General features: G+C 41.9%; 2 protein-coding genes and 3 long non-coding RNA genes across 11 annotated transcripts in view; 2 read left to right on the forward strand and 3 right to left on the reverse strand.

The window, feature by feature from the left end:
• Window positions 1–5383: 5383 nt before the first annotated feature.
• LOC121895864 lies at window positions 5384–10010 on the reverse strand. Of its 2 annotated transcripts, XR_006095857.1 has the most exons (4): window positions 9109–10010; window positions 8357–8558; window positions 8028–8149; window positions 5384–6168 (listed from the first exon to the last, which is right to left on the reverse strand). It is a non-coding gene; the product is annotated as an uncharacterized LOC121895864 (long non-coding RNA). The 2 variants fall into 2 exon arrangements; XR_006095856.1 differs by lacking the exon at window positions 9109–10010 and having other exon boundaries at window positions 8357–9087.
• Window positions 10011–12057: 2047 nt separating this feature from the next.
• On the reverse strand, window positions 12058–26445 carry LOC121895828. The gene is made up of 3 exons (XR_006095851.1): window positions 26350–26445; window positions 20297–20346; window positions 12058–12658 (listed from the first exon to the last, which is right to left on the reverse strand). It is a non-coding gene; the product is annotated as an uncharacterized LOC121895828 (long non-coding RNA).
• Window positions 26446–29984: 3539 nt separating this feature from the next.
• lrrc38a (leucine rich repeat containing 38a) lies at window positions 29985–38293 on the forward strand. Its single transcript, XM_042409304.1, has 2 exons — window positions 29985–30612; window positions 38046–38293. Exons 1-2 carry the CDS (start codon window positions 29985–29987, stop codon window positions 38291–38293), a joined length of 876 nt encoding a protein of 291 aa, XP_042265238.1.
• Window positions 38294–55960: 17667 nt separating this feature from the next.
• On the forward strand, window positions 55961–120914 carry vps13d (vacuolar protein sorting 13 homolog D). Of its 6 annotated transcripts, XM_042408226.1 has the most exons (70): window positions 55961–56518; window positions 57337–57537; window positions 59630–59707; window positions 61635–61825; window positions 62875–62955; window positions 63104–63220; window positions 66120–66224; window positions 66804–66974; window positions 68195–68295; window positions 68724–68892; window positions 69382–69483; window positions 69791–69983; window positions 70250–70432; window positions 72531–72661; window positions 72776–72827; window positions 73845–74024; window positions 75022–75152; window positions 75235–75367; window positions 75474–77747; window positions 77883–78034; window positions 79651–80706; window positions 82021–82111; window positions 82239–82365; window positions 82469–82649; window positions 83174–83398; window positions 85619–85772; window positions 86106–86322; window positions 86871–87042; window positions 87838–87953; window positions 88730–88954; window positions 89066–89364; window positions 91396–91529; window positions 92553–92708; window positions 93141–93324; window positions 94052–94126; window positions 94240–94440; window positions 94748–94837; window positions 95092–95232; window positions 95309–95434; window positions 96086–96160; window positions 99549–99651; window positions 101838–101990; window positions 102104–102239; window positions 102332–102379; window positions 103600–103750; window positions 104087–104303; window positions 104384–104631; window positions 104717–104908; window positions 105028–105154; window positions 105390–105532; window positions 107378–107508; window positions 108022–108197; window positions 109319–109442; window positions 109592–109827; window positions 110834–110936; window positions 111289–111446; window positions 111541–111649; window positions 111875–112045; window positions 113215–113319; window positions 113807–113956; window positions 115253–115402; window positions 115478–115574; window positions 115667–115815; window positions 117310–117444; window positions 117937–118104; window positions 118291–118423; window positions 119138–119333; window positions 119962–120093; window positions 120179–120419; window positions 120719–120914. In XM_042408226.1, exons 2-70 carry the CDS (start codon window positions 57441–57443, stop codon window positions 120848–120850), a joined length of 13200 nt encoding a protein of 4399 aa, XP_042264160.1. In that variant the 5' UTR covers window positions 55961–56518; window positions 57337–57440; the 3' UTR covers window positions 120851–120914. The 6 variants fall into 6 exon arrangements, with proteins under 6 accessions (XP_042264160.1, XP_042264158.1, XP_042264159.1 ...); XM_042408224.1 differs by lacking the exon at window positions 96086–96160; XM_042408225.1 differs by lacking the exon at window positions 96086–96160 and having other exon boundaries at window positions 83174–83356; window positions 99546–99651.
• A 4684-nt stretch (window positions 120915–125598) lies between these two features.
• The window catches only part of LOC121896108, an 8365-nt gene continuing 8175 nt past the window's right edge, over window positions 125599–125788 (reverse strand). Inside the window, exon 3 of the long non-coding RNA XR_006095924.1 lies at window positions 125599–125788. This exon is cut by the window's right edge and continues 360 nt beyond it. This is a non-coding gene — a long non-coding RNA (uncharacterized LOC121896108).

Genomic DNA, 125788 nt, shown 5'->3' on the forward strand with positions numbered 1-125788 from the left:
TTTTAGACTTCACAGAAACGGTACACTCTCAGAACTCTATTTTGTTGGTTTTTAAAAATGTGAATTTTGATAAAACTGTGCTTTTTATAAATGTTATGCGGTTATGATGATAATTTATACTTCACAGTACAGAAAATTGATTTTGCACCTTGAATCGTGAAGTCTGAGTGATTCTTTTTTGGTATCAGGACAATTGGTATGTTATACCTCTTCCTTCTACTGTACTAGCACAAAGTTTACTCACTCACTGTTAATATACTGTATATGACTGATCTTGGACTTGGTCTTGTTTGTAAATGGTCGGCTTCCTATGAGGTACAACACTCCTGATTTTGTTATAGCATCCAAAAACACCCCTAAATCCATCAGATGTCCTCTCAGCTGACAGTCGATGTTTTGTAACTCATTGCTATTTTAAAACCGTGAGGGAATACATCTCTTGCTTCCATTCTGTACAGGTTAGCATTGATAGCTTTTCTTTATAATCTGCTCATTAATCATAGTTTTTGAGGTACCACAACAAAAAACAACTCTGCAGGTTTGTGCTTGTGTAATTGTTCGTTTCATGTGTGGGTTAATCTGGCTCTGCACACTCTTTTACCTCCCTTTTGTCAATGTTATATACAGGTGCACAGTGAGGTCATGAACTGGAGTTTGAAGAACATTGAACTGAACTGCTTTACTTGTACAATATTTACTGTTGCATGCTTATGTTTGAACATATACCATATGCTTAGTGGACTGTGCAAGATTAGCTCACCTCAAAAGCACATTAGACACTACACACACTGCACACTGTGGGTGTACTCTGTGTCAAACTCTCTGAAGTCACACAACTTGTCTGGCGATAGAGATTTCAAGCTAATGTTTCATGACCACAGTCTAAAAATGGTGCTTCCACATCTCATTTTTACACTCTTCCACAATTCTTTTTGAAATATTCTTTATTACCGTTGATATTTAAGGATATATGTTTTTCAACACCAGTCTGCACTATTGTGTCATACTACAGTATGTATGTCATTGTCATAACAATGGTCCTACATGTTTCACAGGTGCACAAAAACACATACTGTACATAGACATAGTACGCACATCTCAGTGTTTTGGGTTTAAGCAGCACACTCAGACTCTGTTATGGGACATAACTGCTGTTATTTGTCTTCAAATTGCTTCTCTTCAGACAAAAACACAGCGTGGTTCCAGTGTGGAGGCTTGTTAACCATTCAAATACTATCTTATAAATGTGAGCATGGAATCAAGATATCTCAGTGGCCAGGATTTTAATATGTGCTCATATAAAGAAATGAGAAACATCCACAACCTTCACTTGTTTTTGAAGACTAACTGAACGATGAGAAGTAAATGAATCAAAGTCTGAACGAGGCCTCGGTGACTAGTCGTCACATGGGATCCTTATTTCAGCCTGGATGAATGTCTGCCATCAACATGGGCTGAATTGGGTTGCACTAAAATCACAAATATTAAAGACTTAATTTCAAAATTACAAATTCATTTTTGATAAACTGACAAATAGAAATGAAGCTTTGTTTAATAGCTCAAGTATCAAATTTCAACTGGATTATTCTGTGAAGAAGTGAAAACACCTCCTACATCTGTCTGTTAACTATCCAACAGGTAGAGACACATTCACTCATAACGCTGTTATATTCCTTCCACTTGATATTTTTATTTCTTTTTTTATTTTTAGCGTTAAGAGCTGGACTACAGATTCACTGCTATAAACACTGGCGGGCTCATCTCTGTACGCGAGGTCATTCACAAACACAGAGAACAGAAATGATGCTTCCAGTGTGACCTCACTTGAATATGACCTCTCTATGTACAGTTTAAAGAGAACCTTCATTTTTGTAATTGTTTGGTGTGTGTGTGCCGTGCTTTGTCCATATGCTGACCCATGTTTGAGCTGCACTACGGCTCCTACATCGCACAGTACTCGCATAGAGCTGAAATGTGTCTGTTCTGCCAAGAGGTTTCCTGTTCCTTTACCCTGCAGCTGGAAATGTGTTTATTATCTGTCTATCTGGGAGTGAGATGTTCAAATGGATATCTGATATATTACGGTTGTGTCAGAGCTGGTGTCAGCTGACTCGTCACATGTTCTACCTCATGTGTTTACACAAAGAGAAAGTAAAAACTACAGTTTGTGATTTAGGCAGAGTTACATGCTGGAACTATTTTTTGATGAGTTTATCCATCCACCCACATCTGTGGTTAGAGTGGATTTGCATATATAGTCAATGAACATCTGGACATTTGGTTTTGCTATTTGTACAGTCATGATGGTACCAAATAGAACCCAAGCAATAAATTAGCTTATCACAGATATATCAGTATTGGCCGGTAAGTAACATGACATTCCCAAAGATATGTTTGAGGTCGTTCAGAAACAGTGTTTACCAGGAAGAACTGAAAAACCTCACACTCACAACATATCTGTCTATCTCGGTCACAATTATTTAACTGCCAAAATTAAAAATGTGTTTTTGTAAAAAAAAAAATATATATATATATAAAACCATCACTGTGACCATACCACTCCAAGAAGCTGCACAGAGTCACTGTTCATAAGACATAGTCCCAGTATGTAACGCCCTGCGTAGCGTAGCCAGACAATCAGTTAGGTCTATAATCATGTCCAAAGTTTTCAAACACTATTTTGGAAGAATTAGGAAATTATTACCATACTTAAATCATCACTGTTTAATGAAGTGAAATTACAGGCACCAAAGCAAAGTGGGTGAGAAAAACAATCCTTACACCTTGTAGACAGATGGCATTCCTCCCCGACACTCCCCAGTAACACACAGCATGTGGAAGCAGCAGGATCTACTGTTTCCTGGCCACATTCACACAGCAGCATAAAACATGGGCCTATAAATAAATAAATGAATCATAAGCAGCGCTGCCGAGCACTAAGAGTGTAAACAACTCACCTGTGATGACAGCAAGGCAAGTTTATTTCTATAAACTTATAGAAAGAGTATTTTATGACATAAAATACTCTGCTTGGAATAATAATCTGTGTCTGATATGGTTTTTATATTTTAAAAAATTCAATTACCTTGTTAAAAATTCTTAAAATGACATTATGTAAAATCCAGAATCTATCAATATTGTTCACTTGAGCAGTACAACAGTTGAACATATTTCCTACTTTATTGAAGATGTATTTTCCTCTCAGTGTTCCTCACTCAGCTCTCTACTTCACATGTAGACATGAGACTGATGCTCATCTTCTCATCCCGTACACAGTATAGTACAGTTGTTTTACAGTCTGAATGTTACTGTGAAGTCTATATTAAACCATCAAAATGCCTGGAAAATATAAGTGAGAATGAACTCTCAGAATCCAACGTTCAGCTCTATGCGGTACCTTTTCCCTTTATCTTTTGCCTGACCCGGGGTGGCCCTGACAACATTTCTGTTCTGTGTAGACAGGAGTAGTAAAAAGATATTTCCTGGACCCTTTTTGGTCCAAAGCACATGAGACACAGGATCAACGTCTGATTCTGGAGGGGTCACCCACTGCCAAACACGCCTCCCTCCTCAGTCCTTACCACTGTGATCTCACTTGGACTTTTTGTTGTTTTTTCTACTTTATGTTTTTCTGTATAAATGTATATTTGATGGTATACTTGTGAATGATGTATCGATTTGAATTATTTGTAATACTGTTATTGGTTTATTTTGTAAAAAAAAAAAAAAAAGAAAGAAAAGTAAAGAAAGAAAAGAAAAGAACAAACTGAGTTTTGTAGCAGTTGTCTTCAATAAAAACCATCAGTGACGCAGCACTTCACTCTTTTACATCAGCTGGCTTCACTGAGTTCTGCTTGGATTATAAAAGATTATAAGTATGAGACAAATACTCCCATAGATATCATATCTCCCATAATATCTTCTTTAACACTTCTCAGGACCATAGTACATCTTCACTTATACACTGTGTATATGTATATCTGCAGATAGATGTAATACTGTGCACTCATATTATGGTTGTCTCTCATGTAAAGGGGCCATATTCTGCTTTTTATGATTTTCTGTTATTTACATGCTGTTATGTTGTTGGATACTGTTCCACATACAGTAGGCTACACAATGTATCGTTCCAGCATCGACTCTGAGATGTGCACATATGCAACAGTCATATCACAAACACACAACGTGAAGTAAAGCAAATTAACTCAAAGACGTTATGCTACAACTTTCTTGCTATTTGATACAAAAGGAAGACTAGCAAGGTTCTCATGTTCTGTGACTGATATTACATAATTTAGTCCGACTTAAGGGTTTGATCAGTTCCAGATGTGCTCTGGTGAGGGGTCGCACTTCATCAATTGATCAAACAACCAAAGCGGGCCCCAACAGTTGCCTACCACAACCTGAAAATGCAGAGTCTGTGTATCACCTGCCTGTAAACATGCACACGACACCGCTACTGTCACTGATAATGTCTCCTGGATGCTAGAGGCAGACCTTCATCACGTGAGGCAGCTTCTGAGTGTGTGTGTTCCCGTTATCAGCATCCCAGTGTTGGTTAAAAGTTAAACAGTTACTGTCACGGCTGGTCCTAATGTAAGAAACACTTAAAGTATTTGACACTGAGTCAAAGTTTTCTTTGTCAGTGTTTTTTTTTTTTTTTACAGTTTTTTTTTGTTCAAACTTGTAACATACAGCTGTCCCCTATAATGAAAATATAAATTAATACATAACTGGAAGTGGTAATGACAATATACTGACTGCAGGGAAGTACTGTCATTGTATAAATATATATTAATATGTGTATCATTACAATATTTACAGCGTGTACATCTGATGAATATCTTTTATTAAGTCTTTTATTTGGTTAACTTGCAAATTTAAATTGAACAAATGTGAATATATATAAACAAAAAAATGTAATAATTATCCAGAAAATATATAAACATAGAAAGTGTATAGAACAAGTATAAAATAAATAAATAAATATCAAATAATAAAATATCATTATCAAATATTAAATAAAATATCAAAACCATGTAATGGGAAATTGCTGATCACTCAATAAACACACAAAGAGAGCATTGTTAGGTTATGAAATAATGTAATCAAATAATACAATCAGAAGTATAATGCATCATAGTTCTGGAGACAAAGATACCACCCAGCTATCTTTACTTTGTCTGAAAGGTTAACCAGTCCCTTAAATACTACTGTACAGAATTTAAAACATCTGTTTACTAACCTTACAGGTCAGCAACCCTCAGATAGAAACACAAGTCAAAAGTTCAACTAACTCAGGAACAGTCTTTCTTCACCACCATATATGACAGTACATAAACATGCAAAGGACAAAGCACACTATCCTCTAAAAACACACATAAACATCTACATAACTATAGTTTATTTTATCACTGGCTCAGGTAAAAGTACAACAGAATAAACTTAACTGTTAAACACTCTACTGCTTCATCTTACACAGCTAAGAACTAAGTTTAGAATAGACATGCAACATGTGTGAAACACAAACTAACACTAAACTGAACTTAAACACTATCTGAAACATGTATATAACCTATTATTCAGTTTTCTTTCACAAATGTAACAGATAAATATGAGATGATTTGATGCCTTGATGATGAACAGGCAGGTGTGTGAGTACCTCAGATACTATGTGGACGTTCCAGAGGACCTGGAGGGAAACTCAGAGGCCAGGTGTGAAACCAGTGTGACAGCAACTGGGGATGACAAGTCGGTTTCTCTGGCCTAAAGAGCCATGCTGTCAACAGATGAAATGTCTACAGGCAGCATATTGGTACTCCTGGTTGTCATCCCCAGGTTTCCTCGTTTGGCCTAATACCATAATGTCCTCTCAGTACCGCCTGTGAATGCAAAAAAGGCATCTTCAAGACAGTACTGGGAGAAGTACAGTATTATTATTACACAATCTGCAGGGTACTGGCCCCAGCATTTCCTCTCCCGGTCCGTAGGCATGTCTGTACAGTTACTACAAGTACACCATGGTACCCCTGGCACTCCAGCAAACGGTGGGACACCATGCCTGCACTGATGCATCATCAAGGCATCAAACATTAACCCTGGCTGCCTCTGAAGCAGTTCACTGGTGAGCTGCCTGTGCTCCTCCAAGGTCATCTCTTCAAGAAGTCTCTGAAAAAATAAAAACACAGGAAAAACACAGATAAGGCTTAATAGGTTATGAGTTTCATATGTTAGAATTATGGTAACGGTAGTGCAGAATATGGATTGTAGGCTGTCCAGCGTTCCCAAACATGTCTACAACAATACCATGATTTTAAAAAGTCAAAATATCAATGCATGATACTGTTCCTGTATAGTATTTATTAAGGATGCACGATAATGGATTTTTTGCCGATATCCGATATGCTGATATTTCTAACTCACTGTGGCCGATTGCTGATGCTGATATATGTACATATTTTTTTTCCAGATGGCTGAGGAGACTATTACACATGCAAGCATAGATTGTACGTATGATGAAGAAAGACAATATATGAAGGAAGAATTTAGGAAGCCTTAAAACTTTAATGAACCTGCCACGTTGGAGCAGCAGTAGAGTTTTCGTTGAGTTTATTAGACAGACAGGATTAATGTGTAGGATTTAATCTCTGGTCCAAACTCTGGAGCAGAAGGTGGCGGTAATGCACCTGATACACTGGTTGACAACTGCCGGTACAAACCAAAAACATTTTTTTTCCAAACAGAGTGGTACATCCTGTCAGCCGAGGTGTTTCCTATCTGTGCAGTTGAACACAGCAGCTCCTCCACGGACTGTTACACCCTGATGGTCCCGGTGTTTCCTCCGCAGGCTGCACTTCACTCAGCTGCCTGTCAGACCAGCTGCGTCTTCCCACTTTAAACTGAATAACAAACTGGGGCTCGGTGCTCCGGTTGGATCCACATGGAGAGCTGGGGCTAACGTTAGCTGGGAGGCTAGTGGAGCGTCAGCCGCAGCATGGCCGGAGGGAAGCACAGCCTGCTAGCCTCCCAGCGTGGGAAGAGGCAGCAGGTCTGACAGGCAGCTGAGTGAAGTGCAGCCTGCGGAGGAAGCACCGGGACCGTCAGGGTGAAACAGTCCGTGGAGGGAAACACAGTCCAGCGGCGGAGGAGAAGGCGACATATCGGCCTCTCATAATCAGCAGAAATGGATGATGCCGATATTTCATTTTAAAGCTTTTATCGGCTGATACCGATGACGTGCTGATAATATCGTGCATCCTTAGTATTTATATAATCATTCAGTAGTGTTGCTGATGTTTTCAGTAACCTATTTTATACAGAAAACCTGCATTATAGCCGTAAAGAGGATCGGTCTTTGCTTTTTTACACTGAACCACACAAAGCCAGTATAAAGCTGCCTCCGCATGCTGGCGTTCCGGATTCAGAGGCGTGATGGAGATCAGACTGATCAGAGCTGTAAACTCTGCCATGAGGGAGGACAAAGACATTACTAAGACATGGGATGGACATTTCTCTTGGTTTGATAACGTTAAAGGTTGAGTTAGACTTTTCTGTCGGCTTCCCGACTCATTTTTAAAAAGACGAGAGAAAGGGAGGGAGAGAGAGCAGCTGTGGTCAAGTGAGCTTGAGGGTGAATGAAGAGAGGGAGCACTAATAACGTTAGTGAGGACGCTGATGAATCAGATCAATAAACGTTATTTTCTGATTGTTTCACAGCGGTTAGCTTCTAAAGCACAAACACGCCCACACACCTCCTCAACCCTACAGTACGCCGCACCGCCTGATTTGTTACTGAATACGGGCTAAACAGAACAGCGAGGCAGATTACAGGCGCAGTATTCCCGCCTTGACCGGCTGAGTAAAAGGGGCTACTGACTCACATCACACTGATAACACATCAAACTATACAGACGACAGTGATGTAAAGCACAGAGCTGCTGTGTAAATACCACTTTGTGTTGTATTGGTATTGTTCATATCATGCAGAACAAATATAATAAAACTATTTTATAACTAACGTTACAAACCTCAGTCGCTTTCTTTCGGTCCCTTCGGAGGGTTTCCAGCCTCTTCCCCTGCTTCGCCTGGCCCTGCCTGCAGCAGCACCTCTTCCTCTCCTTCCTCTCTCTTTAACCTTCAGCACTTGACTCTGCAAACAGATAATAAAATATGTAACATTATCCTGCCAACGCTATCAATAACACCTAACATAGGAATAAAATAACCGTTAGTATTGTTTAGAATTACGTCGCTAATGTTAGCTTGTATTACCTAAACAATAAAACTCATAACTGCTATCTTACTTGTGAGCTATAACTTATAGTATTATAGACTAAATAACTAAACATGTCTTCACCTCGTCACTTGACTTGTTAGAAAGGCTCAAAGCTGTCGTGGACGATGACATCTTCAGCAAACAGCTTCTTGTCCTTGAAGGCCACCGTAGCTTCTGGAACATCTCCAAAGTCTTAGGGAGGGGAGGGGTGAGCGGTGGAGCGCTTCAATCTAGAACCTCACCGTTAGAGGCCGCTGCATACCACACATATTACACACTGGACCTTTAAGATAAGAGAAGATGTAACCTTTAGTGATCCATGTTGCACAAATCCATAAGAAAAAGCAGCACATAATGAGATATTATTACTATCACATCTACAAAACAAGATTTAATCAATTATCATTTTTTATACATGAAGCCCAAAACCACGCATCAAGATTTGCTTCAAATGGCTTTACAGTATCCATAGCGTAGGACACCCTCAGTCCTCAGACTGTCCACTCACGTGAGGAAAATAATAGAAAAGTGGGAGGAAAGTAGTTGTCTCAGAACAGTGTTATGTGTGTTGGGTTTATCATTACATTGGAAATGAAACATTTTTCTTCATTGAAACACCTCAAAGGAAGTTGACGAGTGGATGTTTAAGGCCAAACAGTCCCGCTGTGTTATGATGCTGGTCAGACTCATCACCGCCACTGGTGTCGTCACTGAACCGTAAGGTCAGTGACAGTTTATAACGGCCTGTTCACTTTGTTTTGTGCACATATGTTTTTTAGAAATAAATTTAAATTTAATTTAGTCTGTTTGTTAGGGAAGTAACAACAACTCACCTGGCGGGAGTGAAGCACCAGGTGAATGGTCCAATCCAGAACCCCCCTTCCCTCCCCAGTGCTCCCAAAACCAGCTCTGCCTCCACCAGCTTCCCCAGCCCACAGGCTGCATCAACCCCAAACTGCAAAACTCCCTCACCCTTATCCCGCCAAATTACCTCCTGCTTGGCCTGCTCTGAACTCAAGACACGGGTTAGTAAGCTTGAGATGTGTATTGAACAGCTGCAGGGGACTGTGGGCCTACAGTTGTTCAACAGGTCCCTCTGCTGATGTGGCAGTGTCAGCTGTAGCAAGGTCAAGCTGTCCTTCTCCAGCTGTTGGCTCAGATTTTGAAGATGGACCAAGGTTGAGCAGTCGTTCAACAGCAGTTGGCCTTAATTTTGAGAAAATCTGGACCAGTATTGGCTGCTCCCAGCCCTCCTTTAAAGGGTAAACCTTCACTGAAGACCAGACTGCATCAAGAGGAAGCCACAGAAATTGGACTTTTTCTCAGAGCATTTGATTTACTGATAGATAAACGTAAAGAGTATTTCACCAAATATTACCAGAATGGTTCTAAAAAAATTGCCTAACCCAGCTTTTCTCATTTTAGTGTCAATCTAAGCACCTCTTGCACAGAAGAACACAGAAATGTCGGGCTGCTGAGTGTCTTCCAAGCTTTTGATCAGTCTCACACACACTGTCAAGTACTGTTAAGCTAACGGTGGGAATGGATTTGGAATGGGGGCGCAGCAGTGGCAGGACGCCACCGCGGAGCAGATGGAAATATCCGCTCTGCTGGCGCAGCTTCGGGAACTCGTCTCATCGATTATATAAAGTCAACAACAATTTAATGAAAAAAATGGGACAGTTAGCTTGTTTGTCCTTGCTGCTAATGATATCAGACTGGTTAATCAGAAGCGACAAACAAACAAGATGACCAACAGCCAGAACTGCAGCGGGATGTTATGACATGAATACTTCATCTCCATGATAGAAGAAGACATCAGATAAGGTGAGTCAGATACAGCTCCTCTCTCTCTGTCTCTTTGGTGGTTAATTTCTCTAATGGTTAAATGTCTCTGTGTGGCTGTTGTGTGAATTTATCTCCTTAACAAGAATGCAGCAGAGATCATTTAGATAATTCAGCTGGACACTGTCGAGTTACAGTGAGCTGTCTGGACTCACATGGAAACAACCTGATTCTACTAATTGATCCTGTTTTTAATTGAGTGGTTGTTCAGTCACTTGTTGATGTTGTGATTCGTGAATGAGTGTGCAGGAGGTCTGACTGCTTGCTTGTGAGAATTTCTTTGTTTATTTTTAAGCTGAACCATATATTAAATAATAAGCTTGAATAATTAGACTTGGAATAACAGTGTTCAGACTGTCAGCTTTGTGGGCTGTTTTTAGTATGTCGTAACAGTGTTTAAGTCATCTATTTGATACATGCATTAAAGGTTCTGTATGTAGAATTATGATGCAATTTACATGTATTAATGTTTTTTCTATTGCCAATTAGGGATGCCACAGTGAACCACCAGCTAATAAACTCGTGACAACAACAGTGTTACCGGTTACACCGGAAATTTTACACAAGATATTCGTCAATGACACTCATCCATAGAGTGCTTACTTTGATCTTTAACATTAGATCTTCTCCTTATATAAAAGTTAGTGACGGCGGGCTTCAGGCTGCTGCCAGCGGGTACAGCTGGGCTGCGGCGCACACAGACGGGGACGAGCCAGAGGACAACCGCTGCTTAGAACCAGAACCAGAACCAGAGCAACTGGCCTGCCAGCAGGCAGCTACACATTCTTCTGTTTTCTATTTATCTGTTTAGTGTCGTCAGGCTAGGCTAACCCATTGTTGCTAACTTTGGAGCTAACACCCTTCACTTTTCCAGCAGTGAGGAAACAACAGACGTGACTTTTCTTGATCTTGACAAGCTGCAGCATTTAATGACACCCCGTAGTCTGTACTGTATATTTACCTTACTGCTAACCTTTTCCTCTGCTCATATTCACCGTCATTTTTCTGCCGCTCGCTCTCTCGATCAACCACTCACTCGCTTACACTCTGCCCTATTCCTTAAAAAGGAGTTACGCTACCTGCAGTTTCCCAGGCAACGACACAGACATTAACTCACGTTTTGAGACAGCGCTGCTCAGCAGCTCCCAAACGCTATTGATTTGTGAATGAATGGATATATGGTGTTATTTTTGACATTTAAAAAATTTTTTTGGCCTGGCGGGGGTTCTTGTTTGCCTGGCGGCCCACCAGGCCTGTTCTAGTATGGGGGAAACACTGCAACGAGGAGTCGCCCACTCCCGAGCACACACAGCTGAAACAACATTATTTCCTCAACAAAGGAGCAGAAAACAAGCTCCACAGCGACAGCAGAACCTTTTGTTTTTTTACTGCCCAGAAACAGCCTGTTGCTCCCCCGGTTTGTGGCTCGGGTCAGGTTGGTTGATTAACGAACATTTTTGCGAGTTGGGCAGTGTGGATTGACTCTCACCGGTCAGCTGCCACAGTGCAGCAGGAGCCTGTGTGTTTATTTGTGTTGGTGAGCGAGCGAGCACACATACATACAGCGGGAGGGCGTGACTGTCTGGGAGTGAGAGATGCTTTGCTGAACCACAGTGTTAGAGATATTTTATGTAATCACGCCGCTAGCAGCAGGATGTTGACTGCACCTCATTTAACGGCCACAGATGTCACTAATGAGGAGGAATTTATGATTCCTACACACAGAACCTTTAAAACACTTTAAGATCTGTGAATGTTTCTAGTGTTCAGTCTTTCTTGTATTCAGCACTGATCTGTATCACATTATAAGCTTTGTGCTACTTTATATATTTCTGTCTACTATGAAAATACACAAGAAACACGTGTAAATCATGTGATATGTCTGTTTTTAATGAGAACATAAATCTGTTGTCACAATAGAACAACACTATAGATTTGAAGTTAACTTTATTTAACTTTGTTGGTAAAATGAACACTTCTTTGTTTAGAAACAATATGTGTTAAATGTCTTTAGAAGAGCAGCCTCTTCACCACTCAGGAGTTTTTGTTTTTGAAAGAAAATTGTTTTATATGCAATTCAGTGAAAGACAAATAAAATTGTGCAATGATATAGTATGATGTGGTTTGTCCTAATATTTCATATTACATGCTGTTTGAATATGAGTTGCTATTATTCTACAGGTTATGTTATAAATGATGTTGGGATATGATGTTATATGATGTTATAAAATCTTGTTTCATGTTCCCTTTTTTTAACATTGAGCAGCTGCCCCTCTAAAGGTCTCTGTACAGCCCTGCATTTTAACATAAGAATATAACATAACCTGAACATAGAGACACGGAGCCAACTAATGTAAAATAACATGATGCCATGCGTTGGTTTTCCTCCTGTTCTCCCCAATTTTTAGAGTCACTAGCTGACACTGTTGTATATGTACGTAAAACATACGAAAATATAACTAACCTTTGTACGAGATGATAAAATGCTCTGTGAGACCAACCTAGTCCCCACTGTCCCTCCATCATCAGACATCTCATCTGTTTCAAAGAAGAGTTTCATGCAGAATCAATAAGGATGCACAATATTGGATTTTTATATCTAATATTTTCCATCTCATTTTTGTCGATTGCCGATATCTGCACATTTTTTTCCCACCAGGCTTAGTAGACTATTACATATGCAATCATAGACTGTACTAAGTATGATCCAGAAAGACAATATATGAAGGAAGAACTTAGGAAGACTGCAGTTCAGGAGCTCAGCATTAAAACTTTAATGAACCTGAGTTTTCTTTGAGTTTATTAGACAGACGGGATTTAACACTAGAACCACCAATGGCTAAAATTTACCCGCAGCTGTTTTTTTGATTGTATGTAACTTTGTTTCAATTAAATATTCAAGCCCCCCAGTCTTTGATTTTTCCTAAAAGTGTGTTAGGTAGCACCCTCTACTGTTAAAAACTGTCAAGATAAAACCAGATTTAAGAAAAGGCCATTTATACCTATGAGCGCCACCAACCTATAGAGAACGCAGTCATTTTCCCGCTGTTCATTTCACGGGTTTAGCTCAACATTCTACGTTGCTATGGAAACGCCTTTTTCCTACTACTGTGTGTGATGTAGTTGATTCATAACTCATAGACTAGGCTAACCTCCAATATGGATAAGTGAAAGAGAGTAATGAACGTAAATCAGACATCAGACTTGATCAATACATTGAAGGAGAATCTGACAGTGAGGAGTTCTCTGGACTGAGTGATGTGTCCTGGATTGGTTCTGACTCAAGAGTCATCGTCTGACAGCGATCCAGAGCCTCCGCCAAAAATAAGGCCGACCCGCCCCCCGCTTGAGGATTGACCTACCACAGCCCTTACTGAAGGTAAGCATGAATGAACTTGGCATTCATTTTGTGTAAGTGATTATGAGCGCTAATGCTAATTAGACTAGGCTATTTGTTTTTTTCAAACCGTGATAGATATAAAACTCCTGGCTAACTTCTGTGTTCCTATCTGTAGGCTAATTGAAGCGCACACACACACACACACACACACACACACACAGACACACACAGTGAAGCACAGTCCAGACGCACATAGGCCTACAAACACGCATCTGACAGCAAATATGCAAAACTGTCTTCTCATTTCTTTCAAAGCTGTAATATTATCAAATGTATATAAATACTAAAATAAATATGTATATAAATAATAGTTAATAATTAGTCTAAAGTCGTCTTTCCCTCTCTCCTATTTAGTGTGTGCCACGGAGCCGTCACCAGCTCAGGAGACAGAGAGAGGGGAAAGATGGCACAGTGTGGACGGTCATCGAATCTGGCGGAGGCACGGGGAGACAGCAAATACAAAACATCCTGACTGAGTCCGCTGGCCCCACGCCACACGCACGGCGCAATATCTGCAACAAACTTTCAGTGTTTATGTGTCTGTGTGATGTTAGAGCATATTCGTGAATACACAGTTGCTGAGGCACACAGAGTGGGTGAAGAGAGAGCCAGCTGGGATGTCTCTCTTGCAGAGCTGAAGGCTTTTATTGCACTTCTGTATGTCAGAGGTGCAGACTGCAGGGCAGGAATTACACCACGGCCGAACGGCCAGTGCCATGGATGCACTGGACTGTGGCGTTTGCCAGTTTGGCGTGCCCTGTTTTTAACTGACCGTTGTGCCCTTAAAAGAAGTTTGCGAATTTCCTCATTTAAAACTACATGTGACGCAGCAAATAAACAGACTGAACGTTTCCTACTGTCTCCATCATCACTCTTGACATCAACAGTAGCGTGCGATTTCTCCCGCAAATATATGTGTAATGCATAGGTGTTGAGACTTCGGAAGATGCTTTGGACTCGTTTTCACTCGTCATGAATTTGTTTCCTCCATTGCAGAAAAATGTTACAAGATCCTTCAAAAACTACTGCAGGTTAAACTGGACTAATGAAACACTTTTAGTGCTGCTTGACTAACACGTTCACTATAAACAGACTTTAAGACACTCGCTAGCCGAGCAACATTCATGCATGAAGTGTATGCAAATTAACCTGTAGACCGACATGCATAACCGGTCAAAAATATTCTCTGCAGTTAACTGTTGCTGCATAGTGTTAGCTAACTACGAATGTACATAGAGTTAATAACTTGCTGTGGGACCTGATGGGTTTCTACTTTGTCAGCGCAATGCGACGTTAACACACACACACACACATTTCTCTGTAAGCAGACAGTCACTTCTCAGTTAAGACAGATCATGACTGGCTATTAACAAAATCAACAACCAAATAACAGAAGCTGGTGAGCCGGCCAAACTTAACAAAAAGAAGAGGAGGCACCCAGACCAGCCCACAAAGGGCCGTAAGATGTGGCTCTCCTCTCTAACCTAAATGCACATAACAACTAAACCTAACAGAAATAAAGCCGTGAAAAGAGGACTACCAGACTCACCAACCCAAACCAAGGAGCTAACAAAGGCAAAACTGCAACATAACAGAACAAACACAAGAACCAAACTGCTGCTGCTCAAGTTGGAAAATGGAAAAGAGAGAGTCCAAACCACCTTCCTTCCCTCTGTATAGGCCCTGCCCTCAATCATCTTATCAGGGCCACCAGGCAGAGAGCACAAACAAAGGGTCAATAGAATATAAGGCTATACATATCCCATCCAGCCGAGGGGTGAGAGTACGTAACATGCTGGTCCTCCCACGGTCTCAGTGAAGTCTCCCAAGGGCCGGCTGTGAATGGATGAATGAGTTAAGTTAATCTTGCTCGTTCTGACAACTTTGGCTGCTGTCCGTGTGCTTTTGAGAGAGTTCCGAGTGGGTCAGGGTGTAAGACCCGCCACTCTTGACTGCGATTTAAACGACGACAAGCGATCAAGCCAATTGACCCCTCTGACTGACTGTGATAGGACAGGTCGCCTGCTGTCATAGAAGGAAAGATGTGGTCCACCCCGAGACGGGAACATGCTCGTCGGCCGACGGCATGTGTTGCTGGAGTAGGGGAGGCTCCAAGCAGCACGGACATGGCAAGCGGAGTAAAACTTTCGCCTCACAGAGGGGTCTCTCGGCCTATCAGAGGAGGAAGCACCTGGGTGTGTCTGTCAGCAAGGCGAGGGTGCAGACGGCAAGGCCAGCAAAGGACGGTGGGTGGACACAGGCTGAACTGGCAACCCTGGATCGTATACACGATGACCTCGGAGGGAAATCTGGGTTCCTCGAGGCAGCAGTTTCAGCCCTCCCTCAATATACGAAGGCCCAGATACAACAGAAATGGAGGAACCTCAGGAGGCTGAGGAGAAAAGCTGTGGTTAAGTCCCCCACAGCCGTTGTCTCGGGTAAGTTGCCCGACCTCCGAAAGGAGCTGCCCCCCAGGGCCCCAGTGGCCCTGGTCAAGGAGCACCTTGCCAAGACCCTGCAGGCTCACAGTGTTGACGGCATGTCACCGCTGACCTCCTCCTGCAGGGCAATTAATGGATATCTAAGGAAGGTACTTGCAAAGTTGCGGAGGAGGTGCCACCCACGGATCGTGAGTATGGGCAGGACCAGGCCAGTGCGCCTGGTCGCGATGGCGTTGGACGCCATGCCCTGCTCATGTGGGACAAGAAGGGCTAGAAGCTGGCTGATTTGTTCAACGCCATAATGTACAGCGGGCATTTGCCGAGGTGCCTCAAGCAGAGTCGTACGACCCTGATCCCTAAATCTAGTGACCAGAGTAAAGCCGGCGATATCAACAACTGGCTCCCAATCGACTCGATAGTCTTGAGAGCATTCTCAAGAGTCTTAACCATGAGACTAACCGAGGCATGCGCCATCCACCCTTGTCAGCGGGGCTTCACCGAAGCGCCAGACTGCTCCGAGAACCTGGCCATTCTCGACGGACTTATCGGGCTTAGTAGGGGCGGCTCCAGGCAGCACGGACATGGCAAGCGGAGTAAAACTTTCGCCTCACAGAGGGGTCTCTTGGCCCATCAGAGGAGGAAGCACCTGGGTGTGTCTGTCAGCAAGGCAAGGGCGCAGACGGCAAGGGCGGCAAAGGACGGTGGGTGGACACAGGCTGGTCTGGCAACCCTGGATCGTATACACGATGACCTCGGAGGGAAATCTGGGTTCCTCGAGGCAGCGGTTTCAGCCCTCCCCCAATATACGAAGGCCCAGATACAACAGAAATGGAGGAACCTCAGGTGCTGGAGTAGGGGCGGCTCCAGGCAGCACGGACATGGCAAGCGGAGTATTAGCCAGGAGCAGGCTACTACTCGATCCGGAGCGGGTTCTATAACGGGGTACACCTGCGATGCATGCCCTAAAACTTTCTCTTCACAGAGGGGTCTCTCGGCCCATCAGAGGAGGAACCACCTGGGTGTGTCTGTCAGCAAGGCAAGGGCGTAGACGGCAAGGGCGGCAAAGGACGGTGGGTGGACACAGGCTGGTCTGGCAACCCTGGATCGTATACACGATGACCTCGGAGGGAAATCTGGGTTCCTCGAGGCAGCGGTTTCAGCCCTCCCCCAATATACGAAGGCCCAGATACAACAGAAATGGAGGAACCTCAGGTGCTGGAGTAGGGGCGGCTCCAGGCAGCACGGACATGGCAAGCGGAGTATTAGCCAGGAGCAGGCTACTACTCGATCCGGAGCGGGTTCTATAACGGCTTACGCCTGCGGACAACACATCCCTATTCCCTCCTATCTCACCTGCTGAGGCACTGCAGGCATTACGGAAGATGGACCAGGCGAGTGCGCCTGGTCGCGATGGCGTTGGACGCCATGCCCTGCTCATGTGGGACAAGAAGGGCTAGAAGCTGGCCGATTTGTTCAACGCCATAATGCACAGCGGGCATTTGCCGAGGTGCCTCGAGCAGAGTCGTACGACCCTGATCCCTTAATCTAGTGACCAGAGTAAAGCCGGCGATATCAACAACTGGCTCCCAATCGACTCGGTAGTCTTGAGAGCATTCTCAAGAGTCTTAACCATGAGACTAACCGAGGCATGCGCCATCCACCCTTGTCAGCGGGGCTTCACCGAAGCGCCAGGCTGCTCCGAGAACCTGGCCATTCTCAACGGACTTATCGGGCTGAGTAAGTCCCAGAGAAAAATGCTAGCCGTAGTGTTCATCGATCTGACCAAGGCCTTCGACACAGTCTCCTACAATCATATTGCCGAGGTGCTTGAGAGACGTGGAATGGATGAGTTGATCAGAGGTCTCATCAAGGACTCCTAAAGGAATTGCTACTCAACAGTAAAAACTGCTCAAGGCGACACCAGAAAGATTGGGATCAGGGTGGGCATGAAACAGGGCGATCCGATGTCTCCGCTGCGCTTCAACCTGGCGCTGGATCCACTTCTCCACACGTTTGAGAGGCTGGGTGTGGGGTTCAGTGTTGAGGGCACTTCCATCACCTCACTGGCTTTCACCAACGATCTGGTGCTTCTGAGTGACTCGTGGGATGGCATGTCCATGAACTTGGAAATCCTGGATAGGTTCTCAGATCTTACAGGCCTGAGGACCAACCCCACCAAGTGTCATGGTTTCCTTATTGGGAGCAACGGCCCAAAACGGTACATGGTCAACGACTGTGATGCTTGGTCACTCGCGGGAATGCCTATCCACATGGTGGGGAAGCAGGAATCGGCAAAATACCTGGGCGTCCAGATAAATCCCTGGAAAGGGATCCTGAAACCCCCACTCAGAAAACAATAAAAGATTTGATGGACAAGTTATCCAAGGCCCCCCTGAAACCATCTCAGAAGGTCGAGCTTTTGATAACGTACGCCATTCCACAGATGGTGTACGTCGCGGACCACGGCTCGGCCTCTATAAGAGCACTGGACGAATGTGACAGGGACATTCGTACACAGGTGAAGAAATGGCTCCACCTGGAGCCATTCACCACCGACAGACTGCTGTACAGGAGATGTGTGGACGGAGGACTTGGTATCTCAAGTTTGGCTGCACATATCCCGGCGATCCAGCTAAAGAGAATGATGTCACTGTATAACTGGACCGACGATTGCACCAAGATGATCTCCAGAGCCTCCACCCCAGTGTCCCGGGTGTGGCAGCTCTGGCAGCAGGTGCTGCGGGATGGAGACAGCCCGTAGAAAACCAGTAGGCCAGACTTAGGACAGATTGATATCAGCAAGGCGAGCATGGCGGCATGGAGAGTGAGTGCGTTCGATAACTGGTGCAAGTTGGTAAGGCAGGGCGTGGGAACGGTTGTGTTCAAGAACGACAGGATCTCCAACAGCTGGACCTGGGACCCTGAAAAGCAATCGGAATTGATCATGGCACTGCAACTCCGTACCAACACACTCACTAGCCTCTCACTGCTGTCGAGAGGAAGGGGGCCCAAAGAGTCACAACAGTGCAGACTCTGTGAACAAGAAAAAGAGACCATGCAGCATATTATTGGGAACTGTGTAAAGCTCAAAAGGAAATTGCGTGGTCAGCGAAACAAAATATGTGACGACCTTAAAAAGGAGGGTGAAGACATGGGCTGGCAAGTGATGAGGGAAAAAGACTTGTGTCTGAAGACAGTGTTACGGGAGTACTGGACCTCATCATGATCCGGGATTGCACTGCCTTGATTCTTGACGTGACTATCTGTTTGAAAAAACAGAATGCACACTGGTGGATGTGGAGGAAAGGAAGGTCGAGAAGTATGAGAAGATCAAAAAGGCGGTAAAACATCACTATCCTGAGATAAAAACAGTTCTGGTGGCCGGGTTTCCTCTTGGAGCTAGACGTAAGTGGCACCAAAGGAACTTCAGAGTACTTTACATGATTATTAATAAATGTCTTCTGATTTTTTTGCCATTATCTTTACTAATCAATGTAATATCCTTGTTTTGTGCAGGTGCAGGAGTGGATTGTCAGAAAGACGAATAAGTCAGGCAACACCATTATTAGTGTAAAGGAGCACAATAATGCTGCACAACAAGTGGCCACGTTTGACCTCTCACAGGAAGAGGAGTTTGTAAGTTCATCAAATTTCCTGAGAGAATCTGTCAGAACTTGTTCAAGAGAAGAAATTAGTCTCTATTTCTATTACATTATTATATACATTATGGCCTGTAGACCGGCATGCATAACCAGTCAAAAATATTCTCGGCAGTTAACTGTTGCTGCATAGTGTGTTTTCAGCGCGATGCAACGTTAACGCACACACACATTTCTCTGTAAGCAGACAGTCACTTCTCAGTTAAGACAGATCAGGAGCTTGTTGGCTGTTACATGACTGGCAGCTCTCCGAGTCTCTCCTTGAGAAGTTTCTCATCAGTGTGTTTAATGTTTAACTGTTTCGGCCCTCTAAGCCAGCTCGCCCACACAAGGTCCAACATAATTGAGAGTCAGGATTTACCACAATAATTAATGAAATGTATTAACAAAAACAACAACCAAATAACAGAAGCCGGTGAGCCGGCCAAACTTAACAAAAAGAAGAGGAGGCACCCAGACCAGCCCACAAAGGGCCGTAGGATCTGGCTCTCCTCTCTAACCTAAATGCACATAACAACTAAACCTAACAGAAAAAAAGCCGCGAAAAGAGGACTACCAGACTCACCAACCCAAACCAAGGAGCTGACAAAGGCAAAACTGCAACATAACAGAACAAACACAAAAACCAAACTGCTGTTGCTCAGGCTGGGAAAGTGGAAGAGAGAATCCAAGCCACCTTCCTTCCCTCTGTGTAGGCCCTCTCCTCAATCATCCACTCAGGGCCACCTGGGAGAGAGAGCATAAACAAAGGGTCAGTAATAAGGCTATACATATCCCATCCAGCGGGGGGGGGGGGGGTATGTAACACCCCCACCCTAAGTTACTGGACAATGCATCCTGTGGGGAAAAACACAAAAACAAAGTTAACACAAAAAATGTACAGTCTTGTCAGGATTCACTGTTCAGGAACCTACTGATTCCAGGCGTGACAATGCGTTAGCCAGAACATTATCCCTGCCACGGATATGTCTGACTTCCACATTGAAGGCCTGTAGTCGCAAACTCCAGCTCATCAGACGCCTATTCTTATTTCAAACCTATGCAAAAAAACGAGCAGATTATGATCTGTATACACAAGTACAGGAGCGCTAGACGAGCCGACATAAACCTCGAAATGTTCCAGAGCCATAATAAGCGCCAAGGCTTCTTTTTCAATGGTTGAGTACCATTTCTGATGGGAATCAAGTTTTCTGGAAAAATAAGAAATCGGATGCTCTACCCCATCAGAACCATCCTGTAAAAGAACAGTGCCAACGGCGGTGTCACTCGCATCCACAACTTAAAGGACTGATCAAACTGCGGTGCAGCGAGGACAGGTGCATATAACAGGAGACTTTGGTCTGTTCAAAAGCAGACTGGCAGGCATCAGACCACTTGAAGTTTACTTTTGGACTAAGCAGGTCAGTTAAGGGTGAGGCTACAGCGGAGAAATTTTTACAGAATCCTCTGTAATAGCCAACCATAGCTAAATAGCGGCGAAGCTCAGTTCGAGTGGTTGGAACAGGAAATGCCAAAATACACTCCACCTTTGCCTGAACAGGACGAACCTGACCTCCCCCCACGACCTTCCCAAGATAGGTCACTGTGACCTGCCTGAACTCACATTTAGACAGGTTCACAGTCAAACCCGCCTTCTTCAGACGGCAAAACACTGTACACAGATGTTCCAGATGTTCATCCCACGACTCAGAACACTCAACCAAATCATCTAGATATGCCTCACAGAAAGACAACCCAGCAAGAACAACATTCATCAAACGCTGAAAGGTGGCCGGCACATTACACATGCCAAAGCAAGCTCATCCGGAGACTGCCTAACAGGGACTAGCGTCACTTCAGGCGTAACAAGCACTTTTCCGCCAGCCAAATCATTCCCCCTTAGAAAGGCAACTTCCTGAATCGGGAAACCAGGGCGCACTCCCACAGCTACTTCACACGACACCAAGTCCGACTCAACCAGGATTTTCTGCAACGGCACACCTATGTTCTCCATGCCCAGACCCAACACTGGAACATCAGAACCGACAGCAGACTCATTGCCAAGCGGCAAAACACCCCCCAGAATGAAAGACTGAGAGGCAGCCGTGTCCCGCAGCATCTTCACCGGAACTTTAAGGCCGTTGCCAGGCAACGAGACAACACCATCCATCACAAAAGGAGCAAAGTCCGCCAGCCCACTGAACATTTCATCAGACATCGCAGGTTCGTTCAAGTCTTTATCAAACTTGTTTACTAAAGCTACTGATTTTACATTTCACTTTTTCAACACAGGGCAGCTTGCCACAATATGCCCCTTTTTCTTACAATAGAAGCACATTACATTATCCTTTACATCCTCCCTGTCAGCCTTGACATCAAGCTCTGGGGCACAAAGCCAAACTTTTAGCACCATTCTTCCCATTACCATTTAGGCTTTCAAAAGGCTTATTAACATAACTGAAAGGGCGATCCACAAAAACCACCGACAAATTTGCACACCTGAGGGAGGTGTGGGATAGGTCAGTGGAAAACTCCACCGTATGCTACAGACCAGGATCGGACATGACAGTGGATGAGCAACTGTTCCAAACAAAAGCAAGATGCCCATTCACACAATATCTGCCCAACAAGCCAGACAAATATGGGATCAAGTTCTGGCTGGCAGCCGATGTTGACAGCAAGTACATGCTGAATGGGTTCCACGCAACGTCTTGCGGAGAATGTGGTGCTGAAGATGATGTTAAGCCCTTTGTCAGTAAGGGAAGGAATGTCACCTCCCTCCCACTCGCCAAAGAGCTTCTCATCAAAAATACCAGCCTGGTGGGCACCATCAACAGAAACAAACGAGAGCTCTCGCCTTCGGTATGAGGGAGAGCAGAGCTGTTCAGCACCAAGGTGCTGAAAAACGACAAAATGGTGTTGTCCATGTATCAATGCAAACCGAAAAGAAATGTCATCATCCTCAGCACACAACACCAAAATGCATTAATTATTTATTTGATTAAATTTGGCTAATTCGATTTTATATTAAGTTGAATATTTTGGTTATTTATATTTTGTAATTGATTTGAGGGGAATTCTGTCTGATTGCTAGTAACCTTTGACACAGATGTGTTTTGTGGTCCCTTCAAGAGAGGTATGCGGCTCCCTCATTTGAGCTGTGGAGAGTATATAGTATTCAACCTCAGTGTAGCCTACTGTTTAGAAAAAGTGATCATTATATTTTTTTCCATTTGGTAAAAATATAATTTGAATTTTGGAATTGATTAGAATCATTTCTTTTCAATAATAATCTCTCTCTCTCTCTCTCTCTCTATGTGACACGCATAGATGGCCCGTTGTGGCATTTTATAATGTGCTGGATCTTGTTGCCATCAATGCCTGGGTGCTGTACCTGAGCTGTATGAATGACAACATCCCCAGAAGGGACTTCATGCTCAAGCTGGCCCAGGAGCTGCGCGCCATGTGGATGGCAGCAAAAGCGCTACCTCATGTGGACGTCCCCTTCACAGCCGCAGAAGAGTGCAGGAGAATGACCTGCATGGTAAAAGCTGCGGGGACGCCGTTAGCGGGAAATGCACAGCCAAGGTGCTGAATGTTTGCACAAAGTGTGTTTGAGCAAGGTGCCGCAGAAATAATAAGAAAATGAATGACAATCAACCTTTGGCTAATGAGATTCAATTATTTTGTATTAAGTATAATAAGTTTAATATTTTAGGGATTCATCATTTCTAATTGTTAAATAGGTTAATCTATTTATTGTATTGTATTTATTGTAATATTGTAATTTTGTAAGTTGCATAAAGGCACCACAGCTATCACTGCATTATACAATCATGTGTTGTAGAATGATAAATAAATGAACCTTGTGGCTTGTAGCTTGAAAATCAATACATTCTAATGGCGGGTAAAATTGACCCGTTAGCGGTTTCAGGTATACAGCGACCCCCGGCGGTTCTAGTGTTAATCTCTGGTGCACACTCTGGAGCAGAAGGTGACGGTAATGTAACTAATACGCTGGTCGCCAACCGCTGTTATAACAGTTAGTTGACAGTTAATTTGTTGGACCACACACTCCTTAACCTTTTAAATAGAGCTTTAGATAGACAGAGCTGGCAGTAGCTACGCTGTCTGTGTGGACACTAGGGCTGTGCCATAAGAGAAAAATGTCTATCGTTTCATATTATGTTTTATCGTTTATTCCGTTGTGACGCAAATCACACTCTTTATGGTGATATATTTCGCCATTTGGAGTCTGTCCATCTTTTGCACGGATTACACTGATGAATTACTCTTCTCTACAGTAACATGACAAGTTTAGCTGTTAACTCTCCACTGCTGTACTGCACACATGGAGGGCTCAGTCCCACACGCGCTGAGGAAGAGCAGAGAAGCAGCGAGACTGTGACCATAAATGACAGCAAAACACAGTAGAGACTTTCTTTATTTATATTATTTACCAAATGTATGTACACTCGTTTAATTTCAGCTCAGTGTGAGAGTATCTGCTGCTTTTTGCTGTCATTTATGGTCACGCTACTCCTCTGCTCTCTATGATTCACGGCTGCAGGGCTGAGACCTCGGTGTGTGTGCCGCACACACAGGAAACACAGTGAAGCAGGTGAAGAACTCGAGTTGACGACAACTACACTTGTTATGTTATTGTAAGTTCAATAAAAGCTTTTGCAGTAAAAAACCAAGAGGAGTAATTTAATTTAATCCTCACAAAGGATGGACAGACAGCAGGGGACGGAGGGGGACACAGACCAACTATTTATTCACTGTATTAAAATGTGCTATGTCGGGATAGGTATCGTTATCAGGATATGAAACGACCTATATTGGAATATGAGACTTTGGTCATATCGCCCAGCAGTAGTGGACACCGCAGGCCTGCAAGCTGCAGCAGCTCAGCGACACACACACACACGCTCCTCAGGTAGAGGTAGACTGTGTGTCACTGGCTTTAGAATCAGTCAGCACTTAAAGTGTTTGGTTAGTCCAGTTTAACCTGCAGGAGTTTCTGAAGGCTCATGTACCGTGTTTTACTGCCTCAGAGAAAATAAATTCATGACGAGTGAAAACGAGTCCAAAGTGTCTTCCAACACCTACTGCAGAAACAGAATATGTCAAGCTGCCAAATACCAGCGTGACAGATGATAAGGAGCTCAAAAAGACAAACAGACAGTCTTATAAATGCTAACTGTCGGAGAAAATCATTTTTGACTGCTTCCATGAGCCTGGCAGGAGAGTGTGTGAGTCTGTAACTATACTATGATGTAAATTATATTCAAAAAGTAACATTATTTATACAAAAACATCTGCATAGAAAAACACTTTGAGGTGAAGAAGGATGAACTAGAAGTCAACCAACCAGGGCAGACAAGCTAGCTCTGACCACCGACTGCTGTGACAAACAAAAGCTACATCACAACTTTTCTTAAAAATTAACTGGTAAGATACCAGTTAATGGGTGTCAGTCTATCGAAAGCAATATTAACCAAAACTGACATCCCTTTATATAAATCAAAATAAATTAATAAAAATAAATAAGATCAACTATATTGTTGTATACTTCCACAACCTACTGAAAGCTACTAATCATATATTCAATATATAAAAATAAAGTAGACCAAAATAAGTGAGATCATATTATTGTAGTGATTGCAAGGTGCATGTTGTGTGGAGAGTGATCAATGCTAAAACGATCATTCATCCTGGTGCAGAAATCACTGACTTGTATTATCAGTATGATGCAGTGTGTAACCAGGTTACAGTCAGTTTTCTCCAAACTGATCTCATGTAAACGAGAAGCCTGCTTTCAGTAATTAGAGTATGAGATTAGAGAAACCTGGTTTCCACAGATAGATTTTACTCCCTGGAGAACACTAATTTCTTTACCCTGTATACAGTTAACCAGGTTTGTAATCAGCTTTTAGAAAGTAAACATGTGCACAATAACAGACTGCAGACAGAGGAAACACAGCGCCGAGCAGCTGGATGAAAGGAGATCATTACACGGAGCAAAGCGTCCTCATATCTAAAATAATAACATCCAAAGTCTGACTGAAACTAAAACAAAGTAGCCTGTAGATTTCTAAATAAGTCCGTTTCCATCGCTGAACATTTGACTGTAAAATCCACCTTTTACTGCTCATGATATAACGTTAAATTGCAGCTAATTCGTGTCACTTCAATCAGCAAAATTTGTCTACACAGAATTCAGGAATTCATCTTTGCTCGAAGGAAAGCATAATTTATTTTTTTAATCACAAAAAGTGGCTCATAATATACGTGTACGGCTACGTTCACAGTTTTTACTGCAGCAGCTCGCAGCTCCCTAACTCACCTGCTATCTTACCGTTAGCCGTTAGCGGTTAGCCGTTAGCGGTTAGCCGTTAGCCTGTATATTGCAGCTAAAACACCAGCGGTGCCCCAAATGGTCAAAACTGCTCTATAACACAACTGCTGACAACACTTTTTGTCCTTGTAAGCTACAGTAAGTAGCTTTCCAACCGAGCCGTCCCGCCGTAACTCAACTCCAGTAAAATACATTTAGATAAAAATCCCCGATGCGTAGTTAACGTTACCGGGACGCCGGGTTTGAAAAAAAAAACACTGGTGGAAACGCTGCCGACTCGACAGAAAACATTTTATATTTTTAAATGAGTTTGTTGTCATTACACGACTGAATGCAACACACGACATTTAAACCTGACAAATAAAGAATTAACCATCAAGTTCTCCTACCTTACAGGTTGCTCCGTCATAGCGGCTTCCTGCTGTCCCGCGACATTGACTGTGGCGCGAGTACCTGGACTCACGTGACGCCCTGGGGGAGGGGTGACGTCAGTAAACGTTACTTGGTAGGAGTTGAAGGCGGGATGTTGAATTATCATGTTCTGTTTGTAGGAGTGGAGGAGGAGAAATGATGTGTTACCATGATCACTTTGTTTTCATTGACTCTGGATTGATCAGTTTATTGAATGAGTGAGTCAACTGAAATAGAAATACTCAACAGTGAGATATTGAATATTATATTATTAATATTGTAGATATTGAATAAGCCACCATTCCCAGTGCAGATTAGACTGGAGACCTTATTCAAAACTGCTCAAAACTTAATAATAATAATAATAATAATAATAATAATAATAATAATAATAATAATAATAATAATACAGGCAACAGTTCGCCACTATAGGATACAGTATATAACACAGATACACATGCTTGTGTGTGCATAGTTATGGCAAACGTGGAGTGGGAACAGCAAGTGAAATATTCAGCTGTGCTCTTTAAACCTAAGTATCTACCTCCTCAATGACAGGTCATGACAGGCCAGCTGGGTCACTACTGTCAGGTTTTCACAGCCTTACCATAACTGGACAGGTATGACAAATGACTGAAGACAGTATTGTCACTGAACTTCCCTACCAGCAATGTCCAAGCTCCTCAAAACATATACTACATTGCCAGTGACAACTGCATTAGTTGAGTGATCATTTTCCAAACTGAAGCTGATCAAGACCCAGTTTAGAAACAGATGTGGAGAAGGATGGCTCTCAGATCTCCTGTGGTTGAGAGGGACATAACATAATCATAACATTTATAAACATGTGGCCCAAAGAAGGATTCTCCACTGATTTCAACACTTCTTGCTTCCCTGAAAAAAAACTGCTCAAACAGCTAATTCTCAAAATGTTGATGCTTTTACTACTGACGTGCCTGAGAAATAAACATTTCAAATGTGACCCATTCCCTCTGTTTTATTACAGAGATGTTTACAAAAGTAAATCCTTTTAAATACAGATGTGTTGTTTTCCTTATATTCTGAATCATCCAATAAAATTGGGGATGTAACCTTTTTACCAACCATGCATCATTGTTCTCTGCTGATGGAGGCCCATTAAATGTATCAGGTGCCCTTTCTATTTTTTGTCCCTGCCCCTCAGACAGCCTGAGTCTGCCACAAATCAGCCTCATCCCACTTAGTCCAGTCTAAACAAAAGGGGAGAAAAGCCTGAGGGCCTCTGGTGGACTGGTGAAGAATGGCAGCGAGGGACACAGAGCCAGACTGTGTCTTTCATTTCTTTCATTCTCCGGCTATGAAATGGCCGTCAGTGCCACTGGATCGACTTAAGTTATAGGTCAACCAATCCTGTGCTACCCTGCCTCCTCTTAATGCTGCACTTTGTATGACACACTTTTCATACATGATAGAGATCAGTGTGAGCCCTTTTACATGTATTTCTGTCATCTGTCATCTTTTTCTCAGAACAGAGACTCTGTGGTTTAGGAAGACTCGAGGGATAATTATGTAATTTTTAATTTTTTACCAACCTGATGTCACTGGCAAACAGAAGACTGAAGGATTTTGGATTTCTAATCCATTGATTCCACACTGAAATAATTCACAAACACGATGAAATCAAATAACTTTGAATAACCAGATGTAATAGACACGATGTCTCAGGTTTACTTTATGTCCACAAGGGTGCATGGCAGCCGACACAGAACCAAAGAAAGAAAAGCAGAGAGCTCATTGTTTTTACATGTATTTACATACAAGTAGAAATCATCTATACAGGGCCATACAGATAGAGACTATACATGAGGCTCATCATATTTGGTTCATCTTCACCAGCTGCAAAAGCCTGTCACAAGCATGTACACCCTAAAAACATGAAAGTGGCTATTTAACTATTCTTAAAGCTTTACCAGTGTTTGCATTCAGTAATACAATTTCATCCACTTGAGAGCATGAACATGCTTAATACATTTGACATAAATCTGCTTGTTAGCTTTTATGCTTTTATAGCATTTTGTCCTGTAGGTGTAACCAGATGAAATAGTGGGTGGTCATCGTCCTCCATGATGGCTGATGAGCCTCCTGATGCACATCTCTATACAAGAGAAAGTCTCTTATTTCACTGAAGAAATGATCATGACAGTTATTGTCACTTTTTCACATTTATTCTCCATATAACAATAAACATGTTTTAGAGCAGCAGTTGTTAGGCATAAGGATTAATACAGTTCTAGTCAATAAATGTAAATATGAACAATCTCTTCTGCTATTTCCATGATATACACTGCAGCATGGTATAAACTGACAGTGCATATTATAAAGTGTTCATGCTATTTTAAGAGCACTGAAATGTTTATTTTTGTTTGTGTTTATGAATAAAAAACAAATATCAGCAAAGCTATCAATATAAGATTCAGATATGAATGTCGTGTCTAAATCTGTGGTGTTATAACTCTGACTACAGCCTAGACATTTCAATCAAGTTAAATGTGACACAATCTGAGCAAAAACTGACATTTAGACATGAACGTAGCCTCATTCAGTGGTTTTGGTTGCAGTGTCACCGTGCTGGATTACATCAGTCGGTACAGATGTTTCTGATGTCAGCCTCGTGTGTTACATATGACGGGTGTAATGATACATGTGAATCAGCCTGCTAGGAGCTGCAGAGTGACAGCCTCATGACCAAAATGACACTTCCATGGCACGTCTGTACATCCTGCTCTTAGTTAGTGCTTCGGAACCGTTGTCATGGTGACAGGAAGAGAAACTACCTTTTTTCCATCCCTGTCCAGCCAGCGAATCAAAGGTGAGAAAAAGAAAAACGATAGAGGAGGGAGGCACGGAGGGAATGTCGGTGATTCCAGAGGACTGCGTGGGAGGCTGCTGTTGGCTGTACGTATGTCATGGCGTCACATGTGAGTCACAGATGATGATGGCATCCTCATCTTCATCTCTGTCTGTCTGGAGAAGGAGCATTTACATCAAGCTACACTGACAGGATTTCAGTGAGTGAGGATTCCCACTCTGGTTCTGCTTGGCTGAAGACAGAGGCAGCTGGTTTACCTCAGTGTCTAACTAATGAGGCATGGAGGGCTGTCCTGCGACTCTACACACATACAAACACAAGTCTTGTGGCTTACCCCGCTAACCCCGCCCCCCTTGCCTTTGGTTCGTTAGCTTCTGTTCACCTCGGTGTTAATCCTCTCCTCTTTCACATCCCCCCATCCCCTCGTCCCCGCTCTCTTGCACGCTCTCTCTTTTGCTCCTCCCCTCTCTTCCCTCAAAGCCAGCAGGCTGCTATTTGATCCAGACTGCTTGGTTACATGATCTCCTAGATAACAGCGCTCTCTGCTTCTCGATGGCTCTTCAGGTTGTTCTCGCTTCGCAGTGCCGAGAGCACAAAAAGATGCCAGCACCAGGACCCTGAACCTTTATGATCTGACCTTTCCTTCCCCTCTCCCCTCCTGTGATCTTAACCTGTCTACCAGTCTGTCTCCCAGACCTCCCCTCTTACCTCCTGTTGAGACCCCCTCGCCCCCATCTCCTGATTAATGCTGCCGCCCCCTTGACAATGTTACCATGCATTAATTGGCTGCAGCCTTTCCTTGCCTTGATCTCCTCCACCTTGCTTACGCGAGGCCACAACTGTCCATCCAGCTGTTTGTGTCCAGACCATCACACTGTGGACTGTACTGGCCAAGGTCTACGCAGAGTCCCGGACTCCATTCCTTTAGATGTTCGCCGTCTCCTGCTCTCCAACAACTGGATTCCCTGGATCCCCTCCGACTTCCTGGTCCTGTACAGCGATCTAGTCTACCTGGACCTGAGGAATAACTCCCTTTCCCAGCTGGAGCCAGGGACCCTGAGCACCTCCTCCAGACTGGTCTTCTTGGACCTGGGCAGCAACAACTTGACAGAAATCCCCTCAGGGACCTTTGGAGAGTCCAGGAGTCTGATCAAACTGCGTCTGGGGAACAACCCCTACTTAAGCATGGTAGGCAGGGATGCTTTCATTGGGTTGACCTCTTTGAGGGAGCTGGAGCTGGAGAGGAATGGTCTCACAGAGCTGGACGTCAGGGTCCTGGAACCACTGCCCTCCCTCCGGATGCTGCGTCTGGAGGGCAACCCCTGGCTCTGCAACTGTCACTTTGCCAAACTGTTTGAATGGCTAACAGAGAACCTCCACAAGCTCCCGACGGGTAAGACATAAGTTGCTTAAAGTACAATCTTTGTCCCATGACAGAGAACATCCAGTCATTTTAAATGAAGTCTGTTGTAGTGTTTTTTAGTTGTAGACTTAGACTTAACATACATGGAAATAACAACATAACTGTGGCTCTCATTTGTCTGGACTGAGAGATGAAAAGTTCTGTGTTGTAGACACGAGTCTCACTCTTCACTAGTTAACTGAATGATTAATGTCCGAACACATCTGGAACGTCCAACAGCATCATCACTTTCATCATAAATCATTTCAGATGAACTTATGTCTCAGGGAAATATTCCATTTTATTTTAGGATTTGGATTATTCTTTGTGGTCTCTGCGAGCTATGTGCCACGATTAACTCACACTGTTTTGATCAAAAAAGAAGTGAGCTGACACACTATTGAACTCTCTAAATACTGACACATGTACTGAACCAGATTTAACAGAGTGCTCATTTGCAATTAGGTTTAAAAACAGAGTGACAGAAAAGTCTCAATGAATGCTGTGCATGTGTATAAGATCAAGACATTCTTGGCATATTGGTGCTTTATTATCATAGTGTACAAATTACAAAATGTCATGTAAGTTCTGTCACATTACACCTCCTCCTAAATTAACCTTTAGGATAACAAGTGTGTCGGCTGTAATTCTGGTGCTCCATGCCAACACTATGGCCATGTCTATAAATAAGCACAAATATTTATTTTGTACAAATATTTAAAAAAATATTTAGATATAAAAAAAAGTCAAATAACAGTGTGCAGGTTGGGACTCGTAACGTAGCATCACTACATCACTGTCTGTCTCTGTGTCATGAAGGTTTATTGAAGAAAACTTACTTTCATTTAATATCCTAAAATTGTAAAAAGTGTAGTAAAAACTGGATTTTTCTTTTATTTGAAAATGAATACAAATACAAATAATTTTGCTGCGTCAATAAATACAGATACAAATACAAATACTGGCCTTTCCTCACATCCCTAGTCTTTAATCTCTCCCTCATACACTCATTCACTCATTCTCTACTCCCTGTACAACACTTAGTAGTTTACTCTCTAGTGAGCAGTAAGTTGAGATTTCAGACACTCACTAATCTTTGTCACTACAGCTGTGGAATCAAATGACTGTAATTTTTGCATCTATAAATTATGACACATTGCGCTGTGGGACTTAAAGTGTGTCTTCAAATTAAAGTACATTTATTGTGAAGCACGGGAAGTAGGAAGTATCAGTGATAACTTCACGCACATCAGCTTACTGCTAGAAATGAATGGGACAGAACAGAAAACTGTATTTAATGTGCATTGTGACATTTGGCCAATACCTGATCAATAAATAAGGTCAGTATCAGGACTGATACAGATCCAGTGGATCTGATTGGAGCGTCTCAACAGTCCATCCAATATAACATGAATGTGGCATAAAGTAAGGATATGACAGCCTGTGCTGTATCAATGTTGATCTACAGTTACTGATAGTAAGATTCAAGCTAGTACTCAAACATACCTTATGCTGACAGTGTAGTGTACAATACAATAATGTCCTCAAACATTTCTTATTATTACTCGATATAGAGTCTGTCAAGGTCTTAGCATGAAGCAATAATCTACCAATGTTGAATTTTGCATCACTTTGCATTGAAGCTGACCAAAGTAACGTCATCCTTCAAAGCTTAGTTTGTCATTTAAATAACAGTGACTCGCTCCAACACTATGACAAACAGGGAAATGAGACGCACTGTTGGTTCTTAACTGTGCCACAGTGGCTCTTGAGTTTTAAATAATAATGAGTACATACTGTGAACACAGTCTCCTACTGTTTGGATCGGTCAGGTCAAAGGTGAACGAGCAACATGTCTTATTCAGCAATACAGCACATCTGATGCCATGACACCACGACACTGACACAGCAAGCATGTCTGGACTCCTTCCTCACAGCAAACAGACACACTGTCCACATTTACACCACACACACACACACACACACACACACACACACACACACACACACACACACACACACACACACACACACACACATATTTAGTTCAAATAAATGGCTATTGAACTCGAGTAAAAGAAGTTATCAGTTTCTAGAGACACTTACAGTATAATTATATCCGTGGTTCCTGCTACTTTCAGAATGTGAGTGTGTATGTACACTTATGGACATTGTTGTATGTGTCTGCTTCTTTTATGTTGTGTGTTGTCAACATGTGTATGAGTGCACCAATCTTTTTCACCTGAGTACATACATTTGCACAAATGCTTTAACCATGTATTTCCGCATGTGTACACTTGACCATGTGTTTGTGTACACACATTTTTGTGCATATATGTGTGTGTGTGTGTGCTCTTGTTCATGTGCACCTGGTGCATATGAATGCATATACATGTGTTAATGTGCTTGTGTGTGTGTTCCTGCCTGTGTCTTTGTGCACATACTATAATGAATATATTTCAGTGGTTGAGTTCATGTGCTGATGCCTGCGTGTTTATATTTTTGATTTACTATATTTGTGTTGTGTGTGCATGTGTGTGTGTGAGTGTCTGTCTGTCTGTCTGTCTCCTGCATGCCTGTGTGAGCATGAGTCTGGCTGCCTGTTGTAGCACCACGTGACTGGAATATCACCAAGCGATGAGGTCACTGAGTCCCTTTTCATGTGGAAAACCCCTTCTGGTCTTACACACACACACACACACACACACACACACACACACACACACACACACACACTTGACAATGATATCTAGTGACTCTTGGGTACAGCAGCACTACAGCAGAAGCAGGATAAAATGGATGTGCTTCTCTCTACACAGTGGACAAAATGTTTTCTAGGTGTTACAGTGCATTAGTACAGAAAACACACTACTTTGATAAAACAGTGTTCACAAAGCATAGCTTACAGAAACTATAAGGAATACAGATCTAAAATAAAATAATGTTTTGGTGAAGAGTCAATCACTATTTTTGATGTTTAGCCTTTGGGTTAAAATAGTTATGTAATAATAATATCTCCTGTGCTTCCTAATAAGAGGATATATTCTGGCCTGCAGCATAAATGTTGGTGCATTCGGGGGTTACAGCATAGCAATGCAGCTCACACAGGCAGTCGTCATAGATACGCTGTAGATTCACTATAAGTTCTGCCGGCAGTAACATGCATCTCCGCTACACAGATACCAGCATAGCTGGATTAGCAACCAGGCAAACACGTAATTGCTCCAGCGCCCCTCAAGTCCAGGAGCTCTCAGAGCTCCATGATAACTGTATGTCAACTGGTTTGTGCAAATGTACTGTATTGAACTGAATATAAGACGACCCCCCCCCCCCCCTCCCTTTTTCAAGACTCATTTTTGGAAAAAGATTTACAACTTGATTAAATTACTGTATTTGCTTTTTACTCACAAAACTTTTATTACCCTTGCAGTAATGTAACGTGTGTAGTTAGCTGTCATCAACTAGAGTACTTCACCTGGTTCACTGTCGTGGAGCACACACACATACACACACACACACACATACACACACACACACACACATACACACACACATACATACACACACACACATACACACACACACACATACATACACACACACACACACAGTGCTCAGCCCCATCAGAAGAGAGAAACTCAGCGTGACCATAAATGACAGCAAAACGCAGTAGTGACTATGTTTATTTATGTTATCTACCTAATTTGTGTATAACATTTGTTTCATTTCAGCACAGTGTGAGAGTCTACTGCGTTTTGCTGTTAGTTATGGTCGTGTTGAGTTTTTCTCCTCTGTTTCTCTACAGGTGGAGCTGCTCCTCCACATGGACGCAGCGGAGCAGAGGAGAGACAGTGAAGTGGTTAAGTTTGTTCGATCACTGTGTCTCTCTGTCTTTCAGGGCCCTGCCACTGTAAACTAGTTGTGAGGGATGCTGGCTTGCTTCAGTCAGTTGTTTTACAGATTTTTACAGATTTTGTTATATTGGGAACAATACGCTAATTGAAATTTTGTCAGGGATTATGCACCAGTGAAGCACAATATCAAGTAACACAAGTTCTTAAACCATCATTAATAGATTATTTTGGCCACATGGGGCAGTGAAAACACACTATAATTAAAGCTGCAAGCAGCGATGAACACACTCAGCGCACGTCGGAGGGAGCTGCAGCTGTGGTATCACTACTCGAGGTCGGTTGACACAGCTCTGAATTGTCAGGATTATCGGACACTGTGTGAATGGGAAAAATATTATTTCCTGTGTACAGCACGTGGCACTGGAGATGTCACATAGGAAATTGTGTATACAACTGATGAACAATGTTTCAGATATGTGCCAAATTTGATGCAGATTACTCAAAATTTGTAGGAGGAGTAGCGAAAAAACAGATTTTGACAAAATTCAAAATGGCAGAAATACTATCCAGACGCAAAAGGGAGTGGCTTATATGGATAGATTTGTCTGGACTCACAGAATCCAGGAAAAAAAATTTGTTTGTGAGACTTATGCTTCAAAAGTTATAGACCAAAGAAGTTCATTGTTATAGCGCCACCATCTTGCCGTAACTGTAGCTGTTACAGTTTCTGAGACCCAAATACAAGAGAAAGAAGAATAATTAAAGCTGCAAGCAGCGATGAACGGGCCCTCACACCTTGTGTGCATCGTAGGGACTGGTAGCTGCGGATTATCAGACACTGTGTGAATGAGTAAAATATTGTTTTCTGTGTGCAGTATGTGGATCCTGAAGATGACATATTGGATTGTGTATACATTTGATGAACTATGTGTCATTTAGTCTGCATTTCCTGTTGCATGTAGACAATACAATATAAGTGAAATATTAATGCAGCAATACATTTACCAGAGGGTAACTGACATTCTCATGAATATTGGATATATTGGACATATTGGATTGCATGTAGGAGATAATATCATTTCCTGTGTCCACTATGCAGCGCTGGAGAACACTCACTCATTTATAAGTCATGTTGCTGTATATCATGTGTTGAACACATGTAAATTTCATATAAATTGGATGATTTACATGTGCCACCTACTAGCAACTTCCTGTTGCTAGTAGGTGGCACTATGTCTATGAGTCAGTGTTGACATGTAAATGTGTTCAGGCCGGGACTCTTATCAAGCATGAGAGATTTGGGGCAGACTGGACAATGTACATTCAAGTTACAACAACTTCCTGTTTCGTGGCAAAACATGCAGAGTAACTTGCACGGCACCTCGAGGGCATTCCATGAAAACTCAAAAAGCTTCACAATTTAGCATCACAAAGGTCTTTAGATGTCACCAACCAAATTTGAAGTTGCTCTGGTTAATTTTCTTGGAGTATTTATTAAAGCACAACACCTGTAAATGGCAAACACTGCGCAACAATTGCACAGTAAATTCAAAATGGCTGACTTCCTGTTGGACTTAAGTATGGCTCCAATAGGATTTTTGTAGATGTTACATCTTCCACATCTACATCAAATTTAAAGATGGGGGCTTTGACTTTGAAAATTGTGCCAACTTGTCACACTCAAGCCACAGACCTATATCACAAACCAATTTTCACCACGTTACAATACAACAGGGCCTTTGCACCACTCTGTGCTTGATTCCTAATCACAACACTCAAATATTATCATCTTATAAAGTTGATATGACTGTATGTATCAATGATTAACTAGTTTGTTTGGAGGGTGGGACCTTTGAGCAGTTGAAAATTTAAATATCACAAGATCACAAGACCCAATCAACGTAGTTCCATTCACATCATTGCTAACTATAGTGAGATGTATTTCTCTTTTGTTAAAGATTAAAGCCTTTGAATGCTTTTAGCTTTGAGATCCACAGCATCTTTCTTTCCCTCCTATCTACTGTGTGTATCTGTTGATCTGGATGGTGGCTGCTGCATACAGTTGCTCTTCCAGAGATAAATGAAGTTGTATTGAATTGAATATAGAAGGGCAGCAGGCCATGGCAGAAATAGACCTGTGAAATGAGTCTGAGCTCCTGAGGTGAGGACGGCCCCTTCATCATTTTCAAGACATGCTTATTGTGGATCAGTGGCAACTTTATTCACTGATGTGTTTGCACTGCCTTACAGCTGTTTTGAAATTACCCCTGTGAATTTAAGGAGTCTGTAATTTAGAGTTTGGCACGATCCAGATAGAGAACATTTGATTGTTTGTGTGTAGGTGTATTACACAACTGTGTAGGAGAAGAGCAATTACAGCTTAAGTTAAATTGTATAGGCTGCTTTTCTCTGCCACTGTTGTGTTCAAATGTAAGAGCACTAAAAGCAAATCTAAAAAAATCAGTGCACCACAGAAGACTTAGATGACAACCCAGACACATAATGTGATATTCAGTAATGAGCAGGCAGAATATGACATATAGTGGATGGGATCAATAATCTACAGTATCTTCTGATGTAAGTGATAAATGATAATGCATAATATAGAGTAGTAAAGAGTCTAATATTTTTTTTTTAAATGACTGATGACTCAAGACTTCGCTGTCTTGAGTGAAGACTTTTGGCTTTTTCAACTATATGAGGATTTTACACAATTCTGATTATGCATTTGCTGTTTTATCAAACTGAAACTAAATTTGAATGTGTCAGCTATTCTCAAAACAAATGGGGAAAAAATATATTAGGGGAACTAACTAATTCATCTAAGCTTCAGGCAGAGCAGAGTCAGATCCAGTTTGAATCCTTTGTTTGTAGCACTGCACTGTTACAATGACTGGGCTTGAACTGTTTACACTGATTGTATGAGTGAATGTTTATCTCAAGTTAACTTATGGGTGTGAAAAAGGACAATTTTGTTTTCACACAAAAACCCGTTTTATCACAAGAGACTGACAATAGTCTATTTTAAAACAAAAGTGGTCATTTTGTCATGAATTCAGATCACAACTCGTAAAGGTATGCCCAGGTAAAACACAGCGTCATCTGGCAAAAAAGTTGAATCTACCTCAACTTTTGAAGCAAAACAATACAAAATCATCTAGCAACGCATCGTGTCCACCAATCAAATATGCAAGCACATATTCCTGCTAGTATACGTGTAACGTGACTGAAGTGATTCTTACATTTACCTCAACGTTGTTAAAATGGAGGATAAAAAATTTTTTTTTCCAAAAAAGTAGATTTTTCAATTTAATTTTAATATAAATTGCTGTGCAGTCTTTTGCATTGGGTAAACCTTCAAACTGATGGATGTATTACTCCAACAGGAGTTCCTGGATTGTATTATCTCACCCTGTAGCAACACACCCCCACTAATGCAATGCTCTCTTTAGTCTGAACACCCACTTATAAATGACCTCTGAGGCAGGCTGATACAGGTGTGACTTGCCAGAAATGCCAGTGTCTCAGTTGTCTGTCTGCTAGTTTACTTCTTGTGTTCTCTCTTGCCAGGTATGGAGGGGATAGAGTGCTCCCTGCCTCTGGATGGGCGTCGTGTTCCCCTGAGTTTACTCTCTGAAGAAAGTTTCCGGGAGTGCCGGGGTATCCTCAGCCTCACTGACTACCTCATTGTCATCTTCTCCGGCATCTCTGTCTCTGTGGCGGCCATAATGGCCAGCTTCTTCCTTGCTTCCACAGTCCACTGCTTCCAGCGCCTCAGCAAGGGCAGCAAAGGAGATGAGGAGGAAGGAAATGACTGATGGGGGGAGGAAAAGGGGAAATGGATTGTAACAAATGCAAGTGTTTCATACAAAACTCTTGCTCAGAAGTCCTCTTGGTATCCCAGATAAAGCTCGACAAAACATCAGAGCAAAGGGAGGTGTTGGATAGAGTGAGAAGTAAAGGAAAATGCCACACCAAGAAAGCTCTTACCATGTCAAACCCAAGATCACACTTGAGCTATCCTGGGAATCACACACTGGTTTGGGAGATGTCAGATATTCTTGAATCATTGTGAACAGGTATTGCATTTACTGAATGTAGCAATTTCTACTTCTGTGTACAGAACCAAATGTAGAGACACTGATGATGTCAGTGATGGCTTTTGTTAGAAACAGAAGCGCTGTAGCGTTGCGCAGCGATTAAGGCATTCTTGTAAAATATATGCATGTAAGACAAGACTGGTAAATCTATTCTATATGAAGATGGAGGGACAATCATGTGTGGTAGTGCTGGGACTTTAAGAAATCAAAGCCCATGCAAGCACTGCAAGGGAAATACAAAGAATGTCTCCACCAGGTGAGAGAAGTCACAGTAGGAGCTGATCAGTAACAGCACGGTTCTTTATTGTTGGTCCTGTACTGTAGAGGTCTTCACATGTCTGAAAATATACACCCACCCCAAAAAGGACCTGTGACTTATGCCAGGATCAGACTACAGAATATTTTTGTTTTTGGAGATTAGGCGATCATAGTTTCATACATAGCACTAGACTACACATTGGACCCCAACAAATCTTAGCTTCCCATCTTTCTCTTGACAGAATCAACAACATCTCTCCTCTTTTTTTCTTGTCTATGTTAACACTTCTGTGTGGAAGAGTGCTCTGTGCTCCAGTAGGCCAGCATCAAAGGTCACATCATAGTAGTTGTCAAACTAGGGAAGTAAAGGAAAAACACATCTGGCATGCTAAGCTTTTTATTGATTGCATGCCTTGTCTTTCAAGACATGCAATCAAGCAATTAGCTCATATCCTGTATAGTCTGATCCCGCCATTACTCACAACAAAGATGGATTTATACCTTGTAACAAAACTTGCACCCAAATGCAGTTTCATGCAGTTGATCAGCAACAGAAACAACATGCCACAGCACAGAAGAAAACATTATGTCAAAGTCTAAACAAGTCAAAGCAGCTGAGCTTTGTGTGAAAGTAACTGTAAAAAAAATTGTCAAGTAATTGTAGAAAATGATTGATGCTTTGACCTACAGTTACAGATGTAAGGGTAATTTTAAGTCTGAGTAATGAGAGTGCAGTTGGCTACAAACACCTGGTTTCAGTCAGGTTCTTCAGTTTTCTGAGGTTCAGAATTGCCCAAGACCTCTATTAAGAGGGTCCACTGGAACAGCTGGTGGCTATGTGCCTTGCCTTTTGGTTGTTGAAAGAGCAGTTGTCAGGATTTGAAAATAAGCTTCCTGAAATGTTCATATTCTCTCAATTTACAGCATAGCTTTTATTTTACATATGATTTTATTTTGTTCCCGTACGGCAACAAATCCTTATTTTGAACCTCAAATTATACAGTATTTAAAACTGAACCTGGGAACTTTTGGCAGACTGAAATGGTGGCAAGAGAAATCCTTAAAGGTATCAGCAGTAAACTGTTGTCTTGTAGACATTAATAGTGACGATTCCTTCTGTCAGTGCAGATTTTTGATTAGACCAGATGCCTGCTTTAATGCCCTGAAGATATAATATTTCCAGTATAGCTAATTTGTAGCAGAGAATTTGGACGTTCCTTCCTCACAGAGCCTTACCCACAGAGCCTACATGCACCCGTTTGCATTAAATGCCAGCTAATGAAGGCAAGCCTACTATAGTCTACATCAGGTTCAAGTAATCTATATTGTCATTCAAGACCATACAAGAGCGCACAGCAGAATGAAATCGTGTCACTTAATGCGCAACAAAGAAAATAGATAAAGTATAACATGAAACATATAAAGTGTGTACATTATATGGTGTCTAACTACTGTCCATTTTACATACTGATTGAACTCTGCCTAAATCTATCTTATCATACAAGAAAAAATCAAGCTATATGTCAATTAGACCTTCTTAGACGAATACCAACAACTTCATGCCTGAAGGTTTTCTGGGTGCTGGAGGGTTGTGGATATATTACTAAATTATGTTACTATATCCAACAAATTAGATTATTATTTTGGAACCTGGTTGCAGGGATTTGCTCCCATTCAGTGTAAAGGGCATCAATGAACTCCAACACTGATGTCGGGTGATCAGGCTTGGCTGGCAGTCAGCACTCCAATTAGTCCCAAAATTGTTGGATGGGATGTTTAGGGCTCTGTGCAGGCCAGTCAAGCTCTTCCACATCAAACTGGGAAAAGCATTTCCTGGCTTTGTGCACAGTGGCATCGTCATGTTGAAACAGGTAATATTCATTTTCTCTGGTCCGAATCAGTAAATTCGTTGTGTTTTCCCCTTGGTTGAGGTTATTTTCACACAGAAAAAAATGAAGTGAACCAAAATGCATCACTATGAGTATGGTGACATTATCACCTCAGTTTGGTCAGATTTGTCTGGGGTCGGAGCAATATGTAAACACAGTAAAAAGGGCCTGTCTACCCAAATATCAAGAAGGCAATGTACTTTGTTGCTCCAGATTGGACCTTGATTTCTTCAGCTAGCGTCTACCTACTGACTTTGATTTCACTCATCTGCATCCCAGCGTTCAAAGCACACCCAGCAATGTTTAGCTCAAACCTGCAGAGTACGCCTTGTAGTACTGTAGGGTCGGATCAAGCTTGACTCACGTTCCAACCACAAATGAATGAGAATTCAATTGTAATTGGACTGAGACCACTTCCTCTACAGGGTCTTGGTTCGCTTGTTTTGGTCTGTACCTGAGTGCGACTGCTGTGTTCAGATCTGGCAAAACCAACTGTACCAAGTGAGAAAAGTCTGATTCCACTGGACTACACAATAAAGGTTTGAAAACACCCTAAAATATCATTGGTTGTTACGATTTCCATTCCTTCAATCTAAAGGGCAATGCCTAAACCAGGATAAATAGGCCGAGACCAAAAGAACGCTACATTATGTGGACAGGGGTGTGAAAGTACCTTAGTTCATATTGTGTATTTTCCTTTGTTTTAGCCACATAGATTTAAAATGTATAGAATTGAAAATTGTACTGCTTTGTTTGCTGTCAAATCATATTTGATGAAACTTTTAGCACAGCATGCTGGTCATTCCATGCAGGGGGACATTTAATTAGCATAATTATTATAATCTATCTACTAAAGGAAGGACTCTATCTATATGTCTGTCTGTGTGTATGTATGTATGTCCTTTGAATATCCCTTGAACTGTTCATCTGATTGACTCCACACTTGGAGGGTGTATGGCTGTGGACCCAAGGGAGTGCAGTGTCGAATTTAGTGCAATTCGGACACGAGATACGTTTAATATTAATAAACTTTGAATAAACCAGCATTCAGTTAGCCACTCCGCTCTGTGCAGGGGCAGGGTAGAGCTTCACTATTAGAGTACTTATTATTTATAACATCTGTGTATAATAGTATGTTAGTGTCTTTCATGTTGTCATTTACACCTCACATCAACTGTATTCATTTTTCAATGTGTTGAAGAAGTGGCCGGAGGGCACTGCACTAGTATTGTCAATGTAAAGAAATGCCACAGACCGACAGCATAACATACATTGGTCGTAGCAAAGCAGCTGCCACCAAAAGCAGAAGCAAGAAGTGCCTTAAGATGACTAATAGCCACTAAATGGTGACTTCAAAATGTCTCCTAGGATTTCAGTACTGAAATTCCACTCCACATCATCTTAAATAAAAGTCAGTATTTTTTTCCATTAGAATGTGCGCTCTCAATCAGGGCTATAGCTATCATTGAGGATGACTGAGGTCATCTCCTCTGCATTTTTCAGGGAATTTGGGGTTTTAACAACTGGCTGCTGAGACAGCATTCAGAACTTCATGTTGGGAAATCAAAGGTAAATCTTTATTTCATACAGGTCCATAATTTCATAATAATCTCCTAGAAGGTTTCCTGGAATGAACTATGTAATGTTCAAAATTATATATTAACATATTAAGTTTTCTCAATTTCCTAGAAGTCACTACTTTGTAACTGTTAATTTTTAGGACATTTTCTGAAAGGGTTATGAGACTTGGTAGTGTAAGGGAAATGTGCTTATCTCAGTATAAAGGATATAATGAATCAGCACTTAACAAAAGCAACACTTTTTTCTATTTTTTCTTATAATTTGTACCAAATTGCACCACCTTCTCTGGTGCTAAAAAAGGAACTGTAAGATACCTGCTAATTATTCAGAAAACTTCCAGGAAATTAATATCAAATTAAAGGAACTGTAAAATAAAGCGTCATGGGAATATCCTTGAAATAATTTTAAAAATTTTAGGGGGTTTGGGGGGACTGACTTTGGTTCAGTATATATCAGTATCTGGCTCTAGTTTCAATAACTCACAACACACAGGACTCCAGAATGCAAACTTCTGTGTCATCCACCCCAATCACCTCTCTATGACTTTGGTGTGTTACATATGTGTTTTATAAATGTAGTGCCTGATTCATTAGTGAACATCTATCCATCTATCTATCTATCGATCTATCTATCAATCTATCTGTCTATCTATCTATCTATCTGTCCGTCCGTCCGTCCATCCGTCCGTCTGTCTATCTATCTATTCATCTTGCACACATATGTAAATTTTCCATTTGTCTGATGAAGACAACACATGGGACTATTGACATACTGTAGATGTTAACTAGTCAATCCACTCCTAAAGGCCATTTTCATTACATATGTAGCAAACAGTTATTTTTCAAAGCTCCCTCAGCTTGTGAAGCCTAGCCTGTTATATCTGTTTAACAGTTCGCAGATGATCGATTAAAGATCTGGTATCATGGCCTTTGTTGACTAATTTTTATGAATACTGAGTCTATTTTTAAACATATCTGTGACATTTTAGTCACTAAAAGTTGTTTAGATTTCTCTAAATCCACCTCTCCTTACAGCCCAGATTCCCCTCTGTCTTCCAGCAGGCTGATTTAGAAGCTATTCACATAAAATCTGCATTATTAATGAGCACCTACTCCTATTAGCTGAAAGTGTGGCCCCCACCTTCACCCCCAGCCAATCGCCATGCAACCTAATGCAAGTTCAACATAACATAATGGCTACCGCTGGAGACGTAAAACAGTATATAGCAGTATTTGAACTGAAGTCTGATCCTGAATGAAGGGGAAGAACCTGATGTTGCACATTTGAGATTTTAATAGGATGTTTCAGAACTGTAAGATCATGTCTAAGTTTCCTAACAAAGTAGCCTGAGGTCGCTCATTTAGCTTTAGCACACTTCCAGTGTCCAGCGTCCGACTGAAATACAAACTCCGACTACATAAGTTAAATACACACTCAGCATAGCGCTGGCCAACGGTTGGCTCATGCTAAAGCTTCCTGTATATTTGTTGTGACTGTTGCATGTGACATAATGATGAGTTCAACCTCAATGTTGCTAGCTCTTGAGTCGCACATTTCAAAATTTCAAATAACTTAAAAAGGCTGAGGGGATAGAAATGAGTAATTTTACAGCACAGGAGGCCCCACCATCACCCTAATTCATCCAAAGTACATTTTTCTTGTTTTCCACTATGACAGCACTTTAAGGAATACATTATCAAACCCATTTCCCAGTTTCAGTCTGGATTTTGCTGACTAAGTCCTTCGCAAGAAGTGTACTTTGCTGCTACACTAATTAATTTGGGGCAGTGTCCATGTCAAGGCAAGCTGTTCCTCTGGTTACCCTGTATTTACTTACTGGTGTGACTGTGTAACTGGCTAACGTTTACAGCAAGCCTACCAGTTTACAGTTAGCTTTGGTTTGTTAGCTTAGCTAACGTGTCACAGTGAGCAGACTCTTATGGTACGCAGTTAGCTCAGGTTGAACCCCACAGGCTAGCACTATTGACCGTCACATGTTGTGGTGCAACTAGAGCGGCAGAATATTTATAAGTTTCCCTTCCTTTCCAGTTAGCGTGTCTATGACTCCACCCCCACCAAAGGGTCGGGAACAAAGATTGCAGAGGGCAATGCCAGCTCTGACCTCCTCAACATGGATGATATGGAGGGAAGGAAGGATTACTCTACCTTTCTGTTACAACAGTAAGTTTTGCTTCATGAAGGGTACAGGCCACAGTCTCCCAGTTTCCAGGCCCCTGGTCCCTTACTGTCAATTGTGTTAGACACCCTCTCTCATCACCCATTTGAGCCTATAGAAGTGGTAGGGATGAGGTTTCTCTCCATTACAGTAAAACTGTATTGCTCTTAACTTTAACCACAGCTAAGTGTGTGAGTGACTTACTGGCATTGTCTGTTATCTGCCCCTCCTGCTTGCAGTTTCAGTGCAGGACATTTGTGCTGCAGCAAGCCTGGCTGCGCTTTACAGGCTGGATGTCTCAGGGCCATATCTGGCACATGCAGTGTTGGAGGCCAGCGCACCAGGGTCTGTGTGACAATCTACCCTGCTCAAGGTGGATTATGGCTTTGGGAGCGTTTATCCAATTCAGGGGGGCTGGAAAGTTTTTATTGTGAATTTACCCTGTTTGTCACTTAATTCTTCACTCTCACTGCTAACTTAAATAGTCTTCCCTCCTGAAGGGTATAACATATCTTCTGTGATATAAACTCATCAAAGGAACGATGGTTTAAGAGCAGTGGTAGTGGTATGAGTGGTATAAGTATGTGGGCTCTGTGCTGGTCTATACTGGGGATTATGAATGATGGAATCTATTTGTAATTGTAATCGGTGCCAATTGTAATCAAATTGTCAACTTTGAAAGGGCTTTACATGTCATAATTACTGGATGAAAGAGGATTATATCAGGACATTTCAGTGTGTAAACAGGTGTGGTTGACAGAGGATAACAGAAAATATGTAATAAAGATGTTTTGCTTTGAAATGTGAATGCTGGAAGTTAATTTTGTTCTGTCTTATAAAACAACAACAAACACAAAAACATCTCACTTACCTTTAGCTATATCTTTTTATGAAGATAGTTTGGTTTTATTTGTTCAGGTTCTGATTAAATTGATTGAAAGATTTTTTATTTTGTATTGACTCAATACTCATTATTATGAAGGACAAACAATATGACCAAACAATGGCTTCTGGCAGAAATCAAGTGCAACATAAATGTCTTAAACAGAAGTAAAAGCTGAATCAAAATGACCCCCCCCCCCCCCCCCACCCTCCTCCCAGAACTGAAGACTTGGACCTTACCATGATGAGTTCACCATCATTACATTGAGGGTACTATTTTTGTGAACTTAGATCACTTTTGGTATTTTCGTGGCCGAGCGCACTGGGGACACCTGTGGTGCACTTGGATATGGGGTGGGATCAGAAAGAATACATTATCATACATTACATATAGATTAATGTGCACTCAGCAGTAATTAACTCACTAGTGAGCAGTAAATTGAGATTGACACTTCCTAATCATAATCATTTTACATCATCACTGTCAGCTTAGAGTCACACGATGAGAGGTAGTGAAGGTAAGACAGTGAACACCATCAGCTTAATTAAAGAAGGAGAAACCAAACACAAATACTGTACAAATGTCAGCCAGCCGATGACAGATAAGAGTAGAGTCCTTGCCACAACCTTAATGCCAGATGTAGTCATGTGGTCAACAGAATAAAGGAAGATCATTGTGATAGAGAAATGGTATCCATGGAACATCTTCTCATCTCACCCTCCAAAAGAAAGTGGATAAGTACAGATCTCACTCATTTCAATGTGTGTGATTGCTGCGGTAATACTGCGGTAATACTGCAGTAATGCCGCGGCGGCAATGAAGGGGGGTGAAATAATTTATCCAGGATAAAAAACAATCTTGTCCAGTGTTTGGATATGATAAAATATCCTCGGATGTTCAGTTTTTTCAGTGAGTACATTTTGTTTTGATGGTTTGAGGCCTGTTTTGCGCTAGCGGGAATTAGCATTAGCATTATCACTGTTAACCATAGATTGTAAATGCACCGTGCTAACCAAGCTAGCAGCTAGCGCTATGGTCAGCTCCACCCTCTCGTCCAAATACGGTCACTTCTGGCTCCAAAAATCAAACATGGCGACGGCCAAATCCAAGATGGCGATGGTCAAACTCGAGGCTTCAAAACGGCAGTTTGCAAACCAATTGGTGATGTCACAATGACTATGTCCATATTTTTTACAGTCTATGATGTGAATAAATCATTTGAAAAAATCCTCAGTTCACAACTCACCGTTTTATTAACGCTGATGGTTGGGACAGCATCCCCCTTCAACTTCAGCCTTCTCCGATACTTCATTTCCACCGCCGTTGTATTGATGACAAGTCTTTGGTAAAGTGTGCGTTGCAGATAGAAACGCGGTATGTTGCCTGTCCTCTGTCCTCCACAACAAGAAGTCCAACCACTGATTATAGACAGCCCAATGCTGGTTTGCAAGTGGGATTTTGTGTGATCCATTGTGTTGATCACACCCGTTCACTGTGCACACAAATGCCATTGTGCCAGCTATCCTCTGGGAACCATTAAGGACTGTACAACCCATTCAGTTGTCACTGGGATATTTCAGTCTAGACCAAAGTGGTGGACTGACTGACTGACCTTTAAACAAACCATAGTCCATACATGACAAAACCTCAGCCTGGGGATGTTCCTCATTAGCATTTGTACATTTCTGTCAGTACATAACCTTATGTTTAGAGACAACCCTTTTCCTCAACATAACTAATGTCAGGAGTGTCGTATAGTCGATGTGATCTACAGCTTCCAGATGATGAATCACATTCATTTCGATCTCTTGGCTCTATATGTTTGTCTTTGTTCAGGGTTTCTTGCCCTGGGGGGCATCTTCCCCCATTTTTCCCCATCCTTACACTCACATTGACACTTGTGCACAATGAATTACGTAGTGTAATAGGAGGTCGAACAGTTTTAGCCCCATTAGTGGAGAGGCTCTAGAAACAGTCATTATGTTGTTTTCATTGAACACTGTCTCTAGGGGAACTAGGAGGGGCTGCACTTTTATTTTTGTTTCTTAGAAAAGCTTAATGAGCTTAAAGCTTCAGACTTTTGTCTCCCCCTTCTGGCAGTGACAGTAATAAACACTGTTGTCACATGCTTACATCATTGTGGCTGTAAAACAGTAGATAAATTGTTTTGAGCATCACATAACTCGAAATCACTTGTTTCACTATCAGAATTTGATCCATTCGGTCTGTTTACATTTGGAAAGTCTAGAAGAGCCACACGATTAAATTATTTTATCCTCCTTCAAGTTAACAGAGAGCTAACCAGAAGTTAACCGGCAGCGGACGTCTGCATTCATGCATTCATCCGGCCACCGCGGGACATCAAACCCAACACCAGATTAAAAACTCTGCATACTATGAAATACAGAGAGATTATCTGGCGCTGATAGGCTTAATCAGCATTGTGTGAACTCATTCGGCAAGGGCTTGAATGTAACAGATGTTCATTTATATGTAAAAGTTCCACACTGCAGGTTCAATGCTACTTAAAATATAGCCACTATAAATGAATTAGTGTGTCACTGTATTGCTGTTTCCTCCTGTGTGTGTGTGTGTGTGTGTGATGTCGGATGAAAGATACTAGAACTCTTTCAGGTGCTGCTGGGTGTTTGGGATGATGTGATGGTGTTGGCTCAGCCAGATGTGAATGGCTGGTGGTGGATCTGTGAGCTGGAACAGATGGCCTCTGTTCCACAGTGGGCCTGCCCTGGATTATGTGGAGAGGTGACATAAGAGCCAGCCAATGGGCTCGGGGTTTATTAGAGTCAGCAGTAGTGAAGCGAGGGATTCACATCCGCCAGAACTAGTGGTGCATGAGGGGGGCTGGAGTGTTTTATTATGCTTTTTGTTTGCAACATGCAGTGGCAAAGGGCATGGTTGGATATTACTGCAACAGCAAAAACAAACATAAAGAGAGACTATTAAAAGGGAGGTGAGAAAGGATAGTTTCAGGGATTTCATTAAAAAACAAGATTACAAAGGTAGTTTGAAGATGTCAGTTTAAAGCTTATACAGATTTAAGTGATACTTAGGAAAGTTGTAAAGATTTGTTGTTGTTCCCTATTTACCTCCACCTCTCTTGCCCTCCACTCATTTGTACAAGATTTTCACCTCCAGGTTCCAAGTACATTACACACAACAAACTACACTCGACGGCTTCAACAAATGGCCCCCTGACACCAGGTAATGTCATTTAATTAAACACTTTTTATATGGAACATGCACCATGTGAGTACAATGTGAACTACAATAATTAAGGTCTTACCACAGTATATTTTGATAATATAAGACTTAATTGACCTTCAGAGGGGAAGTTCGCATGGTCCTTCTACAAGAAGAGATGCAGAAGATTATAGTTGATACTGTAACTTACTGTTACAAATTCATTTTCTATGTCAGTGCTTTGTTTGCCGCGTAAAAAATCACCTTCACAAAATCACATTTTATGTCATTGTCTGAATTTGTTATGAAGTGTCATTATAACAAGAAATGTTCCTTATTTTAACAAAACATCTTGATTTTGTGTAATAACAGGAAAGTTTCATGAATTAACAACGTTGTCTTGTTAACAGAATACAGAATGATTTGGTATGTAGTTTCTCATTTTAACTAGAAACTGAGACAAATTTTGTCACTGTGGCAACAATATGTTGACGTAGATGTGATGTATTTCATGTAATACATTGTATTAAAAAGCCCTGATGGTTCCCCACTGGTTAATATGCATTTGTGTCAGTATTAAAGTTGGGGAGGAGGAGGTGAGGGAGGTCAGGCAGACAGATAGAGATCCTGTCCCTCCCAGCTGATTGTGGTTGGAGAGATTACACAGTGTGGTCTGGATGGATTAGTGTTCTCACTACATTTAGCAGAGCTGATAAACTGCAGACATGCAGGCCAGTAATTACACATACAGCTTTAAAAGCATGGTTCTGTCAGAGACAGTCTTACACTGTAGTAAAGATTGTTGCATTTTTAATCATAAATATTGTTCAATGTGTAATTTCAAACCTGAACAGCTGAAGATGTGATTTTTTTATCAAATATTTCTCACTGAGACAGGTGACCCATGATGTATGCACACTTTTTCACACTTTTTCATGCATTTAAACGTCACAAACAACAAAGTTTTACCTTTTTTTGTAGTAAATTGTAACTGTAGATTGTGAAGAGTTTCATAATAAAATGACTCGAACTTTGGAAGATATCTGCTTCATTTGATTAACTCACATTTACTGCAGATGAACTTTGGAATTTCATATGAACTTTATATTTTTGCCTGTTTTTTGCAAGTTGTGTGGATTTTGTCCCTCGTCATCACATACAATGGAAACATGTTAGCAAGAGAAGTTTCAGTGACTGGAATGAATGGGAGGAACGATTACAGAGAGCAAAACCAGTCTCAATATACATTTGGGAATGTGAATATTGTTGTAGGACAGACTGTGTAAAACTATAAATCTATCTTTTAAAACAAACCTGTTTACATCCTAACTGAAGGTCACTCATAACAGGCCTCTCTTCTTCATGTGTGGATAACCGGGTTATCCGCATTAGAACGCTGATCATTTGACAGTCTGGATTTTTTGGCTCTCATAAACTGGCTTAAAATTCATCTGCGACTGCTGACAGAGCAACAAGTCCTTAACCCCAAACCTGCTAGAAGTGCACTTTATTGACAGTTAGCTGGATCATGACTGAGATGTTTTAGGGTGAACCCCAAACATGAACTCAGTTTTCAAATACAAATGTCCAGCTTTCTCAGATTTATAATGAAACAATGTTGATATAATTATCATTTTAAACGAGAACATGAAGCATCACTGTCAGTCTGACCACATTCACTGGTGACATGTGACAAACAACAAAAGACAAACACAGATAAAACATATAAGATATAAGATGTAATGGTGAGTGATGAATGTATCACCAGTGATGAAGTGCAGCACACTGTGATACATGGAGTCAAGAGGCTTTAAGGCAGAGGGAGAAGTATGCATATATACAATATCACCATAATCAAGCACAGACAGAATAATGTTCAATGGTCTTTCAACTAACAGAAGAGAAATATCATTCGTTTCTATAGAAAAATCCAGTTTTGACCTTCAGTTTGCTTAATAAGTGTTCCACATGGGTCTTAAAAGTGAATCTGGTGTCCAGCCAGAGTCCCTTTTGAAGAACTTGTGCTTTGTCACGCAGTATAAGTCAGTCTCTCTCTCGTGCAGTAACTCGCCCTCTCTCGTACGTGTATCACCATTTCCTGTCGCAGTTTTCGCTGGGCTTTCATCCACTTTGGCGTTTCATAGCAGGAGGAGGTTACTGCTGCTGGGATGCAAACTGGAGGCTGATCATCCCCAGCTGGGTCACCTGGGCGGGGGTGTCTGATGTTAAAAGACCTGAAACACTTGAGGACCCCAAGATACATCACTGATGATGCATCGCAGCCATCCAGAGGATGTATTATGAGAGCAAAGATCGGAATCACTGTCTCTACCTCTAATGATGTCAGTTGTTTTATTGTCATATATTTAATGCCTCTTACAAAATAGCACAAATATTATAAATATGCATAATATTATAACTAAATTTATGAAAGAATCAAAGCAAAAAAATTGTAAACATTCATTCAGAATTTCATTCAGTAAACAACAAAAACTTTGAAATCATGGGTTCAGATTTACATATTCTGAGTGTTCAAAATGGAAAGACATAACTTTTTGCTCCGCTTCCCAGAGGAGCAAAAAATGAGCAATGAACATAAATGGAAGCGTTTAACGGTGATCAACGGTGTTCAGCAGCAACAGCAGGAACACGGGAAATGAGACTTTTGTCCACGAATGTAGTGCCCCAGTGCATGCTGGGAGGGTTCCTGTGATGACGCCTGCTGAGTCATCTTGTTGCTGTTGTTCACCTGAGTCTTTGTTGACCCTGCAGGTGGATCATGAGGGTAACCTGGAACACCTGAGGGCCAGTGTGTTCCAGGTTATTTAAGCCTGGCTGCAGTGCAGCTCTCTCCTTCTTCCCCACAGACGCCTTTTTGATTTGGTTATGTTTCTTTAGTTCTTTGTTTTTGCTTTTATACACTGTACAACACCCCCACACACCTTCCACTCATGCACATTACACTATTGATTATATGGACATCCACACCCCATATTGTAAATATTTAGTTCATTTGTTTAACTTAATTTAATAAATAATTTTTTCGTTAACTCTTCAACATGGTGCGTCTCCTGTTTTGTTGTGGCCAAAGAGCCGCGTCATTACAGCTCCCAACACACCCACCTCGTTTAACAGCAATCACATGATCAGCACTCAGCCAATCATGTGAATGCTGATCATGGTTTCTACTCTCTATTCATTTTGTCTTTGTTCTTAAGATAACGTCTTCATCTAGAATAAACAAACCAATTCATGTTTCTCTCCGGATGAATTGTAATAACTTTGATGATTCCTTAAATTTTCATCTAGTTCCATCATCAGGTCAAAATTTTAATTTTTCCTGTAGTTTGTTTTATAACCAAATACCTTTCAAAACTAATGACATTCCCATCAACCTCAAATGGACTTTGCGCCAGTCAGCAAATGTTAGTCAGCTAAAACCTATAACTGGTGAGTATGGTAAACATTATGGGCTACCTGCTAAACATCAGCATGTTAACTTTGTCGTTGTGAGAGCATCAAAGCACCGCTGTGCCTGCTTTGTGGACATTAAGGTGAATTTAAGAATAGACTATTCTCAGTTAGATGACAGTGATATGGACAGTGTATTTGTGGGGCTCTAAGAACGTTAGTGTGTGTTCAGCCAGGTTTAACTTTTTAGCTGGATGACTCTGAGATGGAACCTCAGCTGAGCCAAGTGACCTGCACCCCGTTTCCCAAAAGCATCTTAAGGCAAAGATGACCTTGGTCCCGTTGTGAGTCTAAGATGATTTTGGGAAATGAGGCTGTGGCCAATAGGGCAGCATAAAAACATTGTTACAGCAGTAAATACAAACAACATAAACAGGTTTAGATAACTGTCTCACACTACAAAATAGTATAGACAATATCTAGTTGAGATGCAACCATACAGTCAGAGTGGCCTCTTCTACCACTGCTATGCTGATGATACCCAGATATTCTTCTCATTTACCTGAGTGTCATATGGAGGGAACATGACTGCGTGACTGGCAGATATCTCACAGTGATTGTGAAGGCACCTCCTAAAGCTCAACCTGAGCTTGTGTTCCTTCAGGGGAAGGGATGTCCTCACTGAGACCTTTCCATCAACATCGACAAAACCATAATGATGCCAACTTGGATAGCGAGGAACATGGGTGTGACCCTGGATTATTTAGGCCTTTAATGGCAGATTGCCTGGAATGTAAATCCACTTAAAGAACAATCCTGATTCACAAAGCTTTTCACGGGGGTTTCATGAACCGTGAGTTGTGAGTTTTTCTTTTATTTAATTTTTACAGCAAATTTGGGAGAAAAATAACCTTGTATCAGAACTTCTGAAACTGGAGATAAAAATCAGCCCCAGTGATGTTCACACAAGTCCTGATTTTGCCAAGCAGTTGTTGTCCTGAGACCAACATTTTGTATGATAGCCCTAGGACAACAACTGCCTGAGCCAATCAACGTTTGTGATGTCATCACATCTCTATTTGGTTTCTGAAGTGAAATGGAAGCCATTAAAATTATTCTACTGACCTATAAGAATAGGCCGAGGCTATATAAAGCTGATTTTTACTCGTCACTTTATTATAAACTCAGGACTCTCCAGTATCTCGACGCAGGCCTACTTTTAACCGGGGTAGATCACCCTGGTAATGCTGAACGGCTAACCTGCTCTGGATCACAGGTCTATACAACGAAGCAAGTTCAACTTAGTCTGGCTTTCTTTGGCTTAACTGGCTTCACTGGATAACCAGTATCACAAAGCTGAGGTGAACTAGCTCTGTGAACTCTGGGTTTTCCAGCTACAACATGTTCATGTGAAAGAGGCGGGGTTGTTAATTATGAGCGACATCAGCAGAACCATGAATGACGTACTTTATATGATATGAGAGGAAATGGTGGAGATTATATCAACAGCACAGTGATATTCATCAAGGTGAAATGTAACAATATAATCACATAACTACAACAGAGGATGTAATATGAGAGACAATTCCCAAATATTAAAGATATGACTAAAGCTTAAAATGAGTGTGTCTTTATTATACAGTAGGCCTATGTATATGTATTTTTTGCTTTTTTGTTGGATGATAAATCATTCTAAATATGTGATGCATATAAAAAAGTTAAAGTAATGTCAGACTGCTGCCAAAGCAGGGAGGAGAGGAAAAGTAGTTAATGCCTGATGAGGTCAATCTGATCCAAATGTTGCATTTATAATCACGGGAACCAATCAGGATGTGTGGATTATTTTTCTGATAAAAGACAACAGTGTGTAAAAGCATTGTCATGGTGAGTAGCAGGAATGGACCCAAACGCAGAGACCGGCAGTTGACAAAAATCTTCTTTATTCTCAAAGTGGTCAAGGACAGAACAGGGCAAAATAGAACAAACAGAACAATGATCCAACAAGGACTGTGTCCCAAAACAAAATCTGAAATACTAACTGAACTAATAAGGGGGAACAGGTGACTAGACACAAGGGCAGGCTGGCAGTGATTGGCTGGGGAAGACAGCGGGAGTAAGGCAGGGCTAACGAGGGTAAATGCATGGCAGGTGTGAGGAGGAGTACATGAAAACAAGAGGAGAAAACACAGGCAAACCAGAAAAACAAAAACACAACAAGCACAGTCCGACCAACAAAGGAAACCCAAATGACAGAAAGTCCCTCAAAAAGTCCGACTCAAAACAGAAAAAGTCTGATGAACAATGACAATCAAGGAATTCAAAAGAACAAAAACACAGTGAGTCCAAACATACATTAATGTCCTGGCAGGATGTGACAGTGGAAACAGAAGTCTGCAACAATAAAATGATTCTACTGGCATATAAAAATATATATTGCTCTGTTTTACTTGTGACTTATTGTAAACTCAGGACTTTTGTCCTTGTCAGGATCCTGTAAGAATGATGATTCTTTTTTTTTTCCAGTGATGTGATTGGCTGTTGACAGGTTGTGATCTGACCCCCTGAAGTTAACAGGCTCTAGATACTACAATTTATCTTATTTAAGCTTTATTTTACCCGGCAAGTCATTATGAACAGTTTCTTATTTACAATGACAGCCTGGCGATGCTGTATCTTGTCTCGTCTTGTGAGGGAAAGTTGTTTTTCTTTGCATCCCTGTAATAACAATAAATCCATGTGATCACTCTTTAAAAACCACTTCATCACACTACTTAATGATGCTTTGTGAGTAACCTGACATAGAAACAGGACTGGCTCTTATCTAATCAGTATCTGACAACAAACAAAATTAAGGAAGTTTTTCTTTCAAACTTAGTCATTGACTTTACCCTGCTATGTTTTACAAAATAATAATAATAAAAAGATAATGATATTAGTTGTACATTTTGTTGTAGTTATGCTGAGACTGCTGTTCGCTTATTTTGGTGCTGTCCTTTTGGAATAACAGGTGTCTTTATCAACAGCCATATTGATGAACATTTTATATTATTTTGGAAACGTGCAGTTTGGAATATTAGAAGATAGTTCTATGTTGAATTTGCAGCTATAAATTACAAATATTCATAAAAGCACATTTACAGGTAAAATGTCGAACTTCTTGGTTTTCACAAAGGAAGTCAAACAGTAGGCTCCTTTAATTTGATTTTCTTCTAATTTAAGGCTATAAAAACTATTAATACCTGTTTTTTGTTTAAAATCTTTGTAAAACTGTAACTCTCCCTAGCCAGAGTTTGTTTATTGTTTCCTACTTTTCTTCTGTAAGATGAATATTTTGTGTATATGCAGTATATCATCATTTTATGGTTTATAATTGTTTTTATATGTCAATTAAGAAAAAAAACCTGCTCTGGAGCAGGTAAGCTGTTCAGTATAAGTTACCATGACGATTTATCCCGGTTAAAAGTAAGACACCTGAGTTAAACCCAAAGACAGCAGGTGAACACACTGACCTTCTGTCTCACTGCGCCTCCCTGCGGAGGAAACACGAACTTCACCTGCCGGAGAGCTGCTCATGTTGTGTTTGAGGTCTCTGTCTTTTGTCCTGTGCCCGTTCAAGTGCAAGAGATCATCAGATGCTAACTAAGTACCAAATAGAAGGTACTATTCTCAACAGCTTTAAGCCAACGACACATATAGTACAAACACCAGAGAATGCCGCTCACTGCCGTAGCTTAGAAAACATGTCTGATGGACAAGTGACACTATAAAATAGGCCTACTATGCAACCCTACTTCAAGTTTTGCTATTATCAACAGTAGACCTTGCCATGTTTTCAGCTGGTATAGTCAACCGCGCCAACGCAGCTTTTAGACGGTAAAAGTTCACAACAGAGCATCTCAATTCACGATTTAATGCAAAGCTTCCCGTTTTCCCGGTTTCACCTGAACGCAACACGAGAGGAAGGGTTTGTTTTCGTCACGTGACAGGAAGTGTGTGTTGTTGGAAGTTCAACGCTAATAGGAAGTGTGTTTATTTACGATGCAGCGACGCAAAACTCTGCAGACTTGAAATACAACAATAATCCCTTTCTTCGGGGAGGATAAACTGTGTTTTCTATGAAAACGGACGCGGTTAGTGTTGCCTTTGAGTTTGTTTTACCGCCAGCTGGCTGTTTTTGGCTATGAGCACTCCACCTTCGGATGCTAGTTCTAGCTAAGTGGTAGCTAAGTAGGATCACAACCTTGCCCTGTCCGTCACCACAGCCACGCTGAGTTAGTAGTTGCCCGCTGACGGTGCCAGCTTTTAATACGTTCCTGGTCATTTTCACTTTGTCCTAGTTGAGCTCTCATGTCCGTTACCGTTAGTGAATGTCGGAAAACTGGCTGACAGTTCACGGTAACGTCCTGCAGGTCATGTAGTCCTGTCCTGGGTGGTTGTGACAAGACATGACCGCCTCCTGACAGCGGTGTTAGTTTGACATCAACATGGGCTCAGCAAAGCTGCGTCGATAAGTCGACGAAGAGTTTCAACTGTTGTCTTTGGCGGTGAGTCAGTAACACTGCTGTTTTCAGATAAAGGTAGCTGTGGTCAGGTCATGTTGGGATGCTGCTTTGCTAACGGCTAACTCCTGTTGAGTGTCTAAAGTTACTGTCACCCTGCCAACGTCGGATAAGTGAAGGCAACCTTAGGTAAGCCATCGACTGTGATAAGACACCGTCACTCCCTTAATACTGTAAATAACTGCAGTGGTAACAGTTATCCGTCCGGCAGCTTCAGTCTGGTCTGAGCTGATTGTTGCTCATTTACGGTGATTAACGTTAGTTGTCTGGTTCTTAAAAGCAACATTACACGTTTAGAAATAACGTCATCCTTGAACTTTCAACTTCCGCCACACAAACTCCACAAAACCCTCTAAGTAAATATGGCCTTGTTGAACGTTATTGTGTTAAAGGTGTGTAACTTATGAATCGAGACTGAAATCTCTTCCGAGTCCTAAATCAGCCCTGGGACCGGGATTATAATCTCTACAGCGCGATATCACAGGAAGGCGGTAGTGAGCGGTGTGAACTAATCTGTAAATGCCGGGTTTTATTTGGCTTGATGTCTTCTTACCTGTAGACAAACTATACTTGAAGTGTAATTGAAGTTACCTGTACAGAGTGTTTACAAGTGGCTGTTAGCAAAAACACATTTAAACATAGTGGCAGATTATGTCTCTTCCATATCAGAGGACAGATTGTATTTGGTCTGATGAGGACAGACGTTTGGTCAGTTTATGAAACCACTTTATTAAATAGATGGAGAACAGAACACATATAATCCTGTAATTTGTCATATTATTTGTGTCCTGTGTGTGTATTAGACATTGAACACTTGTGAGGGCTTCGACCGTGAGGGTGGTGCTTTTGGTGGTCACAGTTTCCTCCCACACCTCGGGGTAGCTCTCATCATCCCTGAGCCGTCAGGATGTTGGAGGGCCTGGTTGCCTGGGTGCTGAACACGTACCTGGGAAAATATGTCAGCAACCTGAACACAGACCAGCTCTCCATCGCCCTGCTGAAAGGTAATCACACAAGCTTCTGTTTTTATGGTCACTTACAGTTATTGATGGTTCATTTGTATGTTTTAGATGTTTGAATGTTTGAATTCCTCCTCTTCCTCCTCCTCCTCTTCCGCTGTATGAAAATCAGCTTGCTTAAACTAAAGGAGTCCATCACAGTATTAATGCAGTTGCAGATACATTTTATAAAGTCCAAACTATATCTCATCACTGTGAGAGTCTCTGCAAATTGATTTGAATACTGTATGTAAAGACTTAAAGGACGAGTTCACTATTTCTCAAGTCTTTCTTAAGACGATATTCAGTTAAACCAACAGTCAGGAGCCCAAATGAACACTGAAAGCTGTGTTTCTTGCTGTAATCATTCCTCCTGTCCATTAGAAGATCCCTTCATAATGACCTTATAATGGAAGTGATGGAGGACAAAAAAATGTATTTAAAAGTTTATCTGAAGCTAATATGAAGCTTCAGCGTCCAAATGAGTCAAATCAAGTAGATATCTTTCAACGTTACAGTCTTTTTAGTGCCAAAGTCCCTCTTTTTGTTACTATACTTCCACCTGCAGCTCAACAGGGAAACACTGTCCGAGGAAACACAAAGAGGGAATTTGATGCTAAAAAGACTGTAAATGTGTCAGATATCCACTTGATATGACTAACTCAGACTGATGAAGCTGAATAGAAGCTTCACACAGACTTTTAAATGACTGTGTGGACACACTGTGGGTTTTGGCCTCCATCACTTCCATTAAAGCACATTTGAAGGATCTTTTAATATCCAGTATGAACAGGAGGAATGATTACAGACACCTGACTGCTGCTTTAACACACTGGAAACATTGTGAACCTATCAGGGGTGGACCAAGAAATTGATATTGTGATATTTTGTGATATTACTGCTTGTGAGATGTTATTGATATACTGGCACCAAGCATCGATACACTGTTTTTAAAACATGAGACTAATCAGAATTGATTAAGCTGCTCTACCACGACCCTCCGCCTCCTTATAGAGTCACTGAACAGACTGCTGACCGTCAGATGAACGGCAAGTATAGGTGACAATGAAGAAGAAATGTGAGACAAATGACCAGCCACGAGCTGTCGTCAGACTCTCCGTGTCCACTGACTAGAAGCACTTTCATGACTGTTTGTGAGAGTTTCTGTGTGTTACCTGTTAGTGGCTCTACAACAGTGTGTGTGTGTGTGTGTGTGTGTGTGTGTGTGTGTGTGTGTGTGTGTGTGTGTGTGTGTGTGTGTGTGTGTGGGAAGTGCCCTGCTGTTTATCATGTTAACGTTACCGTCATCAGCCTCAATATCTGAAGCTCTGAATAGAGCAGTTAGTTATCAGTGGGGTCGTGTGTTGTGTTCACTGCCACAGAAAAGAATAAATCTTTGTAACCACAGTTCTGAGTATGACGCTGCCTCTCTGCTGTCTCTCATCAAGCTCGCTGATGCTACCAGCATCTCAGTGACAGGCACAAACTGAGGCTACAGTCAGTCAGTGTTGTGATATTTATATCCTGTGATATATATATTTATATTATATATTGTTCCTGGAAAGACCAGAGTCCAAAATGGAAACGTTCATCCTCTAAAGATGGATGATGTGCTCGGAGCATTTCATAGATCATTTTGATCTTTTTGTGTAAAAATAGAAAGAGGAAATATCTGAGCTGGACGTCACAAACATCATCAGGTGTGTAACGGTGCGTCTGTTTGTCCCCAACCATTCGGTACAGACGCTCTTGGATCAAGTTAACCTGGTTAACCTGGTTACCCTGGTTACCCTAAAACACTAGTGTGTGTTTGAAATGTTTCATGTTTAATCAGGTGGTCTTACTGAGTTCACAGTCTCATCTACAAGAGACCTGAACACAGCAGGAGAAACACTAACACATACAGTCACCCAATGAAATGAGACGTTCAAGTTCATTCTGTTAATGCGGTACAGTCAGTCAGCGTTCAGTGTGATAGTAGATTAACATCTGAGAGATTTGAGTGTGTATTTCTCTCCAATCATCAGCACTAACTGGGAAAGTGAGACAGCTCCAGTTTGCTAAACCCAGCGTTTGTCTGATCCTTGTGGTTCCTCAGGTGCAGTGGAGCTGGAGAACCTCCCTCTGAGGAAAGATGCCCTCCGAGAGTTTGACCTGCCGTTTGAAGTCAAAGCAGGTGAGACACACTGATCACATGACCTCACAAAGGTTAAACTGAACTAAAACGGTGGAGTAGAGGATGTGTTTGTAGAGTTGACACCAGTATATTTACCGTCTCACATTGTGTTGAAAATAGAAGATACATAAAGCAGAGTATGAAGGAGAGGAGTGTGCTGAGTTCATCTCGTTGACGTCACAGTAACAAGCAGCTGACTGAGAAAATTGTTCTTGCCTGCGTCTAATTGTAACGAGGAGCCTGTGACAGCGTGAAGAGAACAGAAGTGTCTGCTAGTAACGACTCTTTAGGAGCTGTGCACTGTGTGTTTGTATGTGGTCTTACAGATACTCCATATATGGAAATTAATACGTAACATGATGTGACATAATGATGTAACTACAAGGCAGCGCTGGCAGTAACCATGTTAGAACAACAGTCTTCTTCTTCTACTGCCGTTGTTCTCTGCTGCTTTGGTGCTTGCATAATAAAACGTCTACTTCAGCTTCAGTGTGTTGAGAATGTGTCAAAGGGTCCATCATGATAAACCAGTCAGGATTTTCCTGTTTATTGACATACTGTAAAGATGGCGGAGCAGCATACTTCAGTCTTCATCATGCATGTCTGAGCAGCCAGTGTAGATAGAAGAGAGACTGACTGATGTCAGTGTGATGTCAGCATGATGTCAGCTGTTGGTTTTGTACCGACAGTGATGCAGTCTGAGGTCTTTCAGCCTCTTTGATGAACCCACCTGTTGAATCTCATTGTATCATGAAAGATGGTAGTGTAAGTTTTCTCAGAGTCTTCTGTCCTGACCTGCTCTCTGAGGAGGGTCGTTAATAAAGTTCTCCACCTGACGTAGATGTTAATGGAGTAGTACTGACCCTGGTTATTATAATAGTTGTAAAATCCACAGCTTGCTTAGTGTTTTCCAGATGTTCCTGAAAACATTTGACAGTCCAACAAGTGGACCAGGACGTACTGACTGAGCTGGTTTTGTGTTCTTCTCATCCTCTCGAAGTCCGCCAGAGAAATCAAACTTTGTATCAAGTTTGTATTGATATTTTAGGCTGCTGGTTTGTTGCCATGGAAATGGCAGAGTGATATTTTTAGTGATGAGGCACGGCTCGGTGTGATGTCATCCTTCTGAATAATAATATAATAATAATATAATGAAGATCCTCTCAGCTCTGCTTTGGTCTCTTCAGCTGCTAAATGCTCCTCGACGTTCAGCTGCTCTGTGACTTCTTCATCAGATCAGCCAAATCTGACACTTTTACATCACGTCTATATTATTTAATGACAAAGAAATTAGTAAGAAGAGATGATTCAGTTGAAATAAAGTGTCTGTTCGCTCATCAACATTGATATTGCCAGAGGTTGTTTATCTTGTCAGCAGAGGTGGTTCAGCTTGTATAATGTTCTTTTGTCTCCATGTGTTTGGTCAGTTTTCATGACATGATCACATAGAAAGAGTCTCCACAGTCTTCACATTCATCTGCTGCAGGCTTGAAGTTTACATATAAGTGTCAGTTTGTGACATCACAACTCGTTTGGAGCCAATCATGGTCCAGTATTCAACTCACACAGTGTGACAGTGAAGGAGGAAACATCTGGTGTCCAACAGAGAACTTCTGAAATGAAAAGTATTTCTATATTATTGAAAGCAGACTACTACTACTCCTACTACTACTACTCCTAGTACTACTACTACTACTACTCCTAGTACTACTACTACTACTACTCCTAGTACTACTACTACTAGTACTACTACTACTAGTACTACTACTACTACTACTACTACTAGTACTACTACTAGTGTACTCTCACAGTCTGAACTCATCAGTCTGGTCTGCTGCAGTGTTTAGTTGGACATGACGTAGATGAAGTGTTGTCAGATCCTTCTTGTTTGTTTTCTTTAATGTGACATCATGTGGTCTTTCACCAGGCTTCATTGGAAAGATTACCCTCCAGATCCCGTTCTACCGACCTCACAGTGACCCCTGGGTCATCTCCATGTCCCAGCTCAACCTGATCATCGGTCCTGCTCAGCTGCAGGAGTACGACGGGGAGAAGGAGAGAGAGGAGGAGAGAGAGCGCAAAAAACGCCTCCTCAGGGCTCTAGAGGACAAATTCAAAGTAGGAAGATCAACATCACACGTTAAAATGTGCTTTGTGTTTGTCCAACTAATGCTGAGCATCAAAGAAAAACAAAATACCTTCTCTGATCTCTAATAAGCATCACAGCCTCACATTGATACATGTTATAGATGACGTGTCTGTCATATCTGCAGCTCCTACAAGTCTTAAAAAGCATTTTAAAAAGGCATCAAAAAGACTTCAACTGGATTCACAGATGAATATTGTCATTGTGAGTCTATAAACTACAGTCAGACCTGCAGCAAACATCCAGTCACTGCTGCTGCAGCTACACAAACATCCAGTCACTGTGCTCCAGTGTCAGCTTCTTCAATCAACTTGAATGAAGAATAAAATAAAACTTTAATTATTATAATCATAGTAATGATAAGCTTTATTTGTATATCAGCTTCCATACATGAGATGCAGCTCATTACTTTACACAGAATTGCACAAAAAACATTTAAACAAAAGTTGGTAAAGAAACAATAAAATCAAATGAAACTGTATAAACTTCAATAAAACGAACACAATGAAATATTTCAGACTCAGTAATGATTTCAACACCTGGAAGCAGCATTAAAACAGAAGGTCTGAAGATGTTTCTGTTCAGTTGCTCCACAGTTTTGATCCATAAGAAGAAACATGTGTCGTCTTCTGTACGTTAAGATCACAGCCAGAGACAGGAGACCACATGATGAACCAGTCAGGAACAAAAGAGACGAGAAAGATGCTGAAATAGATGATCTTCTCTCTTTTGTTGTTGAAGTTTGTCTGAAATTGATTTTTTTGGGAAGTCCAGTAAAAAAAGATACTCGCAACACTCCAGATTTTTAAAAAGGTCTTACATTAAATCTGCAGAGAGCAGCGGTATCAGACAACACTCCACTGAGAGAACAGATGCATCTTAATGGAGCTTCACTTCCTGGACTGACTCTAAATTCAATTCTGCTTTTATAATATTTGTCTTCATAGTTTTTTGTTGTTGACAGTGTAAATACTGTATGTGCGTGTATGTTGATGTGTGTTTTTTTCTGTTCTTCCTCCAGAGTGAGTGTGAACAGAGAGGAGAGTCTTACTGGTACTCTGTCACTGCCTCAGTGGTCACCAGGATCGTGGAAAACATCGAGGTAAGCTGGGACTGTATGTGGTATCTGAAGCATAAGATAAATATCTTCCGAAGCACCAGACGGCATGTTTCCATGCTGCTGAGCAGTAACTGACTAGATGTTACTGTCACATCCTCAGTAACAAACTGTTTCTGGCTGTTGTCTGCAGCTGAATATCCAAGATGTGCACCTGAGATTTGAGGATGACTTCTCCAACCCAGAGAAACCCTTTTCCTTCGGAGTGTGCATCAACAACGTCTCTGCTCAGAACCCCTCCAAAGAGGCAGTAAGTCACATGACACCTCATGATTTAGTTGTTGTAGAAAGCTTCACTTCTATATCTGAGCTGTATTATTTAACTATTTGATGACTGTGTGAAAATGATTTGGAAAAGTGTTTTATGTTATTAATGATGTTGAGTAACAGCTGCTTGTTACATATTAACACTTATTAATAGCAGACTGAGGGTTTTATGAACTGGTCATTACTTCTGTTTATTATAGTTCAAAGTACTGACAGAAAACTTCCTGGTGGATTTACAGTAGGAGCTCCAAGAAACAGGTCAATAAACTGACACCATAAACTATGTGACACAATCCTGACTTATAGGTCTGATCATCCAAGAGTTATTAAATGTTATTCTGTTGTTGTTGTTGTTGTTGTTGTTATAATACTGGTTGTCTGATGTAGTTTCATGTTGAATACAGAAGAGACTGTAGTTAACCAGCAGCCACAACTCTGCATACAGAGAGGAATATTTTTATTTATCATAATAAACAATACATGTAATTGACAACAATAATAATACTAATACTAATGACAACACTAACCAGCTGAACTTCCTGCTTCAGAGAGTTGTGTATCTGGACTCTTCTACACTAGATATGTCTTGTAATGTAAGTGTCTAAAATCATTCTAGAAAGGACCAAACATAGAAATAAAACCTTTATTTCATGTTTCACTTGATCCCATCAGTTTATTATTGTGTTCAAACTGTTATTGAGACTCATTAACAAACAGACGGGATCAAGTGAAACATAAAGAAAACATGTTATTTCTATGTTTGGTCCTTTCCATAATGTTTTAGACACTTATAATAATAATAATCTCATCCTGGCAACAACAAACACTTTTAGTGAAGGAACATTGAAGGGTTGTTGTTGCTCCGTCAGATGAAATCACCGCCTGTTTCTCTGCTGCCTGTTGAAGCAGCCTCGCTCAGTACTGGACCAGTTTATTAATAGTTGTCCTCATTAGTCTCTGAGACACAATAAGATGGGACAATGAGGTCCAGGATGAAAATACCAAAGGTTCCCTTTAACGTAGGAAATCACTTGTATCTGTGCAGGAGTCCTGACCTGTCAGATGATTTAACAACAAGCTGATAGAAAGATAGTTTTACAGTGATCTATGATGAATGTGGGTGATTGTTACTGTATCTGTTTATACTGTTCATTCAATCTCTGGCTGCTGGGACCAGTCTGTGGAGGACTGGGGAGACTGGGTTGTGGTTCTGGTTCTGGTTCTCTAGTCTGACTTTGAGGATGCTGCTGTGTTGCTTCCATCCTAAGCAGCTTCTCCTCCAGGTTGACAGGAAGTGTTTCTCTGCTCATAGTTCATGTCTGAGAGTTTGATTTGCTCCACTTGTTTTACAGCAGTACTGGTTTCATTTCATCCTTCAGACTGTTGAACTGTGTCAGTCTCAGACTGTTTGTTCTCTTTGGTTTCTACGTTCCTGTATGATCTGCACTGACACTGATGTCCTGGGTGTGTGAGGCTGAGTCCTGCAGCAGGTCTGGTACCTGCAGGTAACTCGCAAAAAAGAAAGAAAAATATAATAATATAAATGGACAGGTATGAGTACGAGTGAAAATGAACTAGACGTGGTCGAGAAGCAGGTGAGAACAAGAAAGAGAAGTCAGAAATAAAACTGATTTTCAGTGTTTTAACATGTAAATCAGCTGATATTATCAAGTGTTTTTATTGTGAGGTGAAGTGGAGCCTGTCAGTGGATTAACATGAAGCTACAACATGAATATGCAATCATCGTTAAGTGTGTGTGTGTGAGAAAGCGCTGCAGTATCTGTGACTGCGTATCTGAGTGTGTTTGCACTGACGTGTGTGAATGTCCGTGAATGTTCTGCTCTTCTTGCAGAGACACACATTATTATTATTATTATTATTGGGATGCTTGATATTGGATTTTTTGCTGATATCCAATATGCCGATATTTCCGATGCTGAATTATGTACATATTTTTTTCCAGCTGGCTGAGGAGACTATTATACATGCAAGCATAGATTATACTAAGTATGATCAAGAAAGACAATATATGAAGGAAGAATTGAGGAAGACTGGAGTTCAGGAGCTCCGGTGGGTGGTGGTACCCCTGCAGCCCCCGCAGCCCCCGCCTGTAAAACAACTGTCTTTTTTTTTTTTTTTTTACCGCAACGTAGCGTTCAGGTCATGATATTATCTGTATTTTGAACATAAATATAAAACAAATATTTAAAATAAAATAAAAACTTTTCTGGTCCATAGTTTTCTTTGTTTGATACGTCAGGGATTTTTGGTCCAATTAATACATGAGGCGGGAAATTCAAATCAATACAGGTCAGTGACGTCACCGGCACCGCTGTCAGAGACACTTAGAAAATGAAACGAAAATATCAAAGCGGTCCTCAAAACGGCACAACAAAGAAAAATCTGCCAGACTTATGAAATCACGACTATATGTGGACCAGTAAATCCTGTCATACGTGAGGAAGGATGTTAACAGGTGGGTTCCTGCATAGCTGACAGTGTTTAGCTACTCTACGGTTATTAAACGCGAGCAGAGGAGAAGTTTAGCAGTAAGTTGTCAGTCTGGTAGTAAATGTTGAGTACAGACTGTGTGTCAGTTCATAAAAGCTGCAGCTCCTCAAGACAAAGAAAATACTCATCTATCGAAAGGAGTTAGCCCTGAAGTTAGCAACAACATGTTAGCTTAACTTGACCAGGCTCACTTAAGGTGGACTGACTTTTAAGGTGGACCAGCAATTCTCATTTTAGTGTCAATCTCAGCCGCTTTTTAACAGAGCTAGCCTCTGCTAGCCTCCCAGCTAACGTTAGCCTTCTTCTCCTTCTGGAGGCTTTACTTTTGGTTGGATTTGAGCCTAACAAGTATTTCATTTATATATTTGCAGGTCCAGAAGCTCCTCCGGCAGAAGCAGCTGGAGATTGAAGACTTCAGTGTCTACTGGGACACAGAGTGTGAAATGCTGGGAAAACTCCCAGTAAACCAGATCCAGGTGAGACATTCAGACGTCAACAGTCTCTGGACACACAGTATCAGAGGTTAATCCTTAACCGCATCCTGGCTTTTTCATTTCAGGGTTTATCCTGTGTTATACTTAACCAGACTGACGCTGTACAAACTTGAAGCACTCAATACAGCTCACAGCGCTAAATGACAGTGATTTGTTGCCAGGCAACCGCTTATCTGAAGGGAATAGATCTACAGATGTGACTTAAATTAGATCGGTTAGAGAGTCATAATGTTGGTTTAGTACATTTCATTGACCTTGTGGAGTGATGTTAGCAGTGAACGGTGTGATCATGAATACTGAATCACTGTCAGACCTGACGAGCCTTCAGTCAGCAAAAGTCTTCAATACTGTTCTGTGATGTTTGCAAAATCATATTAGATATAATCATGTCCTTAATGTCTGGGGTGAGTTTATTTATATATCTTATATTATTTTTATAGTATGTCTTTCTTTTTTTCTTTTTTGTCTTTTATTGTGAAGCACTTTGTGGTGCTAAATACATTTTACTTTTTAAAAGACAATGTTCCATATTAGTTGTTTGGTTGTTTTGTGAATGTGCAGGATGCGATGACCCAGTGCATGCAGAGCCGGGAGCATCAGTACATCTTTGAACCAGTGTGTGCCTCCGTACTGCTCAGAAGAAACACCTCCAAGGAGCCTCTGAGGTCCCGACACACCCCGAGGATCGAAGGCCAAGTTCAGCTGGAACCCATGTCCTTACGCCTGTCACAGGTCTGTATGGACCCTGATCATATCACAATCTCTCTTAAGCTTCTTTCTGACACTGCAGGCATCTGCAAAGAAAAACCATTATGATGTGATATATGAACGACTGACTGAACGTGATGGACCACCTCAAATGTTCCAGAGTCAATGAAACGTCTTGCATTGAGTGAATTGAGTTTGTGTGCTCCAGCTGTAGTCTACCTGGCGGACTTGAGTTATAAAGGGTTTTTCCATTGGGCTGGTTTGGTCTGCTGTAGCCTCGCTGTGCCAAGCCAACCTGCGATGAAATGTGTTTCCACTACAGTCTCACAGCGGATGGTAGCTGTAGTGAGCTGCGCTGCTGCCGTCCTGCCTGCTGTCAGAGATGACTGCAGCCAACCTTTGATCTCTGAAACTGCCAAACCTGCAGCAACCAAACCTGGCAGACATGTTCAGAAAGTTACCCGTTACTCAGGCAACCAAAATCCATCATCTGACCTCATGATGCCGCTATAATTAACGTTTTTACTTTTTTGCCGATAACTTCTGAACCTCACAAGTTGATGATGATGATATCACAGTAGGAAACCTGCCCTCGCTGGTTGCGTGATTTTCACAGTTTTCAGATTTGATTTAATCTTTACGAATTTTCAAACATGAAAAGTCTTGATCAAACCGCACAGTGTTTCCTTTTTATATGGATACTCCATAGTGTACTGGAGTATCCATATAAAATACTCCAAGTTGTGTTGTTAAGGTCCATTTCACATTAATGCTCATAAATCAAAGTGGTTTAAGCTATTAGTGCACGTGTTCAGATTATATCTCATAATTGACTGTGTTGTTGTTTTTTTCCTGAAATGAACATGACATCTGTGTTCATGTCCCAGTCAGGAGATATTTGGTTTTGATTGATCAAAATGTTTAGCCATACAACACTGAAAACAAAATTGTCAGAATGGAAGGTTGTTGACACTTAAAACACATCTTGTGATGAGTGAAGAGACTTTACAACCAGTGGTCAGTTATGAAGTCCATCACTCTGTTTTGTTTTCTAAATTTGCATTTTCAATTAGCTCTCAAAACCAAAGTATTTGTTCAAATTTTACCAAATTGAGTCACAGATTGTCACAGAGTCTGGAGATGAAATGTTGTAAAAAGTTGTAAAATGAATGTGTGTGTGTGTGTGTGTGTGTGTGTGTGTGTGTGTGTGTGTGTGTGTGTGTGTGTGTGTGACTGTGACTTAGGTCCAGTACCAACAGATCACAGCGTTCCTCAAAGAGTTGGACCGCCGGGAGAGGGAGATGCTGTACCGAAAGTGGAGACCCAAAGTCCCTGTTACTGGGAAGTAAGTTCAGACATACAGGATAATTCATGTTTATTACAACTTGAGTCTTATCTTTATAGTTTTGTCCACTGCATTGTACTCTTCAAGGTTATATCTGAGGCATGAAACACAAGCATGAGCAGGATAATTAAAATACATCATCATGCTTTTATGTTGGATAAAGAAAAAAATCATGACAGTCACCATCACTAATGATTTCTATTAATCTACAGTTAATTTACTGCGGTTGTATGAGTCACTAGAGTAAAAGTAAAAGTCTGGTGGCACCCACAGCATTTTATCAGGAAATCATCAGAACTTTATCAGTCACTAATACATCATGCAACCTTAATATCTTACTTTGTCTATTGTGGGACCAAACCAGCTAGTTAGGTTTCCTACATGTGCAAACTGGATGAGATATAAGCCTGTAACATTGTTTTCCTCAGCTGCCGGCAGTGGTGGATGTTTGCCATCGAAGCCAACCTGAGTGAGATCAGGGAGCAGCGGCGGCGGGGCAGCTGGGACTTTGCGTTGCAGCGGGCCCGAGACGCTCAGACCTACACCAGCCTCTACTTCAGAGGGCTCAAAGGAGTCCCACTGAGTCCTCAGGAGGAGGTACTACACTATAAGTCCATGTTCACACTGGCATTAGCTCTGCATGAAAAACTGCAGCCCTCTCATTCATTTAAATGGGAGCAGTGTGTTGAGACAGTGGGGGTGCCAACACAGGCTTATCCGGCAATAAAGTTCAACCAGGTTCTTCTTTCTCTTTTTGTGGTTTTGCTGTCTGATAAACCTTTAAATACAATAATGTGTTACTCCAACTAGACTTCCAGGACTAATGCAGCCCCTTGCATTTTTATAATGCAGGGGAAAAATGCCAATACCCTCTAGTTCCAGCTTCTCAAACTATCACTGTGATGACCATTCTGTAGACTAAATAATTAATTGATTAACTGATGAAGAAACATTAGCCTTAGTTTTATTTCAGTTGCTGTAAAGCACTTAGGAGGTGCTCAGTGTGGTATTTTGAGATGATGTACTTCCACACACTCGCAAACACACATTACTGAACTGTTCTTCACATTTGTCTTTGTCAACTAGAGTGAGCTGGAGCGAGTGGAAGAGGAGCAGACGTTGGAGGAGCTGCAGAGTCTGAGAGAAATTGTCCACGACTGGTTTCGAAAGCAGGAAGAGATTGCAGAGGTGAGAGTAGATGACTCATACAGGCAGTCAACAGTGCTTAAAACAGAATTTCCAAACAAAGACTTGACTCCTGCACACTGTCAGCACTTAAATTCATTAAGTAGCTACATTTTGGTCAAGTGACCTTCATCAGGCATCTTAAAACAGAATTTTCAACACCTTAATGGTCTGTGTGGGTCCCAAAGAAGCAGAGGCCAGGAAGAAAAATGACACAAGAATTACTTCTCACAATGATCCTTAAAATTTCACTAATCTCCTAAATGTGTTATAGTTTCAGCCTGTGTTCTCTATCTGTCTCCTCTCCCAGAATGTGCGAGAGCCCAGCAGCGACCCCCAGCCCTGTTCACCCACCACATCCATCCCCAAGAGCGGGAGCTCTGGAATGATCCAGTACCTGCAGTCCTGGTTCCCAGGCTGGGGCGGCTGGTATGGAGATTCCCAGGACCCAGATAGGGTCCCTGAGGAGCTCCTTCCCAGTCCGTCCTCCTGGGACATTCTGGGTGAGAGACTGCCTCCTGTTTGGACAACATTTAGCATCTGTCTTCATCCTGAGTTTGGTTCCTGTATAAGCTCTGGCGGAAGCTGCCACTAAGTGATATTCTATTAAATTAACTAATTGCTAAAATAGGTGAAATAAGGCACAACTATAATAAATGGTGGTTGAAATCTTATTCATATAGGGACATGCAAAACAGATAGTATAACATCGATACAGCTGCTTGGACCCCCAATGACTGCTGACTCTGATGATGTAATGCTTCTCCAGCAGAGACAGAAGACTTGTTCGACCCGTTGGAGGACTCTCACACTCTGAACACGTTCACCAGGCGAGATCACCTATTTGCCCGGCTAGAGTTCTTACTGGAGAAGGGTGGAGTCACTCTCTTCCACCAGGATCGGAGGGGGGAGACACTGCATGAGAGTGGGGTCATCCAGCTGGAGTTTTCAGGTATGTAATAGCAGTGTATGAAGACATGTTCCAGTGTCTTCCTCCTTTTGAATGATTTTAAAGAAATGTATTCATTATGTTGCAACTTTATTTGGAAAGGTTAAAGGCCAATAATTCAGTTTTGTATTCTACAGCGACTAAGATGTTATGGTGATCAACTGCTTCCTAATTTTAAATTCTGTTATTGGGCATTTCAAAGACCACTGCAAATAGGTTAGATCCTCTGTCTCAAACAGATTCAAGAGGTTGTGGTTGAACCAGCAAGACCCTCAAGATGTCCTGTTTTCAGAGCCAAAGCAGCTCAGGCTCCATTATTTTAATATGAAAAACTTAATACTGCAAATTTCATAAACATTCTCTAATATGGAATAACAAAATATAACAGAGGCAAAGTCACCACCTTTTTACCAACATCTCTAGCGTGTGTCATTGTCCCTTAGCTTCAGTTTTACCAATTTACAGGAAGTTAAATGATTTTGATTATCATATAAAGTGTTAGCTGAGTTTACACTTCACGCTGTTACTTGGGAGGCTGAGTAGTGTGATCCCCCGATAGTTGGAGCACATCTTGCGGTCCCATTTTTTGAAAATGTGAACCATCACCCTGGTTTGCCAGTCCACAGGCACTGTCCCTGATCCCCATGTGACACTGAAGAGGCATGCCAGCCATGACAGCCCACCAACGCCCAGAGCCTTCAGCATCTCAGGGCAAATCTTATCCACACCCAGTGCCTTGACACCAAGGAGCTTTTTCACTACCTCAGAGACCTCTGCCATGGATATGAGTGAGGCTTCCAACTCTGCCTCCTCCATAGAGGGCATGTCGGTCAGGTTTAGGAGATCCTCTGAATGATCCTTCCACCGTCTGACAATGTCCTCAGTCAAGGTTAGCAGTTCTCCAACCCTGCTGAAATCAGCCTGGACTGAGTTGCCTGTTGGTTTGACAGAACTTCTTTGAGGCCAACCGAAAGTCCTCCCATTGCCTCCCCAAACTACCCCCACACCTGGGTTTTTGCTTCAGCAACCACCTGTACTGCCACCCTTTTGGCCCTTTGGTACCCCTCTGCTTCAGGAGACCCCTGGGCCAGCCTGACCTGAAAGGCCTCCTTCTCCAGCTTGATGACCTCCTTCACAGCTGGTGTCCACCAGTATATTCTCAAGTTGCCGCCCAAACAGCCACCAATGACTTTCGTTCCACAGCTCCACAACTGAGGTCCTGAACATGGCCCACTGGGATTCTGTGTCCCCAACCTCCTCCAACATGCAGGACAAATTCCCTCCGGAGGTTGAGGTTCAAGACCTCAGGGATAGTGGCCTCCACCAGACGTTCCGACTCCACTCTCACTACTCTGTTGGGTCTCCAAGGTCTGTTCAGCAGCCTCCTACACCACCGGATCTAACTCACCACCAGGTGGTGATCAGTTGACAGCTCTGTTCGTCTCTTTACCTGAGTGTTCAAGACATGCGGCTGCAGATCTGATGACTCAACTAAAAAGTCGATCATTGATCTTTAGCCTATCAAATCAAGAACTGCTAAGAAGCAACCAGCCTTTTCCTGGCTTCAAGAGAAAACCAGGACTTGCATCTAAAATAAAACCCTAACTTCAGTCTCAGCTTCTTCATGAGAAGATTTTCAGTATGTTGCTTAAAAGAAAGACATTCATCAAACCAAACACCAAGATATTTATAACAGGCACCAACATGTTTTCTGTCCTTGAGTTGTCACAATGTCAACAGTGTCTGAGTGACTGATCCACAATAACTACAGCTTCTTTATTAATAGTATTATGAAAATGAGTGTTTTCACTATCAGTTTCATTCTTTCAGTCATGACTGTTGGCTCAATGTTTGGTGCCACAGCAATCCCTGGCCTTATGTTACCTTACATAATAAGCATTTCATGAACACATTTGAATCCCATGCAGTGAGGTATAGTATCAGCAGATACTCCGATTTGAAGTTTTAGAATTATTATCGGGAGAGAAAAACTCCCCTGCATGGGTCTCTGTTATTTTTGTCCCATGTGCTGACATGATAGTTACTAACTGACTCAGAGCATGTGTGCTGATTGATTGAGTTTGTTGTGACTCTTCCATAGGGGTAAAGGTGATTGTGGAGTCTCTCCCTCGTTCCGAGTCCTCCCTGCTGTCTGTTAAGCTGGGTGGTTTGTTCCTGAGAGACTTGACCACTCAAGGCACCATCTTCCCTGTTCTGGTATCTCCCAAAACGGTAAGCAGTAATAAAGGTGTGCCGGAGATTCAAAATATGAAGGATAAGTATATGATATATACAGTAGTTTCTGCTGTATGTTGTCATGCTGATCAAGTCTTCCATCAATTATAGGACAAAGTCGTGGTTGCCATTCATCAACCGTCTGGGCAGTCCAGTAGCTCCGGTAAGGTTTCTGTTGTTAAAATTTATCTGATAATATTTGCTTGATCTAAACAATAGTAAATTATATTTTCTCTGACATTGTAACTACCTTAGAGCCATTACAGTATATAACTGGGAATAGATTGACTTCAGAGAGGGGATTTTGTTCTTCAGTGTATCAGTATTTCTGCTCAGTTAGCCGTTGTGATATCGGCATTTTACTCAACATGAAAACTATTTTATTTACTATGTGCTTGTGCTTACTGCTTTTTTGTAGCTATAGATATTTTTAATTTCTAAAAAATACACAACATTATTACTGTTGCTTTTTCATCACATCTAAAATTATGAGAAATAATATATTTTTTTAGTTTAAGAACCCCAGCAGAGCAGCTGCTCCACACTAAACTCCTATACCAGCTTCAGGTTTTACCTGTAACGTTTTAGTGCCTTTGAATATCATGTGTAACATCAGATTTGTAAACTGTCCACAAAATAAAATGTGTGCATCCTGGTTATAGTTCAATAATAATACATTGCATTCAGCACCAATGCTTAGAGCACTGAAGTGGTGAGCAGAAAAGAGGGTGCAAAAACAGGGCATGCGTTGTGATATTCTGCCCCCCTTTACCATCGTCCTCATTGATTTCCATCACAGCCAGGTTTTCAGTATTTTTAAGGTAAGACAGGTTTGTAAGTTTGTATCCTGTCATGCTGTTTTCCTGTGCTGCTCTGTGGACAGTGGGGTAGTATGAAAAGGCTGCTGATTCGACCGACAACAAATGGTTCAAACTTGTGTAGGAGGCATTACGAATCATCAGTATGTTCACTTCATCCAACGTTTTCAAATTGTGTGGTGTAATGACAGTTTCAGCCTTTTTGTCTTGTTTACAATGTTTGTCTACATGTTCATGTTGGATTTGGGAATAATCATGTTTTTGAGGCAGTACAAGTACCAGTGCACCATGCTTCCTATAGGTGTCACTGAAAAGTTTGTCTCTTAATAGATACTATGTTTGTCTTCTTTTTGTGTTGTCAGGATACAATGCAGAGTGCTCATCGCCACCAGTGTTTGAAATGATTTATGAGCGTAACCCTGTGAGGTGTAAGTTTGAGAGAAGACTGGAAGTGAACACTAGTCCATTGAACATCATCTATAACCCACAAGCAATCAAAAAAGTAACAGAATTCTTCTATAAAGGAAGAGTTCACACCTCAGGTAAGTCAGCAGGAAACATACTACAATGTTTTGTCCTTGTTGGTGCGCTGACAGATTTTGTTTGAATCCCACTCAGGGAGACTCATGGTAATGAGTAACCTGTTAGTTGGTGTTGTTTCTACAGATATATTAAACGAATAAAGTAAGGGTTGGGTGAACAACAGCACTGGTAAAGAGAACTGGTAGTGTATCTTTTAAGGAATACGGCAGTGTGTAAGTGAGTGGTTAAGTGAGAGAGTGAGTGGCAGAAAAGTGACGGTGAATGCGAGCGGAGCAGATGAGAAGGTTAACAGTAAGTTGTCAATCTGGCAGTAAATGTACAGTACAGACTACAGTGTGTCAGTTAATAAATGCTGCAGCTTCTCAAGACCAAGAAAAGTCACGTCTGTTTTTTCCCCATCTGCTGGAAGAGTGAAGGGGGTTAGCTCCAAAGTTAGCAACAATGGGTTAGCCTAACCTGACGACACTAAACAGAGAAATGGAGATTGGAGAAAAGTGTGTGACTGTAAGCTTAAGCAACTTAAGCAAATATTAAAAATGGACACTGAACAATAACATTAAATGGTTCATTCAAGAGTTTATCCAAAGTAAACAGATTAAGTGTGATGCAGTGCTGCAAGATATTGTCAAGGAAATATATTATTCTACTTGATGATTTATATTCTTGGCTTAAAGAGTCTAAAGAATCTACAGAGCCCACCAGGGGTTGTATGGTAGAAACAAATCATGGGGTGGATATGTATACACTCAGTGTAGCAATTTGTGTGCAGTAATTAATAAATTGTACACATGGATTAATAGACTGTGTAACTAAAACAAATAAAACTTTTATCAAACTATTTCCAATCTCAACAATGAACTTTCATGGTTCACAAAGTATTGATGTAACATATACAGTAATTATTGCATATATTTTTCATGTAACGTTGATTGTTCATGAATACATCAGAATACCATTGTAGATTTTTTGATTTTAAAAATATTTTTTCTTCCCTAGGTTTTGGCTATCAGTCAGAGTTAGAGCTGAGAGTGGCAGAGGCTGCCAGGAGGCAGTACAACAAACTGAAAATGCAGACCAAGGCAGAGATCCGACAAACTATTGATCAGCTTCTCGTGGGAGAATTTATTGTAAGAGAGATTCAATGGATAATGACATGAAGAAATGGCAGTTGAATTACTTCTAAATATTGCTGATGTCTCGCTCCTGTAGGAAAACAGTAAACGTTGGACCATGAAACTGGACATCTGCGCACCCCAGGTGATTTTCCCTGATGACTTCCAGTCAGGAGACCCAATGTTAGTTGTTGTTGATTTAGGCAGGATTCTTCTCACAAACTCTCAAGGTAATATCATCAAGTTTTTTACCCAAAAATAATATGAAAATACACAAAAATAACTTAATTCTTTTGAGGTTTATTACTCATCTCATACATGTTGTTTTCTTTGAAGATGACAGTAAGGCCAGCTCAAAAGCTACTCAACCTGAAAGGGAAGACATGAGTGATGATGAATACCAGACACCCCTCGCCACTCCGCCAGATTCTCCACCTCCTGAGCTAGACCTGCCTTTGAAAGAGCGACTCAAAAGCCCTGAACTTCCCAGCCTCAGATCCCCTGAAAGTACACAGGCCTACAGCAGAAAGCTTTATGAAAAATACTCCTTGTCCTTTAAAGACCTGCAGATAATGGTTGGTCGCTATAAGGACAACTGGAAACATCTTCAAGAGAGTGAAGTAGGGCCTACCCATGTGGTGGAAAAGTTTAATGTGCTGCTGCAGCTAGAGCAGAGACTGCGTTACACATCAGACCCTCAACTCCCTGGGGCCGTGCTGTCAGGAACCCTACCAGACCTCAAGGTTCATATCAACCTTGAGAAGATGACCGCCCTTAGGAGTTGTCTGGCAAGGCTAAGCAGTCCAGCTGTGAGTGAAGGAGACAAAAGCCAAGAGAAAGGCCCAAATATAAGGTCTCCTGACCCTCTTACCCTCCGTCATGACAAGATCTTTCAAAGGGAGGACAGCTCTTGGAAGCTGCAGGGTTCAGCCAAGAACCTAACACAGAGTGTGATGACTTTAGAACAGCACACACGGGAAGTCCTGGTGGAATCCCGTCTACTGTTAGCTGAATTCAACATTAACTACATGCAGCTCGGTGTGGAAAGTGATGGCCGCTACATATCTGTTCTTAAGGTATTTGGCACAAATGCTCATTTTGTCAAGCGGCCTTATGATGCTGAAGTCTCCCTGACTGTCCATGGTCTTCTGCTGGTGGACACCTTACAGACCTATGGCTCAGACTTCGACCTCCTTGTGGCTTCTCATAAGCATCTTAGTTTTGACATACCCACGGGCAGCCTCCGAGAGAGCCAGCCATCTTCTCCTGTGTCGCCTGATGGCAGATCCCCTGAACATCAGGGCCACCATACTGAGTCATACTCTGGTATGCCCACGGATAGAATCTCTCCCCTCAGTCCCTATCTCAAAGACCAGGAGGCCCTAATTAAGCTTGAATACCAGTTTGTGAGCTCAGACTGCCCTTCTATGAACCTGGACAGCTCCCTTCAGGTTACAAGCATGCAGGTCAATAACTTGGACATTATTCTCAACCCTGAGACAATGGTGGAGCTACTCAAGTTCCTCCAGAAGTCCTTCCCCAAAGAAGAAAGCACCTGGGCATTGTCAGCACAACAACATACAACACAGCCTGACAGTGAGGAAGAGGGAGAGACATATCAGGCCACCTATGACCAGAACAAAGAGCTAACTGTGGAGATCCACCGCCTTAACCTGCTTCTCCTTCGGACCGTGTCCACTGGTACTGTCCTGGGTGCTGAGAAGAAAGGGTTGAAGATCGCTACTGCCAGTATCACTGGCACCAAGGTCAATGTGTCCATGGGCAGTCGGTTGGACATCAATGGATCACTCGGGTCTATGCAGTTGGTGGACTTGACCCAGGAAGGAGGCCGAAGCCAGTTTGTGGTCAGCATTGGCAATGTAGAGGACAGCTCCTCAACTCTTGGCGGATTAACATTCCTTTCTGACACAGGAGGTTCTCCCTCAGAAGCTTTAAATTTCCGCCTTTTGGAGAAAACACAAGGGGAGTGTTCCTTGGAACTGCAAATGGCATCCTTGCACTATAACCACTCAGCCAAGTTCCTGAAGGAACTGAGTCTGTCTGCCAATGAGGTAGAAGACAATTTCCGCTCCATGTTGAAAAGTGCCGCCACCAAAGTGTCAACAGTTCTTGCCACTAAGACCGCAGAGTACAGTGGTATGGTTTCACTCTTTGAAACTCCCTCACGCAGAAGTCGAACTCAGAGTCAGAGCTGGGCTTATCCATTTGAGGATGAAGTGGACATTCCCATAGAGGAACCCAAATCCACCTTAGACACATTCTTGGTGAAGCTGACTCTTAATATTAGCATTGAGTCACCAGTTGTGTCCATTCCCCGTAAACCTGGACACCCTGAGCTATTGGTCGGACATTTGGGGAGCATAACAATCCACAATTTTGTTACTGGGCAAGATTCTGAAGGAGAGAGGCTACAGGTGCTGGTAAAGGATATTCGGCTGTATTCACTCAACTTGAGTCATTTGGTTTTGAAGAAGACACCCAGAGGGGATAACGCTGGAAACATGTCACCATCCCGCAATGGGAGCACCAATCAGGATGAACCACAGTTAACACGTCATGACTTCTTTGAATCCCTCAGCCGAGGAAAAGGTGAGAATGTCCCAAATGTTAAGGATAGCCGTATTACAAATGCCAAATTCTAGGTACTTTGTAATGCAAATAATGCAAGCATACATTTTTATGCAGCTTTTGACACAAGTTCACATAATTTATTTTCTTCACCAGCCTTCCATATATTGAAAGACACTACTATACAGTTCACCCTGGAGAAACTTCCCATTGATGAAGATACTCAGTTTATCTTCCTCACCACCGAGGAGCCATGGAAGAGCACAGGCTTACTGAAAATTGAGGGAAAATTCGTCAATCCTGTTCAGGTATACACTATCTCAATACTGTAAATTCTCACATATTAGCTGGTATTCAGATAATGGCTACGTCTCAAATACTAGCAGTATTTGTATTTCGTGGGCTATGTATAGAAGTAGTGGCCAACTTGAACAAAAAAAAAAACAGTCTCAGTCTCAATGAATGCCTCGTAAAAAGTAAAGAGGGAATTGCTTTTACTTTAAAGGCCACAAGGTAAATTCAGTAAACCGCAGCACCAATTCCATCAGTACAACAACACAGTCATGTCATACTCAGCACTCTGCTGCTCACAGGCACTCTTCTGAACAGAAGTACTGTCTTTATTCACTAATTAATTCTAACTTCTACTTTGCCGTTTTTCACATAGCTGTTAATGTTGTACCAGCAATGAGGATCAACACTTCCTGCAGATGTTGAACATTAAAAGGCTACTAGAAATGAGATTATTTCCACTGAGCAACTGGGATCACTTACATTAACTTATCAGTGGAAAAAACAGCAACGTGAACAACTGGAAGTATTTATTGAGTGAAAACTGTATCTCTGGTAAAAAGAGAAATTCAGAGCAACACAGTGTGAGAATGATATGACAACTGTTGTATGGTAATGTTGTGGAAATGTACATTATTTTGAATTAATCTAGACAACACCTAAAAACAGAGGAAGTGTTGAGTTTGCATTACAGGGAGGCAGACAGAGAGGCTGCTTCCTAAAATATACTGGGAAAATAAAGGATTAATACATGTCTCTTATATAAGCTTGTTTCAAATAAAGGCAAGGTTCTCAGTTAATATAAATTAAGATCCCAGACACTATTTGAGAATTGTACAGTATGTACAGTATGATTAATGTACATAGCAAGTCAAAATAACTTAAGATGTAGCATCCTTCTTACAACTATCTTAGAATATGATCTGGGATCGGGGAGTTTAAAGGCCATGTACACCGATGGTAAACCTGCTACAAATGATTTTGGTTACTTAGAGGCAAGGAAAATTTATTTCTATAGCACATTTCATACCCAAAGACAACCCAAAGTGCTTCACAGAGTACACAAGCAAAAGCACAAAAAAGAAATGATAAAAAACAATAATAGTAAGTGAGCAAAAACAATAAAACAAACAAGCAAATAAATTTGATTTAAAAGAAAATTAATCAAAAGCAATGGTAAATGGGTAGGTGTTTAGCTTGGATTTGAAAATAGCCTGCATCGTCTTAAGTCTTAGTTCATTCAGCAATCTGTTCCACATTTGACCAACATAGAAGCTAATGGATGGAACAACCAGCTGAAGTCAGAGGTCTGCAGGGTTCGTACCGGGTCAGGAGATCTGATATGTATCTTGGACCTAAACTGTTCAGTGTTTTATGGACAAATAGTAGTATTTTAAAGTTGATTCTTTGAGAAACTGGTAACCAGAACTCTTCGCTCAGCACTGTTTAGGCCTCTACGGACCAAGCTTAATTGATATCTCTTGTTTTTTTCAAGTAGTAGTTTAGATCCCCCCTTATCATCCTGCTCAAGTTGAAGCTCCACCCACCTTCAGCTTGAGCAGGTGAATCAGGGCTTTCACATTAAATTTTGACTGGTTATTACTTGTATTAATGTTTGACTCTTTGGTGATAGGTGTCCCTGTGCAAGCCTGTGTATGAACAAGTACTCCAGACACTGGACAACTTGTCCCTGATTGAGGAACAACGGGTCACACCCAGCCAACCGCCCACACCCCCACCACCAACTCCTTCCTCTACCAGACCTCACCGCTTTCCTGACCCCCAGGGAGGGCTGTTTGCAAGGGACCCTCCCCATATCAGTTTCTCTCATTCGTCGCTCTCCTCACCTTTGCCTCTTCAGTCTCACAAACCCACTGTTCACTCTCCTTCATTCACTCAGCTGAAAGTCACCTTACACGTGGCGGAATTGCAGGTCCAGCTCAGTGCTGACCTGACTCAGGGGTCCCAGGGCTTAGTCAGTCTGCGCTTCCAAGACCTGGAGGGAGACTTTACCAAAGACCACCCTCACTTACTGGCAGTCCAGTTGGCTCTGCGTTCACTGCTCATGGAAGATCTCCTGGAGCAGAACCCTGACTCAAAGTACAAACATCTGATGGTGTCCCGTGGAGCTCCCAAGCCCTCCACCTTTAGTCCAAAGGAGTACCTTTCTCAAAGCTGTCCATCATCATCCAATGCTTTGTACCCAGAGATGCCCCGCTCACTGCCTGCCCACGTGGAGGAGGCCCAGAATGTCTTCCAGCTCTACCAGAGGCACCCCAGCACCCCTTCAGCTAGCAGTCGCAAATCCAAGAAGGACCCGGACTGTCCCTGCACTCCACCGCCCTCCCCTACCCACCATACACCCTCCCCTCAGCCACCCCCAGACTTTGATGACTCATTAGTTCATATTAATGTGTTGCTGGTGGACCAGAACCACCCAGAATTCAAAACACGCTACGGCAGTGTGGGAAGAAGTGTGGATGTTGACTTTAACTGCCTGGACGTTTTAATCACACTACAGACCTGGGTGGTTATCCTCGACTTCTTTGGTATTGGCTCCACAGCCAATAATCATGCAGTGAAGCTGTCAACTATGTCACCTCAACCTGTGCCAGGACATCCTCTGTATGAGTCAGACATGTGTGAGGATGAGGCAACGGATGTCGTCAACACTAAAGTGGACCTAAAGGTAGGTCACTGGACCAACAACCAGGCTGAACAAATAGTATGATTCAAGTTTGCTGTAATTCATTTACAGAAGAGTCGTTGTAGATACTGAATTAAAATATTTCTGTTAATAAGCCACACTAGCGGTATTGCTCCAGCGATGACAAAGTCAGTTTGTCGGTTGATCCATCGACCGCTTTGGGGCAGACTGAAATATCTAATGAACTATTTGAAGGATTGTTATATAATTTTGTACAGACATTCATTGGCTGTAGAGGATGAATCCTAATGCCTGTGGTGATCCTCTGACTTTTCCTCTAGTGCAACAGCTGATTGATGTTTTTTTTCAGTGAACTATATGAAAACATGGAGATAGATTGCCATGAAATATTTAATAAATACTAAAGATGGCCAGATAATAACTTATGCAAAATGTTCACACTTTTCTCTGGAAAAATTGTAATTTTGATTCTCTATCTGTCATTCTCGGTAAAGCTTTAAGAATCAGTTGTGAAGTGAATACTTAATAGATTAGAATCAGCTTTATTGTCGTTGTTCAAGAAAACAAAATGATAGTGCAGCTCCCAAGACACAGCGTTGATAAAAAATAAGTGCTTAAAGGAGTCAGTCATTCTGGAGAAAGATCGTTGATATTTGAACTAAACACCCAAACAAATACACCCTTCTCTTCATGCTCCTTCAGAAGCTCTGCCCCCCAAATTCATGGCCGCATATTGCCATGGCAACAACCAAAAGAGAAATTGGTGGAATCCAGAGCGATGCATTGGCCATAGAGTCACTTCTGTTGCTCTCAGACTTTATCACGGTGGAAAATTTTTTTTTATCTCATGTGAGCACAGCAGTCCGTCCACACTCTCCACCTCTCTGTGGCCTCCACACCTCTCACTCGACCTGTGTTCAGCGTCTCCGTCCACAGAAGCAGCCGTCTGTCAGCCGTCCGTCAGCTGCAGCTCCTGTGAGTCATGTCCTCACACAGACAGCTGCTCTGATGACTTCCCTGTCCTGTGCACAAGCACCAACGCCCCCTGCTGATTGGCTGGAATAGCGTTGTGTGGCTCGCTCCAAGCCCTTTTGTTTATTTCTCATTTACAGAGCCAAGGCTGTGTATGAATACATACAGAAGGGACAGCTAGTGGACTGTGAGGAGATATTTGCTGAATTTGACAAAAAGTGTTTTGAACAATCTTTCTGCAGAATCACTGACTCTACCTTTGAAACACACCACAATAGCAGTTAAAAACAATAATAGTTTGAAAACATCAATTAAAAAAAAAACATGTTTGATGACTAAACTCGCCCATGTTTTCATTCTCAGGTTCATTCATTGTCTCTTGTGCTGAACAAGAAACTCAATGAGCTTGCCAGAGCTAGTGTGTCCAAATTATCTGCTCATCTGGAAATGTTGGGTATGTATGAAAACCTTCAAAATGACTTTTCTAAGATAAAATCATTTTCTTTTATGTGAAAAGGTTGACTCCTGCTACCATTCATGATCTGAGGTTGAATGTTATCACATTATGTCTAATATTTCAGATGGTAACCTGGCATTGCAAGGCAGTTTAGGAAGTTTGTCCCTGAGTGACCTGACCCCACATGGGGATCTCTACCGAGAGCGCTTCACCACACGAGGAGGGGAGGCCCTCATTTTCAACATCCAGAAGTATGTATCACAGTATTTTCAATAGAAAAAATACTCTGCAAGATACTGAAGAACATGGGACGATTGTCATCTTTTGGTCACCTTTGTATTCTCGTCCTTTCAGGTATGGCCTGCCCGATCCTTACCTGGAGCGGGAATGTGACATCAAGGTGTCCCTGCAGATGGCCTCAGTGCAGTATGTCCACACCCAGCGCTTCCAGGCCGAGGTGGTGGCCTTCATTCAGCACTTCACCCAGCTACAGGATGTCCTAGGCAGGCAAAGGGCTGCAATGGAGGGCCAGGCTGTGAGTAACCTGACGCACCAGATGGTTTATTACACAGAACTATCTGAGAAGTCGTCCTTGGAAACTCTTTGGAAAAGGGCAGACACTTTCAAAAAGTACTTGGGAAGTGATTGGATGAACCATTTGTCTGTCACCATCTTACTTATTTACCTTGTGAGGCAGCTGAATTCTTGAGATCACATGAGAATCCTCGTGGGTCGCTGACTGGTCTCAACCACTGCTTAACTTGAGTCTTTTGGGCATTTTTCCTAGATATAAATAGATATAAGTAAAACGATTTTTTGATCATCAAAATAGATGCCGATAAATTTTCTGTCAATCAGCTAATTGTTGCAGTTCTAATATATTTATGTATTTTACATATGAATGATTTCTCAGCTGTTTCCTGCTCAACTCATTGTCTAAATTGATTTTTTTCTGCTTTTTCTTCTTTGCTCTCAATCCATTTCACTTTCTCTTCCTATCATTCCTCTAAATCCTGTCCTCAACTGTTTCCGCCCTCTGTTTCCTGTTTCTTCCTGCAGGTGCGGGACCATCCTCAGCGGGCATCAAGGGTTCTGCTGGATATCGAGGCAGGCGCCCCGGTTATTCTCATCCCGGAAAGCTCACGTTCACCAAGGGTCATTGTGGCGAACCTGGGCCAGCTGAGAGTGCAGAACTGCTTCTTGCCTGCTGGGGCTCATGGAACCTTCTCGCTGAAAGACAAGGTAGAGAAACTCACCATGGCACATGCCTTTTTCCCTTCTCTGGTGAGTCACACTGCCCATTCATCCATTCAAGCATTTTGCCTAATATCACTGCATTCGTTTATGCATGGTAGTACCCAGGTTTTAAAAATACAGGTTTGCCTCATGCCACTTGGGTTTTGAGACTATCAGCACACGAGCCTGACTCCCTGGAAAAGCAGTGTGTTTATATATTTATATATCTGAAATGCTCAATGAATACAGCACTGCCTGATTGTTTACTAGAAATTGCAATTACTAACTAAACCTCATCAACTTCTCTAATTGTCTTGAGTTGTGTTGCCATTAATTAGTCTAAATACGAAGTTTTAAAAGAAACAGTCCAACATTTTGGGTATTATGCTTGTTAGCAATCATACCTGACATCAGATGAAAAGCTTCAGGTTAAGTCCAGAGCCCTGTTATTTACACAAGGTTTAAAGTCCCTCTCCTTCCTTCAGTTGGATGTTTGAGCTTCACTGTACAGAATGTGCAGAGTTTGATACCAGAAGGCTGATTTCACATTCACGTACTGATGAAGCAAAGTTTTCTTTGCCAGTCTTAAATCTGAGTTTAAGAGGCGCACCTACGAGCAGGATTTGTGACATCACGAGTTTGGAGCCAATTGAGGGCCAGTATATAATTTATACACGTGTAATGTGGAAACTTGAAACCTTCAGTGCACATAATAAATAACAAATAATAATATACTAATTTGTACCACACTGTTCATTCATAGTGAAACTCAAAGTAACTAACAAAAACAGGGATTTATTCACCTCGTATCGTACTTAACTTAAGTGGATCAGATGCTCCGGTTCAAGATGAGACCAAACTTTTCTGTGGATGACAGTTTTTGAGCCACGACAAAGGCCAGAATGTGGCCTGCAACAGACTTGTTTTTAGCCCAGCCGATCGCTTACGCCTGACGGAGATCAGATATTTCTACATGAGTATGTATGATATGTAGATATGAATGTCGAAACCATGATCAGCCCTCAATAGAAACGGGACCCTGTTCATGCTGTCATTTATTTGGTAGTTTAGTGTATTTTGGAAGGAGAACACAAGGTAAATGTTGTGTTGGTCTTTCATCTGCATCTTTTGTTGTCTGTGAAGAATTTTATACTGCATGCACATTCATACAAGGATCCATCCCATTACAAGGTACAATCGCATGTTCTGCTTTGGTGTGGAAAAGGATTTCACTTACACTTTTAACTTTTACCATCTTTCAGTGTGCCAGAAACTTTCCCACTTACACATTTGACAGATGACAGTATTTGACAGTGTAGTTGTGATGAAATGTTGTCCAGCCCTGGTTTGCAGTTTGTCTGTTTGTGATTGGTTTTGTGACGGGCTGTGCGTTCAGCTAAACAGGTGTTGCATGTATTGTTTAAAAGAATACACCAACTTTCTAAGCTTCTCGGTCATGTTGTATGACTCCTGTGCACCAACACATCTGATGTTTCAGATGGCAATGCTTTTTAAAAAAGGGGAGACATTTTTGTGAACTTCTATACCCATAGTTAACCACTTGAAAAAGGAGAAAGTAATAAGATCTTGCATCCCTGGGAGAGATGACATTGGGTTAGAAATGTATAGCAGAAGATCATCTGCATATTGTGAATCCTTACGTCATGTACTATATGTAGTGATAAGCTTACTGGCAAAAGTTGGTGTATTTTTTTGATACAGTTTGATCTTAAAATATCAGTGTTTGTTGAATTTTTCTTTGCTGTCATTGAGAATGTCTTTGTTTTGGATCAGAATGTTCAAAAATGCAATATAATAGTTCAAGTAATTATTCTCTAAAAAAACATTAAGTCATAGGTGTGTTGAATTGTTTTTTTGGAGATGAAATGAGGCATAATGTCATTGAGTTATTGCTTTTTTAAAAGGGGAATTTAGTGAGCCATCAACATTGAAATACCTGTTCTCTTTACCCACATGCCCCAGCCCACCTGATCCATTACTGAGTTTTAGCACTGTCCTCCACTGTTAAGACGTTGACAATGCTTTTGAAGTGATGAGGGATTAGTAAGGTCTTTCCAGTAGTAAAACACAGCATGGAAACTGATTCAATACTGTTTATCAAAACCACATCAAACCCCCTTGATAAATTATGTTGTTTTAGTTTGTTTAGCTCCCTTTGAAAAGTGATAATCTTCTTTTGTGTGTATGTCATAATCATATTGCTAACTTCATGTGTATGACTCTTCTTTTCTTCTCTGTTGGAAAAAGGAACGTGTCCGGAGTGCAGCAGGGAGGAATAGTGAGCAGGAGAAGCCCAGGACATCCCCCTCCAGCTCCAGCTCCTCGACAGGGTTCACCCTTGGCAGGCCACAGCCCCCAGACCCAGCGAGGGCCCCTGAGGAGGATGGCCCTTACAGCTTAGGTTAGCTTCACTGGGGAGTTTGAAAGAAACCAATATGCTGCATCTGCAAGTACTTAATAGAGTTGAAAGATCTGAACTTGTGCATGTCGATGATGATAAGAGGCAAAGGTACCTGCTTTGAAACACTGAGCCACCAGGATCACCTGGAACATCTTAACAAATTAAACCAAAGAATGTAGTCTGAACTGAGTCTTCCAGGTTTCAGAAAAAGTCAGGACCCTTGTTTCTTGCAATCCCTCTCTCACTTACCCCACCTATGTACCTTGTACTTAAAAAAAGATCATTAAAATACAGTAGCTGTTAGTGCCACGTGTTCTGTTCTTTCCTCATTAGAAGACCATGTGTGTCTGTTGGACTGCATCGCCCTGGACCTGCAGGAGATGGATATCTTTGCTGCAGAGCGTCTGCCCTGTCAGCCCTGGGAGAGTGTTGGTAACCCTCCTGAATCCTCAGACCTCATCTTCCCTTCGTACTCTGTCCGTCGCACTGGAGACAACCTGCTGAAAGACTGCTGCCGCCTCAAGCTTAAAGTGGAACGCAACCTGGACAAGTAACCCCTGCTTTATATCAGCAGATATTTATAGTATAGTTTCCATCTATTCATCCATCAATTTTAATATCTTAAACACGTCTGTGCGTTTGTTTTAAAAATGGCAGTAATGATCATGTCACCACTATGTTGCAGCATTTTAAAACTGGCTCCCTTAGCTGAGCGCTACATATACAGATCAAAAGAAGGTGATACATATTTTAAAAACTGACCATGAAGGGGATGACATTATTCATAGGTGGACACATTTATGTCATATCTGTATATTTATTTATTTTTTTCCTATTGGGTCAGTTTAGTATTAGCTAAACTAGCTTGAAGCTTTATGTCCATTGTACAAAGTATTCAGGTCATTATAGTATTTTGTCTTTAGCATCTCTGTGTCTAAAGCATTGGTTCCCAAACTTTTTTAGACCACAGCACCTTTTCAAAGAAAACTTTTTGTCATTGCACCCCGAGCCACCAAACCCCCAGTATGACATGCATATAGTATGAGTGCACCTTATGACCTTCTTCAGACTCAGTCTTGTGTTCCTTGATGTTCTCAGGGAGCTGAGCCATGCAGTGCCTGACATGTCCATACACGGCAGCTTGTCGTCAGTACACTGCTGTCTGGACCTGGAGCACTACCAGCTGATCAGAGGGCTGCTGGAGAACAACTTGGGAGAGCCTGTTGAAGAATTCCTGCGACCCTACAACCTGCAGGACCCTAGCACCTATGTGAGGAATCGGACAAACACACACACGCAGCATTAAAAATGAAGTTTTATACCAATTTAATCACATCTACTGGTTGAAGAATGTTTGATTAAAATAGTTAATTTATATTTTAAGCATTAATCAGTTATTGCAGCACATTTGCAGCAAGTATTTAGTTTGCTATTGTTGATAAAATCACCAGGTTGGCAGCAGACTGACGTTGTGCTAGAAACAGATGTGGTTCTAGTAGCGGCGCAAAGTCTAGGACCAAAATACAACAGCTGGCTTTGCACTGCCTCACTTGCACCTGTGCACCGTGTGCTCTGCGGCACCAAAATACAACACAGACAGACAAAGAAAATACTAACATGGCATAGTGCTGCTTTTGCTGGTTGTTGTGCCGCTACAAAAATTGAGCCCAGAGAGTGATATGCAGCAACAGTCCACTGCCAGAATCAAACTACTTGGCCTGCTGGCTTGGTCAGCTATGATGAGAGATATCCTATAGATAAATACTCTACAGGACATTCTGTTCACTCTTTGCAGGGAGATTACAATGATGTTATTGCCCGTTATATTTTCAACTGATATCATACAGGTACATCAGCCATTTCTAAAGTTTTGTTAAAAACAAGCTGCAGGAAGTGGCCCACAGAGAGCTTCTAGTTCACAATATATTAATACATTTATGGGGTATTTTATACCTCTCTGTCGCTTGATCAATGATTCTTGTCTATTTTATGAGATAGTTGTAATTCTTTCCTCATTTTCAAATAGTTCCCCTTATGTCCTAGTTCTGATATTGTTTTTCTTCAGACGGTGTTAAGTGGAGACGTCTACACCAACTTGACATTCCTGGTGGACATGATGGACGTCAGTCTGGAGCTCCTGGACAGCCCCAAAGCCAGCGAACACAAACACTCACTAGCAAGGTTGGCCGTCTCTGTCTTCTTATAGCCCTATAAAAACATTTTATATGCATTATTTATATATGATGCACTCTGGAAAGCAGCCACAAAAGGAATCTCACTGCTATAAACTATATGTTTAAGGCAGGTGAACTCTTAAAGAGTAACTTAACATCAGGCTAAAAAGCAGTGTTCCACTGTCCTTTCTGCTTATAAGTGTCAGATCTGTTTCACCACTGACCGCAGCCAGCGTCACTGATGGGTTTGGTTAGAAGTGAGTTCTGCTCTACCTGAACCCGACCCTGGAATATACATCTACATCACTGCAGCAAGGTCAAAGTAAAGCCGCTAGTGGTCAGCAGAAACAAGCTTTTCAGCTGCTGATACATTAATCTTTAAAGGAAGTGTATCTTAAACCAGCAGTCAGCTGTCCATATGAGCAGTGAAAGAGGTTTTCCTCGCTGTAATCATTCCTCCTGTTCATACTGGATATTAAAAGATCCTTCAAATGTGCTTTAATGTAAGCGATGGAGGCCAAAATCCACAGTGTGTCCACACAGTCATTTAAAAGGTGATGTGAAGCTTATATGAGGTTTCAGCAGTCTGAGTTAGATTTTTAATTGAGGTTTAACAATATGAGAGAAAGTAAGGCCTGCTGCAATCCTCTGCAGTTACTGTATGTAATTACAGTTTATTGAACTTTGAACATTGCCACACCAGTAAAGGGAATCGATGAACATTTATTGTCAGTGTTTGCAGAAATGTTCCGATTTTAGTTTTGTATTTGTTCTCATGCTCAGGTTTGACTTCATGAAATCCAAGTTGCTTTTTGAGAGTTTCTCCAACGGATCCAAGTCTGTCAACCTGGTGTCTCACTCACTGCTGGCATATGACACTCGCTGCACTGGGCCGAACAAAACCACCAGTGGAGCTGATGGGGCCAGGCACAATGTCTTTGACTGCATCCTCCAGCCCTCCAAAACCGGCACTAACCGGGCATCACTGCAGCTGGAACTGCATTACAGGTATCACTGGAGAATTTTCTGGCACATGGAACATTGTCAGACATCGGTAGAAATAGTTACGACATGTTAATAAACCGTTAGTTATGTAAGTTTTGTTCGCTCTTCCTGCAGATCCACGCGTGACTCCTCCAGCTTCACGATGGTCCTCAACAACCTGAGGGTCTTTCTCATCTTCGACTGGCTCCAGCTGGTGCGGGACTTCCTGCGGTTGCCGACGGAGAAGGCATCAGGTGGTGCTGAGACTCGTCAGCGCTGGCCCAGTAACACCAGCACTGACTCGGGCTCTGGCACTACCGTCACCGCTACTGGGGCCGTCATGCCAAAAACAGTCAAGAGTGGTGTGGTCACCAAGAGGTCCACGGTGCCGGTGACCCAGGACCACTGCCTGGAGGTCAAGATCAACGTCACAGGTCAGAGAGGGATGATCAGTCACTGAGAAGACGAAGTTAGTCTAGAAAGTGACCAATCCAGTGGGTTGCTGATGTAGGCGGGTAGTCACCTGGCTCGGCAAATTAAGTCTCATTAAGCCCACGACACAGCCCACCTCAGAGAGTGTGTAGCCCATGTCGGAGAGTGATAAAGAAGAAATGCTGCTGATCTCTCATTTATCACCATATTCAGTGACCTCTACATAGACAGAGGCTCCTCCTAAATAGTTTTCATTGTTTTAACTGTCATTGAAAGTGGTGCAAATACATTAAATACTGTGTACAGTCCACAGACTCGTGGTCCAACTCAAACTTAATGGTAATTAATGTAATTTGATTAATTGGAACTGATGCGCTTAATGTTGGTATCACAAAGCATAAAGCAACTAAAGGTCAGAAGTTCAGATGTACAAAACCAGTTTTGACCGGTACTGTACATGACATCATCTTTTTCAAACAAGTGGGAAGAGCTGAGAGAAATAAATAAATAAATACAGAATTCTCTTATGTGAAAGAACTAGAAGAGAAAATGATGGATCCATGTAGGACCCCATCACTCAAAGTCGAGAGCTTACTGAGAACATTTTCAGAGACTTTAAGTGTCAGACTGTTGCTGTTCTCTGTCAGCTGATATAAAAACGTATGATTAAATGTGAAATACGTCACCCATTGATGTCACTCATTGGTTTGTGGACTCCCGTTTTGTAGCCTCAAGTTTGGCATTTTGACCGTCGCCATCTTGGTTTTTTGAAGCCAGAAGTGAACATATTTGGATGAGAGTGTGGAGCTGGGGAGGAGCCCCCCAGGGTCCAACTACAGCACCCCGCACACCACTGTGGTAGCAACTTGTCAATCACAACGTAGCCACGCTCTAAAGCATACGCTGCTTTATCATCTATTTTACTCTAAATGGGACCATAATTTACACAATGGACATTATGATGTGTTGAAGAAGACTTGACACTAGTGATTGAGACCATAAACTCATTAGGAAAGTGTTTACTGAGGTAATAAATCAAGAGAGAAGTAGGGTCATTTTCTCATAGACTTCAATACAATCAGACTTCTTTTTGGAGGCAGTGGAGTCGCCCTCTGCTGGTCATTAGAGAAAATGCAGGTTTAAGTCCATTCTGCATTGGCTTCAAGCTTACCCGCTTGATTAAATAACATTAAATAACAAGTATCTTCCTGGATTGTTTCCATATTGTGGAGCCTGTCCAGAATAAATCATTCCTGAAGGTCATGCCTAACATCCTCGTAATAAAATCTGTCCTTTGGTGCCTTCACTGCTATGTATGAGCATTTATTTTCCACTGTCAAGATGGCTAAAGGTGACCACAGACCGCAATAGAAATGCAGGTGACTGACGGCGCTCAGCGGCTCTGGTGTGTTTCAGTTTATACTCTGGAAGTGTCTGTAGACTAGCTACCGTATCATCAACATGGCTGTAAAGTGCTCGGCCACCCTCCGAGGTACCTGGAGGACTTTGATAAGTTGAGTTTAAAATAAAATTAAAGTTAAGTTAAAGTTAAGTAAAGTTAAAATACTATTCATCTGAATGGGAAAAAATCTGAAGAAAGTATTTTTCTGTTGAAAATGAGATACTGTTTGTTGAAGTTGAAACATGATAATAGCACAAGACAGTTAGTTGACTGTACAGTTCAGCACATAGAAAGGGGACGTCATGTTATCTGAGTAGTGATGTTACATCACTGCCACCTGGTGGACAGATACAGACAGTATCTTGGGTTTTATAGCCGATATACTGGTTCTACAGTCAGGGATTGATAGTTTTAATGGTTGGACCTTTCTGTTTTGGCAGATATGTCTGAAATTAAATGAACTATGATCATAAGGCGATAAGCTGTGATATCCATTTTTTTCCATTGTGTTTTTCGTTTTCAGAATAGGAAATTTATTGAGACGCAGGTTCACGGGTTGACTAATTATTTGTTGTTGTTGTTTTATATGACCTCTTAAATGCAAAGCCTGAAAGTGTCTTTTGGTCTTCAGGTACAGAATTTGTGGTTGTGGAGGACTCGTCCTGTCTGGATACCAACGCCATCATCCTAAAAGGCACCACTGTCCTCACCTACAAACCCCGTCTGCTGGACAGACCCTTCTCTGGCAGCCTCGCTGGAATAGAGGTGACATCACTCACCTGCATACAACATGACTACTCAGGCTGTTACTTCCTGTACTGATATCATTTATGTCAAGGGTCAGCAATTATGTTCAACCATGGGTCAGTTTTTACAGGATCTTTCATCGGGGGGGCTGTAAAGCTCGATGGAAATGCAGGCTGTATGTTTTGTTTAATTCTTTTAAGTCATGTAAGAACCATAATATAATATAAAACCATGATATTACTGCTTCTCCTCATGAGGGGGCAGTGTTAGATTTACATGAGCCGTAGATTTGTGACAAATTATGTAAAAGTGTTGATGTAAACAATGAAAGTCAAAACCTCGGCTTTGTTGAGGAGACCTTGACAAGAGGTTGCGGCTGCCCAGCGAGAGAGAGCGAGTGGCTTTTTGTAATCTTGGACACCATCTCTCAGGTGCAGTCAGCAGGCTAGTTTGAGATGAACTGGACAAGGACAAGATCAGGCGGCTGCAGCAGGAAAGTGACAAATAGCTGCAGTCAAGTGGAAAAGTTTCCTTCTAAGTACAGAAAGTCAGAGAAATCTTTAGATCAGATCCCATCAATCACTTCATTAAATGTTAGATCAGTCACTGATAATCTAATGATGTTCTGTGTGATGAGTGTAGCCTATTAAAATGAACCATGACAGAGTTTATTTACAAACAAAAAAAGAGGCGTTTCTATAAAACATCATGTTTGAGCTGCCAGGTTCCTGCTGGAGGGAACCAGAACACAACTCACTGCTGCTAGTGACATTACTCTAGTACTAGTTGTACTTGTACTGCGTTTACATCCTATTATTGCTAAACTTGAAATGACTAATTGTATTATTGCTACTTCTGCAAATACCACTATTACTATTGATAAAACTGCCACCAGCAGTAAATGTGGTACAACCACAGCTCAACTTGTGGGTTTAGTCTGTGATGTGGGATTATTACAACCCGCAGCAGTACTAACAGCTCACCAAACGTCCAGATCATAACACTGTTAGCTTTGACTCAGAGGTGTCTCGTCCCCTCCAGGTGTTCTCGTGTCGGCTGGGCAGTGAGCAGGAGACGGCGCTGTCCATCATCGACCCGGTCAATGTCCAGGTGGAGCTGTGTGGCAGCCCCACGTACCAAAGCAGCTCAGGTCTACTGGACGCCTTCAATGTGGAGGACATCCCACCACTGCTGGAGGTCAGGAGTTCAGATGTGCAGCATGTGACCGTCACTGTGGAGAACTGGGATCAAACAATAGAATAGCATATAAATCTACACTGACTGTATTCTGCTCTATTACATGAGTGTTAGTGTAAAAGTCTGATGATAAAAAGTCATCAGTTTAACAGAAATGTTACATGTTCCAGGCCTGAAAGGGGCTCAAACTCTGAAACCCATCATACAACTCAGTCATGTGTTTCATTAAATTCTCCCTGACTGGTAAATGCATCTTTTAAACTCCACACCTGCACCTTGTAACATATAATATAATATCTATAATATAATCAGGCTGACATAGCAGGTGATGTCACTCCAGTATTTTTCTCTGACTTGACATACAACCGTTTCACAGGATGACCAGTACTCCCATTACTAGTGAAGTGACTTTGTCATGTAAACTGGTTTCAGATCCAGTTTCCTGCTCTGGACATCAGGCTGTCCTACAACGACATTCAGCTCTTCTTGGCCATAGCGAAGTCCATCCCTACCGCCAGCACGCCACCGTCCTCCGACTCTGACATCACCGCTCCCAGTACTGAACCAGCTGCTCCACCCAAAGACAGCTTCAGACAGAAGACTCAGGCCCTCATAGGTATGGAAAGATGTTTCCTCCCAAAAAAGAATCAAATCAAAGGTACAAATATTATCGGTGTCCAGAAAATGTCAAGATGGTTTAGTTGGACACATTCTGAAGAGTCTGTTTGTAGTCCTGTTGGTCAGTTACAGTTACACTAGTAGCTCTTCGTATGTGTGTCACAGTCTAATGTCAGCAGGGGGCGCTCAGGACCGCCGGTTGGGATTTTAAAGATGTTAAATGAGTCAGTAACATGAACTTGAAAAAACTTTCTGTTCAGCAACATGCTGCTCTTCCACAGCTACAGATACTATCATCATCATCATCATCATCATCATCGGTGTCTGTTTAAAATATTTTAAATTCTCCTTCAGCATTTTATTCAGTAACTGTCCAGAAACATGTCTCTCCACAGCTGTAGTTTTATAAGACTGTGAAGGTTGACAGAAGAGGCTCTATGATGGCTGCGCTGCGTTCAGAGGCCTCCGAGCTGCTCCAGACTGACGTGGCTGCTGGAGTTTGTTACGTCCCTCCAGGACGTCCTGTCTAGTTTCCTCAGACTCACAGTTTACTGTTTATTTATTATTTCAAGGGATAGCTGAAAAATAAATCCAAGTTTATATATTATATTTATTATTCTTGCTTAAAATTTGATGACCCCTGCAGGGCTGCTGCTACAAACCACTGTATGACTGTTATTGTGTTGATGGTTACTGTTCTCAGATGATTTGATTTGTTTCCACAGAGGGTCAGCTGACTCATTTACAAGAACTTGGTTTCAAGAAAGACGACTGCAAACGAGCTCTGATCCACTGTAAAGGTGAGTCAGACCTTTAACACGGTTCTCCACACCTGGTGACAAAGTCTTCACCATTATTTAATGAAAACCTGTAAAGACTGACTAGTGTGTGTGTGTGTGTGTGTGTGTCTCAGGCCAGCTGGACCAGGCTGCTACGTGGCTGCTGGAGAACGCTGAGAACATCGCGGGCCATCGTAGAGCCAGAACTGACTCTGGCTCCAGCAGCCACTCGGCTCCTCTGTCTGGGGTGGAGGTGAAGGCAGAGAGCGTCTGCATCTGTTTCATAGACGACTGTCTGGACTGTGACATCCCGCTGGCTGAGCTCACCTTCTCCAGTAAGTAAACATGACTCACCTCAAGAATATTGAGAAGTAGTTTCACTTTAACTGACAGCTGGTTGTAATTATGAAAGATTAAGCAGTTCCTCTGTTTACTTCCAACATATAGCACGTGTCTTTATTCATTATATTCTATCATATAAAGAAAAACACCCAAAAATAATCATAAAAACTGAAAAATCACTCCAAGTATGCCAGGGGAAGAGACAGACCAGTATCATTATGAATCACAGCTTAGCAATAAATGACATATCCAGGACCCTGTCTGTCAGCCTGATAGTGATGTGTGTGTGTGTCACTGCAGGGCTGTATGTGCTGCAGCGTATCGGTTCCACCCAGGAAGGCAACGCCAGCTTCACTCTGTCTGGAGACTATTACAACAGAGAGCTGTCAGGTGAGAAGAGTCACTGGTAGCATTAAAACATGCAGTGATGTGTATTTATTGTGTTTCAGACAGATTAAAACCTAAAACAGCATTTCTCAACAATAAGATGTTGAACAGTGAGTGTGTTGAAGTTGGAGTGTCACCATCAGAGTTTCGACATCAGTTTAAAGCAGCAGAGTAGTAATCATTGGGGCAAGTGATGGATGATTAGTTTAAGATCCTTGAGGGCTTTTATAACTCACATCTTTGTGTGTGTTCTCCAGGCTGGGAGCCCTTCATCGAGCCCTGGCCCTGCTTCCTGTCCTGGCAGCAGCAGGCGGCCGGCCGTCTCCACCCTCCACGTCTGAAGATGGGAGTAAGAGCCAAGCAGAGACTGGACATCAACATCACTTCTGTCCTGCTGGGTGAGTAAAGGCTGCAGGTAAACAAACACGTACAGCTTCCTGGACAGAGCTGAACGTCTTTATCTGGCTGTTACAGAACAGTACAACACCACCAAGAGCTCCTGGATGGCCGACTACTGTAACGAGGAGGATCAGACCTCCCAGTCTTCACCCCCCCTGCCCTGGGTGGGCTCCTCAGTCGACCCGCCCGTCTTCGGACAGAGTGAGTTAAAACAAAGTATCACAAACAAATCACTGGGTAGTGAAGAACCTCTTCACACAAATAGATTGTACAGCAAATAGAGATTTTAATGGATTTAAAAGCAGCCATGTGACGGGACATTTCTCCTCCAGTGTGAGTGATGTTTACTATAAACAACCAGCTGTCTCATGAATTACTGAGCTTTTCACTAACACATGGAAAACATGTCATATGACTCCAGTTATAACTCCAGTCATCCTTAAAGTGTCTGGATGATTAGTGGAGCTCGTGTGTGTTCTTCCTGTGAGAGACTTGGTTGATGGGTTGCAGGCAGAACCGGAGCTACTGCAGCCTTTTATTATGTTTATTTATTTAACTCATGTTCGCTAAGAAGTGATAATCAATCAATTAAATTAACAAAAAACCCTGAAACTTATCAGCCAAGTTGTTCTGTGCGTCAGTCTGGAGTGAATGGACTTGTGATCTGCTGGTTTGCTGAAACATGTGTCAACAGACGAGGAGACGACTTGAAGCGAAGCATGAACTGAACTATTGATGACGGTGCTGATTGCGACACAGAGTAGAGGATGAGGATGATGAAGCTCTAACCCTTCTGTGTGTTCCCTCTGCATGTGTCTGTGTTGTGTAGTAACTGTCTCTCTCTGCTGTCAGGTGCTCCTCTTGCTCACCTTAGAACTAGGAGCACAGCCAGCTTGACCTGCCTCGAGCAGCAGATTCACTCCAGAGGTACAGTCCAGAGTTCAGACGGTCTCCTCCAGCAGCACGCTCGGCTCGGTGTCACAGCTCTCACGCAGTCATCAGCTGTTCCCCAAACATATACAAGAGTCAGATGTATCCTGCACAGCAACCACAGTTTAAACAGCTGATGATATAATAAATGTCAGTATTAGTACTGCTGTACTGGACCACAGCACACCTGGATCAGGTCTGGCATGTAGATCTTTATCTCTCCCTCGTTTCCCAAAGTCTATAATGCTCCAGAAATCATTTAATAATATTACTTTGGCAGGTTGAGCTGTACCAAGTGGAAAATAGAACCTGCAGGTCTGTTTATTGTCTTTGACTTTATGTCAAACATATAAATCAGAATCAAAAAAGAGAAAAATCTAAAACAAACAAGCAAAGAAAAAAGAAAAATACAAGAAAACTAATTTACTCAAGTCATAACTTTATACTGTAGAATAAATCAAATTTCAAAGGATGTCTATAAATGTTCCTTTTAACCATCAGCTGTTATGGATTCATCCAGCACATGGCAGCAGTTTATCTGGCGTGCAGATAACAAACATATATCATCTTTTTCTTCTCATAACTCAACTTACATGACATATTTGTTGCTGTGCTTTTGATTGTGGTTCTTGATAATTTATCAAGACCAAAACCAGAAGCCAGATGCATAAAACTCATAAAACTCTGTTGGCACAAAGACAGAAAGAAACACATGATCCCTCCAGCAGTGATATTATTATCATCAGTAAATATGATATTCTTTATAGTGCTCATATTTAAACAATGTTTATAAAGTATTGCACAATAAATGGAGATAAAATAAATAAAATTAGAAAACAATCTAAACTGATTTTGTTTTTGTATCTCCAGCTGATCATATCAGTCTTAATGTCTGCTAAATGATTTCTGTGTTCTGTGCAGATACTGATCACCTGATCACCTGATCACCTGTCAATCAAAGTTCCCTCACATTTATCCCAAGAAAATGCCAAACCAACAATATTTATATACATACATGATCACATAATATTAAAACTTCTGTCCATGTGTTGAAATCCAACATTTCTAATAAGAATATAATAACTCGTTCCACTGTTGATGTGTAATCTGTGGATGGAAGAGTAGTTGATTAAACTTGTGTTAGAACAGAAATGAAAAAAGTAGAGATTGAAAAACTCCTGAAGAGAGCTGAAAGTTTTAATATTGATTTAAATCAACAGATCAAGAAAAACTAAAAAGGATGTAAGCTGTTTTCCTCACTTGTGTGTTCATGTATTCTCTTACATTTGGGACTCAGTGGTGGTTTTTATTGATCATAGTTAAGTAATTAAGGCATAAATCTGCACATTTCACTCAGAAGTTTTATTGAAGCTGTTGCACATCAGTTTTAATGTTGAAGAGTCGCTGCTGGAACAGAAGAGACTGGACGTGTTACAGCAGAAATCCTGTCTTGTGCTTTTGGCTGCAGTTTAGAAATCTGCTACACAACTGAACGACTGTATGTTCAGTAGTGTTGCAGGTCGGAGCAGTGATGACTGGTCGCTATAGTTACTGTCCCGTCCTTCCTCGTCCTCCAAGTTTCCTTTTGCTTTGTATTTTGCATGAACAGCATGATTTGTCTGTCATATTTTCACACTGCATGGCCAGTGGTTGACGTGGTTGTGACGTTATGACACAGTGGTGAAGACTGCTGCATATTGTGTAGGATGTAGTTTAGTCATATAGACTGAATCAACGTGATGTCACGTCAACAACAACAGTCACTTCTGGGTAGACAACTGGAGATACGTGAAGTCAGCAAACTTGTTGATTTCTATTGTCATCTTCAGCCGTAACATTTGAAGATATGTAGTTAAACATGCTGATCCGACCAATCTGACATAACGTTAGCTTAGCTAACGTTAGCCTAGCTAACGCAACGCCAACTACCTGAAATAAGTTGTTTCTTTGATACTGAGAATGAAATGAGACATAAAGCTTACTTACAGTCAGACTGCCAGGTCTTCCCAACAGCTGACACTGTTTGGCCTTCTTCTCAACTGACACAAGCGGTCGGTCTGTCCTGGATCTCCTCCCTTCAGACGCTGAATCCACAGCTGTCTCTGAGCATGTTTGCTCTTCACAGATCTGAAAAGCTCAAACCCCTCTCCACTCTTACCCCTTCCACAACACAAGACTAAACCATTTTCTCTTCAGTTGAGATTAGATCTCAGATGTTTCTCGTCCCCGTTTGCCCAGCACCATTCAATTGTCTGTAGTTGATGCAGGGTTTTCTACCTGGAAGTTATTGTAAACAGACATTGTGATTGGTTCCATAGTGTGTGTTTGATTATCGTCTGATTGACAGTTTCTCACTTTGTGTCCAATAGTTTCTGAAGAACTTTTCGTGTAAAATTCATCTCAAAAGAATTTCAGGAAGGTTTTCCATCTGTTGAATATAAATTAAAGGGTTTGACTGTACAATGGAAAATAAATAACTACTGGACATGGAGGTCAAAGGTCAAACTGGTCTTTCTTGGCCATATAGTGCATCTGTTTAATAACAGCAGTCTGTTTACATTGTGTATATATTTTTATTGATTTTCTCATTCCCTGTGGTATACGAATAGGACATTTTGTAAAATTTTTAAAAATCTTACAAACAGTAATTATACAGCGTGATGGCAAACATAGAGCCAAACACTGTATAAGATTGTGTTCAGTTTACTGTCAGTGACTTCCTGGACAATCCTTGTTGTTCTCATTCATATTTCTGTGCTTTTGCTTTATAGTTGACTCCATGTATCGATGTGTGTACTATATGTTCATGTGAAGTACATGAACAATGGACCGAGCCACTTATAACTGTTAGCAAATTGATATAAATGCACAAGCATGGGAATGTCTTTTAAAGGGGTACTCCAGCAGTATAGTTTGAACATCTATATCTAACTTACAAGAGACGCATAAAAGGAATGGTCCAAATGAAAGCAAGACTGGGCCGAGATATTCCAGTTTATAGTCCCTACTGTGGGTCAGGCTCCAGAAATGTTGGATCCTACGTTTCCCAGAATGCAGCTATAAGTGTCTTTTCATTAGACATCCGTCCCCTGCCTGGGACAGTAATCGTCCATGTCTATAAACTCTACACCTCCAGTTTGTGATGTTGGCTTTCTGTTCAGAGTAGTCGTCCTTATGACTGCTAGATTGATCTGTATGTGTGAAAACGGTGGAGTTCCCCTTTAAAGTATTCAGGCCACCTGTTCTTTAGCTGCTTTGTAGGTCTCACAGCCCAAGAAGAAAGCAAGTGCATGACTGTTGAAGCTGAACATGCAGCACTGTTAGTATAAACACTCCTTGTTTCTGACTTGATCTTTTTTATTGTAACCATTTCTGTTTCCAGCAGATGTCAAGCTGTCCAAGAGGAGGCAGCCATTTGTGCCGTACGCTTTGCGCAACCATACAGGATGTACCATGTGGTTCGCCACTCTGACTACGACCCCCACAAGGTAGGTGGAACAATCTAAACCAGGATCCAGAACCTGATGCAACTCTGAAGCTCTGACATGGACCAATCAGGGTATTGATTTAATATGACAGTACTGACTGACATAGTAAATATACATGTGTCTTAGCTTTGAGCTTAGAGCAAAACTGTGTCATAATGCTTAATTTTCAACAACTTTGGTATTAGAAGTATGAAGCACATTCATGATGTACATGAACTCTTCATTTGGAGAATACAGTATATATTTGTATCCTGGAGCTAAAATACTGTGTACATGTACAGTACATGTGACAACAGCACTTATTTTTGGATATTGTCCTGATATTACAGGCAAAAAAAGTGTCACATGGCCCCTATTGTTGGATTTGTGTGCAAAATGTGCATTGGTTGGTGCAGCTGGTAATATGTCAGTGATAGATCTGTGGATCAGTGCTGCTTGTTAATATGTTAGTATAAAGTTTATGCACTGATGGGTCCTCAGGATGGAAGCATTAGTCGGTTTGTCTGTCCAACACTTCAGCCGAGATCTCAACAAATACTGTCCATATTGACATAAACCAGATACCGTATTTTCTCTAATAGTGGCTGGGGCCTTTATTTACCTCAACTGCAGAGGGTACCAGGCCTTTATTGGAATCAGGCTTATATTAGAGAGAGGCCTTTATTCCTAATTGTCTCTGTTTGATAAGTATATTTGCTCATATTTTAGTACGAAGCCTCCCTGTTTTCTGATCTGCTTCCGTTTGCTCTGTTCAATTTTTGTTACTGCATTATGCTATTACTGAAATTAAAAGCCCTCATTTCCTGACTATTATTGTGAAACATTACACAAACATTTCAATATAACTTGTGTGAAGTATGACCGGTCAAGTACAGGAGGGCAAATATGGCCAGTGTCAGTTAAAAACTAAATAAATCTGAGGTAACGTTACGCTAGATATAAACATTAACAGCCAGTTAACAGCACAGTCAAATATCAAATATCAATCAGCTGTCTCTCAAGCTCCAAGCTACCTTTCTTCCTCCCACCTCCAGCTAGCCGTGCTCTCCTCTTGTCAGCTAACAGCAGCTCACGTTTCTGATTTTTCCAGTGTCTGATTCTTATCGGGTCCACATATTGCAAAACTCTCTCTTTAAATTTGATGTCAAACTTCCGTCTGGTGGGTGCCATGTTCACTCTCTACAGTGTTGTAGCATCGGTGTTATGGAAAATCTAGTCACTGACACTTGCACAGGTTCTATATGGTACTTCAATTATAGCTACCGCCATCTTGTGGCACTTGTACATTACTACAAACTGCAGTCACATTATAACAGGCACCAAGAGTTAAAAGTAAAATTAGACTTTGTTGTTGGTTTCCCAACTCATTTTAAAAAAAGACGAGAGAAAAAGAGAGAGGGGGCTAGAGAGTGAATGAAGAGATGACGCTGGTAAGAAAGCAGTGAATCAGATCTATAAAAAAATATCTAATAGTTTCACAGCGGTTACTTTCTAGAGCACAAATAAACACACCCACACCCCCCCGCACACCTCCGTACAACCCTGCAGCGATGGGCAGCAACACTGATTTGGTCTGAATACGGCCTCAATCCATCCTTGTTTTTTCACTCCCCAGCCTGTATTTGGGGCCGGCCTGTATTTGTTTGTGTCGACCACACCCCCGGCCATTATTGGCTTTTAATTGAATACCGGCCACTATTAGAGAAAATACGGTATCTCTTAATGTACAATAATAAGCATGTTAACATGAAATTCACTGAGCGTTTTTAGCCTTCAAGAGAATCAACCTTTTTGATGGTAATAATCACGTGGAGTTCCTCTCTTACTGAGAGTTGTCAGTACCAGTAATACTGCTGCTGGTATGAAGACGTTTAGAGAAAATTAAATGAATGTTTAATTGTAGACGAGTTAGTTAGTTTCTCCCCTGCAGACAGGAAGTAGAGTGGTGGTTCAATCCCTGGCTCCTCCAGTCTGCATGGTGAAGTGTGTTGAGCTGAGATGCTGAACCCCAAATAGTTCCTGAAGGCTGTGCCGTCGGTGTATGAGTGTGTGTGTGAATGAGTGGTCTGAAGACTAGAAGGTGTTATATGAAGGCAGTCTGTTTACTGTTTAGCGTTCAACTGACTGAAACTGATCTCAGATACAGTAAATGTCTCCAGATAAAGCTTTTCACATGTGTCCCACAGGGTGGCGCTGTCCCACAGCAGCAGTGCAGATTCCATATCCGATGTCCACGGTCCAGGAACTGATGACACCCACAACGTGAGCCAGTGGAGAGAGGTGCTGCCTGGGGAGGAGATTCCCTTTGAGTTTGAAGCCCGAGAGAAGCTTCGCCACCGGTACACTTCTGATTCTCATCTATAGCATCTGTGGATTTTATTCAGTGTAAATTTCAGTCCAGTGTAAATGATTGTGATTATGTATCACTGAAACCTTCCTGCCTCCTCTGCAGACACACTCATGAGCTGAAGCTGCACCAGCTGCTTGTTAGAGTGTGTGGATGGGAGCAAGTGAAGCCAGTGTCTGTGGACAAAGTGGGGATTTTCTTCCGTTATGCGGCTCCAGACAGAAACAACTCCTCCAACACTGTAAGCACAAAACAAACAAACACAATTCATGTTGATAATGTTCCAGTTTCTAGCACTTAAAATATTTCTTTTTTTCCTTCACTGCATCACAGGTTGGCAGTCCGATCAGCAGGACCAACATCATCCACCCACATGTCTATGTAAGTCTGTATGTCCTGTTTCTAATGATGGAGTAATCATTTACTATCCACTTCATCATTAATTCATCTGTTAATTATTTTCTAAATAGATCGGTTTGGTCCATAAAAAGTCAGAAAATGGTTAAAAAAATAACTTCAAATGTCTTGTTAGTTAGTTTTCATAAAGGACTAAAGAACCTGAAAACATTCACATTTGAGAAGCTGGAATCAGAGAATTTGGACATTTTGTCTTAAAAAATGACCTAAAATGATTAATTGATTATAAAAATAGTTTGCAACTACTTGACTAATCGTTGCAGCTCTGATTGAGTCTGTAGTCACACTAGCAGCTGTAAAGCTCATCATACACCTGAAAACAACTTGTTGGATTAAAAATGTAATATCTACTGTGTTGTTCTTGATTAAAGAGTGTAACACTATGTGCGTATCGTGTCAATTTCCAAGTAAAAGTCAGATTTTAGAAGGTGGGCAACGAGCAAATAAAGGACGTAATGATCTGTACGAGAACATTTCACAGCTTCCATCATGTCAGACTCACCACTCTGCTGCTCTCACTTTCTCTGTTTAACACTAATACTGTTTTATGTCAATGAGCTCTTCCAGTCACCTCTACTGTACACCTTTTTAGGGCGTTAAGAAGTCGAGTCAATGAAACTCAACACGTTTCTAGTACGTTTCAAATTAAAAGCGTAGAAGAACAATATAACACATCTGTGCATCTTCCTTCATAGATTGTCTGTACATAATAGTCTCCTCAGCCATCTAGAAAAAAATATGTGCATATATCGGCATCGGCAATCGGCCACAGTGAGTTAGAAATATCGGCATATCGGATATCGTCAAAAAATCCTATATCTTGCATCCCTAGTGATAAGAAAAAATAATGTCATATCTCATCAGTACCATGAACTCACAATCATCAGGATCACAAACCTTCCCAAAGCTAAAACTATTGATTTAGTTTACATTAAATTTTAATTACTCCCATATAATCTCAAGCTAGACTCTGTTAGCTTTCCAGATAAAGGCCTGTCTGTAATATAAGCCTGTTTCAGATAAAGGCCTGTCTGTAATATAAGCCTGTTTCAGATAAAGGCCTGGTTGAATGCTGTGTGCGTTTCATAGCAGTCCAACAGTTGAAAGGACACAAAAGGCTCAGTATGAATATTAAACCTGATGGTGACCTGTTGTTTTGCTTGTGGATCCTTTCTGGCCCTCAGTTCTCGGCCCTGCCACCAGTCAGAGTGGTTTTCTCCATCACCATGGAGGGCAGCGCCAGGAAGGTCATCACTGTCCGCTCTGCCCTCATTGTGAAGAACCGGCTGGATGTTCCTATGGAGGTCCGGCTGGACAGCCCGTCTGCTCCCGACAGTAAGACTCTGCTCCAATATAATAAATATATAATCATATAAACCTGTGCAACAAAGATTGTCCAATGGACTGCTTTTTAAAAAATGTTCTTCTTTCATTGTATCATCATCATTTTATTTGATTTATTTTAATTTCTTATATTTTATTGTATTTTGATGTGTCTAACTTTTTCTTTTCTTGTGTTTTTTCATTTCATTTCTTGTCATTTTCTTTTTTTCTTTTATTATCTTAGATTATATGTTTTTTCATTTCTTAAATTGTATTCCGTCTGTTTTTTTATGTAATTTTATGTGATCTTTAACTGTAATGAAGCCAACTGTGTCCCTGTGTTGACAGAACCAGTGGTGTTGCCTCCCATCCTGCCGGGCCAGGCCTTGGCGGTCCCCCTCCACCTGACGTCCTGGCGCCTGCAGGCTCGGCCTAAAGGCCTGGGCTTGTTCTTCTGTAAGGTTCCCATCCACTGGACCAGCGTGGAGCGGCCTGGAGAGATCAGCAGCAGTAAGAGGGAGTGTCAGTCAGCAGACTTTGACGACAGCCTCAAGCGTAACTTCAGGTAGATTCAGTCAATCACACATTTTGTTCTTTGTTCTTGTGTTTTGTTGCCACTCTCCTCATTTCTCTGCATCTCCTCAGGTTTTGTGTGGTCATCAGAAAGGAGAACTACCCAGACCAGCAGCCTGCCAAGAGGGTTTCTGGCAGCGCAAAGCAGATCTATCGACAGCCGGGCCACACCATCTACCTGCTGCCCACCATGGTGCTGGCCAACCTGCTGCCCTGTGACCTCAACTACTACATCAAAGGAACATCCATCAAAGGCTCACTGAAGCCGGGGAAAGAGGCTGTGCTCCATGGTGCCGACACCTCACAGAACATGGAGCTAGGTCAGGACCTGCCAGTTGGCTGCTATTTATTTCCTAAACATTTTCCTTGTTCTTACTCCTGGTGTTCATGATGTGTGTCCTTCAGGAGTCCTGCTAGAGAACTTTGCTGTGTGCAAAGAGCTGCTGATTCCTCCTGGAACCCAGAACTATGTGGTCCGCATGAGGCTGTATGACACCAACAAGCGCCTGCTTTGCCTCACCATCCGCATCATCCTGCGGGCACAGGGGGCACTAAAGATCCTGATTTCTGCCCCCTACTGGCTCATCAACAAGACTGGTAATGTTGTCTTTGTCATTAAAAACTACAGATTTTATGAGAAAACAAAAACATCCCAGTCAAAGCTTCAAGAACAAGCTTCTCTGTTGTCATTCCCTAAAGACTCTTTCCTCCATCAGGTCTGCCGTTAATCTTCCGTCAGGACAACGGCAAAGCTGATGCAGCGGGACAGTTTGAGGAGCACGAGTTAGCCAGAAGCCTCAGTCCGTTACTGTTCTGCTACACTGACAAGGAGCAGCCTGCTATGTAAGTGTGTCAGATGAGACCACTTTGTAGTCCTTAATGCCATCATCTGGACTGAATATAATATCTTCCTCCTAACAGACAGTAACTCTGCCAAACCCCCCAATGAGGACACACAAAGTTAATTTGCCCAACTGGATTCTTGATGTTATGTGGGTTTACTAACTAACAAACATCCTCCTGATGTTCTTATTCGTCCATCCTTACATCCATTGCTCCCCGTCTATCTTGACCCTAGGTGTACTATGCGGATTGGGAAAGGGATCCACCCAGATGGAGTTCCAGGCTGGTGCCAGGGCTTCTCCCTGGATGGAGGGAGTGGCGTCAGGGCAGTGAAGGTTATCCAGCACGGGAACAGGCCCGGCCTCATCTACAACATAGGCAAGTTGTTGTATCACAGTCAGTACAAAAGGATAACACTAACTAGTAGTGTTAGAGTTTATTTATGAATGAACTGGTGTTTAGTGTAGAGCCTGAAATACTCTACAGTAGAAATACACTAGAGATAATAAGAGAGACATTATGAGACCGTCTTTGGGGATTTTTAGCACAAATTATGTTTGAGATTTAAAAGACAACTTTACCGATTTAACAGTCCAACAACACTGTCAGACTCACAATGGACAGTTTAAAAAAAGGATCAAAATCGATACAGCAGCACCAGATATCAACTTTTATTCCACACATTCGTCTTGTTCAAACCTGGTGCCTACATTACCCACAATGCAACTCGATCACTGACTGTTTAGCGGTTCAGTTCAGCCTCCAGCAGAGATGAGGAGCGGGCTGCAGAGGTCCACGTCCCAGATTCTTCTTTTCATTTTCTAACTAGTAGTCTTATATAGTCTATATATATATATATATAGGAAGGTTTACTGTTTCTGTATGCAGTAACTGATTTTGTAAGGGAACATAAGACAAAATTGAAATGATCTGAATTGCGATCAGTCTATTAGAATGTTTTCATGATCTCCTTAGATGATTAAAAGTTATGGATTTGAAAATGTTGATGCAACCAGGCCAGATGAGTTGCATTTCCTAACTCTCATACTGTATGATCTGAGGTGTCCCTGTTTTTCATCCTCTGCCTTTGATCAGGACTGGAAAGTACTTCTCTCATAATATTCTCCCTTCTCCGTATGGTTTGAGTGAAACGTCTGCTGCATCTCTGCAGCTTCTTTATTATCATTATTAAAATCATGTTTTGCACTGAATCTATAGTCCTTGTTATGTGGACAGTTACTGGCACATAGATGATCTTCTGACATGAAGCAGCACTTCCTCACCAGGCTTTTTCTGACACTAAAGATCACATTTAGGGATGCACGATATTGTTTTTTTTTGCCGAAATCCGATATGCCGACATTTCCAACTCACTGTAGCCGATTGCCAATATATCCACATATTTTTTTCCAGATGGCTGAGGAGACTATTACACATGCAAGCATAGATTGTACTAAGTATGATGAAGAAAGACAATATATGAAGGAAGAATTTAGGAATACTTGAAACTTAAATCAACCTGCCAAGTTGGAGCAGCAGTAGAGTTTTCGTTGAGTTTATTAGACAGACAGGATTAATGTGTAGGATTTAATCTCTGGTACAAAATCTGGAGCAGAAGGTGGCGGTAATGCACCTGATACGCTGGTTGCCAACTGCCGGTATAAACCAAAAACTTTTTTTTCCCAAACAGAGTGGTACATCCTGTCAGCCGAGGTGTTTCCTATCTGTGCAGCTGAACAGCAGCTCCTCCACGGACTGTTTCACCCTGACGGTCCCGGTGTTTCCTCCGCAGGCTGCACTTCACTCAGCTGCCTGTCAGAACCGCTGCTTCTTCCCACTTTAACCTGAATAACAAACTGGGGCTCGGTGCTCCGGTTGGATCCACATGGAGAGCCGGGGCTAACGTTAGCTGAGTGGCTAGTGGAGCGTTAGCCGCAGTATGACCGGAGGGAAGCACAGCCAGCTAGCCTCTGCTAGCCTCCCAGCTAACGTTAGCCCCGGTTCTGCATGTGGATCCAACCGGAGGGTGAAACAGTCCATGGAGGGAAGCACAGTCAGGCGGTGGAGGAGATGGCAACATATCGGCAGAAATGGCCGATGCCGATATTTCATGTTGGAGCTTTTATCGGCCGATACCGATAACGTGCTGCTAATATCGTGCTAATCACATTATCAATAAAACTCTTTGTCATGCATTCATTTGTCTCTGTCTGACCCAACCAGGCATTAGTGTGCGGAAAGGAAAAGGACGCTACAGAGACACTCACATTGTGACCTTTGCCCCCCGCTACCTGCTGGACAATCGCTCTACACACAAACTGGCCTTCGCTCAGAGAGAGTTTGCAAGAGGAAAGGTGAGAAATGAACTGGTAGCCTAGTGTTTAAGAGGCAGATAACATATCTCTACTGTAAGCCGTCTAATGAAGGGAAAATGCCCCCAAAACACATGAGGCAGCAATAACAGGACTGGAACTCACACACCTGGATGCAGATTTGATGCAACATAACTTTAGGTTCAGTGTGACTTACATTTCCTGAAGACATCATCTCTGACACACTGTGATTAAACATCCATTGATTTGCTTATAAATCATACAAAAACCATCACTGGATCCAGTGATGATGGTTGTCTGTACATTGCAAACAGGAACTGAACTTTAATGATGCCAATTTGGCAAAATGTAAACAAATGTCGGCTAAAAAAAACTGCTCTCAAGTCGTAGCTCAAAGCTAACTCGCTGAATCCATAATGTTATACTTCCTGTTTACATCCCCCAGTGCATTATGGGAAGTGACACAAGTCAGAGTGTCTATCTGTAGTTTCCTCCCTCCAGTTTCACCTACATGAGTTGATACATTTGTCCCAGGGTACGGCCAATCCAGAGGGTTACATCTCCACCCTGCCAGGCTCCAGCGTCGTCTTCCACTGGCCCCGAAACGACTACGACCAGCTGCTGTGTGTTCGCCTCATGGACACTCCCAACTGCACCTGGTCTGGAGGCTTCGAGGTCAACAAACCCAAGTCCTTCCACGTCAACATGAGGTGAGCTACGTATACATCATACACTCTCCAACACTGACAAACATTCATCTCTCATTCAGTGGCACCTTTTTAAGTCTGTTTGCTTTTCTTTACACAGGAAAACATATAATCTATGATCTCATCTTCATATATTTATCCTCTTATTCCTAACTTTTGTTTATTGTATTTATAGAGACAAGTTCATTAGTGTGTCTGTCCTTTCCTGGAACTGCCCAACTGGTCCATGTGGATCATGAACATGTCTGCATGGTTAAACTGGTCCATGTGGATCATGAACGTGTCTGCCTGGTTAAACTGGTCCTTGTGGATCATGAACGTGTCTGCATGGTTAAACTGGTCCATGTGGATCATGAACGTGTCTGCCTGGTTAAACTGGTCCATGTGGATCATGAACGTGTCTGCACGGTTAAACTGGTCCATGTGGATCATGAACGTGTCTGCACGGTTAAACTGGTCCATGTGGATCATGAAAGTGTCTGCCTGGTTAAACTGGTCCATGTGGATCATGAACGTGTCTGCATGGTTAAACTGGTCCATGTGGATCATGAACGTGTCTGCACGGTTAAACTGGTCCATGTGGATCATGAACGTGTCTGCACGGTTAAACTGGTCCATGTGGATCATGAACGTGTCTGCACGGTTAAACTGGTCCATGTGGATCATGAACGTGTCTGCAGGGTTAAACTGGTCCATGTGGATCATGAACGTGTCTGCACGGTTAAACTGGTCCATGTGGATCATGAACGTGTCTGCATGGTTAAACTGGTCCATGTGGATCATGAACGTGTCTGCACGGTTAAACTGGTCCATGTGGATCATGAACGTGTCTGCACGGTTAAACTGGTCCATGTGGATCATGAACGTGTCTGCATGGTTAAACTGGTCCATGTGGATCATGAACGTGTCTGCGCGGTTAAACTGGTCCATGTGGATCATGAACGTGTCTGCGCGGTTAAACTGGTCCATGTGGATCATGAACGTGTCTGCGCGGTTAAACTGGTCCATGTGGATCATGAACGTGTCTGCATGGTTAAACTGGTCCATGTGGATCATGAATGTGTCTGCATGGTTAAACTGGTCCTGAGTGTTTTAAGGTTTTAAGTGGATCTTGGTTTGAACAGGGACACTCTGGGGAACTGTTTCTTCCTGCGGACAGAGATCACCCTGAAGGGAGCTACCTACCAGATCTCCTTCACTGACACTGACCAGCTGCCTCCACCGTTCCGCATCGACAACATCTCTGAGGTAAGCTTCAGTCACATGACCAACCGCTGACTGGACTGACTGAGACCTTAATCAGGCAAACATAAATCAACCTCAAGAATAAATCTGTTGTCAGTCTTTCAGACAAAATCAAATAAATATAACAGAGTCCGTTGTTTGAATGTCTTCAGGTGCCGATCCAGTTCTGGCAGCACGGGGTGGCTGACATCCGGCTGCACACCGAGGTGAAGGCGGGCTCAGTACTGGACTACGCCTGTGATGAGCCCACACTGCCCCCCTACCTCACACTGACCGTGAAGGGAGCAGGATCCTCCGAGGTCACCGCCGACATGAACTTCTTCAGAGAATACAACAAGCTCTACTACGAGAACTTCATCTACATCGCAGCCACACACACCTTCTCACAGTACGGACCAGTCACATGACTGATAATCATCTTATGTCATTTATTTCAAATATGTTTTATTGAGTTTAAACAAGGAACAGTAACAATAACCCTCCAGACCAGACAGATACACAACATATCCAACAAATACACAGACGTGACTGAACAAGGTTCAATCATCATTTTAAAAAAAGAGTCGCAGAATTAAACCTGAGTATGTTAGTTAATAACCATTATGGTAACCAGTCATCAGAGGCCGTATCACGTTATGTGTCCCACAGTTGAGGTTATGAGAGGAGAGGGGGTGTCTTCAGGTCTGCAGGTGAAGAATCAAGGAAAGGTGACTAAACCTTCAGAAACAGCTGATCTCTTCCTTTACGACAGCTTGTAATCTTTGATGTGAGAAGGTGTTAAATATCTCTGCACCAGAGGAAAACACTTGGCAGGAAGTCTCTGATCCAATTGTGCAAGATGCACTTTCCAGTAATTGAAAGGAGCTTCTCAACAAGTTCATAGTGTGATGCAGGGAGATGCAGTTCCCTGGAGGGAAGGAAACACCAGCGTCCTTCTACATTTTTACTTTAGATATCCTGCAAATTACAAGCAGATACATGTTCAGAATCTGGAAATTAATTTGCATTACCCCATCAGACTGGCACTTAATGCATGGAGGAAGGAAGGATTTATTTTATGTGAGGTAACAGAGGTGATCGAGGTGACGTCAGCTCAGTCGGTTAAGGTCTTAACTCTCTGCTCAGGTTTAGGTTGTGCAGCCGCGCTGTCGCCATCTTCCCTGCTGACCTCAGAGCAGGCCATGTGCAACGTGTTCTCAGAGTTTCTTGTGAATTAGTGTCCTTTACCTCCAGACATGTTTCACAAGAACAGTCACTTATGTAACGGTGGTTCAATCGGTCAGAAATAGGAAATAATCGGCGGATGCATCATGTGACCCCCCCATCTCACATCACTTTATACCAGTAAGTGTTCTGATGTCATGAAGGTGAGCAGCATCGTTTTGTTCCTGCAGGAACGCTGAGAAGAGGTCTGTTGGGAAGAAGCATCTGGTGAGCTGTGCTGAACTGGTTCTGGACGTGGACACCAAGACTCAAAGGGTCATTCTGAAAAAGAAGGTACTGGTTTAGTTGAAAACACAGAGTGTTTAAATAAAGTTTTAGGAGGGATCGTTGTGCTGAACTGATCATTTAACTGTCCGTCGGTTGTCAGAGAATTAATCATTTTGATAACTGAGTCGCTGTTTCAGTCGAGCAAAAATCCAAACTGGTTCTCATGTGTGCAGGTGTTTGTGCTTCATTTTGAACTGTTTGGCAGTTTCTCATCATTTTCTGGATCAGACTATTGTCTAATTAGACATTTATGAATTAATTATTGAAATACAATATCTGGAGGTGAAAATGATGATGAGAAGTATTCAGTAGTTGCAGTGAGCTGTAAAGTGACACAGGTACTCTGACGGTTTAACAGGAGCCGGGGAAACGCTCCCAGCTGTGGAGGATGACGGGGACCGGCATGCTGTGTCACGAAGGCTCTTCTCCTCCTCAGAGCAAGCCGGCCCAGCCTCGTCCACTGGACTCCTCTCTGGTGCTGGACATCGCCGGGCTGGCAGCCGTTAGTGACAACAGGTTAGTGCTCAACACAACACTGGACCATGAACTGGAAGGAGATCTGTCTGGACTGGATGTAACTGGTGACTCTCTAACTCTCCATCTCTCCCAGTTTTGAGCCGTTAATGTTGAGGAGGCCGGACTCACGCCGCAGCACCACCCAGACGTGGTACTTCAGCTCAGGCATGCTGACCTGCGGTCTTCCCCGGCTGGTCGTACAGGTGAGTCATTCCAAGCTGATGTGTCTTTGATGTGGATTTCTCTCCACTATAAGCAAATAATCAGCAAATTCTTAATTTTAAGAACCTGCAACCATCAAATGTTTGATGTTATTGCTTGAAAAATGACTAATTGATAGATAATCACATTGATTTCTGTTGATTGACTGATTGATGAATCGTTGCAGCTCTAGTTTAATCATCTAATGTGTGACTGGTACCCATCAGGTGAAGGGCGAGGTGGCAGGCCTCTACGATGGAGCAGAGGTGGTGTTGGGACCAGACTCTGGACTGATGGAGCCTGGTCCTGAGCAGCAGTTCATTAACCAGAAGATGAGACCTGGTTCTGGGGTTCTGTCGGTCCAGGTGCTGCCAGATGGACCCACACGTGTCCTGCAGGTGAGAACAAAACCCAGAATAACTCCAGAAGAGTTCTGATCTGATCTGTCAACACTTACAGCACTGATACGGAGCAGCTCACTGATACTCAACAGCTTTTGCTTTTATTTTGGCAGGTTCAGCATTTTAGTTTGAAAGTTCCATCAGTCATTAGGTGAAAAACCTTTGAATAGAAATAAAACATTAAATGTAAATAAAGCTAATGTTCACTTCTGTCATAACTTTATTGAACATGAAGTATTTTATAATCATATTTATTTAAAGTCATTTTGACTCATGCAGTCCTTTTAAAACAACCATTTAAGCTCTTAACAAGCTGTATCATAAAGCCTATACAACTCACTATTATTCTTAGTTTCATCATTATTTCATGTTTGGGGCCAAAAGTAATGTACTTCAAATGCAATGAACAAACAAAGATCAACACTTTTAATCATCGGCGTTCCCCATTCCTCTACTTACAAACATCATCAGACACAAATAGATTTTCAGCCAGTAGACACTGGACCCGTCCTGCACACAAGAACACTAGAGTTCAATTATCCCTCGTGGCATAAAGCTAGCATCAGCCCAGTCTGTCTTGGCAGCAGCAGTGATCCTCACCAGGGAAACAATCTCTCAAATTATTTTAAAGTTCTGCCTCTGAGGACGTCGTAGATGTTTCAGTCCTGTAAAGTCTGACTGCAGATCACAATAACAGCATCTTCTCCTAGCTCACAGCGCTTGTTTACTTCCAGACTGATGCTCCCCTGTGACGCTGCGTGTTACTTTTAAATGCTCTGCTACCATCCCATTTGCTTTCTGAATGTTTAGTTTGTCAGTGGATTCTTGCCATTACTTTACTTATGAGTTATTTATGTATTTTTTTTCCCTTTAGGTCCCAATATTTAGTTAGAAAACTCCAGATTGATGCTGCACTCAGACATGGAGCTGAGCAGCTGTTCGCTTGTTTATTCAAAGTTCATTAATATTAAATGTGTCCAAATTGCATCAAATTGGACACTGCACATCCTCGAGTCCCCAGTAACACACCCGCCGAGCGTGAAGTCAGAGCCCAGAAGCTCCTCTGATTGGATGAACAGTTCCTGAGACAGATTCTTTCCTTCATAGTTAGATGAACCTCATCGTTTGTGCTCACAGATGCTTTTTGAACATTTCCCTGTTTGTAGATCAGTGACTTCAACCAGAGGAGAATGATCCGCAGCTCACCCAGCACGGAGCAGGACCGCAGCAAAGAGGACGTGAAGAAGAAGGAGCCCACGCAGGAGCTGGAGGTACAAGACGTACATGACATCACTAACAACTCATCAATAGCCACTTGTGTCTTATTTTTCATATTTTTTAAATCATATTTGTATTTGTTATTAAATAAAAACATCTGTATGGCACCAGGTGCTGAATCTCAGAGTCTTACATTCAGTGATTGTGGTTCCACAATAACTTTCATGTTCTTAAACGTTTCCACTGACGTCCTCTCTGTAGCGTCACTGCACAACCAGTGATGTGAGAATGTTTGATGATTGGCTGTGTGGTGTGTAGTTGTCATTGAGCCTTTTGGTTGTACCAGGTACTAACATGAACCACAGTGGTTCAGACCATGTGGTTGTACCAGCCCGCCTCAGTCCGTCAGACAGACACTAAACCTTTATACAGCACTCCAGGGATGAGGGTTGTCATTGGTTATCCATTAGACCCGCCTTCTTGAAGTCTGGCAACCAATCAGAGCAGACAACCTGTGACGGTGACATCATTCATTCGCAGGTGCTGGTGAACCTGGAGGAAGGTGTTGGTGTGTCTCTGGTCAACAAAGTTCCTGAGGAGCTGGTGTTCACCACACTGTCTGGTATCGACGTCCACTTCACCCGCACCGCTGCCAACGAGGTGTTGGAGCTCAGCATCCAGAGCATCCAGGTGAGCTGATGAGAACCTGCATGTATTCATGATAAAACAACGAGGTAAATAAGTGCACATACACAGTGATGCATATGATTTAACACTAAAGTGCAACACACATGGCATCATTTGACGCGTGTCAGCTGACGGCTGTAGCACACTGGACGCTCCGTACAGACAGGAGGCATAGTTTTGGTACAGTAGTTAAACGTGCTGCTGGTTCTGGGAGTGAATGTGATTAAACTGTTGCTTCTCTGGAAAGTTGACTCACATCAGCACTGAGACATAAAGCAGCGGTGGTGTATCCTCATGACACAGGATGTCGTACACTGCCAGTGTATGTCTCCATTAAGACTTTCATCCATAATAACTCATAAGTTTAGAATCTGTTAACTAGTTTTTAGTCATTGTGACTTTAAATATTCACAGATCAGCTGCTTCTGAGCTTTAAGCTGATTCATGGTCAATCCGAACTGGTTCTTACCATGAACCATGTTGGAAATCAAATGTGTTCGTTCCAAACAGCGTCTCTCAAAGGTGGAGTGAACAGCCGACCATCACAGAGAGGGACGGGGGTGTAAACACATGTTTCCAGACAGTGAGTCCTGGAAGGCAGTCGTAGTGTCGCACTCAGTCGCTCACATAAAAACAGCTATTTGAACATCCGACATGCAGTATACCAGTCCTGTTAGACCCTGCACAGTACGCCATGTATATGAAATTCCAGTTACACCAGTAGGATTTTGAACCACTGAAGATCAGTGTCAGAAAGAACCACTCAGCATGTCGACCACGCTCCCATCCAGCAGGAAACATTCGGTGTTGATCACTCACATATGACTGAAACCTCGTCCCAGAAGGAAACAGTCAGGAAATGACACTGACGTTATATATTTATATGTTGTCATTTATCAGATGCTTCCATCCACAGCAGTTTAGACCATCCAGCGTTAAGCTGAGCAGGTACAAGTGTAATGAGAACAAGCGCTGTAGGTTTTATAAAATGTATTTATTTTTTATTATTATTCAAGTAAGAAATGACTGGAAATAGACAAGTGCATAATCAATAATATAAACAAGACAGTAGTGCAACAACCAAAGAAGTGCTAAAAGGTTAACGGGGCTCATAGTGACGGATTCATGTCAGTGTTACATCACTTCCTGTGAATGTGTTGTATACAGTGTGGTCCAATAATGTTCAGTTGTGTTTCCACATATAAAACTGATGTAAACACATTACTTGTTAATAATGTTCATAACTTTCATATCCAGTCTGGACTGTAAATGCTGGTTCTGTCATGTCATGGTGATCAGGTGGACAACCAGCTGCTGGGGACCACCCAGCCCGTCATGCTGTGTGTGACCCCCAACTCCAGCGACAGCAGTGTCAACGACATCGGGGCGGCCCTGCAGGTCAACTCCGTCAAAGTTCCCAGCAACCTCATGCTCACTGATCTGTTCAAGGTGAGTCACACTCTCCATCACTGCTTTCTGTATCATATGAGCTTTTTATATGATGTAACCATGATGTGTCTACAGCACCTGATGGTGACGGCCCGACGCTTCACCGTCATCATCGAGGAGAAACTGCTGCTCAAGCTGCTCAGCTTCTTCGGATACGGACAGACAGAAGCTGGTGGGTGAACGTCATTGTTCATATTCATGTGATGCTGTGAGTAATCAGGCCGTGTTTGCTTTAAGTTAAACTAATAATTGTAATGAATGCAGAGCTGGAGAAGTTGGATGAGAACCTCCATGAGAGACCCAGCGAGGACTCAGGACCTCTGAAACGCTACTACTTTGAGAACCTGAAGATCAGCCTCCCTCAGGTCAAGCTGAGTGTCTTCACCTCTCACAAGCTGCCTCTTGATCTCAAGGTAACAACACGCTCGCCTTCTTCTCAATAGTTCAACATCGAACGCTGATTCTCTTTCTTCCTGAGTTACATGTTCACACGCATAAATTAGCATAAAGTCTGGAAGCAGCTGGCCTCATTCTGTCCAATGTTCAAAAACACAACTATCCAACCCTCAATCTTATTTGTTTCATCTTTACACAAACATGATCGTGTGGTTTTATGTGCTGGAACTGTGTCTTGATCTCCAGCCAGGTGCAGCGACTGTGTGCTGACTTCATGTTGGTTTATTAGTGTGAATGTGAAGCATTTACACTTCTCTTCTTCAAAGCTTTATTTATTCTTCTGTATGTTTTTCAACCACTAACTGCTCAACTCTTCTCTAAGATGAGTCCAGTGAGAGATAAGTCTAACTGACCTTCAGAGGTTTGAACCCTGACGATCATTTTAAATGTGAATAGTTGATTCAGCAGCGTTTTTCAACATGAAGTTTCAAATCAGCTGCAAAACATTCAAAGACATAAATAAACCTGAAATTGACGCCTGAACTTGCATCAAGTGTTTGTTCTCAGTTCAATTATTTTCTTTATTGAATATTATTTTTCCAGTTAATCAATCAGTTGTTCAGTCTATGCAGCTGACAGAACAATGATATATGATAAAGAAAAGCAGTAAATCATCTCATTTTAGAGGCTGGAAATAAAGAATATTTGGCTTTTTTTCTATTTTTGCTTAAAATATGACAAACAATTGATTCTGAAAACAGTATCAGATCATTTTTCTGTTGACTGACTGATTGATTGATTGATTGATCAGCTCTAGTCTGAGATGAACTGCACATTGTGAAGACCAACCTGTAGGATACCCAGCTGGACAAAGACTGAAGATTAAGTGTCTTGACACATTTTTATGATTTTAGGGATGAGAGGATTAAAACAGCATTAGATTAGGATTTAAAAACGGCACTAGTAAGTGTGCCGGTTAAAATAGATTTTAGTTGTTGTAGTTTTATTATCTCTGCCAGGCATAAGCCTGGAGGGGATCATGCCTTTGGTTGTGTGTGTGTCCATATAATCTCACACTACTGGACCCATCAGCCTAATGTTTTTTGTGCACATGTGACTTTATGCTCAAAGACCTCTCGTGGTTGCAGTGATTCACAATTTTTAAAAAGCTGTTTTATAACTCCATTTCTTATGGAAGCTTAGACTTTCGTCTTTTCAGCAGTCCTCAACATTTTATGATATGTGTTATGACATAACGAGGCTTTTCTGGTGATCGACTGGGCTGAAAACAAGTCTTACCCAGTCTGTTACAGGCTGCATGTTGGCCTTAGTCGTGGTTTAAAAACTGACATCCACAGAAAAGTTTGGTCTCATCTTGAACCATTCATTCCAAACCTGATATGTTATGATCCACGATACCAGATGAATAATATCCCCGTATGATAACACTGTTGCTTCCTGCTTCCTGTTCCACCAGCTGCTGTGCTATGAACGTGTTTTTGTCACGACAGGCTCTAAAAGGAACTCTGGGCTTTCCACTGGTTCGCTTTGAGGACGCTGTCATTAACATGTACCCGTTCACCAGAGTGCACCCGTACGAGACCCAGGAGATCATCATCAACGACATTCTCAAGCACTTCAGGGAGGTGAGAGGGACACATGGCTCTGTTGTAACTGGCTACTGCAGCCCAACGTTAGATATCAACTAATAACTAGAAAATAACATAATGATGATTCCTTCAATTGTAAATATTCAGCTTTAAGAAACAGACACTTCTCTGTAACAGTCGATCATTATATCTGAGAGCAGCGATGAACGAACCCTCGCACCTCACACGTGTCAGAGGGAGCGGCAGACGTGGAGGTCGGTTGACATGTCAACTGCCCTCCACCCACCAACCCCCCACTGTAATCATACACATATTTATTAATATAATTTAAATCAATTTAAATCCTTTGATGCACATATTGAAGGAAGTGGTGAGATTACATTTCACTGTTATTGTTCCTTAAAGGATTCCATGTGATGAATAAGCTTGATTGATTGATTGATTGATTGATTGATTGATTGACTGACTGATCACACACAGTGGTGTATTGACAGGTGGTGAACTCTGTTTGGTGTTTTCTGTCTGCAGGAGCTGATCAGTCAGGCAGCTCAGATCTTGGGTTCTGTAGACTTCCTGGGAAACCCCATGGGCCTCCTGAACGACGTCACCGAGGGCGTTTCTGAGCTCATCAAGTACGGTAACGTGGGCGGCCTCATACGCAACGTGACCCACGGTGTGTCCAACTCTGCTGCCAAGGTACTCCCCTACTCAGCTGTGTAGAACTTCTTGTTGTTGTATTTCTGATACTTTTGGTCACTTGATTTTATTTGAATTTATTTCGTGGCTCTTTGTACAAGTGTTCCTATTAATGTGTCCACCCCCTGAATATACACATGAGCACATGCTTGAAGAAGTGTGGTGTGAATGTTCTCCTGTTGTCAGTTTGCAGGGACTTTATCAGACGGTCTGGGGAAGACCATGGACAACAGGCACCAGAGTGAGAGGGAGTACATCAGATACCACGGAGCCACCAGCGGAGAGCATCTGGTGGCCGGGATCCACGGACTGGCTCACGGTACGACCCGGAAACATCTCTGTGTCTGCAGCAGTTAGAGATAGTGTCTAAACTAAGACAGCAAAAACCGTAATGCACATGCATCCTTGATTATTCAACTGGAAACCAGTCTGTTGTTTGGACTGGACTCACAGGTCAGTCACATCTCTCAGCTTTATGTGTTAAAACAATTAGAGAGTTTCAATAAAACCCGACATTGCAGAACCAGTGCAGAGTCTTTAGGGCGGTCCTTCATACTGGGGCGCTGACATGCAGCTCACTGCAGAGGAGAATGGAAGGAGACCATCATTCCCAGTAAGGCGTGTGGAGGTGCCGCCGTTCAAGCAACTACTGAGCATTTAGAAAACCCCAGACTTCAGGAGGTGGAGATCTTCAGTTGATCAAGACTATGACTGACCCAATGAATCATGGGAATAACATGGAAGAAACAACGATGTTTGTCCTCTTCAGCCCAGAGAATCAATAAATGTATCAGTACAGATTAAAGTGCAGTTCACATATATAACACACATTATATAATCATCAGTGGGATTTAATGAATCTCACTGGATTCCAGCAACGACTGATAACTGTGTCTGCAGACGTGAATCAGATGCTTCACAGCTGCCGTAGTTCCTGCTGTCTGTCCACAATCATTACTGCAGCCTGCACTGAGAACCAGAACTCTGGTCTACATGAAGTATCTCAAGGTTAAATCATCTCTCTGATCCGCAGGGATCATCGGAGGCATGACCAGCATCATCACCTCCACGGTGGAGGGGGTGAAGACGGAGGGCGGAGTCAGCGGCTTCTTCTCAGGTCTGGGTAAAGGTCTGGTCGGCACCGTGACCAAACCAGTGGCCGGAGCTCTGGACTTTGCCTCAGAAACGGCACAGACGGTCCGGGACATGGCTAGTCTCAGTAACCACAGGTGGGTGGAGTCTATGAGCTGCGTTCCATCTGTACCAACAGTTTAACGTTAATGAAACAAAGGTTTCAAGCAGCAGCAGCAGCTCTTTAAACCTTCACTGACACAAACACACGATGACTCAGCTCGTTTCATCAAGGCTGCTGCTGCTTTGACTCACTCACATCTCTGTCTCAAGTGTTTTATTAGAGTACAGTGGTGCGATGTTGAGAGCAAACATCTAGATTTATAGACAGATATTAATCAAAGTGCCTACATTTACCTGACTGTGAACTTTGATTATTTTATTTTCATTGAGGGTGTAGATCATTGTTTATCTTTATACTGAAGGTATCTTCTGATAAACTGACTGACACTCCTGCGTACGTATTCATCTCACTGATTCATTGTTTCACAAGAGGATAATGTTTCTCTATCATGGTGATAAAAACAGAACTATTCTTAATTCTTAGCCCCTCTTTAAATATAAAAAGTGTTTTGGTTTTGACATCCAGGTCTTGTGGATCTTATCTGCCCTGAAACATTTCAAACTGTCCTGTGCGTTGGTCACAACGGACGAACATTCATATAAAAGCCAAAGAAGAGTCCTGGACGAGTGTTGACGTGTGTGTGTTGTTACCGTGTTGTGCAGGCTGAGTGTGCAGCGCGTCAGGAAGCCTCGCTGCTGTAAAGGACCTCAGGGTTTGCTGCCTCGCTACTCGGCCACGCAGGCGGACGGTCAGGAGCAGCTGTTCCGCCTCACTGACAACATCCACTCTGAGTTGTGAGTCTCATTCGTTTCCCTGCATTCGAACACACAGAGTGTCTGACTGTCAGACTGACTGTTTGATTCTGTTTCCTGTCCGCAGCTTCATCGCCGTGGAGCCCATCGACAGCTACTGCGTGCTCATCTCCTCCAAAGTGGTCTACTTCCTGAAGCCTGGAGACTTCGTGGACCGCGAGGCCATCTTCCTGGAGGTCAAGTATGACGACCTCTACCACTGTCTGGTCTCTAAGGATCATGGGAAGGTCTACGTGCAGCTCACCAAGAAGGCTGAAAGCACCAGTAGCGGTGTGGCCATACCCGGCCCCTCCCACCAGAAACCCATGGTGAGACACTGGTCTGACTGGTTCTGACTGTTCTCAGTTCACAGCGTCGTTACTGCAGCCTCACGTCTGACTCCTTCAATCGTTCAGATAGTTCTGTGATGAAAGCTTCATCTCCCAGTGAGGATGAAGGACTCCAGCTTCACTTTCATTCACTAAACCCTCGTTACAAACAGAAACGTGTTGTCGTCTGGGGGGACGGTTCTGATTGGTCAGGGTTTGTCGTGTAGTGATGTCAGAATCTATGACACAGTGAAACATCCTGCAGTCTGATCCCAGCGTTACTGTCCGTGTCTCCGCAGGTCCACGTGAAGAGCGAGAGTCTGGCCGTCAAAATCTCCCAAGAAATCAACTACGCCAAGAGTTTGTACTACGAGCAGCAGCTGATGTTGCCCGCCAGCGAGAATGAAGACTGCTTACTGCTCGAGTCCTGATCACATGACTTCTCTGCTCCATATGTGTAAAAAGGTGCCTGACGGAGTTCTAACTTTCCTTAAACACACACAGGCTGATGGTTTTACTGGTTTTTGTAGGCCTCCGTTTTTTATCATGTGTGTTACAAACTACAGTAAACAGTCAGACATCTGATGATGTTTGATGAAGTAAACATGTACATGACAGAAAACACACATGCAAGAGTTCAGTTTGACTGTGTATATGTAGAAATACATTGTGTTTATATGACTGCTGGTGGCAGCAGATGTACACAACTACATGTGTTTATGTTTGTGAATAGACTGAAATGTAAATAGAGCGACATACCAACACTATAAACCAGTGTACACATACTGTATTAATTATGAAGTGTGGACAATAACAGCAGACGCTGATATAATGTGAAATGTAACAAACTGCCTTTATGACTGGGGGGGGGGGGGGGGGGGCGGTGAATTGCACTGACACAGGAGGGGAGGGGGGGGGCATGCAGCCCCCCACTTCACACACACACACTGGAGCTGCCTGTCACTGTCTGTCTGCCTTTTACAATCACAGACCAGGTCCAGGTCTCTACTTTTATTTAACAAGTCTTTTTTAATAACCCAGATGTTCTCTCTAACAGACAGTGTGGACGTCTTTCACACCGGGCTTCACTCATCATCGTAAACAAGCTGTTTGGGTTTTGGTTTGGTGTCAGATGACATTTTCTTGAGTTTGAGTTGTGTTCAGGTGGTGGATCCGAGTTCAGTACATGTGTGATCCTGTGACGAACCTTCACACTGACACTGCTTCAAATAAAGCATCACAACTGCAGCACTCAGTGTGGGACCTGTTATTTCCAAAAATCATATATAATGTTATAATAATTAAGATTATAACTTCAGTTCATTTAAAGTGGCCCTGCAGTCAGAGTGTAGTGAACAAACACCGAGGCCGGATCAGACGTCTCGTATCCAGCAGGAAAACATTTGCTCACTCAAAGATCCTGGAGAATCAGTCGATCATTTTAAGGATGTAAACATGATCTCTTTCTCTTTTTTTTTTTTTAAAACCAAGTCAGGCACATTCTGCTATTTGAAGTGGAGGATTAGAGTAGAAGATGTCCTGAAACATGAGTGGAGGGAATCTTAAAGAGTTTTAATGCAGATGGTGACTGTTCATCCACAGTGAGCTGTTCAATATAAACAGTAGATATAACACCAGTCTCACCAGGTGATTGGATTTATCGCAGATAGTAAATTAATAAAATAAATCAAAGCAACTAAATTAGCAAATTAAAGTTATTATGACTCATTATGAAGAGTTTCTATAAGAAGTCACGTTGTTGGTCCTCTTCATCACCAGATGAAACTCGTCTCCAACAAGAGAAGACTTCATCACTTGTGATTGGATAAAGTTCTTCTTCAGGTTCCTCCATTATTGACTGTACTGAACAAAAACTATTCTCAGTTTTTCATTATATTTATAAAAACAATACATTCTTGCATTAATCATGGTGAACATATTTTGAGTATTTTGGGTGATCGAGCTGCTTCCTTCTGTTGAACATGAAAAGGTTTGAATCCACAAATTGCTGCTTGCCGCTATATACAGTATATATAAATATACATATACACACACACACACACACACACACATAGACGGGTGACAAATCAAATAAAAGGGAAAACTGGTCCAGGTCTGAATGCTGGACCCCTACAGTGAGGGGGTCTGGGGGCTCTGTTATGCTGTGGGGGGCATTTTGCTGGCATGGTTTGGGTCCACTTGTCCCCTTAGAGGGAGGAGTCACTGCTAATCACCACCGTCCACCACAGCATGCGATGTTCAATTCCACATTTCGCTACCCAGCTGGACAGAAATTCAATCGTCTTTCTTAAAACAGAAGTAGAGCAAGAAAATCTCAGGTGGAGGAGATTGGTGTCATTGATATTAATGAAGTTGATGTATGCGTACTGAATAATAACAGAAGATAGACATCAGGAGAGCGGGAAAGTGGCATTTGGAGTAACTATTCCTGAATTAAAAACAGACACATCAGATGTCAGAATTCACAGCAGAGATGGTAGAAATATTAATGTGCACTTTGGTGAAAAGAGGACAATAAACCAGACAACTCAGTACTATGTAGTGATTCAGCTGCAGCTTTAATAAGAGAAATCAAATCCAAGTTCAGAGCTGATATATTGGCCGAGATTTATCAAACATTATACAGAAATAACAGAGTAAATTGTTAAATCTGTGTACCTTTGTCTCAATTGATTTCCTTTTCTGAAACGATAATTAAATATGGTGATTTAAAAAATGTTTTGTTACTCGATTTAAAAATAAAAAAGGATTCAAAGCATTTTCTGACACAAAATAGAATCTAGTGAAAGGCTTGAAAATCGTTTTTTTGATTCGCAAGTTTAATTTTTTTCTTGATGAGGAACCCTCTAGATTAATATTAACCCTTCAACGTTATGAACAACGACTACAACACTGACAGTTTAGTTAATGTCGGCTGTGTCCAGTTTATTAATGAGGTCAGAACGGCCAAAGACAACAGTGGTCTGCCTACAATATGTGAGCCAATCTCCCGACTAATTTATCAAACTTAATAAAATATCTAGTTTTTTACTTTTAGGATATTAGTAGAGATGAATAAACATTAAAGGGTTAAGGTTAGGGGTCAGGGGTTAGGGAAGGACGACTGGTTGGGGTTTGGGTCAGGTTATGATGAGGGGAAACACGTTGTCAGGGAAACAGACTTCAAAACAACACCTGCCAAATATGTATTTTAACACAGCAGTTTACAATACAGTTGTTCTCATTTTCCCTATTTTTCTGTTTATGTTGTGACAACTTACTAGTTGATCTATTATGTGACACTCCAACAGTTAACTAAGGTCAACCCTCGACACAGCAGCCCCACTAAGACTGAAAAAGATGTCCATTAATCCATCACCTCTCTGGAGAAACAAAGAAATGAAGCAGTTGAAGAGAATCTGTCGAACAGCAGAGAGAAGATAGAAAAAAGTATAAATTAACAGTCAATTACCAGATTTTCCCTGAACAGCTGACTATTTACAATCAAACAGGCAAGACAAGCTCACTTCTCTGGTCCAGCAGTACATCTATCAACTCCAGATGTGAAGATTGTAGACACTATTAGATCGAATCTCCCTCAATGTCAGTGTATGAATTTTAACACCCCAGAAACTTTGTTTGTACACGAGGAAACACTGGAGAAATGTGTCCTGGTTGATGCTGAGACGCTTGGCAAAGTTATTTCTCAATTAAAACCAGCAACCTGCTTCTTAGATCCCATTCCCACATCCTTTTAAAAAACATTTTATAGCTTTTTAATGAAGATTTGCTTAGCATTGTACATTATTCTCTTCAGATGGGCGTCTTCCTTACTGCTCTTAAGACCGTTATAGTTAAACCTCTTGTGAATAGAAGCAATTTGGATGCTTCCATACTTAACGACAGACCAGTATCCAATCTACCATTTTTAAGTAAAATTTTAGAGAAGCTTGTTCTTAACCAGTTAAATGACTTTATGAACTCTGTCAGTATTTTTTGGACCGATCATAGTACCGAGACAGCACTAGTTAAGATTGTAAATGACCTCAGGTCCAATATGGATATGAAAAATCCCTCCATACTAGTATTACTTGACTTGAGGTTTAAATCTTTAGATCTACTGATAGATCATTTTTTGTAAGCACTGATGAATTTTCATTTAAAAGCTATAACATGAATTGTGGTGTCCCTCAAGGTTCAATTTTAGGTCCTACTCTTTTTAATCTATACATGCTGCCACTTGGAAACATCATCAGGAGGCGCGGCGTCAATGTCCATAGCTACACTGATGACACAGCTTTACATCGCCATGTCTCCTGATGACTCAGTCGATGCCCTTTTTAACTGTATTCTAGATATCTAATTATGGATGGCACTGTGCCAGTGTTAAAGATGTTCTAATAGCAAGATAATTAGTGTTCTTACTGCTTTGGGACTCTTCACTGCATTCCCAATGCAACCCTGTGGGGGAGCAACCACAGTGGGAAAGTGGGACATTTACAGTGCTCCCACTATATGAGATACTGTTATTTTTATATCTTCAGAGTCCTTGCGGTGAGATGCAAGAATAAAATCTGAGTTTATGCTGTTAAAATATGTGAATGATAACTAGAGGGGCATTATTAAAGTTCCAGCAACTACAGTAAGTCTGGGAAACATACCGTCCAGACTAACAGAAACATGACTCAGCAGGACGCTCTGCTGTCTCACTTCGAGTTGGGTGTGACTGTGTTTCTGTGAAGGATCCTGCAATGGCTCCTGAATGGCAGCCAGCTTGGAGCAGCTTATTTTAGAGCCCATCCACAGAGATATTGTTCAAATTAAATGACAGTACAGTTATCGCTTGCTTTCACACTCACTGGAGAACATAAATATAAGGGGCACTGCCACTGTAGGAAAATAAATACTTTTTTTTTTTTGGTAATTACAGTTTTGACCAAATAATAAGACAAAGTCAAAACCAACACCAAAAGGACATATTGTAGTGAATTCCTAAAAAATTCTTATTTTCATGTGGACTTTGGTTCCTGAATTACGTGGCATTTCTTGAGCACATTCCTGCCTCCGTCTTCTCTCTTTCTGTTTTGGACACAATGAACTTTCCTCCAGCACCACTAAGAGGACAAAAACTGGCATAGACACATCATCAATGTGTTATTTGTTTCATCCAAAACTTTTATTGTGGACTCTGATTTCAACCCAGATGAGACGTGTATATACTGTAGCTAGTTCAGAGACACCCTCACATACTGAAACAAACTTAAGAGGAACAAATGAGATACAAGATACATAGAAAAAGGAAGGGAGGGGTTCATATTGTGGTAGAAAAGAGAATTAGAGAAACAAAGACTGAGTGTGAGGTGGGGAAA

Source organism: Thunnus maccoyii, chromosome 4, assembly GCF_910596095.1.
Source record: "Thunnus maccoyii chromosome 4, fThuMac1.1, whole genome shotgun sequence".
Lineage (NCBI taxonomy): Eukaryota > Metazoa > Chordata > Actinopteri > Scombriformes > Scombridae > Thunnus > Thunnus maccoyii.

What these genes read in the sequence shown, in the direction of transcription:
- lrrc38a (XM_042409304.1), top strand. Translation starts at nt 29,985, where the DNA reads ATGTTACCATGCATTAATTGGCTGCAGCCTTTCCTTGCCTTGATCTCC. An exon ending in CCTCCACAAGCTCCCGACGG is followed by an intron (nt 30,613 to 38,045) that starts GTAAGACATAAG and finishes CTCTCTTGCCAG; the next exon opens with GTATGGAGGGGATAGAGTGC.
- vps13d (XM_042408226.1), top strand. Translation starts at nt 57,441, where the DNA reads ATGTTGGAGGGCCTGGTTGCCTGGGTGCTGAACACGTACCTGGGAAAA. An exon ending in ATCCCTCAGCCGAGGAAAAG is followed by an intron (nt 77,748 to 77,882) that starts GTGAGAATGTCC and finishes TTTCTTCACCAG; the next exon opens with CCTTCCATATATTGAAAGAC. An exon ending in CGAGAGAAGCTTCGCCACCG is followed by an intron (nt 101,991 to 102,103) that starts GTACACTTCTGA and finishes CCTCCTCTGCAG; the next exon opens with ACACACTCATGAGCTGAAGC.